The sequence below is a fragment of the Chiloscyllium plagiosum genome, unplaced genomic scaffold (genome assembly GCF_037043375.1).
Source record: "Chiloscyllium plagiosum isolate Xiang-an unplaced genomic scaffold, Cpla_swu_hap1 HiC_scaffold_37, whole genome shotgun sequence".
Classification (NCBI taxonomy): Eukaryota; Metazoa; Chordata; class Chondrichthyes; order Orectolobiformes; family Hemiscylliidae; genus Chiloscyllium; species Chiloscyllium plagiosum.
Window position 1 is genome coordinate 101,275,548 of NW_028270175.1, and position 144,179 is coordinate 101,419,726.

Sequence of the window (144,179 nt, forward strand, 5' to 3'; positions counted from 1 at the left end):
GAACGAAAGGAGGGAAACCAGCCACTATCTACATCAACGGTCGACACCGTGCAGCGCGTTAAGTCCCTCAGACTGATGATAACTGGCAACCTACTCTGTCACATAGTTGTGACAGTCAAGATGCTTCAAAGACGTCTCTCCTTCTTCACTTGGCTCAGGATATTTAGCATGCACTACTTCTACAGATGCACTATTGTGAACGTACTGTCCTGGTAATGGCCTGGTACGGCCACGCTCTGCCCAGGACCATCAGAAACTACAGAAGGTTGTGTTCACAGCCCAGACTATGACGGACTCCAATCTCCAAACCATTGACTCTATTTACACGGCTCGTTGCTGCAGAAAGGCTACCAACGTCTATCCAAGATTACTGAGGGAAAGGAGAGAGGAAATAGCTAGGGCTTTAACAGATATCATTGTAACATCCTTGAACACAACTGAGGTCCCGGAGGACTGGAAAGTTTCTAAAGACCCTTGTTTAAGAAGTGTAGCATGAATAATCCAGTTAATTATCGACCGATGAGCCTGACATTTGGGGTAGGGAAGCTGCGAGAGAAGATACTGAGGGATAGGATCTATTCTCATTTGGATGAAAATGGTATTATCAATGATAGGGAAGGTCATGAATTACCAACTTAATAGAATTATTTGAGGAAGGGCCAAAGTTGATTGATGAGGTAGGGGCTGTAGATGTCATGTACATGGACTTCAGGAAGACGTTTGAAAAGATTTCCTATGGTCAGGTTATGGGGAAAGTGAAGTCACATGGTGTCCAGGGTGTGCTAGCTACATGGATAAAGAACTGGCTTGGCAACAGGGGACAGAGCGTAGTAAAGGAAGGGAGTTTCTCAAAATGGAGAACTCCGACCACTGGTGCTCCATTTAAGATGTTCCGGGAAATATACATGAATGGGAAGGGAGCAGGGGATACAGACCTTTAGAAGATAGGAGACAGGTTGAGATACAGGATTTGAATCGGCGCAGGCTTGGACCGCCGAATGGCCTATTCCTGTACCGGAATGTTCTTTGTTCTAACATTACCAAAGACCCATCATATGCCTGTAAAGATCTCACAACCTCTTCCATCAGGCTAAAAGACACAGACACTTGAACACACAGAGCAGCAAGTTCAGGAACAGCTCCTTCCTAGCTGTTATTAGACTGATGAATGGACTCTCTAATCTCAGATAATGCTGATTTTGTTCATATTGATCTTGCTTAGCGCACACCCTGTGCAGCGTAACCTATAACCCTCTCAGACATGTTTTACAGCCATCGTTCAGTACATCCATTCTGACCATGATCTTCCTGGACATATTGGCACAGGACAAAATAAATCCTCACCTCCCTACTCCCAGCTCCCTCCAATGCTCACGCCGAGATCTCTCCGGTCCTCACCCCCAGCTCCTCCCATTCCCCCAAGCTCCCCTTGACCTATCCCCAGCTCCCTGTGAACTTTGCCTCTCACTGTTTCTCTCACACTGCCTATTTCCCTGTGTTTTCCTTTTTCCTGTCTTCTGTTTCTTTCCCTGAACCTATTATCTTCCCTTCTCCCTGCAAATGTGACTGTTTGTTTCCTTGTTTTGTTTCCTTTCTCTCTTTGACTGACTGTCCATCTGTTTCCCTCGCTGTGTTCTCTCTCTCCTTCCCTTTGTTTCTGTCGCTTTCTCCTTTGTTGTGATGGTGATGGCTTCTCGATTAGTTTGAAGCAGGTGATGGCTCATTGGTTCGATGTTGGCAATACAATACACTCCACAAGGTTCTGGTATAGAGGATATAATTTAAAATTATCAGTTAAATTTCAGTTGTTGTCAAAACAGCAACCAGAACGTGAGCATCCATTTAAAAGCCAATTGTTGCATCTAACTATTTTAAAACCGCCCGTCTCCCAGTGCTCTGCATACTGGCAACTCAAAGCATTCTATTCGGGTGCATAATGACCTGACATGGTAACTGCTCTGCCTAGGTCCATAAAAAACTACAGACGGTTGTCTGCACAGTCCAGACCATCACGGAAGATAACCTTTCGTCTATTTGTACTTGTCACAGGCTGGCAACATCAAAGAACTCTCCCAAAACAGTGCGAATCTTCTACAACCTCTTCCAACAGGGAGGAGACACAGAGGCTTGAAAACATGGACCAGAATGCTCAGGGACACTTCCTTCCCTACCATTATTAGACTGACAAATTGACATCTCTCACTTATTAAATAATATTAACCTTACTAATGTCGATCTAACTTCGCCAACCTCCTGTGAAGCTGTAACCTTGTATGCCTCACTCTGTCCAAGGACCCTGTGATCTCCGTTTTCTTGTTTAGGGTCTTGTGCCTGCACTACAATAAAAACAAACCTTTCCATTGTACATTTGACCAAAATAAACGAAATCGTTGAGGAGAAAGTGAGGTCTGCAGATGCTGGAGATCAGAGCTGGAAATGTGTTGCTGGAAAAGCGCAGCAGGTCAGGCAGCATCCAGGGAACAGGAGAATCGACGTTTCGGGCATTAGCCCTTCTTCAGGAATGAGGAAAGTTTGTCTAGCAGGCTAAGATAAAAGGTAGGGAGGAGGGACTTGGGGGAGGGGCGTCAGAAATGTGATAGGTGGAAAGAGGTCAAGGTGAGGGTGATAGGTCACTGGGGTGGGGGCGGAGAGGTCGGGAAGAAGATCTCAGGTTAGGAAGGCGGTGCTGAATTTGATGGATTTGACTGAGACAGGGTGGGGGGGAGGGGAAATGAGGAAACTGGTGAAATCCGAGTTCATCCCTTGTGGTTGGAGGGCTCCTAGCCGGAAGATGAGGCGTTCTTCCATCAACTGTCGTTTTGTTGTGGTCTGACGATGGAGGAGTCCAAAGACCTGCATATCCTTGGTGGAGTGGGAGGGGGAATTGAAATGTTGAGCTACAGGGTGGTTGGGTTGGTTGGTCCGGGTGTCCCAGAGGTGTTCTCTGAAACGCTCCGCAAGTAGCCGGCCTGTCTCCCCAATATAGAGGAGGCCACATCGGGTGCAGAGGATGCAATAGATGATATGTGTGGAGGTGCAGGTGAATCTGTGGCGGATATGGAAGTTTCCTTTCGGGCCTTGGAGGGAGGTGAGGGCGGAGGTGTGGGCGCAAGTCTTGCACCTCCTGCGGTTGCAGTGGAAGGTGCCGGGAGTGGAGGTTGGGTTGGTGGGGGGTGTGGATCTGACGAGGGAGTCACGGAGGGAGTGGTCTTTACGGAATGCTGATAGCGAGGGGAGGGAAATATATCCTTGGTGGTGGGGTCCGTTTGGAGGTAGCGGAAATGACGGCGGATGATGCGCTGTACATGGAGATTGGTGGGGTGGTAGGTGAGGACTAGTGGGGTTCTGTTCTGGTGGCGGTTGGAGGGGCGGGGTTCAAGGGCGGAGGAGCGGGAAGTGGAAGAGATGCGGTGGAGGGCATCGTCGACCACGTCGGGGGGGATATTGCGGTCCTTGAAGAAGGAGGCCATCTGGGTTGTGCGTTTTTGGAACTGGTCCTCCTGGGAGCAGATGCGGCGGAGTCGAAGGAATTGGGAGAATGGGATGGCGTTTTAACAGCGGGCAGGATGGGAGGAGGTGTAGTCCAGGTAGCTGTGGGAGTCGGTCGGTTTGTATAAGATGTCCGTGTTGATTCCGTCGCCTGAGATAGAAATAGAAAGGTCGAGGAAGGGGAGGGAGGAATCTGAGACTGTCCAGGTGAATTTGAGGTCGGGGTGGAAGGTGTTGGTGAAGTGGATGAACTGTTCAGCTTCCTCGTGGGAGCACGAGGCGGCGCCGATACAGTCATCGATGTAGCGGAGGAAAAGGTGGGGGGTGGGGCCAGTGTAGTTGCGGAAGATGGATTGTTCCACATATCCTACGAAGAGGCAGGCATAGCTGGGGCCCATGCAGGTGCCCATGGCTACTCCTTTCGTTTGGAGGAAGTGGGAGGATTGGAAAGAGAAGTTGTTCAGGGTGAGGACCAGTTCAGTCAGTCGAAGGAGGGTGTCAGTGGAAGGGTACTGGTCGGTACGGCGGGAAAGAAAGAAGCGGAGGGCTTTGAGTCCTTCGTGATGGGGGATGGAGGTGTACAGTGACTGGATGTACATGGTGAAAATAAGGCGTTGGGGACCGGGGAAGCGAAAATCATGGAGCAGGTGGAGGGCATGGGTGGTGTCCCGAACGTAGGTGGGGAGTTCTTGGACTAAGGGTGATAGGACGGTGTCAAGGAACGCAGAGATGAGTTCGGTGGGGCAGGAGCAGGCGGAGACAATGGGTCGGCCGGGGCAGTCAGGTTTGTGGATTTTGGGCAGGAGGTAGAAGCGGGAGGTGCGGGGTTGTGGGACTATGAGGTTGGAGGCGGTGGATGGGAGATCCCCCGAGGTGATGAGGTTATGGACGGTCTGGGAGATGATGGTTTGGTGGTGGGGGGTGGGGTCATGGTCAAGGGGGCAGTAGGAGGAGGTATCTGCGAGCTGGCGTTTGGCCTCAGCGGTGAAGAGATTGGTGCGCCAAACGACTACCGCGCCTCCCTTGTCTGCTGGTTTGATAGTGAGGTTGGGGTTGCAACGGAGTGAGTGGAGGGCTGCGCGTTCCGAGGGTGAGAGGTTGGAGTGGGTGAGTGGGGTGGGGGAGTTCAGGTGGCGGTTAATATCGCGGCAGCAGTTGGCTATGAAGAAGTCGAGGGCAGGTAGGAGGCCAGCACGGGGTGTCCAGGTGGATGGGGTGTGTTGGAGGCGGGAGAAGGGGTCGTCAGAGGGTGGGCGGGCAATCCAATATGTCCAGGATGGATGAGAACTTCATATTAGCCTTCTTAACTACTGCGGAGCGTTTCAGAGAACACCTCTGGGACACCCGGACCAACCAACCCAACCACCCTGTAGCTCAACATTTCAATTCCCCCTCCCACTCCACCAAGGATATGCAGGTCTTTGGACTCCTCCATCGTCAGACCACAACAAAACGACGGTTGGAGGAAGAACGCCTCATCTTCCGGCTCGGAACCCTCCAACCACAAGGGATGAACTCGGATTTCACCAGTTTCCTCATTTCCCCTCCTCCCACCCTGTCTCAGTCAAATCCATCAAATTCAGCACCGCCTTCCTAACCTGAGATCTTCTTCCCGACCTCTCTGCCCCCACCCCAGTCTGACCTATCACCCTCACCTTGACCTCTTTCCACCTATCACATTTCCGACGCCCCTCCCCCAAGTCCCTCCTCCCTACCTTTTATCTTAGCCTGCTGGACAAACTTTCCTCATTCCTGAAGAAGGGCTTATGCCCGAAACGTCGATTCTCCTGTTCCCTGGATGCTGCCTGACCTGCTGCGCTTTTCCAGCAACACATTTCCAGCTAAAATAAACGAAACCAAATCAGATCAAACACGTGGACTGCAGAGGCTCAAGGTCTTCTCAAGGGCAACTGGGAAAGTGAATAATGCTGCCCCAGTCAGAGATACCCAGATCTAATTAATGAATATAAGAAGATGACCACACTTCGGAAGGACAGACAGAGGGAAGCAAATCGCTTTCAACATGATCTTAGATATACACAGTTTTCCCTCACTATTTGTAAGTAGAGTGTTCCTACAAAACCGTTCACAAGCAGATATGGTGTAAAGTGCAGTAGCACTGATTTATATGGGAACATTTTCGGCTTTCTTCGTAAAAGTGAAAATCCTGTTCGGATTTCTTTTGGTTAGCGAAACAATGTCCGAATGTAAGTCATTCCGAGAGGGAAGTGGCGAAAAGCGAACTTTTGAAAAGCGGGTGATACCTTTATTTACAAGGGCATGATATTCAGGAAGATGGGAAAGGCGAAAAATAAATGAGGTGAATCTCACATTTTATATCGAGACCAGCTGATCATCATTCTCTTTGTTTGCTCTTTTTCTTCTTTATCTCTCTTTCTCTATTGAATCCTCCTCCCCTTCAAAGCAGACTTCCCTGTCAACGGTGTTAATCACACTCCTTTGCAGCTGCTTTCATTTCAGGCAAGTTTCTTAGCACTTTCTGTTCGTTTCTTTGCATTTCTTTCTATAATTTCAGATTTTCAGCTACTTTCTTTATTTGATTTCACTTTCCATTTTGTTAATTCGTGGGATGTTGGCATCTCTTCCAAGGGCAGTAGTGAGTTACCATCACTAATTGCCCTGATTCTGAGGCCATTCCACAAGCCAATATACAGTTAAGCACATTGTCATGGGTCTCAAGTCACAATTAACCCAGACCGGGTAAAAACATTAGATTTCTTTACTGAAGGCGATCAGTGAAAGATGAAGGTTTCAGACAAAATGTTGCTTTTATGTTTGTTTTTCGTGAAATTCACTTTTATTCCAATTCTTATCATTTTTATTTAAGTTCTGTCAACAGCTGGAGTGGACTTGAAACACATTATTTGAAACAATATCTTTCGTTTAATAAGATTTGCTTCTGAATTTCATCCAGCGACATTCCTACATTCATATATTGTCTTAATCATGAAGTAACGTCCGAGACAAGAGCAATTTTGTGATTGAAATATTTGTAATCGGAAAAGTGGTCAGAAGAGAGCTTGAAACATTAAGTCTGAATTTTACCAACGTGCAGCCAATGGTTGGTTCAGCAACAATACTGACACAGAGATGGAGATTGGGGATATGAGGAGCTGGGAGTGGACAGGTTTGGTGACAGAGTGAACACGAGACATAAATCAGTTCAGGGCTAAAAGGGATCTCGAGGTTGTGCACAGTTTTGTTCGCAGATGTTTGTGAGGGAGTGGTTTCTCCACGTATGAGCGGACAAGCATGTTTATGGTCTGTTAAACCTCTGGCATTAATTCCATATCCAAGGCAGACTGAATGATTAAACACAATCGATCTTCCATCGTCAACATTCCTTCCTTCAGTCACACTCACATATCACACCCAGAATGCATGAATGTTCAAAGGTATTTTGATCTTTCATGAAATAGTATTGATTTGAAAGGGATTAACTGAGCTGTTTACTCAGCGATTGTGATTATATCAGTGTCCATGGATCCTATGCGTCCCTAGAGAGTTTCTCTCTCCTATGAATAAGGGAATGCTTTCAGTGTTTTATCCCATTGTCTGAGCGGGACCATCACCCACACCAGTAACAGGAATCCGCAACTTCAGAGAGAGGGTGAGGAGAGATCAGAAACGGATAGCATTAGAATGGAATGTTCCAACAATGGATCATAATCCGGGAACATTAGTCTGGAATGTTCCAACAATGCACAGGAGTTTATCCTTGGGTCTGTACTGGCTTTCCCAGCCTTGAATATCATTAGTATCGCGGATTGAAGATGTACTGATTGTTATTCAAGCTGGGTACTATCCTATCCTTGCTTTAGTTGGTGTTCCTCGTAAGTCACTCGAGCTGTCTAGTGAAACGGTCTGAACTGAATTGATGCTCATAATATTTAAATTTTGGAAAGGGGCAAGTCAACATTTTCATTTCCGCTCAGAGATTCCATTCCTTATAAATTATAACTAGCAAATTACTCAATACAATTTGCTCACCAATATGCGATGATGAAACAGACTGTTCACAACCTCCTTGATTCATTTTCTCCTGCACAGTTTACAACTCCATATCCTCCCCTCTCACCAATCCTTTCCAGTACCACCATTGTGACATCTAGTGTCCTCCTCAGCCTCAGTGCAACTTCTGAATAAACCATCATTTGTGCCTTTGTTAATTCCGCATACAGCTGTTTCAAGTCCCCTCTTACCACGTGTTCATTACGAACCATTGCAGTTGAGTTGTTTAACTTGTTCTATGCACAGAATCTGAAAGATGGGATGACAGTGTATTGTAGTCATATCATTGGTTTAAAATCCAGAACCACAGAAAAATAATCTGTGGATATCGGCTTGTCTCATTCTGATTAGAGAAAGCAGCGGGTCATCCTTCCCTGGTCAGGTCTCTGTGTGACTGCAAACCCACAAAACTGTGTTTTACTCTTTTCTGTTCTGTGGGACAGCTGAACTAGCCACTCAGATCAAGATTGGCCTAAGGTTCTGGCCTGATCAGGTCTGCACACATCCCGCGAGGGCAGATCTAAAGGAAAGATAGCTCCCTTCCTTTGCCTCTATCCTCTTTTCCAGCAGTTCATTCCGATTCAGGTAGGTGGCCATTCACTGTTTTAGAGGGATTCTTTGTGATTGATTATCTCCCCTAGAGTGATGTCCATCTGACGAGGCACCTCCAGTGCTGGCTTTATTGATGCTGACCTACAGATGTAAGGATGTTTTAAATTCCAAATCAGTGACAATGCATCGTAAATGAATAGTTTCCTATTTCACACAAAAGAAACGGAGCCAGCTAAGTGAGGGAAATGAATTATTGCGATCAAACCTGAGAGTGTTGTTGAGTCAGCATTTGGGGCATTGTGGACAGATTTTCTCTCCTTTAGAAGGTGTGAGCTCTTTATCACAGAGAGTGTGAAGAGGAGTTCCACCAGATTAATCTCTGGGATGATGGCACCATGAGGAGTGAGTGAAGGTTGATCGGTAGCGCTGTGAGGGAATAGGAGGTGATTGCATTGAACACTGAGTGGGATGGGCAATCACTCCTTATATTCTAAACAGCCAATGAGAAGGTCATAAATTCGATGTCTGCTGTTTCACACAGGATGCATGATTCTGGAGAGTTTAACTGCCTGGGAGGACGTTACGCCCTCCTACCACAACCCCTATTCCCCACAGTCATTGACAGAGACAGAAAGGTCCAGGTTTTGAATAAACTCTCCCCACATTAATACAGTGCACTTGCTGTGTGATTGTGCACTGAATATCATATTATCCACCACCTCGACAGCAGCCACAACACCTTCATCTTAAAACAGTTAACTATTCCCATCAGCTTCTGACCTTCATGAAGAACATGAATCCAGCTTCTCCAAGATGCAAGGTGGCTCCTTGAGGTTTAGACCATAAGATGATAAGACATAGGAGCAGAAATTAGACCAGTTAGCCCACCGAGTCTGCACCAACACTCAATCATCGCTGACAATTTTCTCTTACCCATTCTCTGACCTACTCCTTGTAACCCTTGATCCCCTGGATAATCAAAAACTTATCTATCTCCGTCTCAGATATACTTAATGACCTGGCCCCACAGCCTTCTATGGCAATAACTTTCAAAGATTCGCCATTCTCTGGTTAAAGACATTTCTCCTTATCACTGTTCTAAGGAGTGTTCCCTTTCATCTAAGGCTGTGCGCTCGCGTCCTCGTCCAATCGAAACAACCTACCAACATCCACTCTGTCCAGGTCATTCAGTATTTTGCATGCTTCCATTTCAATCCCTCTCATTCATCTAAACTTTATCGAATATCGACCCAGAGTCCTCAAACGTACCTTATACAATAAGTTTTTCGTTCCTATGACCATTCTCGTGAAGATCTTGTGAACACACTCCAGGACCAGTACATCCTTCCTGAGATATGGGACTCAAACTTACGCACAATACTCCAAATGTGGTCTGACTACAGACGTATACAACCTGTTTTGTCATCAATTCCTCTCATAATAAATGCCATCAATAATAAATGCAATTGCACTCCTAATTACTGCCTCAACCTGCAAGCTTACCTTGAGAGAACCGTGCACTAGACCTCCCAAGTCCCTTTGCACTTCAGCTTTCTGAATTTTCTCCCCATTTAAAAGAAAGATCATGCCTCTATTCTTCGTGCCAAAGTTCATGACTTCACACTTTCCCACATTGGAATGCATCTGTCAATCTCTTTACATGTCCAAATCCTTCTTCAGCCTCTCCGCCTCATCAATACGACTTGTCCATTTGTTTATTGTTTTATCATGTGCAAACTTATCCAGATTTCCCTCAATTCCCTTATCTAGATTGTTAACGTAACCAATAAAAAGCTACCATTCCAACACTGAGCCCTGTCACCACTTGTCACCGTCTGCCACCCTGATAAGGATCATTTCATCCCCACTCTCTGTTTTTTGCCAGACAGCCAAACTTCTACCAATGCCACTACCTTGCCTCTAACACCAGGGGTCTACCTTGCCTCTAACACCAGGGGTCCTTATCGTACTCAGTCATCTCCTGTGTGACACATTGTCAAAAGCTTCTTGACGACCAGGTGGATAACATCCATTGGTTGTGCTAGGTCGAGCCTGCTCATCTCGTCCTCAAAGAATTCCAACACATTTATCAAGCATAACCTTCTCTTGATGAAACCATAGTGACTTTGTTCTATTTTACCAAACACTTCCAAGTATTCAGAAATCTCATCCTTCACAATGGATTCCAGGATCTTACCCACGACCCAAGCTATTCATTTTGGATATTTTGTCTTTTTTCCTTACTCCTTTGTTGAAGAGGGGTGTCACATTAGTGGCTTTCCAGTGTTCTGAGATTGTTCATTACTCCAGTGATTCCTGAAAGGTCACCACGATCGCCTCTATTCTTTCTTCAGCATTGGGATGTAGTCCACACCCCATTGCCTGGCATTGGATACTCCCTTCGCAGGACTGCGTCCCATCTGAACAGGTTCTTTCTTCTTCCGTAATAACCCCTCTTAGGGCTACGCCCGCCTCCCCAACCCCCACCAAGCCACCTTCCACTCTTGACACCTTTTTTGCCACTACAAGAGGTATGAAACCTGTGTCAACACGACCCTCCGCAACTCCATCCAAAGCCCCAAAGGATCCTTCTGCATCAGGCAAAGAACATCCTGTCCATCCAAACACTTCATCTACTCTGTCCATTGCTCCTGGTCTCCTCTATATTGGGGTGACAGCACATCAACTTGCAGAACGGTTCAGGGAACACTCTCGGACACACACGCTCAACAACCCACTTCCCTGTGCTTGAACACTTCAACTCCCCCCCCCCCCTCCCCGCTATTATACCAAGGACATGCAAGTTTTACGCTTCCTCCACTGCCAAATTCTAGCCAGCAGTCGTCTGGAGGAAGAACGCATCATCTTCCGCCTTGGGACCCTCCAACCACACGGTATGAAGGGCAATTTCACCAGTTTCCTCATCTCCCCTCCCACCACCTTATCCCAGATCTAACCCTCCAACTCAGAACCTCCCTCTTGAACTTTCCTATTTGTCCATCTTCCTTCTCATCTATCCACTCCACCTTCCATTCTGACCTATCACTATCACCACTTCATCCAGCTATCGCCTTCTAAGCTGCCTTCCTCCCAGCCTAGCCCCTCCTATTTATCACACAGCCCCATTACACCCCCCCCCCCATTCCTGATGAAGACTTTATGCCTGAAACGTTGAATCTCCTGCTCCTCGGATGCTGCATGACTGGCTGTGCATTTCGAGCACCACATGTTTTGACTTTGATCTCCAGCATCTGCGGTCCTCACTTTCTCATGCTAAAGGATTTGCACAGGTTAGGAGAGTGAGCAAAGAAGTGTCAGATGGAGTATAACGTGGGCAAGTGTAACATCATTCACCTTGTCAGGACGAATACAGACATGGCCTATTTTCTAAATAGCGAGCAAGTCCAGAAGTCTGAAGTGCAATAAGACGACGGAGATCTAGTCCTGGAGTTTCGAAAGGTAAACGTGCATGTCGTCAGTAGTTATGAAGACAAATACATTTATGGCATTTATTTCAAGAGGGCTTGACTATAAAAGCTGGGATGTACTTCTGAAGCTCTATAAGGCTTTGGTCAGATCACATTTGGCTCATTGTGCACAGTTTTGGATCCCCTATTTCAGGAAGAATATACTGGCCCTGGAACGTTTTCCAAGGAGATTCATGAGAATGGTCCCAGTAATGAAAAGCTTAACATACGAAGAACATCTGAGGGCTCAGGGACTATATTTCATAGAGTACAGAAGGATATTAGGAGTTATAATTGAAACTTACAGAATACCGAATGACTTCGACAGAGTGGATATTGGAAATATATTTCCAATGGAAGGAGAGAGTAGGACCCGTGGGTACAGAGTTAAGAGGAGGCCTTTAGAACAGAGATAAGGAGTAACCTCTTCAGCCAGAGAGTGGTGAATCTACGGAATTCACTACTACAGAAGGCTGCCGAGGCAAGGTCATTGAGCATATTTAAGAGTGAGACAGATAGGTTCTTTATTGTAATGACGATCAATGGTTACAAGTAGAAAGCGGGAGAACGGAGTTGAGAAGCTTCACAGCCATCATTGAATGAGGGAGCAGGATCAATGGGCTGAATGGCCAAATTTCTGCTCCTATGTCTTCTCGTTGTATGGTTAATATTAGATCTCCTCATTCCTTATTGGAGATGCATCCTGGAATTTGATCTTAATATGATTTATAAAGAGTAACATTCCAATACTGATGACTGGGAAATATCATGTTCTCTCCCTCCAGTCTCAGTAGACATGACCCCAATATCATAATCACACTGGAATTTAAATCCAGTGAATGTTACTTAGTCACAGTTGACTATCGTCGATAACATTAACATCAGGACCCTCACCTGCCCTCTCTGATCCTCGAATAACCATCTGAATTGTATATGACTCCATATTCTCTGTTAACATATTAATGACCATTTGTCTGCTATAAATCAGGTTGCCTGTAGGCACATTTCCCTGTCAGATTATGGGCTAGAAAAGTTCTCTCCATGTTTTACTGACATTATAATCACTGATCAGTAGTTACAGACTTTATGTTTCCATTTATAAATGGAGAAACTTGTTTATGTTCTGACAATCCTTTGATATTACTCCCATATCCATTACACACAACCATTCCAATATTCCTTCCCTTAGTCACCCCGACATAATGCATGCCAAATGTGTAAATATTAAACGTTCTTTTGAATTTTAATAAAATCAGTATTGAATTGAAAGGGGTTAACTGGAGCTATTTGTTCAGTGACTGTGATTATTGTCAATCTCCGTGGATCCTAATTATCCCAGTGAAGTGTTTCCATCATTGAATGATAAATGGGCTCTCTCAATGAGTTATCCCATAGTTCGAGTAGGAACATCACTGACAGCACTAACAGGGATCTGCAGCACGAGAGAGAGGGGGAGAAAAGATAAGAATCTGCGAACATTAGACTGAATGCTACAATAATGGTTCAGAATGTGAGGACCTTGGATTGGAATGTTCCCACATTAGATCAGAATCTGAGAACATTAGACTGGAATGTTCCAACAATGGATCAGAATCTGAGAACAATAGACTGGAATGTTCCAACAATGGATCAGAATCTGAAAACAATAGACTGGAATGTTACAGCAATGCACAGGAGTTTATCTGATGGTCTTTACTGGCTTTCTCGGCCTTGGATATCATTAGCATCACGGATCCAGAATATCCTTTGGATTATTCAAGGTGGTTACTATCCCATCCTCGCTATAGTTGGTGTTCCTGGTAAGTCACCAAATTTGTCTACTAAGCCGGGTTGAACTGAATTTCTGCTCATGATATATAGATTTAGGAAAATGCAAGTCAATGTCTTCAGTCCCAAACAAAAGTTCGTTTCCTTATGAATTATTACTATCAAACGACTATTTATGAATTATTCACAGAGATGCGAGAAGGAACCAAACTTTTCTCAAACTCAATAATCCAGTTTTCCCTTCACAGATTTACATCTCCATGACCTCCACACTCACCAATCCTGTGCAATACCACCATTATGATATCTCAGTCTCATCCGCAGTCTCAGTGCAACTTCTGAATTATCCACGATTTGTGCCTTTGTTCAATCCGGATGCAACAGTTTCGAGATCCTTCTCATCACATGTCCATCACTAAATAATTGCTCTTGTTGATGTTTAACTCGTTCTCTGCACAGACGGGAAAACAGTTTATGATGGTCAAGGTATTGACTCATAATCTAGCACCACAGAAAAATAGTGTTGATATATCGTGAAGGAAATTGGTGGAATTTAAAAGCATCCATTATCATTTGTTATAAAAGCTTGGCTCAAGTCCTTTAGAGAAGTCAACGTGTCATACTTCCCTAGTTTGGTTTCCGTCTGGCTTCTGTGATGAACATGTGTGTGTACTGCACTTTCTAGAGAATTAAAAGCCAGTAATAAATACCTGACAGCACCAAGTGTTCTGAAAAATAGATATAATGTAACATTTGGTCGGACAACTAAATTAGCTCATTGTGTCGAGCCAAAAACAAATTCAGCCAAACATTTTAAATTATATCCCAAAATACACACCTCCAATCAAGTTTGATTTTAGTGTACTGACAATCTTAAAAGCCAATGACAATCCAATGTTTTGGGGGTACAAGACCATGGAAATTGAACAGTTGAGAGAAGAACTGCCAAGCTACCAGCATGCAGACTGCCTGAAAAATAGCTGTCTTAAAGGTACATTTATTGATTCGTAATTGGTGAAGCAGAATCCCCAAGAAGAAAATAAGAAAGGAATATGAAAAAGAGCAGAAAGCTTCCTGGTTTTGAGATAAGAACTTTGTTTTGTAAATCTTAATTCGGAGTCTTATCGGACTAGTATTGTGGTGGGGGTGGGGAGGTAAAAGATAGGTTAGAGGTATAAGTTGTAAATAGTCGTTCGTTTATTATTCTCTGTTATACTTTAAGAAATAAAGTTGTTAATTTTTTACTTTAAATAGTTTTGGATTCTAGAATTATCACAGATTACTGTATGGGACAAATCTTTTCTCTGTTGCTGGTTTTAATTAAGCAGGAGAATTTATCTTGTGTTGTAACACCACAAACCCCCAGCAATGTATTTTACTTTTTAGTGTCCTGTGGAACAACTGAACCTGCCACTCAGTTTAAGGTTGGCATAACATGATTCCCTGACCAGGGGTGCATACATCCTGTGAGAGAAGAACAAAAGTAAAGATAGCTCCCTCCCTCTGCCTGTTTCCCGTATTCCTACAGCTCATTTCTATTCAGGTAGGTGATCATTCCCTATTTAAGGTAAATTGAATCTCATTGTAATTTTCTCCGAGAATGATGCACCATAGGCTGACGTACAGATGTAAGGGACTTATAAATTCCAGGTCAGTCATCGTGCATAGAGAGTAATGTTTTATGGCACAGGAAAGAAACGGCGATGTCTAAGTGAGAGAAAAGGATTATTGCGTTCATCACTGAGAGTGTTGTTGAGGCAGTAGTTGAGGCAGTAGTTGGGATACTGTGGATAGACATTCTCACAAGTCTCACTAGACTAATCTCTGGGATGATGGCAACATGAGCAATGAATGAAGCTTAGTAAGTGAATAAGAGGTGAGTGCATTGAACATTAAGGGGGATGGTCAATCACTCATGATGTTCTAAACAGACACTGTTACGGTGATAAATTCCATGGCTTTTCTTTTCATTCGGGTCACATGATTCTCGATAGTTTAAGAGCCTCTTGGAACGTTCCACCCAACCACACCCACTCCCTATTTCGATTGGGACAGAGAGAGAAAGAGAAAGAGAGAGAGAGAGAGGTTCAGGCTTTTGAATAAACTCTTCTAACATTAATGCAGTTGAATTAGTGCGTGATCCTGCAATGAACGTCATGCTATCCATAATCCGGACAGCAGCCACAATGCTTTCATTCCAGTAGAGTTAACTATTCTCTGCAGCTTGTGACCTACATGGAGAACATGGGTATGTCTTCTCGGAGATGGAAAATGTCTCCTTGAGACTCGACACGAAATATTTGGTTTCCCTCCTCACTGCCAGCAAACCACGTGAAAGTTAACATTTTTACAAGTTTACAAAAATAAACAAAACTCTCAAGTACAAACATTGATATACAATTAAATCTTAAATAAATAATGACCAAAATTCAACAAAAGAAAAATACCGAGAAAAAAAAATTTCTGATGTAGACCAATGATTTAGACTTAGTTGTAGGAGCCAAAATTCGGAAGTTTGCTGATGATGCAACAATTGGTCGTGCAGTTGACTATGACGACGAATGTCAGGGATTGCAGGGAAGTATCAATCTGGTGGAAAGGAAAATGGTGAATGGAATTGAATCCAGACCAATGAGTGTTAACGAAATTTGGGAGAAGAAACAATAACAATGAGTATTCTGTGTGGTGTAGACAGACAAAGAGATCTTGGCGTGGACATTCATGATTGCTGAAGATCAATGGATAGGGGAATCAGTTGGACGGACGTGCGTACTGTAGATGCTGGAGATCAGAGTAATGTTTAGAGTGGTGCTGAAGAAGCACAGCAGGTCAGGCAGCATCCGAGTTGCAGAAAAAATGACGTTTTGGGCAAAAGGCCTTCATCAGGAATAAGCCTGGGAGGTTGGAGAGATAAATGGGAGGGTTGGGGCTTGGGAGAATTTAGCTGAGAGTGCAATAGGTGGATGGAGGTGCGGATAAGAGTGTTCGGTCAGAGAAGAGGGTGGAGCGGATAGGTGTGAAGGAAGATAGAGAAGTGGGACAGGTCAGTAGGACAGTGCCAAGCTGGAAGGTTGGAACTAGCGTAAGGTGGGTGGCGGATCGGGGGAATGAAGAAACTGGTGAAATCCATATTGATGCCATGGGGTTGAAGTGTCATGAGGCAGAAGATGAGACGTTCTTCCTCCAGGCGTTGGGTGGTGAGGAAGTGGCGTTGGAGGAGTCTGAAAACCTGCATGTACTCGGGAAAGTGGCGAGGAGGAGTTCAAGTGTTCGGTCACGGGGCGTTGAGATTGATAGTTGCCGGTGTCCAGGAAATGTTCTCTGAAGCGCTCTGCGAGAAGATGGCCGTTGGCCCCACTGTAGAGGAGACTGCATCGGGAGCAACGGATGCAATAAAAGACGTGTGTAAGTGCAGGTGAAACTTTGATGGATGTTAAAGGCTTCTTTGGGGCATTGGGCAGAGGTGGAGTGTGTGTGGGCGCAGGTTTTGCAATTCCTATGGTAGCAGAAGAAGGTTCCGGCAGGGGAGCGTGTGTCATTGGAGGGCATGCAGTTGACTAGGTAGTCGTGGAGGGAATGGTCTTTGCGGAAAGTGGATAGGGATAGGGAGGGAAATATCCCTGGAGGTCAGTGTTACTGATTTTTTTTACAAACCCACTGACAACCACAGATATGTGGATTACATCTCCTCCCACCCCACCTTCTGCACAAATGCTTTCCTGTGTTCCCAACTCCTCTGCCTCCGCTGCATCTGCTCCCAGAGGACCAGTTCCACCACAGAACACACCAGAAGACCTCCTTCTTTAAAGACCAGAACTTCCCCTCCCATGCGTTTGAAGATGCCATCTAACGCCTCTCATCCATGTCCCGCACCTCCATTCATGAATCCCACATCTCCAAACAAAACAAGGACGGACCAAGGACAGAGGAAGTTCCTCAACTTCCATTCCACCAACCTCCGCATAAATCACATCATCTGCCGACATATCCGATTTCCTCAAACACATTTCCCTCCGTGATCTCCTAGTCAAGTCCACGACATCCAATGCCCCACTATTCCCTCACGGAACCTTCCGCTGCCACTGCAGGAAATGCAAAATCTGCACTCACATGTTCCCCCTCACCTCTGACCAAGGCTCCAATGGAGCCTTCCACATCCATCAAAGGTTCACCTGCACTTCCACACATGTCATTTGTTGCAGCTACTGCTCCAGATGTGGTCGCCTCGAAATTGGGGAGACCGGATGTCTTCTGACAGAGCACTTCAGGGAACATCTACAGGGTACTGCAAGAATCAACTCCATTGACCCATAGCCAAACTTTTCAACTCTCCCTCCCACTCTCCGAGGACATGCAAGCCCTGGGCCACCTTAATCGCCACTCCCTCACCACCCGACGCCTGGAGGAAGAATGCCTCATCTTCTTTCTCAATGTTGACTTCATCAGTTTCCTCATTCCCACTCACCCAACTTACTGCAGTTCTAAACTCCCAGTTTGGCACCGTCCTCCTGACCTTTCCCACCTCTGTATTTTCATTCCCACCTATCCGCTCCACCCTCCTCTCTGACATATTGCTGTCACCCACTCCTCCATCCACCTACTGCACTCTCATATACCTTCCCAGACCCACCCCAACCATTTATCTCTCCACCACATAGGCTCCCAGTCTCATTCATGATGATGGGCTTTTGCCCGAAACGTTGATTTTTTCCTCAGATGCTGCCGGACCTGCTGTGCTTCTCCAGCACTATTTTCATCTTGAAGGGAATCAGTTGATTGAGTAGGTTTTTACATACTTTCTGTTGTTGACCACAGGTTGTGGATGATCGTAGAATTTTATCAACCAATTGTTTAGGGAATAGCGAAAGGACTGAGCACAAGTCTGGTCACTGCATTAATCAACATTTATTAAATGTTAAGATAAAAGATGGAGAGCTGAAGTATGAAACTTTGCCAATCAAGAGAGCTTCTGCACTCAATGCGTTTATCACTGATTCATTTCCAAGTACTACGGGCCTTGGAGGGTCACATGCAAATGGGGGCGTTTCGTTGAATCTTCTAACCTTCTCCTTATAGTCAGTACAGCTGTTGAGCTTCGAAAGTTCTGGCAAAAATGTCCGGATGACTTACTCCAGTGCGTCGTGTAGTTGGTGCACAGTGTTGCAATTGTGCCTCAGTGGTGAAGGGAATAAATATAGCCAGTTTCTGTCCGTTTTTACTGAATACTAGCTCTGCGGACGATTACACGCAGTAATTTTGTTACAGTAAAGCCATTGAATGTAAAGGGGATATGATTAGGTTCTCATGTGTCAGAGTAACCATTACTGTGTCTCATCCTTGTGTGGAACAATCGCTATCTGATTTCAAGTTACAATTCCCATCTGTGCTTGAAATTTCAACCGTTGTCTCACAGAACAGCTCTACTGCTGCTTAATCTTCCAGGCAAGTTGAGTTTTTACTGGAAACGAATGGAGATTGTTATTTCATCGCTGTTGTGAAACAAAGTCCTATGGTGACTCGACTCGTCGTTATTTGGTTTTTTGGCCAATGAGAAAATCGTTCCAATGAATTTCGATGTCATATGTTATTGAATTTCACCCATTTCCTTCATTTCCGTAATGGAGACATCGGAAGGGAAACGTAATCTAATCGAGACTGTGATTGGTGAAATTTACTTTTTATGGCGCATTCTTATTATGTTTTTCTTTCTCTCTTTTCAGCATTGTCTGGGAAGTGGTGGTGCACTCAGGCTCCAGTATGTTTGAAAGAGTAGTTTGGAATTGTCCTGTTATTAGTTGTGTGATTACTTTATGGCTCATGCCTTCGGACTGTCTCACATTTAGCATTCATGCTCGCTGTGTCTGAAAATGCATTTGGTTTGCCAGTTTTGTTTGTGTTCCATGTTAAATGCTTTCGGTTTTGCGATTCGCTCAATACATTACGGGTTAACAGGGTTTCTGAGGTAACTTCCAGCTGCAAAAATCCTCAACTGAGAATCTGGGAAAATGTCACAGAGTATGCTCAGTCGGAGCAAAAGTAAGGAACTCGTTCGTTTCTGCAGTGTTTCACAATACTACCTTTCCCGTGAGCAGTCGAACAGACTAAACGATTGTGCCACAGACTGCGACGGCAAGCTCCGCTAAAAAGTAATCCTTTAAAGACGGTGTAAGCAACACAACCTTATTGGGGTACACCGCGTTGAAACAGATACATCGGTGTATCTCGTCTATGCTCACCACATAGCCAAAATTAACCAAGTCCCATTAAACAACGAGCTATTGGAAACAGAAAGGTGAAAGGTAGAATGGCTTCAATTTTCAGTGCTGGATGCCACTGAGCCGCAGCAGGGACGGCTGAGGCTTGTTTCTGTTGTGTAGTGGTCATCACGTTCGCCTTACGCGCGAAAAGTCCCCAGTTTCTGGGCAGAAACTGCTTTGTTCTTCAACTGCAGCTTTTACATGGACAAGAACAGAGCTTTCTTGTTTGCTTTCCCATCTGCAAACCTGCCTTCGAATTTGCTTGAACATATCTTCTCTCGAAACGTAACGCAATTCCATTTAATTACTGTGCAAAGCATTGTAAAGTTTTTCTCCAACCTGGTTATGATCATATGCTATTCTGTTTGAGAGTGTAGTTACCGCCTTCTGATCCTTCCACGAAAAGCAGTACCGTATTTACATTCCTTGCGCAGGCGGCTCGGTTCAAAGACAGAGAAGAAGCTGATGCTCTGGTGACACAGTGAACCACGGATTCCTGAACTTGTCTGTCTGTCAAATGTACCCCAAAGTCGTCTCTGAAAGACCTCATTTGGAAGCTGTCTGTCGTTATTCTGCGTGCGAAAATTGGCACCAGAGGTCCTGAATCTTGTTTTGGGGCAGTTCGCACGTTCGTGGCTCAATCAGCAACAGCAATGAAATAAATTACGCTCTCAGAGGAACCTCTGGACCTGTGCTTTCATAGCGTCGCTAGTATTAAGGTGCGCCCCGAGATCTAAGCCATGTTGGAACTGAAAAGGTGGAATCGACAGAGAGTATACAGAATGACATCGCATCCATTTGTTTTCTTTAAATCACTGACGAGCAGGAAAATGTAAACGGGGAGGGCGAGTGGGGAAATGACGCAGTTGCAGCTCTGGTGAAATTCCTTCTTTGTGATTCACTCAGCAACCAGAGACGTGAAGGTGACTCAGTTGTGAGAGCTCTTCACATCGAGAACAAAAAGCACTCAAGGGCAATTAGCACCTCTTCCGGAGTGGGGGTGGGGTGAGATAATTACCTTTTGACTTCTGTTACTATGTTTAGAAACTGCCTTTTAGATTGAGGTGAACAGAAACTGCATTTCTAAAAAGCACCATGGATTTTAGCAAAATTATATGAGTCGCTTCCCGTCCATTCCCACACAGGATTCCAACTCAGTTGGTATCCATGTGGCTCATGTCCAGGAGTGAACATCTCTGCAGCAAATTGCACGGTTAAGGCAAAAGGCAAGGATAGTGGCATCTCGAACTGGCTCCGAGGTCAGAGCATCCTCACAATGTAATCTGTCGTTCTCAGATTGTAATGCTACCTCCGGTTTTAGGGTGGAGAACATTCTTTGGGACTCTTATTCTGCAAAACAGACACAGTGACTGAAACGATGCTGCGCGGTATAATGTGGAACACGGCCTACTCAGCTTTGTGCATTGTCCCTGTAGTCTGGTGTGTTTCATGTTCCCTGTAAACGTGAAAGTTGTCCTGTTTCGAGCAATGGGTGAAATCATTTAGCAAAGCAAGAATCGAAATTGCAGTAATGTAAAACAGCTTATTGTAATTTGACCAAATCATAAACGATCATATATTCTCACGCACTCACACATTCATTTGGAGCTGAAAAGAGTCTGAGAAGATAGACTCAGCTTACCATTCATTTTTTGTCTGGATTGTTGGGCTATCATTATCTGCTGCGAAATTGATATTGTAGACAGGCACATCGCAGCAGATGTGCGAGTCGGAGAGGGATCATGGAACCCTTTTCACGTGACTTTGCATCTGTTGTTATGCAGGAGCACAATTGGAAGTGCAAGAAAAGGTGACAGGGGACCGGGTGGTAGTGTGGCCGAGCTGTCTAAGGCGCTGGATGTAGGCTCCAGTCTTGACAGAGGCGTGGGTTCGAAACCCACCGCTGCCATTTATGCTCATCAACTCCAAAGACGCCGCTTGTTAAAATGCTGTTTCGGTCCCTGCTGCATTTCTGTTTAAAACAGAAGAAAAATGGGTTTGCTTCCCGGGTAATTAATTGTGGTGTGGGAAAGCGCGGAATTTTCCAAAGTGTCTGTGCTGTCATGATCGTGTTCGCCTCCCGCACGCAAAATTGCAAGCAGCTCTACTGTTGCTTTACGTTCGAGGCAAGTTGAGTTTTTAACGAAACCGAATGGAAACTGTTATTTCATCGCTGTTGTGAAACAAAATCCTGCGATGACTCGACTCGTCGTTATTCGGTTTTCTGGCCAATGGGCAATTCGTTCCAATGAATTTCGAAGTCATATGTTATTGAATTTCGACCATTTCCTTCATTTCCGTCTTGGAGACATCGGAAGGGAAAGGTAATCTCATCGAGATGGTGATTCGTGAAATTCACTTTTTATGGCCAATTCTTATAATGTTCTTTCTTTCTCTCTTTTCAGCATTGTCTAGGAAGTGGTGGTGCACTAAGGCTGCAGTATGTTTGAAAGAGTAGTTTGGAATTGCCCTGTTGCTCATTGTGAGATTACTTTATGGCTCATGCCCCCGGACTGTCCCACATTTAGCATTCATGCTTCGCTGTGTCTAAAAATACATTTTGTTTGACAGTTTTGTGTGTGTTCCATGTTAAATGTTTTCTGTTTTGCGATTCGCGCAATACATTTCGAGTTAACAGGGTTTCTGAGGTAACTTCCAGCAGCAGAAATCCTCAACTTAGAATCTGGGAAAATTTCACAGAGTATGCTCAGTCGGAGCAAAAGTAAGGAACTCGTTCGTTTCTGCAGTGTTTCACAATACTACCTTTCCCGTGAGCAGTCGAACAGACTAAATGATTGTGCCACAGACTGCGACGGCAAGCTCCGCTAAAAAGTAATCCTTTAAAGCCGGTGTAAGCAACACAACGTTATTGGGGTACACCGCGTGGAAACAGATACATCGGTGTATCTCGTCCATGCTCACCACATAGCCAACACTAAACAAGTCCCGTTCGCCAGCATTTGGCCCCAATCCCTCTAAATCCATCCTATCCAGAAGCTCATCCGATCACCTCTGCAATTTTCTGAGTGTAATTGCCTCCTCCACTTCCTCTGGTAGCTCATTCCAAACACGCACAACCTTCTGTGTGGGAAATGTGCCTCAGGTCCTTTGTCAATTTCAGCCCACTCACCTTAAATCTATGCTCTCGAGTTTTCAACTCACCCCAACTTGGGTAAAACACGTAAATACTCAGATTACAACCCTTCCATAAATTCATGTCGCAGCCGTTATGCTGCTTGGAAAGTCGTCCCAGCCAATTCCACCTCGCCCTACGGTCCAAACATTGACGACATCTTTATTTATATTTTGTCATCAATTTCACATGTCTATTTTTTAAGTTTTCAAGATATCAATTACGCTGGAAAACAACGAGCGATTGGCAACAGAAAGGTGAAACGTAGAATGGCTTCAACTTTCAGTGCTAGATGCCACTGAGCCGCAGTTTGGAAGACTGAGGCTTGTTTCTGTAGTGTAGTGGTCGTCACATTAGCCCATAAACGCTAAAGGTCCCCAGTTCGAAACTGGGCATAAACGGTTTTGTTCTTCAAATGCAGCCTTTTACTTGGACAAAAATGGAGTTTTCTTGCTTGATTTCCCATCTGCAAACCTGCCTTCGAATTTGCTTGAACAAATTCGAGGGTAGTAGTTGATGGCAAAGGTTCATATTGGAGTGCCGTCACTAGCGGTGTTCCGCAAGGATCTGTTTTGGGACCATTGCTGTTTGTCATTTTTATAAATGACCTGGAGGAGGGTTAGAAGGTTGGGTGAGTAAGTTTGCGGATGATACGAAAGTCGGAGGAGTTGTAGACAGTGAGGAAGGATGTGGCAGGTTACAGCGGGATATAGATAAGCTGCAGAACTGGGCAGAAAGGTGGCAAATGGAGTTCAATATAGCTAAGTGTGAGGTGATTCACTTTGGTAAGAGTAATAAAAAGATGGGGTACTGGGCTAACGGTCGGATACTTGGTAGTGTGGATGAGCAGAGGGATCTTGGTGTCCATGTACACAGATCTTTGAAAGTTGCCACCCAGGTAAATAGTGCGGTGAAGAAGGCATATGGCGTACTGGCTTTTATTGGTCGAGGAATTGAGTTCCGGAGTACTGAGGTCATGTTGCAGTTGTATAAGACTCTGGTGCGGCCGCATCTGGAGTATTGTGTGCAGTTTTGGTCGCCATACTATAGGAAGGATGTGGAGGCACTGGAACGGGTGCAGAGGAGGTTTACCAGGATGTTGCCTGGTATGGTAGAAAGATCGTATGAGGAAAGGCTGAGGCACTTGGGTTGTTTTCATTGGAGAAAATAAGGTTTAGGGGTGACTTGATAGAGGTGTATAAGATGATTAGGGGTTTAGATAGGGTTGACAGTGAGAATCTTTTTCCACGTATGGAGTCAGCTATGACAAGGGGGCGTAGCTTTAAATTAAGGGGAGGTAGGTATAGGACAGATGTTAGGGGTAGGTTCTTTACTCAGCGAGTCGTGAGTTCATGGAATGCCCTGCCAGTCGCAGTGGTGGACTCTCCCTCATTATGGGCATTTAAGCAGGCATTGGATAGGCACATGGAGGATAGTGGGCGAGTGTTGATTAGGTGGGCTTGGATCGGCGCAACATCGAGGGCCAAAGGGCTTGTACTGCGCTGTATTCTTCTATGTTCTATGTTCTAAATCTGCTCTCGTAGTGAAATGTAATGCAATTCCACTTAATTACTGTAAATGTTTTCTCCAACCTGCTTCTGATCATATGCCATTCTATTTGAGAGTGTAGTTACCGCGTTCTGATCCTTCCACGAAAAGCAGTACCGCATTTGCATTCCTTGCGCAGGTGGCTCGGTTCAAAGACAGAGAAGACGCTGATGCGCTGGTGTCACAGCGCACCACGAATTCCTGAACTTGTCTGTCTGTCAAATGTACCCCAAAGTCGACTCTGAAAGGCTCCATTTTGAAGCTGTCTGTCGTTATTCAACATGCGAGAATTGGCACCAGAGGTCCTGAGCCATGTTTTGGAGCAGTTCGCACGTTAGTGGCTCATTCAATCAGCAACAGCAATGAAATAAATTACACTCTCAGACGAACCTCTGGACCTGTGCATTCATAGCGTCGATCGTATTAAGGTGCGCCCCGAGATCTAAGCCATGTTGGAACTGAAACGGAGGAATCAACAGAGAGGCTACAGAATGACATTGCATCTATTTGGTTTTCTTTAAATCACTGACGAGCAGGAAAATGTAAACGGGGAGGGCGAGTGGGGAAGTGAGACAGTTGCAGCTCTGGTGAAGATCCTTCTTTGTGATTCACTCAGCCACAAGAGACGTTAAGGTGATTCAGGAGTGAGAGCTCTTCACATCGAGAACAAAAAGCACTCAAGGGCAGTTAGTACCTCTTTGACATCATCCGGGGTGTTGAGGTGGGGTAATCACTTTTTGACGTCTATTAATATACTCAGAAACTGCCTTTTAGATTGACGTGAACAAAAAACTGCATCTCTAATAAGCACCAGAGAATATAGTTAACGTTCTGAGTCACTTTCCATCGATTGTCACATTGGTTGCCACCTCTGCTGGCAGCCGTGTGGCTCATGTCCAGGTGTAGACATCTCTGCAGCAAATTGCACGGTTAAGGTTAAAGACAAGGAAAGTGACAACTTGTACTGGCCCAGAGGCTCGAGCATCCTGACAATGTGATCTATCCTTCTCGGATTGTCCTGCCACCTCCGGTTTTAGGGTGCAGAACATTCTTTGGGACGTTTATTCTGCGAAACAGTCCCAGTGGCTGCACGGTATGATGTGGAACATGGCCTGCTCAGCTTTGTGCATTTTCGCTATAGTCCAGTGTGTTTCATGTTCCGTGTAAACGTGAAAGTCGTCCTGTTTCGAGCAATGGGTGAAATCATTTAGCAAAGCAAGAATCGAAATTCCAGTAATGTCATGCAGCTCTTTGTTTATTTGTTGTATCAGAATCGCATTTCATTTCTCTCATCCAGACATTACATTTGTAGCTCAAACGAGTCTCAGAATGTAGGATCAGCTTCCCATTGGTTTTTGTTTGGATTGAAGGGTTATCATTATCTGCTGCAAAATTGATATTGTAGCTGGGCAGATCCCAGCATCTGTGCGAGCAGGACTGGAATGAGAGAACTCTTTCCCTGTGAATTTGATTCTGTTGTTTTGCAGGTGCACCATTGAAAGTGCAAGAAAATGCGCGCTTTACGTGGCTGGTCTTGTGGCCGAGTGGTTGAAGGCGCTGTATTGTGTTTATCTTTCTAATGAGGGTTGTGTTCGAATCCCACCATTTGTGTGCGTTGCTGGTTTTACTGCAGCCTGTTAATGTTCAATGTTCAAATTCCAACACGACCAGCTGACTTTGCTTATTGAAAATATATCTCTGATTTGGGAGAATGCACCCTCTCCAATGTGCCAGTGTCCATGCTGTAGTGATCATATTAACCTCCCACACGAAAAGCCCGGGCCTCAAGCGGTTGCACTGCTGTATCATGTTCCGGCCAAGTTGTGTTCGCTGTTTCCACTGAAACCGAATGGAGATTGGTAGTTCATCACTGGTGTGAAACAAAATCCTGTGGTGACTTTACTTCTCATTATTTGGTGTTCTAGTGAATGGAAAAAATAATTCCAGTTAGTTGCAATGTCATATGGTCTTAAATTTCTCTCATTTCCTTCTCTTCTGTCCTTTGACGTGTGCTGCAGGCACTGCCGCATTGTTGATCAGGTGAGCAAACTAATCTAATCGAGACTGTGTTTAGGAATCTTCACTTTTCATGGCTCATTCATGCTCGGTTCTTTGTTTTCCCTCATTTCAGAGTTTTTTGGGAGGTGGCGGTGCACTAAGTTTCCAATATATGTTGGGAGTGCAGTTTGGAATTGTTCTGCTGAAGGATCTGGGAGCCGTTTATGGCTGATTGCCCTTGGACTGACCCCAGAACAGCATTCATGCTTCGAAACCTCTGGAAATGCATTTTAAACAAACTCCCATTTAGCAGCTTTTGCCTGCTATCCCACTAAACCCTTCCTATCCATAAACTCATCCGGTTGCCTTTGATATCTGAGTGTAATAGTCCTCCACCTTCTCTGGTCGCTGATTCCATTCCGCACAACCTTCTGCGTGGGAAAGCTGCCCCAAGTTCCTTTTATATTTTACCCCTCTCACCTTACACCTATGCTCTCCAGTTTTTAACTCGCTCCATATTGCTGAAAACAGAACCTTAAATACTCTGTTGTCAAACCTTCCTTAAGGTCATGCCCGACGATGAATGGAAAGTTGTCCCAGCATGTTCAGACTCGTCAGCATTCCAAACTGTGCACCCCTGACAGCATCCTTGTCTATATTTTGTGAGCAATTTCATGTGATTTTCTTAATTTTTTAATGATGCCAATTGCGCTGGAGAATAACCAGCTCCTGGAAACAGAAAGGTGAAACGTTCAACGGCTATACATTTTAGTGCTGGCCAACTCTGGACACCAGCTGCTCGCGGAGATGCTTCCTGTTAGTGTAGTGCTGTTGGAGTCACCTCATATACGAAAACTCCCCACTTCAAAATCCGGCAAGAATAGCCTTATTCCCGATGGCACCCTTTCAGACTGACGTGAGCAGAGGTTTGTAACTTACTGTTCACATTAGCAAACCTGGCTTTGAATTTGCTTGCTCATACATGCTCTAGTGGTGAAAAGGAATGCAATCCCGTTTCATTACTGTGTGAAACATTGTTCCGGTGTTCTCCAACCTGGTTCTGAATATGGACAGATGTGCACAGCATTGATGGACATTCTGTTTCAGAGTGGAGTTACCGTGCTCTGATTCTTCCACTAAAAGCAGTACCGCATTTGCTTTCCTTGGGCAGGTGGCCCGGTTCAAAGCCAAGGAGCAAAGGTTCCCACAAAAATCCTCAACTGAGGACCTGAGCATGTTTCATGAGGAATGGTCAGTGGGGGCAACATTATGGAAGTCCTCGGTTCTGCAGTGTTTCTAAACTCTAAATTCAAGTGCGATTGGATGTTAGTATTCTGAGGCATAATTTAAATTGATTGGTAAAATAGGAATTGTTTACAAATAGCAACCAACTCAGGTTTGTTTCACAGCCAAACGTTACATCTTTCCAATTTTCCACTACACGCTGAGACTGCTAGCTGGTAATCACAGGTATTTGTCTGCTTTCAGTTCTGAACAGCATTCAATCTCATTTAAAGGTGGACGGCACACCTTCAACTTCATAACTCTGTCCTTATCACAAAAACCTGCAGCATCTAATCTTGGGGGCAGGGGTTGGATTGCAGCCGTTACCACATTAAATGTAAAGATTTTCACACGGGCAGCGCCGTTCATGAGGAGAGAGTTTCTGTAAGTTGTGTCCCAGGGCTGTGCAGGGAGCTGCAGTGGCCACTTTCTGTTGACAGCGGGGTTCTGGAGAGAAAATTGTGTTTGTCCCTATCTTACAGGATCATCAATGGTTTGGGCTGCAAATCAATCTTGCCATGGATTTTCCGGTTTAAATAGAGGTAGGGTAGTATTCCCATAGTCTGATCTGGAACAACCCAAGCTCCATACCTGGATGATCTCAAAGTACCAATCTTTATCTTGCAGCCCGCTGCTGACCATTTGAGCCACACAGCCTGTCAGCAACCAGGCGTGCCGATTTACCTACAGCAGGAAGGTTAGCGGGGATCTGAAGGGCGGTGGAACAACTGGAGCTCTTACTGTTTTCAGAGTCTGCCACCAATTTTCCTGCTTTCATCACCAAGAGTGTCAGAGAGCTTGAGGGGTATGCAAACACCAAGAGGATAAGGAATCATCACAAATTGGAAGATACCCAGGCCCTTCAATGTGACTGCCTGAGCTACATCACTATGACTCTGGTACTGGGATAATTCAAGCCCATGGTTTGTCAGATTGGGAAATTAAATACTGAACTTCAGGCTGTTCAGTCCAAATGTACACCATTAAGATACAGTGGATATTGAGTTCCTTCCATATAAACACTTCATCAAATCCTCCCTGTCAATCTATCCAAAACCTTAATTTTTGTATCTCATCGTCCATTTCGCCAGCTAATGTGAGCATCTTGTTTCCATTTTCCTGATCTACACCAACTATAAGCCAATAAGCTCTGTCGCATCTCGCTTCAACTGCAATTGGTCCATCATATCATAAATCACTCCTGAAACTTTCTGGTAAATGAATTAGCCTATCCCCTCTCAGCACCCTGCCATCCTGCACAAAGTGTGATCATCTCTGTTGTGAGTATGCTGATAACCCTCGGCCAGGAGGAGGGATAACGTGAGTTTCTGAAATAAAAGAGACATTGCTGGAGGAACCCAATAGGACTGGCACCTTTTGGGAGAGAAAAATAATGTTCATGTTTAGAGACAATTTCTTACTTTATTTTGATTATTCTTTTCTCTCTGCACTAATAGCGATTGATTTTTGGAAGTTTCTTTCTCTGAGGATTGCAAGGAGGGAAATACACACAAAAACATCAAACAAAGGGAATTATTTGTCTGTCTGATTTCTCACCTGGACCGACACAGCCTTTATTATACTTCTTTGAATATGAGAAGAAGATTCACAGACAGGAAACTCCACAGAAACATTTAATCAAAATCTGACATGATCAATTGATTCATCAGAAACTGAAAACAATTGGCGTTTGAGAGTTGCATCCTTAGTCATTACCAATCACTGCATATAATTTCTCCATTATATCCACCCTGACAATCTGTACCAAAGTCTTAGGTGATTGTTGGTGTGTCCCATACCTGGGGGAGCTGTGTTCCAGGTAGAGGAAGCTGGGAGCTGACTGGATGAACTGGGTTGGGGAGGAGATGGGGTTTGAGTGACAGACTCTGGGAGTATTTGAACCTCGCTCAGTCAGCCATTACCCTCACGCCATGCGGGCTGAGCGTGGGAGTATTGACCTGTTACTGTCTCTGTCTGTCTGTGACAGCGTGTGGGCTGGGGGTCACTTGTTCACTTTTTGCCTTTTTTATCTCTCTCTCTCTCTCTCACTCTGTCTTTCTCTTCTCTCCCTCTCTCTCTCTTTCCCTCTCTCGTTTTCTCTCTCACACTCTCATTCTTCTGCTCTCTCTTGTCCACCTCTTCTTCTCCTCTCGTCTCCTCACACCCTCTTCTTCCTCTCTCTCCTCCCCTCTCTCTTCCCTCTCCCATCTCTCTTCTCTCTCCCCTTTCTTTTCCCTTTCTCTTCTCTCCCCCTCTCTCCCCCCACACTCTCTTCATCTCTCTCTCTCTCTCTCGTTAGGGTTGCATGGTGGCTCAGTGGTTACCACTGCTGCTTCATAGTGCCAGGGACCCTGTTCAAATCCTGTCTGTGTGGAGTGTGCACATTCTTCCCAGTGTCTGCGTGGGTTTCCTCACCCGGTCCGATGTTGTGCAGATAAGGTTGGACCGGTCATGGGGGAGTTGCCCACAGGGTTAGGTGAACTGTTCAGATGGAGAAAGGTCTGGGTTGGTTACTCTCCTACCCATCTTCCATCCTCTCTTTCCCCAAGTCTCCTACTCCCCTCTCCTCTGCCACCCTGCCCTCACCCTTTTTCCCGATTCGCTCCTCACTTTCCTCCACTACTTTCACCGCCCTACCCATCTGCCCTTCTGTCTTTCACCCAATCTCCTCCTCCCCAAACTCCAACCGCTCTGACCTCCTGAACTCTCCTCGCCACCTCCTTCTACTCCCACCCCTCCTGCTGTCTACTCCCTCTCTCCACGCCACCACCTCCTCCCCCTCACCTCTTCTCTCCCTGCTAACATGCCCCCGCTCTCCTCCTCCTTGCCCCCACACTTCACCCACTCTCCTCCTCCCCCTCTCTGACACCCGCCTTTGCCCCTGCTGCTCTCTGCCTCATCTACCCCCTCTCTCCCTGCCCCTCTCTCCTCCCACTCTCACTCCTCCAAGTCTCTCTCTCCTCCCCCTCTCTCTCCTTCCCCTCACCATCCTCCCCCTCTCCTCACCTCTCTCTCCTCCTCCTCTCTGTCCACCCTCCCACTCCCTCCCCTCCCCTCTCTCTCCTCCCACTCTCTCTCCTCGCCCCTCACTCTCCTACAACTCTCTATCCTCCCCCTCTCCGTCCTCCCCCTAACCTCCCCTCTCCGTCCTCCCCTTCTCCTCCCACTCCACCTCCTTCTCTCTCTCTACTTCCCTCTCTCCCCTCTCTCTACGTCCCATCTCTCTCATTCCCCCTCTCTCCTCTACCTCTCTCCTCCCCTGCACTCTCACCTCTCCCCTCACCCCCTCCCACTCCGCCTCCTTCTCTCCTCTCCCCTCTCCTCTCACTCCTCACTACTCTCTCCTCTCACTCCTCACCACTGTCTCCTCACCCCTCTCTCCCTCCCCTCTCTCATCTCCCCCTCCCGCTCACCTCTCCACTCTGTCCTCCCCCCCCTCCTCTCACTCCTCACTACTCTCTCCTCTCACTCCTCACCATGGTCTCCTCTCCCCTCTCTGCTCCTTCCTCTCTCCTCTCCTCTCTCCTCTCTTTTCTCTCCTCTCCCGTCTCCCCATTCTGTCTCTCCTATCTCCTCTCTCCGCTCCCCTCTCCCCTCTCATCTCTCCCCTCTCCCCTCTCACCTTTCCCCTCTACTCTCCTTTCTCACCTCGCCCACTCACCTCTCCACTCTGTCCTCTCCACTCTCCCCTTCTCTCACTCCTCACTCCTCACCACTGTCTCCCCTCTCCTCTCCCCTCTCTCCTCTACCCTCTCCCCTCCCCTCTCTTCTCTCCCCTCTCTTCTCTCGCCTCTTCCCTCTCTACTTTTTCCTCTCTCCTCCCCCTCTCACCTCTTCCCTCTCCTCTTTCTCCCCTCTCCCACTCACTCTCCCATCTCTCATCTCCGTTCTCTCTTCTCCCCTCTCCCCTCACTCCTCATCCACTGTCCCCCTCCTCCTCCCACTCTCCTCTCTCCTCTCCCTGCTTCCCTCTTCCCCCTCGTCTCACTCCTCATTACCCAATCCTTTCTCTCCTCACCACTGTCTCCTCTCGCCTCTCCTCTTCCCCTCTCTCCTCTCCCCACTCGTCTTTCTCTCCTCTTCCGCTCACCTCTCCACTCTCCCCTCTCCCCTCTCTCCTCATCCTCTCTCCTCCCCTCATGTCCCTATCTCCTCCATCTCCCACCCCCTTCTCCACCTTCTCTCTCCTACTCCACCCAAAACTTCCCCTCGCCTTACACCCCAAACTCCCCCTACGTCCTCGCTTCCTCACCTCTCTCCTTCCCCTTTCTCCTTCACCTCTCTCCTAACCCCTCTCCTTCCCTCTCCTCCCCATCACTCATCCCCCCACTACATTCGCTGTCTCCTTCCCCCTCCACCTTCCACTTGCTCCCCACCTCTACTCCTCTCCTTCATTCCTTTCCTTCTCTCCTACAACACCCCTCCCCTACACCCTACACCTCTCTACTCCCCGTTACGCCATCCACCCCTCGCTCCTCACCCCCTGCCCATCTGTTCCATCTCCTACCCAACTCCTCCTAACCTCTCCTCCCATCTCTCCTCCTTCTCTCGCCCACCGTTCCCAGCTCTCTCCTACAGCCCTCTCTCCACCACTTCTTTCCTCTGCCCTGCCTCTTTACCCAATCCCCTTATCCCCGCACCTCCCCCTCCTCCATTCTCTCTTCTCCTCCTCTCTCTTCCCCTCTCCCTCCCCCTCCCCCTCCCCACTCTCTCTCCCCATCTCTCACATTGAATGGTGAGGCATACAAAGTGGTAAAAAAAGCATGAAACTGGAAGATTGGGAAAGCGTTAAAGATCAGAAGAAAACCCCAAAAAGAGTGATAAAGATCCGTAGGAAAGAACAGGAGAGAAAAGATGTATCACAGAATTTAAAAACAGATAGCAGAAGTTTCTATGAAAACTTTAAATGAAAAGGAGAGGCTAAGGTAAATGTTGGTCCTTCAGAGGATGAGAATGGCAATTTATTTATGGAATGTGATGAAGCGGCTGAGGCACTGAACAGGTATTTTGAATCGGTCTTCAAACTGGACGGCATTAATAACATGCCAGTGATTGACAACGAGATGGAGTCGGTGAGGACCTGGAAACAAATATTATTACAGAACGCTCGTGTTTGGCAAGCTCATGGAGCTAAGGACAGACAAGTCTCCTGGTCCTGGTGTAATGCATCTCAGGGTGCGAAAAGATACAGCGGGGGACAGAACAGGTGCACTGTCAGTAATTTTCCCAATTTGCTGGACTCTAGGGCAGTTCCAGCAGATTGGAATACAGTGGCGCCGCTGTTTAAAAAGGAAGGTTTTAAACAGTGGCGCCGCTGTTTAAAAGATGGGGAAGTATAGTTCAGTTAGCATAACATCTGTAGTGGGGAAACTGCTTGAGTCTCTTATCAAGGAAGAAAGAGCAAGGCATTGCTGGATCCTCAAGTGAATACCTTCCCACACATGGAACAGCTGAATGACTTCTCCCCCATGTGAATAGGATAATGTTAAATAAAGACCATTGAATTTAAAACCTTTACAGATCTTAAAGTTTTTTTTTTCCCACAGTCAGGGGAAAGGTCTCTTGTCAGTGTAAAGTCACTGGTGTTACATGAAGCTGGATGACAAAATAAATCTCTTCACAAAGAATGTCTGTGTCAATGAGTCTCCTGTAGGTCTTGGAATTTGCAACCCTTCTCACAATCCAGACGTCCATGGTGCTCATCTCCTCACATATCACCAAGTTGGATGATCTGGTGAAGCCTTTCCCATAAACACAACATATTTATAGCTTCTCTGTCTGTGAATGTTTTTAGTTTGTTTACGGGATAATGTTAATTAATTTCTGCAGTCAGTTCACTGGAGCACTCACACTCTTATATGTGTGTGTGTGCGTGCGTCTGTATTGGTGCTTGACCACACACAATGTTGTTTGAAACCTTTGCTCACTGACATACCAGATAATCATGTTCACTTTATGTCCAAATGAATTTATTGACTCTGTTGGATCTTTATATCATGTTTGATTTGTCTCACTTCTTGCGAGAGGTGCAAGTGGAGTTCAATGCAGCTAAATGTGATGTGATGCACTTTGGGAAGAATAACAGGAAGGCAGAGTACTGGGTCAATGGAAAGCTTCTTGGTATTGTGGATATGCAGAGGGATCTTGGAGTCCATAGATCCCTGAAAGTTGCCACTCAGGTGGATAGTGCTGTTAAGGCGGCATCCGGTGTATTAGGTTTCATTGGTAGAGGGATTGAGTTCTGGAACCACAATATCATACTGCAACTATACAAAATGCTGGTGTGGCCACAATTGGAATATTGTGTACAGTTCTGGTCGCCCCATTGCAAAAAGGATGTGGAAGCATTGGAAAAGGTGCAGAGGAGATTTATCAGGATGGTGCCTGGTCTAGAGGGAAGGTCTTATGAGGAAAGGCTGAGAGACTTGAGTCTGTTCTCATTGGAAAGAAGGCGGCTAAGGGGGGGTTTGATAAAGTCAAATAAGATAACCAGAGGATTAGATAGGGTAGACAGTGGAAGTCTTTTTCTTAGGATGATGACGTCAGCTTGTACGAGAGAGCACAACTACGAATTGAGGGGTGATAGATTTAACACAGATGTCAGAGGCAAATTCTTTACACAGAGAGAGTGGCAAGTGTCATCACGTTTGCCTAACATGGGAAAAATCCCTAGTTCGAAACTGGGCAGAAACTGCTTTGTTCTTCAACTGCAGCCTTTCACATGGACAAGAACAGAACTTTCTTGCTTGATTTCCCATCTGCAAAGCTGCCTTCGAATTTTCTTGAACAAATCTGCTCTCGGAGTGAAATGTAATGCAATTCCATTTAATTACTGTGCAAAGCATTGTAAAGTTTTTCTCCAACCTGGTTCTGATCATATGCCATTGCGTTTGAGAGTGTAGTTACCGCCTTCTGATCCTATCACGAAGAGCAGTACCGCATTTGTATTCCTTGCGCAGGCGGCCCGGTTCTAAGACAGGGAAGAAGCTGATGCGCTGGTGTCACAGCGCACCACGGATTCCTGAAATAGTCTGTCTGTCAAACGTACCCCAAAGTCGTCTCTGAAAGACCTCATTTGACAGCTGTCTGTCGTTATTCAACGTGCGAGAATTGGCACCAGAGGTCCTGAATCATGTTTTGGAGCAGTTCGCACGTTAGTGGCTCATTCAATCAGTAACAGCAAGGAAAGAAATTACACTCTCAGAGGAACCTTTGAACTTGTACTTTCATAGCGTGGCTAGTATTAAGGTGCGCCCCGAGATCTAACCCACGTTGGAACTGAAACGAAGGAATCGACAGAGAGGCTACAGAATGACATCGAATCCATTTAGTTTTCATTAAATCACTGACGAGCAGGAAAATGTACACGGGGAGGGCGAGTGGGGAAGTGAGGCAGTTGCAGCTCTGGTGAAACTCCTTCTTTGTGATTCACTCAGCAACCAGAGACGTGAAGGTGACTCAGGCATGAGAGCTTATCACATTGAGAACAAAAAGCACCCAAGGGCAGTTAGCACCTCTTCCGGAGTGGGGGTGAGGTGAGGTAATTACCTTTTGACTTCTGTTACGATGTTCAGAAACTGCCTTTTAGATTGAGGTGAACAGAAACTGCATTTCTAAAAAGCACCATGGAATTTAGCATGATTTATTGAGTCGCTTCTCCTCGATTCCCACACAGGTTTTCCAACTCAGTTGGTATCCATGTGGCTCATGTCCAGGAGTGAACACCTCTGCAGCAAACTGCATAGTTAAGGTAAAAGGCAAGGAAAGTGGCATCTCGAACTGGCCTCGAGGTCAGAGAATCCTCACAATGTGATCTGTCGTTCTCGGATTGTCCTGCTACCTCCAATACCATCCTAAGGTAAATGTTGGTCCTTGAGAAGATGAGAATGGCAATTTATTTGTGGGATGTGATGAAACGGCTGAGGCACTGAACAGGTATTTTGTATCGGTACCACCCTTTAGTCATCAGGAATGGTGGAGTCAATGAACGGCAGCCTCAAAACCACCCTCCCTAAAATCATCAGGACACAGGACTGTCTTGGCCAGATGGTCGGCCACTGGTGTTTTACACAGTAAGAGAATAGGGAAACCAAACGACGGATTTTACACCATTTGAAGTGCTAATGGAACGACCTATTCCCACAGCCAGACCCCCAAAACTAGCCAATTGCACAGCGCTGCTCTGCACACAAGAACCTCTCTTGGATTAGTTCAAGCCCTTAGTAGAAGGATGACAGTAAACCATGATTTGCAAAAGCTGCAGTGTACTGGGCACTTGGGTGTTTCTTTTCTTCCTACTGATCGAAACTAAATAAAGATTCGTGCATCTTGTGTTCTTCACTGTATCTCAAACCTACACACACGCAACATGGGTGCTGGGGAAAAATAAACACTACCGTAGTTAGGCAATAGTGGGGGGGGGGGGGGTGTAAAACAACAAAAGAAAAAGCTGCGGTGTCCGCACCACGGCAGGAAACACTTCACAAGTTTAAACACGGCAGTATGTGATGAGACAGCCCCTGCCGAAAGATTCTCTCTCCCGTAGATGGAAATGACCACTCTTGGTCTGTCTCACAACAACGACAGCTGTCATGCTCCAAGGTAGACCAGAATGTGACACGGTGAAAGAGGGCTCCGCCTCCACAGAAGGACAACCAATCAGAACAGGATACAGATCCAGTCACCATAGAGGGATCCAGCTGCTCGCTGCGGCCATCGTGATGATCACTCTTGGTCTGACCTGCACATCACCACTGATCAGTAACAGGACACACAGAACAGGACACTTAATGGCTCACGGGGCACTGAACTGCTCGAGGAACTGATATTCCATATTGCGATTGTGGGTGTCATTATCCTGGCCATGGGCCTCCGTATGTGCTGCTGCCGGATTTGTACAGCACTTTCACCCCTGCCCTCCTCACAACCCAGCTTGTACAAGTTCGCTGGAGTGAGATCCCCTCCCCTGACACAAACTACGCTCGGTCAGATTCGGACACTGACTACTACGTCTCTGACACCGAAGCCCCACGACTGATATCCTCCCTTGTCTGGGCTACATTGCACCTTTTCAACATGCTCTTCAGCAAAAAATGGCGAACTGTGGGAGAAAATCTGGTACACTTTTCACTCATAGCATAAACACATAAAAAACACAGAAACATGTTGTCGAAACACAGAAACCATGCCTGACAACACACACAGAACACACCCACAATTCCTAAGTCGTGGTCAAACAGGCGAATATAGAATTCAGATATTCTAAGCTACTCCCAGACCAGATAACTTCTCAAACAGCCTTCCCAGTAAGCTCCTCACCTCGATCATCACTTCAGTCCTAATACCCTAAGCACAGTCTCGTTTCCCATATAAACTGATGGCGCATAAACAAAGAGGCAGACTGAGAGACCCCGGAAGTCTTTGCTCCCAGGAGGAACACAACGGCCAGAACTGAATGACAGGAGAAGGAACATTTGCACATTCTCGTGCAGACAGGAAATACCGTTAAGAATCCTCGAGAAGACATTTTCATCCATTCAAGGAGATGGCTGGAATCTCCAGTGGCAATTACAAATGAATTGTTACTGCCAGACGCTTGTTTAAATTCCATTTTGTTTATTCTTGTTTAAATCACTTTAAAAACTTGGCCACTATGCTGTTACAGCTTTAAAATTATCCTTTTTTGTTTTGTACCCCTATGAAATCTGCCTGCACTCTCTGCTTGGGGGAAAACATTCTTGCCATCTGTGCGGAGAATCAGTTCTGGGTCAGCCTGGTACATGTCTTTACCGCGATGTCAATTTGTTTATTCAAACTACTTGCCAGTTTTTTACCTGATCTCTGATCCATTTGGCTGAATTTCTCTGACACCACGTCATCGTGAATTGTTTATGTTTTTACCCCGTTATCAGTCTCCCGTGGGGGATCTCGCTGAAACCCACATACCCAACATCATTTTCACTCCCCTCATTTGAACATCTGATCACTTCCTCAAATCATGTAATCAGATTTGTTAGACATCACCTCCTTTGACAAGACCATGCTGACGCCTTGATCAAACCTTGCCTGGACGAGTCGCAATTAATTCTTTCCTTCAAACGTTTCTCCAAACGTTTCCCAACCACTCCTGTGAGACTCACTTGGCTGTATTTCGCTGGTTTGTTTCTACCTGCCTTGTAAAAAAGTGGACATGCATTAGTAGTCCTGCAGTCCTCGAATAACTCGCCTGTGGCCAGAGGAATGTGAAACATTGGTCGGAACCCCTTAAATTGCTCCTTTGTCTCAGAGCAACGTGATATACAACTGCACTCTGAGCTGGGGATTTGTCCACGTCAAAAACTCCATAGAACATAGAAGAATACAGCGCAGTACAGGCCCTTGGGCCCTCGATGTTGCGCCGATCCAAGCCCACCTAAACTACACTAACCCACTATCCTCCATATACCTATCCAATGCCCTCTTAAATGCCCATAAAGAGGGAGAGTCCACCACTGTTACTGGCAGGGCATTCCATGAACTAACAACTCGCTGAGTGAAGAACCTACCCCTAACATCAGTCCTATATCTACCCCCCCTTAATTTAAAGCTATGCCCCCTTGTAATACCCGACTCAATACGCGGGAAAAGGTTCATACTGTCGACCCTATCTAACCCCCTAATCATCTTGTACACCTCAATCAAGTCACCCCTAAACCTTCTTTTCTCTAGTGAAAACAGCCCCAAGTGCCTCAGTCTTTCCTCATACGATTTTCCTTCCATACCAGGCAACATCCTGGTAAACCTCCTCTGCACCCGTTCCAATGCCTCCACATCCTTCCTATAGTATGGCGACCAAAACTGCACACAATATTCCAGATGCGGCCGTACCAGAGTCTTATACAACTGCATCATGACCTCAGGACTCCGGAACTCAATTCCTCTACCAATAAAAGCCAGTACGCCATATGCCTTCCTCACCGCACTATTTACCTGGGTGGCAACTTTCAGAGATCTGTGTACATGGACACCAAGATCCCTCTGCTCATCCACACTACCAAGTATCCGACCATTAGCCCAGTACCCCATCTTTTTGTTATTCTTCCCAAAGTGAATCACCTCGCACTTAGCTACATTGAATTCCATCTGCCACCTTTCTGCCCAGCTCTGCAGCTTCTCTATATCCTGCTGTAACCTGCCACATGCTTCCTCACTGTCAACAACTCCTCCGACTTTCGTATCATCCGCAAACTTGCTCACCCAACCTTCTAACCCCTCTTCCAGGTCATTTATAAAAATGACAAACAGCAATGGTCCCAAAACAGATCCTTGTGGAACACCGCTAGTGACGGCACTCCATGAAGAAACTTTGCCATCAACTACTACCCTCTGTCTTCTTCCATCCAGCCAATTTCTAATCCAAACCTCCAACTCACCCTCAATGCCATATCTCCGTATTTTCTGCAGTAGCCTACCATGGGGAACCTTGTCAAACGCCTTACTAAAATCCATATATACCACATCTACCGCTTTCCGCTCATCAACCTCCTTCGTCACCTTTTCAAAGAATTCAATAAGGTTTGTGAGGCACGACTTGTCCTTCACAAAACCATGCTGACTATCCTTGATCACATTATTCCTATCCAGATGTGCATAAATCCGATCCCTTACAATTCTCTCTAAGACTTTGCCCACAACAGAAGTGAGACTCACCGGCCTATAGTTACTAGGGCTATCCCTACTCCCCTTTTTGAACAAGGGAACCACATTTGCTATCCTCCAGTCTTCTGGGACTACTCCTGTAGACAAAGAGGACATAAAAATCAAGGCCAATGGCTCTGCAATCTCCTCCCTTGCTTCCCAGAGAATCCTAGGATAAATGCCATCAGGCCCAGGGGACTTATCTATTTTCACCTTTTCCAGGATTTCCAACACCTCTTCTCTACATACCTCAAAGCCATCCATTCTACTTATTTGTGCCTCAGTATTCTCATCGACAACAATGCCCTGTTCCTGAGTGAATACTGAAGAAAAGTATTCATTCAGTGTCTCCCCAATCTCTTCCGCCTCCACACGCAACTTCCCCCTACTATCCTTGACTGGACCTATTCCTACCCTAGTCATTCTTTTATTCCTAACATACCTATAGAAAGCCTTAGGGTTTTCCCTAATCCTATCTACTAAGGACCTTTCATGTCCCCTCCTTGCTGCTTTTAGCTCTCTCTTCAGGTCCTTCCTGGCTACCCTATAACTCTCAATCGCCCCAATTGAACCTTCACGTCTCATCTTGAGATAGGCCGCCCTCTTCCATTTAACAAGGGATTCCAATTCCTTATTAAACCACGGCTCCCTCGCACGACCCTTTCCTTCCTGCCTGACAGGTACATAATTATCAAGGACACTCAATAGTTGCCCCTTGAACAAGTTCCACATATCATTTACACTCTTGCCTTGGAGTCTACTTTTCCAAGCCATACATCCTAAGTCATGCCTCACCGCATCATAGTTTCCCTTACCCCAGCTATAATTCTTGCCCTGTAGTACACTCTTATCCCTCTCCATCACGAGTGTAAAAATCACCGAATTATGGTCACTATCCCCAAAGTGCTCACCTACCTTTAATTCTAACACCTGGCCTGGTTCGTTACCCAGAACCAAATCCAGTATGGCCTCACCTCTTGTTGGCCTGTCTACATATTGTGTCAGGAAACTCTCCTGCACACATTGAACAAACACTGACCCATCTAACGAACTTGAGCTATAGCTTTCCCAATCAATATCAGGAAAGTTAAAGTCCCCCATAACAACCACCCTATTACTGTCACTCATCTCCTGAATCACCTTCCCAATCCTTTCTTCAATGATTCTAGGACTATTAGGAGGCCTGTAAAAGACTCCTAACAGGGTGACCTCACCTTTCCTATTCCTAACCTCAGCCCAAACTACCTCAGATGGCAAGTCCTCATCCATCGTCCTTTCCACCGCTGTAATACTATCTTTGACAAGCAATGCCACACCTCCCCCTCTTTTACCCCCACCTCTGACCCTACTAAAACATTTAAATCCCGGAACCTGCAACAGCCAATCCTGTCCCTGTTCTAGCCATGTCTCCGTAATAGCCACAACATCGAAGTCCCAGGTACCAACCAACGCTGCAAGTTCACCTACCTTATTCCGTATACTTCTTGCATTGAAGTATACACACTTCAAGCCACTTCCCTGTTTACAGGCACCCTCCTTGGAAATTGATGCCATGTTCCTCACCTCCCTACACTCCAGGCCCTGCACCCTGAAGCTACAATCTGGGTTCCCATGCCCCTGCAGAGTTAGTTTAAACCCCCCCCAAGAGCACTAGCAAACCTCCCCCCAAGGATACTGGTTCCCCTCAGGTTCAGGTGTAGACCATCCTGTTTATAGAGGTCCCACCGTCCCCAGAAAGAACCCCAGTTATCCAAAAACTGGAACCCCTCCCTCCTGCACCATCCCTGAAGCCACGCATTTAATTGTTCTCTCTCCCTATTCCTCGAATCTCTATCACGTGGCACGGGTAACAAACCAGAGACAACAACTCTGTTTGTTCTAACTCCAAGCTTCCAACCTAGCTCCCTGAAAGCCTGTCTAACATCCTCAGCACTCCTCCTACCTATGTCGTTGGTGCCAATGTGGACCACGACTTCGGGTTGCTCCCCCTCCCCCTCCAGGACCCGGAAAACACGATCAGAGACATCACGTACCCTTGCACCTGGGAGGCAACATACCAAACGTGAGTCTCTCTCGTTCCCACAAAACCGCCTATCTGTGCCACGAACTATCGAGTCCCCAATTACTACTGCTCTGCTCTTCTTCACCCTTCCCTTCTGAGTAACGGGGACAGGTTCTGTGCCAGAGACCTGAGCCCCGTTACTTACCCCTGGTAAGTCATCCCCCCCACAAGTATCCAAAACGGTATACTTGTTCTTGAGGGGAATGGCCGCAGGAGGTCCCTGCACTGGCTGCTTCCTCCCAGTCCCCCTCACTGTAACCCATCTATCTGCCATCTTTGGAGTTACTACTTCCCTATAACTCTGATCTATGACCCCCTCTGCCTCCCGAATGATCCGAAGTTCATCCAACTCCAGCTCCAGTTCCCTAACACGGTCTTGGAGGAGCTGGAGATGGGTGCACTTCCTGCAAGTGTAATCGGCAGGGACGTCGATGGCATCCCTCACCTCATACATGTTGCAGGAGGAACATTGCACTGCCTTCACTGCCATCCCTCTAAAGCTAACTGTTTAAACAAAAACTGTGTCTAAATAATACAAGCAAAATTCAGCACTTACCTGCTTGCCACAACAGATGTTATTATTAGGTTAGAGGAGGAGGGCGGGTGGGAGGCACTACCCGTGTAGTGCCTCGGGTTCCTCTCCTTCACGCTTTTAAAGGGGGAAAAAACTAACCCAGCTAAGCTTACACTAACTGCTTCCGGGTCTCGGCTGCCCCTCTGCTTGCCGTCACTTCCTCTGCTGCTCCCGCTCTTTCTGTGAAGGAGAGAGAAAACAAAACACCGATGCCCGCTACAGGTAAGTAATTTTGAAAAAAACTCTTACCTTAGCTGTAGTCTCCCGGGTTCACCTCAACTCGGCCGCTGCTCCCACTGAAATGACCGTTGGTGGTGAAACAGTGAGTATTTATACTCTCAGTTCTCCTTCCCGGCTGCCCCTCTGCTTGCCGTCACTTCCTCTGCTGCTCCCGCTCTTTCTGTGAAGGAGAGAGAAAACAAAACACCGATGCCCGCTACAGGTAAGTAATTTTGAAAAAAACTCTTACCTTAGCTGTAGTCTCCCGGGTTCACCTCAACTCGGCCGCTGCTCCCACTGAAATGACCGTTGGTGGTGAAACAGTGAGTATTTATACTCTCAGTTCTCCTTCCCGGCTGCCCCTCTGCTTGCCGTCACTTCCTCTGCTGCTCCCGCTCTTTCTGTGAAGGAGAGAGAAAACAAAACACCGATGCCCGCTACAGGTAAGTAATTTTGAAAAAAACTCTTACCTTAGCTGTAGTCTCCCGGGTTCACCTCAACTCGGCCGCTGCTCCCACTGAAATGACCGTTGGTGGTGAAACAGTGAGTATTTATACTCTCAGTTCTCCTTCCCGGCTGCCCCTCTGCTTGCCGTCACTTCCTCTGCTGCTCCCGCTCTTTCTGTGAAGGAGAGAGAAAACAAAACACCGATGCCCACTACAGGTAAGTAATTTTGAAAAAAACTCTTACCTTAGCTGTAGTCTCCCGGGTTCACCTCAACTCGGCCGCTGCTCCCACTGAAATGACCGTTGGTGGTGAAACAGTGAGTATTTATACTCTCAGTTCTCCTTCCCGGCTGCCCCTCTGCTTGCCGTCACTTCCTCTGCTGCTCCCGCTCTTTCTGTGAAGGAGAGAGAAAACAAAACACCGATGCCCGCTACAGGTAAGTAATTTTGAAAAAAACTCTTACCTTAGCTGTAGTCTCCCGGGTTCACCTCAACTCGGCCGCTGCTCCCACTGAAATGACCGTTGGTGGTGAAACAGTGAGTATTTATACTCACAGTTCTCCTTCCCGGCTGCCCCTCTGCTTGCCGTCACTTCCTCTGCTGCTCCCGCTCTTTCTGTGAAGGAGAGAGAAAACAAAACACCGATGCCCGCTACAGGTAAGTAATTTTGAAAAAAACTCTTACCTTAGCTGTAGTCTCCCGGGTTCACCTCAACTCGGCCGCTGCTCCCACTGAAATCCAGTATAGTCTCAGTTCCGATATGAAACTGATCAAGAACGTCTAAGTGCATCTTCCTGCATTCTATACAGATGTCTTCCGACAAAGGGACTGCTCGCCAGTTGAATGTGTAAAGTGATTGCTCCATATATCTTTACAACTGCACACTACTGTACTCTCACACTGGAGGGAACGCATTCACCTATTTTATCTGGAAGACGCTGTTTTCAGCCTTTGCGCCTATTAAACCTTTAGCTTTGATAGCCAATGGCACATTGTTACAGTGGGAAAGCGTTTCAGTGTTTTCTATCCGAAAAAAGACAGTCACTTGATGACACCTCCTGCGTGGACTCCAATCCGTTCACATCTGACATGAGGGATGTTTTTCCCTCTGCTGTTCATCACATCCAGGATAGAACTGCTGTAGAAATTATTACTGCCTTCATTGACCTAAGTAGTTGATGCCGATGGCTCACCTTGTAATGGAAACTATCCACGAGAGACCTTTTCAACAGGAACACAGTTCTGTCTTCTGTGCAGTTGATCATTGCACAAACGCAGTATCAGTCTTCTACCAGGCCATGTGCAGTCATTCTTCCTCGAACATTCACAGTATCCGACTCTAACGAGAGCAAAACCAGATGGTTCTAGATAAAAGTCAGCAGGTCTAGCAGCATCTGAAAAATGATTTCAGAGTTAACATTTCGAGTCCAGTGACCATCCTCAGAGCTGATAATAGCTTGGAAAATGTTGGTTTATCTGCAGACGATATAGTGGCGGTTGGGCGATGGTAAGGAATAAACAATCGGGATGGATAGAGTTCAAGTAGAGAGAAGAACAGTTGGACAAAGGATTGGATGATGGTCTGGCTGGCAGGGTGAATAGCTGTTAATGGAGACTGTTAGTGGCGAACCATATGTAGTGTGTTATTGCAGGCTATGTGACAATAGGGCCTTTGCGTGTTTGATAGAGGGATACGATTGGGAGAGTTCAGGCCCTAAAAAAAGAAAATGATATGGGGTCTGGAAGGCTGCAGGCCCCAAATACTAACTGAGGTTGTATCCTTCCAGCATGCCTTGAGTTTCGCTGGAACTCTTCTTGAAGACAGAACTTGAATGGTCTGCAATGTGGTCACCGAAGCCAAACTTTGTTTCCCAAGATAGTGGAAACCACATTGCAGTCGATTGGGTTGCGTGAAGTGCAGTTTATGTATTGCTTCACCTGGAAGGTGTGTTTGGGCCATTGGAAACAGAGGAGAGAAGACGCCAATAGACAGGTGAGTAGGGACAAGAAGCAAACATAAATATTATTAGAGAAATCATGAGTACAAGAAACCTAATAAAAAAGCACTTCACCTGATTGCTGATCGCCTTTGTAACATGGTTGAAAACTTAATGGCACAAATCAACACGAATGAAAATGATTTAATAGCCGTGAGAGAGATACGGTTAAGAGCTGGACACGATTGGGAGTTAAATATCCAGGAGTACAAGAGTATTTGGAAGGTTAGACAGCAGTGTAAAGAAGTTGGTGTCTCTCTGTTCTTCAAAGCCGACATCGGGGCCGTGTGGAGAGACAAAATATGTTCTGTTGGGAATGAGGTTGAATTACTTTGCATGGAAAGTAGAAATTCTAAGAAGAAAAAGTCACTGATAAGTGCAGTCTATAGGCCAGCAAATAATAACATCACACTGGTGAAGGCAATAAACAAACAAATAAGCAATGCCTGTAAAAATGGGTCAGGTATTATCATTAGGGATTTTAATTTACATGTAGCTTGGTCGAACCAGCTGAGTCACAGTACCTTTGAGGAGGAGGTTGATAAATGTACCCATGATGGTTTGCTTGAACAGTATGCAATGGAACCAATGAGGGAAAAGGCAATCCTTGATCTGGTCCTGTTTAATGGAACAGGAATAATTAATGATCTCATAGTTAGGGATCCTCTTGGAACGAGTGATCACAGTATGGCAGAACTTAGAATTCAGATGGGGACTGTGAAGATAAAATCCTGTGCATGTACAGGGGACACAACAGTAGAACGAGAGCGCACCTGGCTAATATAGACTGGAAAAAAAAAGGTTATTTGATGGGACAGATATCGAGCAGCGGAGGACTTCCAAAAACGATTTTTTTGTAGAAGTGCTCAGCAAAAGTATATTCCAGTGCAAAAGAAGGACTGCAAGAAACGGGGTAATCTGCCTTGCGTGACTTCGGAAATAAAGGAGGCTGTCAAAGTCAAAGAGAAAGCATACCATGTAGCCGAGAACAGCTTGAAACTGGAAGATTGGGGAAAGTTTAAAGATAAACATGACGAAGTACAGAATACAAAAACGGATCGCAAAAGTTTCTATAAAAATATAAAACGAAGAAAGAGTGGCAAAAGTAAATGTTGGTCCTTTCGAGGATGAGAAGGGACATTTAGTTATGCGATTGGATGAACTGGCCGAGGCATTGTATTTTGTCTCAGTCTTCACGGTGGAGGTAACTTATAACATGCCAGTAAGTTATAAAGAGACAAATGTAGGTGAGGACCTGGAAACAAACATTATTACGGAAGAAGTAGTGTTCGGCAACCTCGTTTATATCAGACAAGGACACTGTCAAAGGGTCAGTACTGAATGAGCACCACGCTGTCAGTGGTTCAGTCCAGAGGGAATGCCGCACTGTCTGAGGCTCTGTACTCTGAGAGCACTCCACCATCAGAGGATCAGTACTGAACGAGCACTACACTGTCAGAGGGTCAGCACTGAGGGAGCACGCATTACCAAAAGGTCACTACTGAGGGTGCACTACACAGTGAGAGTGTCAATTCTGAGTCAGTGCAATTTCAGAGAGTCAGTACAGAGAGAGTGCTGCACTGTCAGAGGGTCAGTACTGAGAGAGTACTGCACTGTCAGATGGTCAGTGCTGAGAGAGTGCTGCACTGTCAGATGGTCAGTACTGAGAGAGTGCTGCACTGTCAGATGGTCAGTACTGAGAGAGTGCTGCACTGTCAGATGGTAAGTACTGAGAGAGTGCTGCACTGTCAGATGGTCAGTACTGAGAGAGTGCTGCACTGTCAGATGGTCAGTTCTGAGGGAGTGCTGGACTGTCACAGAGTCAGTTCTGAGGGAGTGCTGCACTGTCAGAGAGTCAGTACTGAGTGAGCATCACACTGTCAGAGTTTCAGTCCAGACGGCAAGCCTCACTATAAGAGGATCTGCACTAATGGAGCACTGCACCATCAGAGGGGCAGTACTGAGGGAGTGCCTCATTGACAAAGGGGCAGTACTGAGAGAGTGCTGCACTGTCAGAGGGTCAATACTGAGAGAGTGCTGCACTGTCAGAGGGTTAGTACATAGAGAGTGCTGCACTGTCAGAAACACAGTACTGAGGTACTGCTGGACTGTCAGATGTGCAGGACCGAGGCAGAAGGTCAGTGCTGAGGGACTGCTACACTGTCAATGAGTCAGTACTGAGGCAGTGCTGCACTGTCAGAGAGTCAGTTATGATGGAGTGCTGTACTGTCAGAGGTTTTGTGCTGTGATTGGGCCACACTGTTGGAGGTCAGAATAGGACCACTTCCACACAGTCAGAGAGTCAGTGCTGAGGGAGTGGATCACTATAAGAGGATCAGTGTGGAGGGAATGCAGCATTGTCAGAGGGTCAGTGTGGAGGGAGTGCAGCATTGTCATAGGATCAGTGTGGAGGGAGAGCAGCATTGTCAGAGGATCAGTGTGGAGGGAGAGCAGCATTGTCAGAGGGTCAGTGTGGAGGGAGTGCAGCATTGTCAGAGGGTCAGTGTGGAGGGAATGCAGCATTGTCAGAGGGTGAGTGTGGAGGGAGTGCAGCATTGTCAGAGGATCAGTGTGGAGGGTGTGCAGCGTTGTCAGAGGGTCAGTGTGGAGGGAGTGCAGCATTGTCAGAGGATCAGTGTGGAGGGAGTGCAGCATTTTCAGAGGATCAGTGTGGAGGGAGTGCAGCATTGTCAGAGGGTCAGTGTGGAGGGAGTGCAGCATTGTCAGAGTGTCAGTGTGGAGGGAATGCAGCATTGTCACAGGATCAGTATCGAGGGAGTGCAGTATTGTCAGAGGATCAGTGTGGAGAGAGTGCAGCATTGTCAGAGGGTCAGTGTGAAGGGAGTGCAGCTTTAGCAGAGGATCAGTGTGGAGGGTGTGCAGCATTGTCAGAGGGTCAGTGTGGAGGGAGTGCAGCATTGTCAGATGATCAGTTTGGAGGGAGTGCAGCGTTGTCAGAGGATCAGTATGGAGGGAGTGCAGTATTGTCAGAGGATCAGTGTGGTGGGAGTGCAGCATTGTCAGAGGGTCAGTGTGAAGGGAGTGCAGCTTTAGCAGAGGATCAGTGTGGAGGGTGTGCAGCATTGTCAGAGGGTCAGTGTGGAGGGAGTGCAGCATTGTCAGAGGATCAGTGTGGAGGGAGAGCAGCATTGTCAGAGGGTCAGTGTGGAGGGAGTGCAGCATTGTCAGAGGGTCAGTGTGGAGGGAATGCAGCATTGTCAGAGGGTGAGTGTGGAGGGAGTGCAGCATTGTAAGAGGATCAGTATGGAGGGAGCGCAGTATTGTCAGAGGGTCAGTGTGGAGGGAGAGCAGCATTGTCAGAGGGTCAGTGTGAAGGGCGTGCAGCATTGTCAGAGGATCAGTGTGAAGGTAGTGCAGCATTATCAGAGGATCAGTGTGGAGGCTGTGCAGCATTGTCAGAGGGTCAGAATGGAGGGAGTGCAGCATTGTCACAGGGTCAGTATGGAGGGAGTGCAGTATTGTCAGAGGGTCAGTGTGGAGGGAGAGCAGCATTGTCAGAGGGTCAGTGTGAAGGGAGTGCAGCATTGTCAGAGGATCAGTGTGGAGGGAGTGCAGCATTTTAGATGGATCAGTGTGGAGGGAGTGCAGCATTGTCAGAGGGTCAGTGTGAAGGGAGTGCAGCATTTTCAGAGGATCAGTGTGGAGGCTGTGCAGCATTGTCAGAGGGTCAGTGTGGAGGGAGTGCAGCATTGTCAGAGCGTCAGTGTGGAGGGAGAGCAGCATTGTCAGAGGGTCAGTGTGAAGGGAGTGCAGCATTGTCAGAGGATCAGTGTGGAGGGAGTGCAGCATTTTAGATGGATCAGTGTGGAGGGAGTGCAGCATTGTCAGAGGGTAAGTGTGAAGGGAGTGCAGCATTATCAGAGGATCAGTGTGGAGGCTGTGCAGCATTGTCAGAGGGTCAGTGTGGAGGGAGTGCAGCATTGTCAGAGGGTCAGTGTGGAGGGAGTGCAGCATTGTCAGAGGATCAGTGTGGAGGGAGTGCAGCATTGTCCGAGGATCAGTGTGGAGGGAGAGCAGCATTGTCAGAGGGTCAGTGTGAAGGGAGTGCAGCATTATCAGAGGATCAGTGTGGAGGGTGTGCAGCATTGTCAGAGGGTCAGTGTGGAGGGAGTGCAGCATTGTAAGAGGATCAGTATTGAGGGAGTGCAGTATTGTCAGAGGGTCAGTGTGGAGGGAGAGCAGCGTTGTCAGAGGATCAGTATGGAGGGAGTGCAGTATTGTCAGAGGATCAGTGTGGAGGGAGTGCAGCATTGTCAGAGGGTCAGTGTGAAGGGAGTGCAGCTTTAGCAGAGGATCAGTGTGGAGGGTGTGCAGCATTGTCAGAGGGTCAGTGTGGAGGGAGTGCAGCATTGTCAGAGGGTCAGTGTGGAGGGAGTGCAGCATTGTCAGAGGATCAGTGTGAAGGGAGTGCAGCTTTAGCAGAGGATCAGTGTGGAGCGTGTGCAGCATTGTCAGAGGTCAGTGTGGAGGGAGTGCAGCATTGTCAGAGGGTCAGTGTGGAGGGAGTGCAGCATTGTCAGAGGATCTGTATGGAGGGAGTGCAGCATTGTCAGAGGATCCATGTGGAGGGAATGCAGCATTGTCAGAGGATCAGTATGGAGGAGGTACAACGTTTTCAGAGGATCAGTATGGAGGGAGTGCAGCGTTGTTAGAGGATCAGTGTGGAGGGTGTGCAGCATTGTCAGAGGGTCAGTGTGGAGGGAGTGCAGCATTGTCAGAGGGTCAGTGTGAAGGGATTGCAGCATTGTCAGAGGGTCAGTATGGAGGGAGTGCAGCATTGTCAGAGGGTCATTTGGAGAGAGTGCAGCATTTTCAGAGAATCAGTATGGAGGGAGTGCAGCATTGTCAGAGTGTCAGTGTGGTGAGAGTGCAGCATTGTTAGAGGGTCAGTATGGAGGGTGTTCAGCATTGTCAGAGGGCAGTATGGAGGGAGTGCAGCATTGTCAGAGTGTCAGCGTGGAGGGAGTGCAGCATTGTCAGAGGGTCAGTATGGAGGGAGTGCAGCAATGTCAGAGGGTCAGTATGGAGGGAGTGCAGCATTGTCAGAGGGTCTGTGTGGAGGGAGTGCAGCATTGTTAGAGGGTCAGTGTGGAAGGAGTGCAGCATTGTCAGAGTGTCAGTGTGGAGGGAGTGCGGCATTGTCATAGGATCAGTATGGAGGGAGTGCAGCATTTTCAGTTCGTCAGTGTGAAGGGAGTGCAGCATTGTCGGAGCGTCAGGTGGAGGGAGTGCTGCATTGTCAGAGGATCAGTGTGGAGGGAGTGCAGCATTTTCAGAGGATCAGTGTGGAGGGAGTGCAGCATTGTCAGAGGGTCTGTTTGGAGGGTGTGCAGCATTGTCAGAGTGTCCGTGTGTAGGGAATGCAGCATTGTCAGTGGATCTGTAGGGAGGGAGTGCAGTATTGTCAGAGGATCAGTGTGGAGGGAGTGCAGCATTATCAGAGGATCAGTGTGAAGGGAGTGCAGCATTGTCAGAGGGTCAGTGTGAAGGGAGTGCAGCATTGTCAGAGCGTCAGTGTGGAGGGAGTGCTGCATTGTCAGGGGGTCAGTGTGGAGGGAGAGCAGCATTGTCAGAGTGTCAGTGTGGAGGGAGTGTAGCATTGTCAGAGGATCAGTGTGGAGGGAGTGCAGCATTGTCAGAGCGTCAGTGTGGAGGGAGTGCAGCGTTGTCAGAGGATTAGTATGGAGGGATTGCAGTATTGTCGGAGTATCAGTGTGGAAGGAGTGCAGCATTGTCAGAGGGTCAGTGTGATGGGAGTGCAGCATTTTCAGAGGATCAGTGTGGAGGGAGTGCAGCATTGTCAGAGGATCAGTGTGGAGGGAGTGCAGCATTGTCAGAGGGTCAGTATGGAGGGAGTGCAGCATTGTCAGAGGGTCAGTATGGAGGGAATGATGCATTGTCACAGGGTCAGTGTGGAGGGAGTGCAGCATTGTCAGAGGGTCAGTATGGAGGGAGTTCAGCATTGTCAGAGGGTCAGTATGGAGGGAGTTCAGCATTGTCAGAGGGTCAGTGTGGAGAGAGTGCAGGATTGTCAGAGGGTCAGTGTGGAGTGAGTGCAGCATTGTCAGAGGGTCAGTGTGGAGGGAGTGCAACATTGTCAGAGGTTCAGTATGGAGGGAGTGCAGCATTGTCAGAGGATCAGTGTGGAGGGAGTGCAGCATTGTCAGAGGGTCAGTGTGAACCCAGTGCAGCATTGTCAGAGGGTTAGTGTGGAGGGAGTGCAGCATTGTCAGAGGGTCAGTGTGGAGGGTGTGCAGAATTGTGAGAGGGCCTGGACTGAGAGATTGCTGTGCAGTGAGAGGGTCAGTAATGATGAAGTGCACACTCTCTGAGGGTCAGTGCTAATGGATGGCCATGCCTTCAGAGTGTCGCACTGTGAGAAGGTTACGACTGAGGGATCACCGCGCTGTGAAAGGTTTAGAACTGAGGGAGCACGGCACTCTGAGGCGATTAGTACTGACTGATCACCGCGCTGTGAGGGGTTCAGTACTGAGGGATCGTCACGCTATGTGTCGGACAGTCAGTACTGAATGATTGCTGCATTGCCAGAGGGTCAGTACTGAGAGAGTGATGCACACTCAAAGAGACATTCTGAGGGAGTGGTACACGGTCAGTGTGTCAGTTCTGAGGGAGTGTTGTTTCAGAGGGTCAGTACTGAGGGAGTTCTGCTCTGTCGGAGGGTGAGTACTGAGAAAATGCCACGTTATCGGAGGTCAGTACCGATGGAGTGATGCACTGTGAGAGCATCTGCATTGAGTAAGTGCCACATTGTCAGAGGGTCAATACTGAGGGAATGCCACACTGTATGAGTATCAGTACTGAGGGAATGCTGCACTGTCGAAATGTCAGTACAAACAGAGAGCTGCAGAGTCAGAGGGTCAGTACTGAGGGAATGCCGTTCTGTCAGAGGGTCACTACTGAGGGAATGCTGCACTGTCAGAGGGTCAGTACTGAGGGAGTGCTGCACTGTCAGAGGGTCAGTACTGAGGGAATGCTGTTCTGTCAGAGGTCACTACTGAGGGAATGCTGCACTGTTAGAGGGTCAGTACTGAGGGAGCACCACACTGTCAGAGGGTCAGCACTGAGGGAGTGCTGCACTGTCAGAGGGTCAGTACTGAGGGAGTTCTGCACTGTCAGAGGGTCAGTACTGAGGGAGTGCTGCACTGTCAGATGGGTCAGTACTGAGGGAGCACCACACTGTCAGAGGGTCAGTACTGAGGGAGTGCTGCACTGCCAGAGGGTCTGTACGGAGGGAGTGCCGCACCTTCTGAGGTACTGAGGAAGCACCATCTGAGGTATTGAGGGAGCACTATCTGAGTTATTGAGGGAGCACTATCTGAGCTACTGAGTGAGCACTTTCTGAGCTACTGAGGGAGAACTATCTGAAGTATTGAGGGAGTACTCACTGAGGTATTGAGGGAGAATTTTCTGGGTTTTGAGGAAGCACCATCTGAGGTATTGTGGGTGCACTTTCTGAGGTACTGAGGGAGCACGATCTGAGGTATTGAGGGAGCTCTATCTGAGGTACTGAGGGACCACTATCATAGGTATTGAGGGAGCACTTTCTGCGGTATTAAGGGAGCACTATCTGAGGTACTGAGGGAGCACGTTTTGAGATATTGAGGGAGCATTTTCTGAGGTATTAAGGGAGTACTATCTGAGGGACTCAGGGAGAAATATGTGAGGTACTGAGGAAGCACTATCTGAGGTATTGACGGAGCACTATCTGAGGTACTGAGGGAGCACTGTTTGAGATATTGAGGGAGCATTTTCTGAGGTACTGAGGGAGCACTATCTGAGGTATTGAGCGGGCACTTTCTTAGGTATTAAGGGAGTAGTATCTGAGGTACTGCGGGAGCACTATTTGAGTTATTGAGGGTGCACTATCTAATGAACTGAGGAATCACTATCTGAGGTATTGAGGGAGTACTATCTGACGTACTGAGGAAGCACTATCTGAGGTACTGAGGGAGATCTATCTGAGGTACTGTGGGAGCACTAACTGAGTTATTGAAGGTGCACTATCTGATGAACTGAGGAATCACTATCTGAGTTATTGAGGGAGCACTATCTGAGGTACTGAGGAAGCAATATCTGAGGTATTGAGGAAACACTTTCTGGGGTACTGAGGGAGCACATTCTGAGGTATTGAGAGAACACTATCTGAGGTACTCAGGAAGCACTATCTGAGGCATTGAGGGAGCACTATCTGAGCTATTGAGGGAGCACTTTCTGAGGTACTGAGGAAGCACCTTCTGAGGTATTGAGAAAGCACTATCTGAGGCATTGAGGGAGCACTATCTGAGGTATTGAGGGAATACTATCTGATGTAATGAGGAAACACTATCTGAGGTATTGAGGGAGTACTAAGTGAAGTTTGAGGGAGCACCTTCTGGGTTTGAGGAAGCACTGTCTGAGGTATTGAGGGAGCACTTTCTGAGGTACTGAGGGAGCACTTTCCGAGGTATTAAGAGAGTACTATCTGAGATACCGAGGGAGAACTATCTGAGGTACTGAGGGAGCACTATTTGAGGTACTGAGGGAGCACTATCTGAGTTATTGAGGAAGCAACATCTGATGTACTGAGGAAGCACTATCTGAGGTACTGAGGGAGCACTATCTGAGGTACTGAGGAAGCACTATCTGATGTACTGAGGAAGCACTATCTGAGGTATTGAGGGAGCACTTTCTGAAGTACTGAGGAAGCACTATCAGAGGCATTGAGAGAGCACTATCTGATTATTAAGGGAACACTTTCTAAGGTACTGAGGAAGCACTATCTGAGGTATTGAGGGAGCACAATCTGAGTTATTGAGGTAGCACTACCTGAGGTACTGAGTGAGCATTTTTGAGGTACTGAGGGAGCACTATCTGAGGTATTGAGGGAGCACTTTCTGAGGTATTAAGGGAGCACTATCTGAGGTACTGAGGGAGCACATTTTTGAGATATTGAGGGAGCATCTTCTTGTGTACTGAGGGTGAACTATCTGAGGTATTGAGAGAGCACTTTCTGAGCTATTGAGGGAGCACATTCTGAGATACTCAGGGAACACTTTCGCTGGTACTGAGGGAGTACTTTCTGAGGTACGTGAGAGAGCACTTTCCGAGCTATTGAGGGAGCACTGTCTGAGGTACTGAGGGAGCACTATCTGAGCTATTGAGGGAGCACAATCTAAGGTATTGAGGGACCACTCTCTGAGGTATTAAGGGAGTACTATCTGAAGAACTGAGGGAGAACTATCTGAGGTACTGAGAAAGCACTATCTGTTGTAAGGTGGAAGCAATATCTGAGGTATTGAGGGAGCACTTTCTGAAGTATTGAGGGAGCACTATCTGAGGTACTGAGGGAGCACATTTTGAGATATTGAGGGAGCATCTTCTGAGGTACTGAGGGAGAACAATCTGAGGTATTGAGGGAGCACTTTCTGAGCTATTGAGGGAGCACTTTCAGATGTTCTCAGGGAACACGTTCCATGGTACTGAGGGAGTACTTTCTGAGGTACATGAGAGAGCATTTTCTGAGCTGTTGAGGGAGCACTGTCTGAGGTACTGAGGGAGCACTTTCTGAGCTATTGAGGGAGCACTATCTGAGGTACTGAGGGAGCACTATCTGAGCTATTGAGGGAGAACTATCTGAGGAATTGAGAGCACATTATCTGATGTACTGAGGGAAAAATATCTGATCTATTGAGGGAGCACAATCTAAGGTATTGTGGGAGCACATTCTGAGGTATTCAGGGAGCACTTTCTGAGGTATTCAGGGAGAACTATCTGAGATATTGAGGGAGAACGATCTGACGTATTGAGGGAGCAATTTCTGAGGCATTGAGGGAAAAATATCTGAGGTATTGAGGGAGCACCTTTAGAAGTATTGAGGGAGCACTTTCTGAGGCACTGAGGGAGCACTTTCTGAGGTACTGAGGGAGCACTTTCTGAGGTATTGAGTGAGCACTTTCTGAGGTACTTTGGGAGCACTTTCTGAGGTACGGAGGGAGCACTATCTGAGGTATTGGGGGAGTACTAACTGAGATATTGAGGGAACACTTTCTGGGTTTTGAGGAAGCACTATCTGAGGTACTGAGGGAGCACTATCTGAGGTAATGAGGGAGTACTAACTGAGGTACTAAGGGAGCACCTTCTGAGGTATTGAGGGAGCACTATCTGAGGTACTGAGAGAGCACTTTTCGAGATATTGAGGGAGCACTTTCTGAGGTGTTGAGGGAGCACTTTCTGAGTTATTGAGGGAGCACTATCTGATGTATAGAGGAAGCAGTATCTGATGCATTGAGGGAGAACTATCTGAATTACTGAGGGAGCACTATCTGAGTTATTGAGGGAGCACTATCAGATATACTGTGGAAACACTATCTGAGATACTGAGGGAGAATTATCTGAGGTACTGAGGGAGCAGTACCTGAATATTGAGGGAGCACAATCAAAGGTATTGAGGGAGCACTCTCTGAGGTAGTAACGGAGTACTATCTGAGGAACTGAGAAAGCACTATCTGTTGTACTGTGGAAGCAATATCTGAGGTATTGAGGGAGCACATTCTGAGGTGTTGAGGGATCACTATCTGAGGTACTGAGGGAGCACATTTTGAGATATTGTGGGAGCCTCTTCTGAGGTACTGAGGGAGAACAATCTGAGGTACTGAGGGAGCACTTTCTGAGCTATTGTGGGAGCACTTTCTGATGTACTCAGGGAACACTTTCGATGGTACTGAGGGAGTACTTCTGAGGTCGATGAGTGAGCACTTTCTGAGCTATTGAGGGAGCACTGACTGAGGTACTGAGGGAGCACTTTCTGAGCTATTGAGGGAGCACTGTCTGAGGTACTGAGGGAGAACTATCTGAGGAATTGAGAGCACATTATACTGATGTACTGAGGGAGTAATATCTGAGCTGTTGAGGGAGCACATTCTAAGGTATTGTGGGAGCACATTCTGAGGTATTGAGGGAGCACGTTCTGAGGTATTGAGGGAGAACTATCTGAGATATTGAGGGAGAACGATCTGACGTATTGAGGGAGCACTTTCTGAGGTATTGAGAGAGAAATATCTGAAGTATTGAGGGAGCAATTTCTGAGGTATTGAGGGAACACTTTCAGAGGCATTGATTGGGCACTTTCTGAGGTACTGAGGGAGCGCTTTCTGAGGTAATGAGGGAGCACTTTCTGAGGTACTGAGGGAGCACTATCTGAGGTATTGAGGGAGTACTATCTGATGTAATGAGGAAGCACTATCTGAGGTATTGAGGGAGCACTTTCTGAGGTACTGAGGGAGCACTTTCTGAGGTACTGAGGGAGCACTATCTGATGTACTGACGAAGCACTATCTGAGGTACTGCGGCAAAACTATCTGAGGTACTGAGGAAGCACTGTCTGAGTTATTGAGGGAGCACTATCTGATGTACTGAGAAAGCACTATCTGAAGTATTGAGGGAGCACTTTCTGAGGTATTAAGGGAGTACAATCTGAGGAACTCAGGGAGAACTATGTGAGGTACTGAGGAAGCACTATCTGAGGTACTGAGGAAGCACTATCTGAGGTATTGAGGGAGCACTGTCTGACGTACTGAGGGAGAACTGTCTGAGGTACTGAGTGATCACTATCTGAGGTATTGAGGGAGAACTATCTGAGGAATTGAGAGAGCATTATCTGATGTCCTGAGGTAGAAATATCTGAGCTATTGAGGGAGCACTTTCTGAAGTATTGAGGGAGAACTATCTGAGATATTGAGGCAGAACGCAGAACGATCTGACATATTGAGGGAGAACTTTCTGACGTATTCAGGGAGAAATATCTGAGGTATTGAGGGATCAATATCTGAGGTATTGAGGGAGCACTTTCAGAGGCATTGAGAGAGCACTTCCTGAGGTACGGAGGGAGCACTTTCTGAGATACAGAGGCAGCACTTTCTTAGGTACTTAGGAAGCACTATCTGAGGTATTGTGTGAACACGATCTGATGGAATGTGGAAGCACTATCTGAGGTATTGAGGGAGTACTAAGTAAGGTCTTGATGGAGCACATTCTGTGTTTTGAGGGAGCACTTTCTGAGGTACAGAGGGAGCACTTTCGGTGGCATTGTGGGAGCAATATCTGAGGTGCTGAGGGAGCGCATTTTGAGATATTGAGGGAGCATTTTCCGAGGTACTGAGTGATCACTATCTGAGGTACTGAGGGAGCACTTTTTGAGATATTGAGGGAGCACTTTCTGAGGTACTGCGGGAGCACTATCTGAGGTATTGAGGGAGCACGTTCCGAGGTATTAAGAGAGTACCATCTGAGGTACTGAGGGAGAACTATCTGAGGTACTGAGGGAGCACTATCTGCGTTATTGAGGGAGCACTATCTGATGTACTGAGGAAGCACTATCTGAGGTATTGAGGGAGCACTATCTGATGTACTGAGGAAGCATTATCTGATGTGCTGAGGAAGCACTATCTGTGGAATTGAATGAGCACTTTCTGAGGTACTGAGGGAGCACTATCTGAGGTACTGAGGAATCACTATCTGAGTTATTGAGGGAGCACTGCCTGATGTACTAATGAAGCACTATCTGAGGTATTGAGGGAGCACTTTCTGAAGTACTGAGGGAGCACTTTCAAGGTATTGAGAGAGCAGTATCTGAGGTACTGACGAAGCACTATCTGAGGCATTGAGGGAGCTCTATCTGAGTTATTGAGGGAGCACTATCTGAGGTACTGAGGGAGCACTATCTGAGGCATTGAGGGAGTACTATCTGAGTTATCAAGGGAGCACTATCTGAGGTACTGAGGGAGCACTTTCTGAGGTACTGAGGGGGCACTATTTGAGGTATTGAGGGAGAAATAAGTGAGATACTGACGGAGCACTTTCTGAGGTATTGAGGGAGCACTATCTGAGGTATTGAGTAAGCACAATCTGAGGCATTGAGGGAGAACTATCTGAGGTACTCAGGGAGCACTATCTGAGTCATTGAGGGAGCACTATCAGATGTACTGTGGAAACACTATCTGAGGTACTGAGGGAGCATTATCTGAGGTACTGAGAGAGACTTTTTGAGGTATTGAGGGAGCAGTTTCTGAGGTCTTAAGGGAGTACTATCTGAGTTGTTGAGGGAGAACTATCTGATGTACTGAGGAAGCAATATCTGAGGCATTGAGGGAGAACTATCTGAGTTATTGAGGGAGCACTATCTGATGTACTGAGGAAGCACTATCTGAGGCATTGAGGGAGAACTATCTGAGTTATTGAGGGAGCACTATCGGATGTACTGTGGAAACGCTATCTGAGGTACTGAGGGAGAACTATCTGAGGTACTGAGGTAGCAGTACCTGAATATTGAGGGAGCACTCTCTGCGGTATTAAGGGACTACTATCTGAGGAACTCCGGGGGAATTATGTGAGGTACTGAGGAAACACTTTCTGAGGTATTCAGGGAGCACTTTCTGAGGTATTTAGGGCGCACTATCTGAGGAACTGAGGGAGAACAATCTGAGGTACTGAGAAAGCACTATCTGTTGTACTGTGGAAGCAATATCTGAGGTATTGAGTGAGCACTTTCTGAAGTATTGATGAGCAATTTCTGAGGTACTGAGGGAGGACTTTCTGACGTATTGAGGGAGCACTATCGGATGCACTGTGGAGACAGTATCTGAGGTACTGAGGGAGAACTATCTGAGGTACTGAGGTAGCACTATCTGATGTATTGAGGGAACACTTTCTGCGGTATTTAGGGAGTACTATCTGATGAACTCAGGGAGAACTATGTGATGTACTGAGGAAGAACTATCTGAGGTATTGAGGGAGCACTTTCTGGGGTATTTAGGGAGCACTATCTGAGGAACTGAGAAAGCACTATCTGTTGTACTGTGGAAGCAATATCTGAGGTATTGTGGGAGCACTTTCTGAAGTATTGAGGGAGCAATTTCTGAGGTACTGAGGGAGCACTTTCTGAGGTATTGAGGGAGCACTATCTGAGGTACTGAGAGAGCACTTTTTGAGGTATTGAGGGAGCACTTTCTGAGGTCTTAAGGGAGTAATATCTGAGTTATTGAGGGAGCACTATCTGATGCACTGAGGAAGCACTATCTGAGGCATTGAGGGAGAACTATCTGAGGTACCGAGGAAGCACTATCTGAGTTATTGAGGGAGCACTATCAAATGTACTGTGGAAACACTATCTGAGGTATTAAGGGAGCACTATCTGAGGTACTGAGGTAGCAGTACCTGAATATTGAGGGAGCACTCTCTGCGGTATTAAGGGACTACTATCTGAGGAACTCAGGGAGAACTATGTGAGGTACTGAGGAAGCACTACCTGAGGTATTGAGGGAGCACTTTCCGAGGTATTTAGGGAGCACTATCTGAGGAACTGAGGGAGAACTATCTGAGGTACTGAGAAAGCACTATCTGTTGTACTGTGGAAGCAATATCTGAGGTATTGAACGAGCACTTTCTGAAGTATTGAGTGAGCAATTTCTGAGGTACTGAGGGAGCACTTTCTGACGTATTGAGGGAGCACTATCGGATGTACTATGGAGACAGTATCTGAGGTACTGAGGGAAAACTATCTGAGATACTGAGGTAGCACTATCTGATGTATTGAGGGAGCACTTTCTGCGGTATTTAGGGAGTACTATCTGAGGAACTCAGGGAGAACTATGTGAGGTACTGAGGAAGCACTATCTGAGGTACTGAGGGAGCACATTCTGGGGTATTTAGGGAGCACTATCTGAGATAATGAGGGAGAAAGATTTGACGTATTGAGGGAGCACTTTCTGAGGTATTGAGGGAAGAATATCTGAGGTATTGAGGGAGCACTATCAGATGTACAGTGGAAACACTATCTGAGGTACTGATTAAGATCTATCTGAGTTATTGAGGGAGCACTATCAGATGTACTGTGGAAACACTATCTGAGGTACTGAGGGAGCAATTTCTGAGGTATTGAGGGAGAACAAACTGAGGAAGTGATCGCACATTATCTGATGAACTGAGAGAAAAATATCTGATCTATTGTGGGAGCACATTCTGAGGTGTAGAGGGAGCACTTTCTGAGGTAATGAGGGAGAACTATCTGAGATATTGAGGGAGAAAGATCTGACCTATTGAGGGAGCACTTTCTGAGGTATGGAGGGAGAAATATCTGAGGTATTGAAGGAGCAATTTCTGAGGTATTGATGAAGCACTATCTTAGGCATTGAGGGAGAACTATCTGAGGTACTGAGAAAGCACTATCTGTTGTACTGTGGAAGCAATATCTGAGGTATTGTGGGAGCACTTTCTGAAGTATTGAGGGAGCAATTTCTGAGGTACTGAGGGAGCACTTTCTGAGGTATTGAGGGAGCATTATCTGAGGTACTGAGGGAGCACATTTTTGAGATATTGAGGAAGCATCTTCTGAGGTAATGAGGGAGAAATATCTGAGGTATTGAGGGAGCACTTTCTGAGCTATTGAGGGAGCACTTTCTGAGGTACTCAGCGAACACGTTCGATGGTACTGAGGGAGTACTTACTGAGGTACATGAGAGAGCACTTTCTGAGCTATTGAGGGAGCACTGTCTGAGGTATTGAGGGAGCACTATCTGAGGAATTGAGGGAGTACTAACTGAGGTACTGAGGGAGCACTTTCTGAGGTACTGAGGGAGCACTATCTGAGGTATTGAGGGAGTACTAACTGAGGTATTGAGGGAGCACTTTCTGAGGTACTGAGGGAGCACTTTCTGATTTGCTGAGGGAGCACACTCTGAGGTGTTGAGGGAGTACTAACTGAGGTATTGAGGGAGCACTATCTGGATTTTGAGGAAGCACTATGTGAGGTATTGTGGGTGCACTTTCTGAGGTACTGAGGGAGCACTTTCTGAGGTATTGAGGGAGCACTATCTGAGGTACTGAGAGAGCACTTTTTGATATATTGTGGGAGCACTTTCGAGGTATTGAAAAGCACTTTCTGAGGTCTTAAGGGAGTACTATCTGAGTTATTGAGGGAGCACTATCTGATGTACTGAGGAAGCACTATCTGAGGCATTGAGGGAGAACTATCTGAGGTACTGAGGGAGCACTATCTGAGTTATTGAGGGAGCACTATCAGATGTACTGTGGAAACACTATCTGAGGTACTGATTGAGATCTATCTGAAGTAATGAGGGAGCAGTACCTGAATATTGAGGGAGCACAATCTAAGGTTTTTGGGGGAGCACTCTCTGAGGTATTAAGGGAGTACTATCTGAGGAACTGAGGGAGAACTATCTGAGGTACTGAGAAAGCACTACCTGTTGTACTGTGGAAGCAATATCTGAGGTATTGAGGGAGCACTTTCTGAAGTATTGAGGGAGCAATTTCTGAGGTACTGAGGGAGCACTTTCTGAGGTATTGAGGGAGCACTATCTGAGGTACTGAGGGAGCACAGTTTGAGATATTGAGGAATCATCTGAGGTACTGAGGGAGAACAATCTGAGGTATTGAGGGAGCACTTTCTGAGCTATTGAGGGAGCACTTTCTGAGGTACTCAGGGAACACTTTCGATGGTACTGAGGGAGTACTTTCTGAGGTACATGAGAGCGCACTTTCTGAGCTATTGAGCTAGCATTGTCTGAGGTACTGAGGGAGCACTTTCTGAGGTACTGAGGGAACACTATCTGAGGTATTGAGGGAGTACTAACTGAGGTATTGAGGGAGCACTTTCTGAGGTATTGAGGGAGCACTATCTGGGTTTGGAGGAAGCACTATGTGAGGTATTGTGGGTGCACTTTCTGAGGTACTGAGGGAGCACTTTCTGAGGTATTGAGGGAGCACTATCTGAGGTACTGAGAGAGCACTTTTTGATATATTGTGGGAGCACTTTCGAGGTATTGAAAAGCACTTTCTGAGGTCTTAAGGGAGTACTATCTGAGTTATTGAGGGAGCACTATCTGATGTACTGAGGAAGCACTATCTGAGGCAATGAGGGAGAACTATCTGAGGTACTGAGGGAGCACTATCTGAGTTACTGAGGGAGCACTATCCGATGTACTGTGGAAACACTATCTGAGGTACTGATTGAGATCTATTTGAAGTAATGAGGGAGCAGTACCTGAATATTGAGGGAGCACAATCTAAGGTTTTTGGGGGTAAACTCTCTGAGGTATTAAGGGAGTACTATCTGAGGAACTGAGGGAGAACTATCTGAGGTACTGAGAAAGCACTACCTTTTGTACTGTGGAAGCAATATCTGAGGTATTGAGGGAGCACTTTCTGAAGTATTGAGGGAGCAATTTCTGAGGTACTGAGGGAGCACTTTCTGAGGTATTGAGGGAGCACTATCTGAGGTACTGAGGGAGCACAGTTTGAGATATTGAGGAATCATCTTCTGAGGTACTGAGGGAGAACAATCTGAGGTATTGAGGGAGCACTTTCTGAGCTATTGAGGGAGCACTTTCTGAGGTACTCAGGGAACACTTTCGATGGTACTGAGGGAGTACTTTCTGAGGTACATGAGAGCGCACTTTCTGAGCTATTGAGCTAGCATTGTCTGAGGTACTGAGGGAGCACTTTCTGAGGTACTGAGGGAACACTATCTGAGGTATTGAGGGAGCACTTTCTAATGTACTGAGGGAGCACTATCTGAGGTATTGAGGGAGTACTAACTGAGGTATTGAGGGAGCACTTTCTGGGTTTTGAGGAAGCACTATTTGAGGTACTAAGGGAGCACTATCTGAGGTATAGAGGGAGTACTAACTGAGGTACTGAGGGAGCACTTTCTAGGTATTGAGGGAGCACTATCTGAGGTACTGAGAGAGCACATTTTGAGATATTGAGGGAGCACTTTCTGAGGTACTGAGGGAGGACTTTCTGAGTTATTAAGGGAGCACTATCTGATGTACTGAGGAAGCACTATCTGAGGCATTGAGGGATCACTATCTGAGGTACTGAGGGAGCACTATCTGAGTTATTGAGGGAGCACTATCAGGTGTACTGTGTAAACACTATCTGAGGTACTGAGGGAGCACTTTCTGAGGTATTGAGGGAGAACTATCTGAGGTACTGAGGGAGCACTATCTGAGTTATTAAGGGAGCACTATCTGATGTACTGAGGAAGCACTATCTGAGGCATTGAGGGAGAACTATCTGAGGTATTGAGGGAGCACTATCTGAGTTATTGAGGGAGCACTATCAGATGTACTGTGGAAACACTATCTGAGGTACTGAGGGAGCACTTTCTGAGGTATTGAGGGAGAACTATCTGAGGAATTGAGAGCACATTATCTGATGTACTGAGGAAGAAATATCTGATCTATGAGGGAGCACATTCTATGGTATTGTGGGAGCACATTCTGAGGTATTGAGGGAGCACTTTCTGTGGTATTGAGGGAGAACTATCTGAGATATTGAGGGAGAAAGATTTGACGTATTGAGGGAGCACTTTCTGAGGTATTGAGGGAAAAATATCTGAGGTATTGAGGGGGCAATGTCTGAGGTATTGAGAGAGCACTTTCAGAGGCATTGAGGGAGCACTTTCTGAGGTACTGAGGGAGCACTTTCTGAGGTACTGATGGAGCACGTTCTGAGGTACGGAGGGAGCACTATCTGAGGTATTGAGGGAGCACTATCTGATGTAATGAGGAAGCACTATCTGAGGTATTGAGGGAGCACTTTCTGAGGTACTGAGGGAGCACTATCTGAGGTATTGAGGGAGCACTCTCTGAGGTATTAAGGGAGTACTATCTGAGGTACTGAGGGAGCACTACCTGAGCTATTGAGGGAGCACAATCTGATGCACTGAGGAAGCACTATCTGAGGCATTGACGGAGAACTATCTGAGGTACTGACGAAGCACTATCTGAGGTATTGAGGGAGTACTAAGTGAGGTCTTGAGGGTGCACTTTCTGTGTTTTGAGGAAACACTATCTGAGGTATTGAGGGAGCACTTTCTGAGGTACAGAGGGAGCCCTTTCTGAAGTATTGAGGGAGCACTATCTGAGGGGCTGAGAGAGCACTTTTTGATATATTGAGTGAGCACTTTCTGAGGTATTGAGGGAGCACTTTCTGAGGTCTTAAGGGAGTACTATCTGAGTTATTGAGGAAGCACTATCTGAGGCATTGAGGGAGAACTATCTGAGATATTGAGGGAGCACTTTCTGAGGTACTGCGGGAGCACTATTTGAGGTATTGAGGGAGCACTTTCCGAGGTATTAAGAGAGTACCATCTGAGGTACTGAGGGAGATCTATCTGAGGTGCTGAGGGAGCACTATCTGAGTTATTGAGGGAGCACTACCTGATTTACTGAGGAAGCACTATCTGAGGTATTGAGGGAGCACTTTCTGAAGTACTGAGGGAGCACTTTCAGAGGTATTGAGAAATCAGTATCTGAGGTACTGAGGAAGCACTATCTGAGGCATTAAGGGAGCTCTATCTGAGTTATTGAGGGAGCACTATCTGAGGTACTGAGGGAGCACTATCTGAAGTATTGAGGGAGCACTTTCTGAGGTATTAAGGTAGTACTATCTGAGGAACTCGGAGAACTATGTGAGGTACTGAAGAAGCACTATCTGAGGTATTGAGGGAGCACTGTCTGAGGTACTGAGGGAGCACTGTATGAGATACTGAGGGAGCACTATCTGAGGTATTGAGGGAGAACTACATGAGGATTTGAGAGTGCATTATCTGGTGTACTGAGGGAGAAATGTCTGAGCTATTGAGGGAGCACATTCTGAGCTATTGAGGGAGCACTTTCTGAATATTGAGGGAGAAATATATGAGATATTGAAGGAGAACGATCTGACGTATTGAGGGAGCACTTTCTGAGGTTTGGAGAGAGTAATATCTGAGGTATTGAGGGAGCAATATCTAAGGTATTGAGGGAGCACTTTCAGAGGCATTGAGAGAGCACTTTCTGAGGTACTGAGGCAGCACTTTCTGAGGTCCTGAGGGAGCACTATCTGAGGTATTGAGGCAATACTATCTGATGTAATGTGGAAGCACTATCTCAGGTATTGAGGGAATACTAAGTGAGGTCTTGTGGTAGCACTTTCTGTGTTTTGATGAAGCACTAACTGAGGTACTGAGGGAGCACTAACTGAAGTATTGACGGAGTACTAACTGAGGTACAGAGGGAGCACTTTCTGAGGTATTGAGGCAGCACTATCTGAGGTACTGAGAGAGCACTTTTTGAGATATTGAGGGAGCACTATCTGATGTACTGAGGAAGCACTATCTGAGGCAGTGAGGGAAAACTATCTGAGAGACTGAGGGAGCACTATCTGAGTTATTGAGGGAGCACTATCAGATGTAGTGTGGAAACACTATCTGACGTACTGAGGGAGAACTATCTGAGGTACTGAGGGAGTACTATCTGAGGAATTGAGAGCCCATTATCTGATGTACTGAGGGCGAAATATCTGAGCTACTGAGGGAGCACATTCGAAGATATTGTGGGAGCACATTCTGAGGTATTGAGGGAGCACTTTCTGAAGTATTGAGGGAGAAATATCTGAGATATCGAGGGAGAAAGATCTGATGTATTGAGGGAGCACTTTCTGAGGTATTGAGGGAGAAATATCTGAGGTAGTGAGGAAACAAATTCTGAGGTACTGAGGGAGCACTATCTGAGGGATTGAGGGAGTACTATCTGATGTAATGAGGAAGCACTATCTGAGGCATTGAGGGAGCACTATCTGAGGTATTGAGGGAACACTATCTGATGTAATGAGGAAGCACTATCTGAGGTATTGAGGGAGTACTAAGTGAGGTCTTGAGGGAGCACTTTCTGTGTTTTGAGGAAGCACTTTCTGAGGTACTGAGGGAGCACTTTCTGAGGTACTGAGGGAGCACTATCTGAGGTATTGAGGGAGTACTAACTGAGGTACTGAGGGAGCACTTTTTGAGATATTGAGGAAGCACTTTCTGAGATATTGAGGAAGCACTATCTGAGGTATTGAGGGAGCACTTGCTGAGGTACTGAGGGAGCACTTTCTGAGGTATTGAGAGAGCACTATCTGATGTATTGAGAGAGTAGTATCTGAGGTACTAAGGAAGCACTATCTGCGGCATTGAGGGAGCACTATCTGAGTTATTGAGGGAGCACTATCTGAGGTACTACGGGAGCACTTTCTGAGGTACAGAGGGAGCCCTTTCTGAAGTATTGAGGGAGCACTATCTGAGGGGCTGAGAGAGCACTTTTTGATATATTGAGTGAGCACTTTCCGAGGTATTGAGGGAGCACTTTCTGAGGTCTTAAGGGAGTACTATCTGAGTTATTGAGGAAGCACTATCTGAGGCATTGAGGGAGAACTATCTGAGGCATTGAGGGAGCGCTTTCTGAGGTACTGCGGGAGCACTATTTGAGGTAATGAGGGAGCACTTTCCGAGGTGTTAAGAGAGTACCATCTGAGGTACTGAGGGAGAACTATCTGAGGTGCTGAGGGAGCACTAACTGAGTTATTGAGGGAGCACTACCTGATTTACTGAGGAAGCACTATCTGAGGTATTGAGGTAGCACTTTCTGAAGTACTGAGGGAGCACTTTCAGAGGTATTCAGAGAGCAGTATCTGAGGTACTGAGGAAGCACTATCTGAGGCATTGAGGGAGCACTATCTGAGTTATTGAGGGAGCACTATCTGAGGTACTGAGGGAGCACTATCTGAAGTATTGAGGGAGCACTTTCTGAGGTATTAAGGGAATACTATCTGAGGAACTCGGAGAACTATGTGAGGTACTGAAGAAGCACTGTCTGAGGTATTGAGGGAGCACCGTCTGAGGTACTTTAGGAGCACTGTCTGAGTTATTGAGGGAGAACTATCAGATGTAGTGTGGAAACACTATCTGACGTACTGAGGGAGAACTATCTGAGGTACTGAGGGAGTACTATCTGAGGAATTGAGAGCCCATTATATGATGGACTGAGGGCGAAATATCTGAGCTACTGAGGGAGCACATTCGAAGGTATTGTGGAAGCACATTCTGAGGTATTGAGGGAGCACTTTCTGAAGTATTGAGGGAGCAATTTCTGAGGTACTGAGGGAGCACTTTCTGAGGTATTGAGGGAGCACTATCTGAGGTACTGAGGGAGCACAGTTTGAGATATTGAGGAATCATCTTCTGAGGTACTGAGGGAGAACAATCTGAGGTATTGAGGGAGCACTTTCTGAGCTATTGAGGGAGCACTTTCTGAGGTACTCAGGGAACACTTTCGATGGTACTGAGGGAGTACTTTCTGAGGTACATGAGAGCGCACTTTCTGAGCTATTGAGCTAGCATTGTCTGAGGTACTGAGGGAGCACTTTCTGAGGTACTGAGGGAACACTATCTGAGGTATTGAGGGAGCACTTTCTAATGTACTGAGGGAGCACTATCTGAGGTATTGAGGGAGTACTAACTGAGGTATTGAGGGAGCACTTTCTGGGTTTTGAGGAAGCACTATTTGAGGTACTAAGGGAGCACTATCTGAGGTATAGAGGGAGTACTAACTGAGGTACTGAGGGAGCACTTTCTAGGTATTGAGGGAGCACTATCTGAGGTACTGAGAGAGCACATTTTGAGATATTGAGGGAGCACTTTCTGAGGTACTGAGGGAGGACTTTCTGAGTTATTAAGGGAGCACTATCTGATGTACTGAGGAAGCACTATCTGAGGCATTGAGGGATCACTATCTGAGGTACTGAGGGAGCACTATCTGAGTTATTGAGGGAGCACTATCAGGTGTACTGTGTAAACACTATCTGAGGTACTGAGGGAGCACTTTCTGAGGTATTGAGGGAGAACTATCTGAGGTACTGAGGGAGCACTATCTGAGTTATTAAGGGAGCACTATCTGATGTACTGAGGAAGCACTATCTGAGGCATTGAGGGAGAACTATCTGAGGTATTGAGGGAGCACTATCTGAGTTATTGAGGGAGCACTATCAGATGTACTGTGGAAACACTATCTGAGGTACTGAGGGAGCACTTTCTGAGGTATTGAGGGAGAACTATCTGAGGAATTGAGAGCACATTATCTGATGTACTGAGGAAGAAATATCTGATCTATGAGGGAGCACATTCTATGGTATTGTGGGAGCACATTCTGAGGTATTGAGGGAGCACTTTCTGTGGTATTGAGGGAGAACTATCTGAGATATTGAGGGAGAAAGATTTGACGTATTGAGGGAGCACTTTCTGAGGTATTGAGGGAAAAATATCTGAGGTATTGAGGGGGCAATGTCTGAGGTATTGAGAGAGCACTTTCAGAGGCATTGAGGGAGCACTTTCTGAGGTACTGAGGGAGCACTTTCTGAGGTACTGATGGAGCACGTTCTGAGGTACGGAGGGAGCACTATCTGAGGTATTGAGGGAGCACTATCTGATGTAATGAGGAAGCACTATCTGAGGTATTGAGGGAGCACTTTCTGAGGTACTGAGGGAGCACTATCTGAGGTATTGAGGGAGCACTCTCTGAGGTATTAAGGGAGTACTATCTGAGGTACTGAGGGAGCACTACCTGAGCTATTGAGGGAGCACAATCTGATGCACTGAGGAAGCACTATCTGAGGCATTGACGGAGAACTATCTGAGGTACTGACGAAGCACTATCTGAGGTATTGAGGGAGTACTAAGTGAGGTCTTGAGGGTGCACTTTCTGTGTTTTGAGGAAACACTATCTGAGGTATTGAGGGAGCACTTTCTGAGGTACAGAGGGAGCCCTTTCTGAAGTATTGAGGGAGCACTATCTGAGGGGCTGAGAGAGCACTTTTTGATATATTGAGTGAGCACTTTCTGAGGTATTGAGGGAGCACTTTCTGAGGTCTTAAGGGAGTACTATCTGAGTTATTGAGGAAGCACTATCTGAGGCATTGAGGGAGAACTATCTGAGATATTGAGGGAGCACTTTCTGAGGTACTGCGGGAGCACTATTTGAGGTATTGAGGGAGCACTTTCCGAGGTATTAAGAGAGTACCATCTGAGGTACTGAGGGAGATCTATCTGAGGTGCTGAGGGAGCACTATCTGAGTTATTGAGGGAGCACTACCTGATTTACTGAGGAAGCACTATCTGAGGTATTGAGGGAGCACTTTCTGAAGTACTGAGGGAGCACTTTCAGAGGTATTGAGAAATCAGTATCTGAGGTACTGAGGAAGCACTATCTGAGGCATTAAGGGAGCTCTATCTGAGTTATTGAGGGAGCACTATCTGAGGTACTGAGGGAGCACTATCTGAAGTATTGAGGGAGCACTTTCTGAGGTATTAAGGTAGTACTATCTGAGGAACTCGGAGAACTATGTGAGGTACTGAAGAAGCACTATCTGAGGTATTGAGGGAGCACTGTCTGAGGTACTGAGGGAGCACTGTATGAGATACTGAGGGAGCACTATCTGAGGTATTGAGGGAGAACTACATGAGGATTTGAGAGTGCATTATCTGGTGTACTGAGGGAGAAATGTCTGAGCTATTGAGGGAGCACATTCTGAGCTATTGAGGGAGCACTTTCTGAATATTGAGGGAGAAATATATGAGATATTGAAGGAGAACGATCTGACGTATTGAGGGAGCACTTTCTGAGGTTTGGAGAGAGTAATATCTGAGGTATTGAGGGAGCAATATCTAAGGTATTGAGGGAGCACTTTCAGAGGCATTGAGAGAGCACTTTCTGAGGTACTGAGGCAGCACTTTCTGAGGTCCTGAGGGAGCACTATCTGAGGTATTGAGGCAATACTATCTGATGTAATGTGGAAGCACTATCTCAGGTATTGAGGGAATACTAAGTGAGGTCTTGTGGTAGCACTTTCTGTGTTTTGATGAAGCACTAACTGAGGTACTGAGGGAGCACTAACTGAAGTATTGACGGAGTACTAACTGAGGTACAGAGGGAGCACTTTCTGAGGTATTGAGGCAGCACTATCTGAGGTACTGAGAGAGCACTTTTTGAGATATTGAGGGAGCACTATCTGATGTACTGAGGAAGCACTATCTGAGGCAGTGAGGGAAAACTATCTGAGAGACTGAGGGAGCACTATCTGAGTTATTGAGGGAGCACTATCAGATGTAGTGTGGAAACACTATCTGACGTACTGAGGGAGAACTATCTGAGGTACTGAGGGAGTACTATCTGAGGAATTGAGAGCCCATTATCTGATGTACTGAGGGCGAAATATCTGAGCTACTGAGGGAGCACATTCGAAGATATTGTGGGAGCACATTCTGAGGTATTGAGGGAGCACTTTCTGAAGTATTGAGGGAGAAATATCTGAGATATCGAGGGAGAAAGATCTGATGTATTGAGGGAGCACTTTCTGAGGTATTGAGGGAGAAATATCTGAGGTAGTGAGGAAACAAATTCTGAGGTACTGAGGGAGCACTATCTGAGGGATTGAGGGAGTACTATCTGATGTAATGAGGAAGCACTATCTGAGGCATTGAGGGAGCACTATCTGAGGTATTGAGGGAACACTATCTGATGTAATGAGGAAGCACTATCTGAGGTATTGAGGGAGTACTAAGTGAGGTCTTGAGGGAGCACTTTCTGTGTTTTGAGGAAGCACTTTCTGAGGTACTGAGGGAGCACTTTCTGAGGTACTGAGGGAGCACTATCTGAGGTATTGAGGGAGTACTAACTGAGGTACTGAGGGAGCACTTTTTGAGATATTGAGGAAGCACTTTCTGAGATATTGAGGAAGCACTATCTGAGGTATTGAGGGAGCACTTGCTGAGGTACTGAGGGAGCACTTTCTGAGGTATTGAGAGAGCACTATCTGATGTATTGAGAGAGTAGTATCTGAGGTACTAAGGAAGCACTATCTGCGGCATTGAGGGAGCACTATCTGAGTTATTGAGGGAGCACTATCTGAGGTACTACGGGAGCACTTTCTGAGGTACAGAGGGAGCCCTTTCTGAAGTATTGAGGGAGCACTATCTGAGGGGCTGAGAGAGCACTTTTTGATATATTGAGTGAGCACTTTCCGAGGTATTGAGGGAGCACTTTCTGAGGTCTTAAGGGAGTACTATCTGAGTTATTGAGGAAGCACTATCTGAGGCATTGAGGGAGAACTATCTGAGGCATTGAGGGAGCGCTTTCTGAGGTACTGCGGGAGCACTATTTGAGGTAATGAGGGAGCACTTTCCGAGGTGTTAAGAGAGTACCATCTGAGGTACTGAGGGAGAACTATCTGAGGTGCTGAGGGAGCACTAACTGAGTTATTGAGGGAGCACTACCTGATTTACTGAGGAAGCACTATCTGAGGTATTGAGGTAGCACTTTCTGAAGTACTGAGGGAGCACTTTCAGAGGTATTCAGAGAGCAGTATCTGAGGTACTGAGGAAGCACTATCTGAGGCATTGAGGGAGCACTATCTGAGTTATTGAGGGAGCACTATCTGAGGTACTGAGGGAGCACTATCTGAAGTATTGAGGGAGCACTTTCTGAGGTATTAAGGGAATACTATCTGAGGAACTCGGAGAACTATGTGAGGTACTGAAGAAGCACTGTCTGAGGTATTGAGGGAGCACCGTCTGAGGTACTTTAGGAGCACTGTCTGAGTTATTGAGGGAGAACTATCAGATGTAGTGTGGAAACACTATCTGACGTACTGAGGGAGAACTATCTGAGGTACTGAGGGAGTACTATCTGAGGAATTGAGAGCCCATTATATGATGGACTGAGGGCGAAATATCTGAGCTACTGAGGGAGCACATTCGAAGGTATTGTGGAAGCACATTCTGAGGTATTGAGGGAGCACTTTCTGAAGTATTGAGGGAGAAATATCTGAGATATCGAGGGAGAAAGATCTGATGTATTGAGGGAGCACTTTCTGAGGTATTGAGGGAGAAATATCTGAGGTAGTGAGGGAACAATTTCTGAGGTACTGAGGGAGCACTATCTGAGGGGTTGAGGGAGTACTATCTGATGTAATGAGGAAGCACTATCTGAGGCATTGAGGGAGCACTATCTGAGGTATTGAGGGAACACTATCTGATGTAATGAGGAAGCACTATCTGAGGTATTGAGGGAGTACTAAGTGAGGTCTTGAGGGAGCACTATCTGTATTTTGAGGAAGCACTTTCTGAGGTACTGAGGGAGCACTTTCTGAGGTACTGAGGAAGCACTATCTGAGGTCTTGAGGGAGTACTAACTGAGGTACTGAGGGAGCACTTTTTGAGATATTGAGGAAGCACTTTCTGAGGTATTGAGGAAGCACTATCTGAGGTATTGACGGTGCACTTTCTGAGGTACTGAAAGAGCACTTTTTGAGATATTGAGGGATCACTTTCTGAGGTATTGAGGGAGCACTTTCTGTGGTCTTAATCGAGTACTATCTGCAGCATTGAGGGAGCACTATCTGAGTTATTGAGGGAGCACTATCTGAGGTACTGCGGGAGCACTTTCTGAGGTACTGAGGCAGCATTATCTGAGGTATTGAGTATGCACTTTCTGAGGTATTGAGGGAGTACTATCTGAGGTACTGAGGGAGAACTATCTAAGGTACTGAGGAAGCACTATCTGCGGCATTGAAGGAGCACTATCTGAGTTATTGAGGGAGCACGATCTGAGGTACTGAGGGAGCACTTTCTGAGGTACTGAGGGAGCACGATCTGAGGTATTGAAGGAGTACTAACTGAGTTATTGCGGGAGCACTTTCTGGGTTTTGAGGAAACACTACCTGAGGTACTGAGGGAGCACTATCTGAGGTATTGAGGGAGTACTATCTGTGGTACTGAGGGAGCACTTTTTGAGATATTGAGGAAGCACTTTCTGAGGTATTGAGGGAGCACTTTCTGAGGTCTTAATGGAGTACTATCTGAGTTCTTGAGGGTGCACTATCTGATGTACAGAGGAAGCACTATCTGAGGCATTGAGGGAGCACTATCTGAGGTATTGAGGGAACACTATCTGATGTAATGAGGAAGCACTATCTGATGTAATGAGGAAGCACTATCTGAGGTCTTGAGCGAGCACTTTCTGTATTTTGAGGAAGCACTATCTGAGGTATTGAGGGAGCACTTTCTGAGGTACAGAGGGAACACTTTCTGAGGTATTGAGGGAGCACTATCTGAGGTGCTGAGGGAGCGCTTTTTGAGATATTGAGGGAGCATTTTCCGAGGTACTGAGTGATCACTATATGAGGTACAGAGGGAGCACTTTTTGAGATATTGAGAGCGCACTTTCTGAGGTACTGCGGGAGCACTATCTGAGGTATTGAGGGAGCACTTTCCGAGGTATTAAGAGAGGACAATCTGAGGTATTGAGGGTGGACTATATGAGGCATTGAGGGAGAACTATCTGAGTTATTGAGGGAGCATTATCTGATGTACTGAGGAAGCACTATCTGAGGGATTGAGGGAGCACTTTCTGAGGTACTGAGGAAGCACTAGCTGAGGCATTGTGGGAGCTCTGTCTGAGGTATTGAGGTAACACTTTCAGAGGCATTGAGAGAGCACTTTCTGAGGTACATAGGGAGCACTTTCTGAGATAGTGAGGGAGCACTTTCTGAGGTACTGAGGGAGCACTATCTGAGGTATTGAGGGAACACTATCTGATGTAATGAGGGATCACTATCTGAGGCATTGAGGGAGTACTAAGTGAGGTCTTGTGGGAGCACTTTCTGTGTATTGAGGAAGCACTATCTGAGGTACTAAGGGAGCACTCTCTGAGGTACTGAGGGAGCACTTTCTGAGGTACTGAGGAAGCTGTTTGTGAAGTACTGAGGGAGCACTTTCAGAGTTATTGAGAGAGCAGTATCTGAGTTACTGAGGAAGTACTATTTGAGGCATTGAGGGAGCACTATCTGAGTTATTGAGGGAGGACTATCTGAGGTACTGAGGGAGCAATTTCTGAGGTACTGAGGGAGCACGATCTGAGGTATTGAGGGAGTACTAACAGAGTTATTGAGGGAGCACTTTCTGGGTTTTGAGGAAGCACTAACTGAGTCAATGAGGGAGCACTTTCTGAGGTATTGAGGGAGCACTATCTGAGGTACTGAGAGAGCACTTTTTGAGATATTGAGGAAGCACTTTCTGAGGTATTGAGGGAGCACTATCTGAGGTATTGAGGGAATACTATCTGATGTAATGAGGAAGCAATATCTGAGGTATTGAGGGAGTACTAAGTGAGGTCTTGAGGGAGCACTTTCTGTGTTTTGAGGAAGCACTATCTGAGGTATTGAGGGAGCACTTTCTGAGGTACAGAGGGAGCACTTTCTGAGGTATTGAGGGAGCACTATCTGAGGTGCTGAGGGAGCGCTTTTTGAGATATTGAGGGAGCATTTTCCGAGGTACTGAGTGATCACTATCTGAGGGACAGAGGGAGCACATTTTGAGATATTGAGAGAGCACTTTCTGAGGTACTGCGGGAGCACTATCTGAGGTATTGAGGGAGCACTTTCCGAGGTATTAAGAGAGTACAATCTGAGGTACTGAGGGAGACTAACTGAGGCATTGAGGGAGAACTATCTGAGTTATTGAGGGCGCATTATCTGATGTACTGAGGAAGCACTATCTGAGGTATTGAGGGAGCACTTTCTGAGGTACTGAGGAAGCACTTTCTGAGGTATTGAGGGAGCACTTTCTGAGGTCTTAAGGGAGTACTATCTGAGGTATTGAGGGAGCACTATCTGAGGCATTGAGGGAGCTCTGTCTGAGGAATTGAGATAACACTTTCAGAGGCATTGAGGGAGCACTTTCTGAGGTACTGAGGGAGCACTTTCTGAGGTAGTGAGTGAGCACTTTCTGAGGTACTGAGGGAGCACTATCTGAGGTATTGAGGGAACACTATCTGATGTAATGAGGAAGCATTATCTGAGGTATTGAGGGAGTACTAAGTGAGGTCTTGAGGGAGCACATTCTTTGTTTTGAGGAAGCACTATCTGTGGTATTAAGGGATCACTTTCTGTGGTACAGAGGGAGCACTTTCTGAGGTATTGAGGGAGCACTATCTGAGGTGCTGAGGGAGCGCCTTTTGAGATATTGAGGCAGCATTTTCCGAGGTATTGAGTGATCACTATCTGAGATACAGAGGGAGCACTTTTTGCGATATTGAGAGCACTTTCTGAGGTACAGCTGGAGAACGATCTGAGGTACTGGGGGAGCACTATCTGAGTTATTGAGGGAGCACTATCTGATGTACTGAGGAAGCACTATCTGAGGTATTAAGCGAGCACCTTCTGAGGTACTGAGGGAGCACTTTCTGAGGTACTGAGGAAGCACTATCTGAGTTATTGAGGGAGCACTATCTGATGTACTGAGGATGCACTATCTGAGGTATTGAGAGAGCACTTTCTGAAGTACTGAGGGAGCACTTTCAGAGGCACTGAGAGAGCAGAATCTGAGGTACTGAGGAAGCACTATCTGAGTTATTGCGGGAGCACTATCTGATGTACTGAGTGAGCACTATCTGAGGTATTGAGGGAGCACTTTCTGAAGTACTGAGGGAGCACTTTTAGAGGTATTGAGAGAGCAGTATCTGAGGTACTGAGGAAGCACTATCTGAGGCATTGACGGAGCACTATCTGAGTTATTGAGGGAGCACTATCTGAGGTACTGAGGGAGCACTTTCTGACGTACTGAGGGAGCACTATCTGAGGTATTGAGGGATTACTAACTGAGTTATTGAGGGAGCACCTTCTGGGTTTTGAGGAAGCACTATCTGGGGTACTGAGGGAGCACTATCTGAGGTATTGAGGGAGCACTTTCCGAGGTATTAAGAGAGTACCATATAAGGTACTGAGGGAGAACTATCTGAGGCATTGAGGGAGAACTATCTGAGTTATTGAGGGAGCACTATCTGATGTACTGAGGAAGCACTATCTGATGTACTGAGGAAACACTATCTGAGGTATTGAGTGAGCACTTTCTGAGGTACTGAGGAAGCTCTTTGTGAAGTACTGAGGGAGCACTTTCAGAGGTATTGAGAGAGCAGTATCTGAGGTCATGACAAAGCACTATTTGAGGCATTGAGGGAGCACTATCTGAGTTTTTGAGGGAGGACTATCTGAGGTACTGAGGGAGGACTTTCTGAGGTACTGAGGGAGCACGATCTGAGATATTGAGGGAGTACTATCTGAGTTATTGAGGGAGCACTTTCTGGGTTTTGAGGAAGCACGAACTGAGGTAATGAGGGAGCACTGTCTGAGGTATTGGGGGAGTACTAACTGAGGTACAGAGGGACCACTTTCTGAGGTATTGAGGGAGCACTCTCTGAGGTACTGAGAGAGCACTTTTTGAGATATTGAGGAAGCACTTTCTGAGGTATTGAGGGACCACTTTCTGACGTCTTAAGGGAGTACTATCTGAGTTATTGAGGGAGCACTATCAGATGTACTGAGGAAGCACTATCTGAGGCATTGAGGGAGAACTATCTGATGTACTGAGGGAGCACTTTCTGAGGTATTGAGGGAGCACTATCTGAGGTGCTGAGGGAGCGCTATTTGAGATATTGAGAGACCATTTTCTGAGGTACTGAGTGATCACTATCTGTGGAACAGAGCGAGCACTTTTTGAGATATTGAGAGAGCACTTTCTGAGGTACTGCTGGAGCACTATCTGAGGTATTGAGGGTGCACTTTCCGAGGTATTAAGAGAGTACGATCTGAGGTTCTGAGGGAGAACTATCTGAGGCATTGAGGGAGAACTATCTGATTTATTGAGGGAGCACTATCTGATATACGGAGGAAGCACTATGTGATGTATTGAGGAAGCACTATCTGAGGTATTGAGGGAGCACTTTCTGAGGTACTGTGGGAGCACTATCTGAGGTACTGAGGAAGCTCTTTGTGAAGTACTGACGGAGCACTTTCAGAGGTATTGAGAGAGCAGTATCTGAGGTACTGAGGAAGTACTATCTGAGGTATTGAGGGAGCACTTTCTGAGGTACTGAGGGAGCACGATCTGAGGTATTGAGGGAGCTCTTTCTGAAGTACTGATGGAGCACTTTCAGAGGTATTGTGAGAGCAGTATCTGAGGTACTTTGGAAGCACTATCTGACGCATTGAGGGAGCACTATCTGAGTTATTAAGGGAGCACTATCTGAGGTACTGAGGGAGCACGATCTGAGGTATTGAGGGAGTACTAACTGAGTTATTGACGGAGCACTTTCTGGGTTTTGAGGAAGCACTAACTGAGGTAATGAGGGAGCACTATCTGAGGTATTGAGGGAGTACTAACTGAGGTACTGAGGGAGCACTTTCTGAGGTATTGAGGGAGTACTATCTGAGGTACTGAGAGATCACTTTTTGGGATATTGAGGAAGCACTTTCTGAGGTATTGAGGGAGCACTTTCTGAGGTCTTAAGGGAGTACTATCTGAGTTATTGAGGGAGCACTATCTGATGTACTCTGGAAACACTATCTGAGGTACTGAGGGAGAACTATCTGAGGTATTGAGGGAGCACCATCTGAGGTATTGAGGCAGCACAATCTGAGGTACTGAGGGAGCTCTTTTTGAGATATTGAGGGAGCAATTTCTGAGGTATTAATGGATTACTATCTGAAGTAATGAGGGATAACTATCTGTGGTATTGAAGGAGCACTGTCTGAGGTATTGAGAGAGCACATTCTGAGGTATTGAGGGATCATTTTTGAGATATTGAGGGAGCATTTTCTGAGGTACTGAGGGAGCTCTATCTGAGGTACTGAGGGAGCACTATCTGATATATTGAGGGATCATTTTTGAGATATTGAGGGAGCATTTTCTGAGGTACTGAGGGAGCACTATCTGAGGTACTGAGGGAGCAATTTTTGAGATATTGAGGGAGCACTTCTGAGGTACTGAGGGAGAACCTTTTGAGGTATTGAGGTAACACTTTCTGAGATATTGAGGGAGCTCTTTCTGAGGTATTGAGGGAGCACTTTCTCAGGTATTGAGGGGGCACTATCTGATGTATTGAGGGAGCACTATCTGAGCTATTGAGGGAGCACTTTCCGAGGTATTGCGGGAGCACATTCTGAGGTATTGAGGGAGCACTATCTGAGCTATAAAGGGAGAACTATCTGAGGTATTGAGGGAGCACTTTCTGAGGTATTGAGGGAGAAATATCTGAGGTATTGAGGGAGCAATTTCTTTGCTAATGAGGGAGCACTTTCTGTGCTCTTGAGGAAGCTCTTTCAGAGGTATTGAGGGAGCACATTCTGAGGTACCGAGGGAGCACATTCTGAGGTACTGAGGGAGCACTTTCTGAGGTACTGAGATGGACATTCTGAGGTATTGTGGAAGCACTGTCTGAGGTATTGAGGGAGCACGATCTGAGGTTCTGAGGGAGCACTTTCTGAGGTATTGAGGGAGCACTATCTGAGGTACTGAGGGGGAACTATCTGAGGTGCTGCGGGAGCACTTTCTGAGTTTTGTGGGAACACTATCTGAGGTACTGAGGGAGAACTATCTGTTGTATTGAGGGAGAACTATCTGGGGAATTGAGGGAGAACTATCTGAGGTACTGAGGGTGCACTATCTGATGGTACCGGTTGCAGAGAATAGAAAGGAACAGATGCAATTCCCTGATCATTTCCTCAGGGTCCCCGGGGCACTCTGGTGTCGTAATTTGAAATGGAAGCCACTCCCCATTTCAGCAGATCCAGATCATTTCACACAATCAATGAAAAATAACAGCAGCATGTGTCTGGAACATGGTTTGGAGGAAAACTTTCATCAATCTATTGTTACTTGTTGCTTGGAGACATTTTAGAAAATCAGGCACCCAAACAGACTAATGCTGTCGATGCAAGAGGTGGTGCACAGGAAGATCCAACAAGTCATCTGTAACTGCTGTCTGTCCCCCTGGAGCAGTCATCATGTGAGATCATGGCCCAGTCCTCGGAGAAATCATTTCTCCAGCAATACCTCAACCATGCCTTTACAGCTGTGTGTGTGTGCGTGTGTGTGTGTGTGTGTGTGAGAGAGAGAGAGACTGCCCGTGTTTGTGTGTGTGAAAGAGTGGATGCATGTGTATCTCTGTGTGTCTATATATGTGTGCATGAGAAAGAAATTGCATGTTCATGTGAGCGCGTGTAGCTGTGTGTGTTTGAGGGTGTGTGTGTCTCTGTGTGCAAGTGTGTGAGTGAGGTTGTGCGTGAGAGAGTGTGTATGTGTGTGAGAGAGAGTGTGTCTGTGTGTATGAGTGTGTGAGAGTGTGTCTGTGCGTGTGAGAGAATGTGTCTGTGTGTCTATTGTGTGTGTGTGTCTGTGTGTCTATGTGTGTATATGTCTGTGTGTCTGTATGACAGTGTGTCTTATGTGAGAAATAGTGTGTATGTGTGTGAGAGAGAGTGTGTGTGTGAGCGAGAGTGTGTGTATGCATATTTGAGGGAGAGTGTGTCTGTGTGTGTATGTGTGTGTGAGAGAGAGTGTAACTGTGTGTTTGTGTGTGTGAGAGAGAGCGTCTGTGTGTGTGAGAGTGTGTGTCAGTGTGTGTGTGTGAGAGAGAGTGTGTGTCCATGTGTGTGTGAGAGAGAGAGTGTGTCTATATGTGTTTGAGGGAGCGTGTGTCTGCGTGTGTATGTGTGTGTGAGAGAGAGTAACTGTACGTTTATGAGTGTATGTGAGAGAGTGTGTCTGTGTGTGTTTGAGGGAGCGTGTGTGTGCGAGTGTATGTGTGTATGAGAGAGAGAGTAACTGTGCGTTTATGTGTGTATGTGAGAGAGTGTGTCTGTGTGTGCTTGAGGGATCGTGTGTTTGTGTGTCTGTCTGTGTGTATGTGTGTGAGAGAGAATGTCTGTGTGTGTGAGAGACAGAGAGTGTGTGTGTGAGAGAGAGAGTGTCTGTGTGAGAGAGAGTGAGTGGGTGTGTGAGAGAATGAGAGTGTGTGTGTGTAAATGAGAGAGAGTGTGCGTATTTGTGTGTGTGAGAGAGTGTGTCTGCGTGAGAGAGAGTGTCTGTGTGTGTGAGAGAGTGTGTCTGAGTGAGAGAGAGTGTGTCTGCGTGTATGTGTGAGAGAGTGTGCCCGTGTGTGTATTTGAGGGAGCGTATGTCTGTGTGTGTATGTGTTTGAGAGATATAATGTGTGCTTGTGTGTGAGAGTGTATCTGTGTTTGTGTTTGAGGGAGCGTGTGTCTGTGTGTGTGAGAGAGCCTGTGTGTGGCGGGGTCCTTTGTGTATGTGTGTGTGAGAGTGTGTCTGTGTGTGTTTGAGGGAGTGTATGTGTGTGTATGTGTGTAAACTAGCCAATCTTATTGAGTGCTCATGAATATAAAATCCAGCTGCTGCTTCAGGTGAATTGGTCCTTGTGTCTCCAAATACACAAAAGCTGCAAGAGTGAATTAACTGGGGGAAAGAGAGTGTCATTCATTCCAGTGGGAATTCATCCGGTAAACCTTCCTCACACACTAACATCCCACTGGCAATGCAGTGACTCGTCCTGAACACAGTGCCCCAGGTACAAACCAATGTAATGTCTTACCAGAGCATGGGACAGCTCCTCATTACAGAGCGGTGTCTGGTGGGTCACTGTGGCCCGGCTGAGGGGAGAGGTTGGGAAGGAACGTCCTTCAGAGTAACCCCAGCTGGTGTGGGAATTGAACACACGCTATTGGTTTTACTTGCATTATAAACCAACTGTCCAGCCAACTGAGCTAACTGACTTCACTCCAGGGGCATGCCCTGTATAACCCACTCATAGCCAGCCTGCACATCAATAGGAGCCAGGAGAAAGGCCATTCGGCTCCACCCTAACCCAGAATGGAGAGCACGGGAAGCTGATGAAGGAAACAAGCCCCTCCTATGTGGCCGACTGAAATGGAGCTGGAGGACAGAGCACATCTGGCCTGCTGTTTGCTTCCCCGAGACTGGCCTGCTCCATCTTACAGTGAGAGACTGAGGGGAAGTTCAAGGAGATTTCACTTCTCACTGAGAGGCTACAACTCCAATCCAAATCAGGCTGGTTCCCTCCGAGACTCACGGAAGAGTGCAGCACTCTACAGATCAGGCCCTTGTGGAGTCATAACCTCCAGTGTGGGGGCCAAGAGCTGGGAGGTAGTGTTAAGAACATAAGGCCATCCGAAATAGGAACAGGAGGAGACCATTCAGCCCCTCGAGCCTGCTCTGGTATTCAATAGGATAGTGGATGATTCAACATTCAATTTGGGAGCTGAAACTAGGACAATACAGAGACAGAGAATCAAATTATTCTGCTATACGGAATCATCAGACGAAAGCACACACGCACACGGACACACGCACACACACACAGACACGCACACACACACAGACACACACACACACACAGACACATACAGGCACACACACACACATACACACACAGACAGACACACACAGACACACACAGGCAGACACACACACAGACACATACAGGCACACACACACACATACACACACACAGGCACATACAGGCACACACACACACAGACACACACAGACACACACACACAGACACACACACACAGACACACACACAGACACACACAGGCACATATATACACACACACACACACACACACACAGGCACACACTCACACACGCAGACACACACAGACACACACACACACAGACACACACACACACACACACACACGCGCACACACACACTCACACACAAACACACACAATGGGATTCAGGCCGTGTGTGGGAACGGGGAGAGACAAAGGAGCAAAATGCTAGAGAGGGATCTGGTCCCACAGATTTCACTGCTTCCCTCTCTCTCTGCGGCTCTCATTTCTATTTTTGTGTTCCCAGTTCTCTCTCCCACATCTTTCCTTCAATCCCTATCTCTCAACATCCTTCACATGTCTGTCCTGTTTCTATTTCCCAGTAGATTCCCTTCCTCCTTTGTCACCTCACCAGGTTTTTCAGTAATGCTTAATCATTCAGTCTTTCACAAAACTAACACCTTGCTCATCTCTCTCTGCATCTGTTTCTCAGCTCTGTGGGATCTTGCTATTCCTGCCTGTATATCACTGTAGCCACATCACAGCCCCCACACTCTCTCAGCTCTATGTCTCTGCTGCTGCAGCTCCTCTCTCTCTCTCTCTGTCCTATATCTCTCCCTGGGATTTCCGTCTTGCTGTCTGCCTGAACTTCTCTCCCTCTCTTCCTCTCCCCATTTTCACCTTGTATCTATCTGACATTGTATTTCTCTTCCTGGAGTTTCACTCTCTCTCTGTCTGTCTCTGTCCTGCTCTCTCTCAGTTCTTCTCACTTCCTCTCCCCCTTCCCCACCCCCCTCCCCGCCTGTCTTTGTCTTGTTCTCTCCCTCCCTCACGCTGTCTGTCCGTCCATCTCTCTTTCTCTCCTGTAGTTTCTCTCCCTCCTTCTCCCTGGACCCCTCTGCTCTGTCCCAGTGACTGGGGAAGGGCCATTGGGAAGAGTTTGCCTCAGTGTCTGGTCTCTCCCAGGATTTACCCCGACTGTGGGGAGGGGGTGAATGGAAGGAACATGAAGTACTTTTCTGAGTGCGTCTGAAAAAGAGAGAAAGAGAACGAGAAAGGGAGAGTGACAAAAAGAGAGAGAGACATGGAGAGAGTGGAGATGGAGAAACTGGAGAGAGAGAAATGGGCAGTAAGAGTCAGGGAGGTGGAGTGCGAAAAGGACAGAGTGAGAGAGACAGGGAGAGAGAGAAAGTGAGGAGGACATATATGGAGGGAGAAGGACAGTGTGTGTACTTGGCGATGGTTTTAGAGTGGGATCTTACTGTGCATTACAGCAGTCAGTGTCAAAAGGTTAGTTAGACTCTGCACTATGTCCTCCAGCCCAGGGGCTGTAAGTCTGCATGGGAAGGGGGAGAGTGGGAGACACGTTGGGAGTGGGACAGCCAGAGACAGGGGGAGGGTTTGATGGGGTTTTGGGGTTAGTGGAGAAAGGAGGGACTGTGGTCATAGAGAGATGGAGGGAGGGATAGCATGTGATGCAAAGTCTGAGACAGGGTGGAGAAGATGTCTCCACACGAAGGATAGTCAATGAGGCCATTCAGGGGCCAATCCTGAGGATCCTGAAGAGGACCAGGATCATTTAATGGGGCAGGGGGATGATGGGCAGAAAGGACTCCATCTGTGATGCAAACCTTCAGTAATTATCGGACTGGGATCTTGCTGTACATTAAAATAAGTCACAGACCAGTCAGTCAACCCAGACACATTTACCGGTGTGAGAAAGTGAGGACTGCAGATGCTGGAGACTCAGAGTTACAAAGTGAGGAGCTGGAGAAGCACAGCAGGTCAGGCCTGAACCATTGACTCTCCTGCCTGACCTGCTGGGCTTTTCCAGCTCCACACTTTTCCACTCAACTCCCTCTGCCCCAGGGAGTGGGGCTCACAGCAATGTTGAGGGGGCAGGAAAATATTTCATGGGGGCACAGTTGGTGAGGTAGGTATTTTGGAGGGAAGGTATTTGTGGAAGGGAATAAATTTGGGAGGAGAGTGAAAATGATGGCCAATTGTTTTTAGGGGGTTCAAAATTGGGTGAGCACTTTCAGGTCTGAAATAAAGAAAAAGAGAAAGGGAGGGTGAGAAAAAGAGAGAGAGAGGTCGAGAGAGTGGGGATGGAGAAGGGGGATGAGAGAAAGATGGGCAGAGACAGACAGTGAGAGGGATGGTGTGAGAGAAAGGCAGATTGAGAGAAAGAGACAGACAGGGAGAGAGAAGGACAAAGAGAGAAGGGGAAGTCAGACTGAGAGAAACAGGCGTTGAAACATGGACAGACTGAAGGGGGGACACTCAGTATTCCAGTTGGTTCCAGCTCCCTCTCTCTCAATGATTTTTCACACTCCCTCTCTCCCAGGCTCCTGGGGTTTCCTTCAGCTTGTCTCGCTCCCTCTCTCTCTCCCTCTCTCTGGATGGTGAGCTGGTCTCTGTCCCTTGCCATGTTGGTCACCTCAGAAAGCCTCCAGAAAATTCAAGAGATCAGTCTGCACGTGAATCCTGGTTTTGTTCATTTCTGGATGGTTTCCCAGAACTTTCTCTCCTTCTGGCCAATTCGGAGAATCAGTTAATAGTTTGAAGCGTTGCTAATCATTTGGATGTTAGTTTCTTTGTGTAGGAGGACCCGGTGACTTCCTGTCTGGGCCCTCCTTTGTTTGGTGGAGACGTTGTGAGGGATATGTCTGCCCAGGGGAACCGTTGCCTTTGACATTATGCTGATGGTATAACCATCTGGCTGCTGTCTGGCTTTTGTGATTTGGGAGGATAACTTGTCCAATATACCCAGCATCTCTTGGCTGTCTATCTGTGTTTTAGCAAGGAGGCCGCAACATTTCACCCATTCCCCCTCCCCCACCCAGTCTTTTGAATGGAAAGAAGCTTATACAATGAATTAGAACCTAATTTTAAAAGCTGGTTATGTTTGTTGTCAGAGTAGCCTGATGTAAGAGCGAAAGCTATTTCGTACATTGGTCAAACCGATTGTCACATGGCTGATAAGTGACATCATAGAATCCCTACAGAGCAGAAGCAGGCCCTTCAGCCCATCGAGTCCACAATGACCCTCTGAAGAGAATGCAACTCAGATCCATCCCCTGATGATATCCCTGAAACCCTGCATTTCCCATGGCTATTCCAGCTAACCTGAATATCCCTCGACACGATGGGCAATCTGTCAAAAATGTGCACCATTGAACAGTGGGAGAAAACCCATGCAGATGCAGGGATAATGTACAAACACCACACAGACAGTCGCTCAGGAGTGGAATCAAACCCAGGTCTCTGGCGCTGTGAGGTAACAGTGCTAACCACTGAGCGACTGTGGCACTCCTAACTGTTTCGACAAAACATATTCCGTTCTGAGAATCCATACAGAATTGGGATGCATAGCCAACATCCAGTGAGCAGAATAAATGCAAGGGAATGAGACCTGCTGGCTCAAACTCCTGGAATTCCCTCCCTAAGGACCTTGTGGGTCCACAACCTGCAACAGTTCAAGGAGGCAGCTCACCACCAAAACCAGCTCCCGAGCAGCTACGGACAGGCAATCAATACTGGGCCCAGCCAGGAACACTCAAACGCTGCAAATGAATGAAACTAAGGTGATCACCCGCGGAGTTCCATCTACCTTCCAGCCCCTGGGGGTGTGTCCAGGCATCATTCACCATGACCGTACCCATCTGTTGCAGCCTGCAATCCTAACCACCGGTATCCCGAGATATATCAAGGTGAGTGCAGTTAGGACCACAGCTTGATGTGAGAGGAGCCGAATTCGTTAATGACAGGGGGTGGGAATGCTGTGGTATGGCCTGTTCCTTCACATTTACGTAAGTGTGGTCCCTGTCAATGTCCCCTCTGTCTCCACAGCATGTGGGATGGAATCATGATACCCCATCCAAATACTTTTTTAAATATAATTCCGATACTTTCGACTTCAAAGATCCCCAGCCTAACTTTGTCACTTGGGATAGTTGGAATCCCTCGCACCAAGCCCAGTGTCCCACCGAAAGTGTCCTTACAGCTGTCATTAACCCAGCCTTTGGTGAGCTGCTGTAACTGACAGTGAGACATGTTAGTGTGGGTGTTCTCCTGGAACAAATATTTCCGCTGTTTTCATTTCATCATGGATGCCCCTCCCTCACTGTTGTCCCTCAGGGAGGGCTGAATGGCCTGGTGGACAAAGTCACATGGTGATTAATTTAGTTTGTTTGTCAGAATCCAGTCCGTGTATGATCGACTGTCGGTCTATCTCATCCAAAAATGTATCTGGGTTTGAGACAGGGTCAAACAGAGTGGCCTTTTTAGTGCTGCCCACCAGCTGGCTGGCTGGAATGGCTATTGTGTACGAAGTAAGACCATCAGCTGTCTGACACTGTGTAACCAGAGGATTCATGGAATCTGAGTTTGGCTGTGGGTCAGCGCTGGGGACAAAAGGTGCAGTTACCTGGGAGAAAGGCAGTGGGAGTTCCCATCTGTGCGCGGGTGTGGATGTGTCAGTGTGGAGCCTGTCATTACCTCCCTGGGGAGGTAGAACACTAAAGGCACACATTATCCCACTCTGGAAGGAGCCCTGGTTCCCTAGGGGTTGTATGTGCTCCTGGTACCTCCTGCTAGGACCTGATGTGTGTTGCTCCGTGTTGCAGGTGTAGAGGACCCATGCAGCTGCTTGGAGCTCATACACTGTCCTTCCAGATTTCCCATGTAACTTGAGGCTGCCTCCCCATCCCCAGAGGCCCTCCTTTCACTGGATGGTTCTCTTCCCAATTGTAACTGGAGTAGTCCCATGTGGGTGAGTTTTTCCTGCAACCTTCTGTCCTGCTCATTGTGTAGGAGACCTAGCTCTGTCACAGTCTGTAGGTTTTCCTGGGGTGACCGGATCCCAGCTGCCTTATCCCAGCCGGGGATCCTCCAGGCTATCGGCAGTGGAGTGAGCTTTCCAGCTTCCTTCCCCAGTTCTCTATGGGCTTCTCACCACAGCTCCTGTGCCAGGAATCCTTCGCTGCAAGGCCAAGCTGGCTTCCTGCCAAATTCTGCAGGACTGTTTCACATTTGTACCGGCTTGTGTTTATGTTGCTTTGGCCGCTTCTGTATTATGGGACACCTGGGTATGTTCATAGAGTCATAGGGTTCTACAGCATGGAGACAGGCTCTTTGAAAAACTGGTCCATCGACACTAACCCCGTTTCCCTGCACTTGGCCCATATCCTTCCAATATGTTCATCTCCATGTATTTGTCCAAGTGCATTTTAAAAGTTAGTAAATGTATCCTCCTTTACTACATCCACTGGTAGTTCATTCCGTATGTATACCACCCTCTGGGTAAAAGCATTGTCCCTCAGATTCCCTTTTAATCTTCCCCTTTCGTCCTCGATGTCCCAAGCTTTGGATAAAGGCTGAGTGCATTCACCCTGTCCATGCCTCCCGTGATCTTATACACCTATATCAGGACACCCCTCAGTCTCCTACACACTAAAGAAAATATCCTAGCTTGTCCAACCTTTCTCTATAACTGTCTAGTTGAGTTCTGGCAACATCCTTGTAAATTTCCTCTGCACTCTTTCCAGTTTAATAACATCCTTCCGATAACAAGGTGGCCAAAACTGAATCCTGTACAACTGCAACAGAACTTCCCAACTTCTATATTCCATGCCTTGACTGATGAAGGGCCCAGTGTGCCAAAAGCCTTCTTCACTGCCCTGTCTACCTGAGTTCAGAGAACCGTGCTCCTGGAATCCAATGTCCCTCTCTTCCACTACATTCCTTCAGGCCCTCCCATTCACCATGAAACCCCTGTCTTGATGTGACTTTCCAAAATGCAAGATCTTGCCCTTGTCTATATTAAACTCCATTTGCCATTTCTCAGCCCAATTCCCCAGCTGATCAAAGCCTTGTTGCAATTGCTGAGAACCTTCCTTACTTATTTTAGTGTAATCTGAAAACTTTCAAATCATGCCTTAAACTTCCTCATCCAAATCATTGATATAGATAGCACTGACCAGCTCAGTGGTTAGCACTGCAGCCTCACAGCACCGTGGATCTGAGTTCAATTCCAACCTCACAGGATGGTCAGTGTGGGTTAAATCCAGTTAGGATTAGATTTCCTACAGTATGGAAACAGGCCATTTGGCCCAACAAGTCCACACCGACCTGCCGAACAGTAACCCACCCAGAGCCGTTCTCCCTACCCAACATTTACCCTTGACGAATGCACCTAGCACTATGGGCAATTTAGCACGGCCAATTCATCTAACCTGCACATTCTTGGTTTGTATGAGGAAACCGGAGCACCCAGAGGAAACCCACGCAGACACTGGGAGAATATGAAAACTTCACACAGACAGTCACCCGAGGCTAGAGTCGAACCAGAGTTCCTGGGCGCTGTGAGGCAGCAGTGCCAACCACTGTGCAAACATGCCACACCAACTGAGTTTGTACGTTCTGCCCATGTCTGCGTGGGTTTCCTCTGGGTGCTCCGGTTTCCTCCCACAACCAAAAGATGTGCAGGTTAGGTCAATTGGCCATGCTCAATTGCTTATAGTGCTCATGGATGTGTAAGTAAGTTGCATTAGTCAGGGGTAAATGTAGACTAATAAGGAACGGGAATGGGTTTGGGTGGAATAATCTTCAGAGGGCCAATGGCCTTGTGGGGCTGAAGGGCCTGTTTCCGCAGAGGAGCGATTCTATGACCGCTGAGGCACACCACAAGTCACAGGCCTTCAGTCGGACTGCTACACTCTGCTTCCTACCGTCAAGCCAATTGTGTACTCAGCTTGCCAACGCCCCCTGGATTCCATGCGATCTAACTTTCCAGAGCGATGTACCATGTGGAACCTTACCAAAGGCCTTACTGAAACCTGTAGAGTCTACATGTACTGGCCTGCCCTCGTCAACCTTCCTGATCACTTCAACAAAGAAGGCTAATAAATTCGTGAGGCACGGTCTCCCACGCACAAGGCTATGCTGACAACTCCCAATCAAATGCTGTATTTCCAAATGCATGTATATCTAATCTCTCAGAATCTTCTCAAGCAACTTACTGACCACACATGTTCAGTTTACTGATTTGTAGTTCCCAGGTTTTTATTTACAGCCCTACTCGAATAAGGGCACAACATTTGCTGCCCTCCAATCTTCCAGGACCGCATCCGTGGCTAAAGATGATGCACAAAGATCAGCCAGGGACCCCACAATTTCTTGCATGGTTGTTGGATACATTTGGTCAGGTCCAGGAGATTTATCCACCCTCATACATTCTAATGCATTCAACATTTCCTCTCCTGTGATATGGACTGTCCCAAAGAGATCTTCACTATCTTCCTCAAGTTCCCAAGCCTTCATGTCCTTCTCCACGATCAACACAGAGGAGAAATAACTCCTGCGATTCTGCACATACATGTCCTATTCTCTCTCTCCTTATTCTTTTTCCTTAAATATACCTCAAGAATCTCTTTGGATTCACCCAAATCTTCTCAGCCTAGGTCATCTGCCGTCTTGATTTCCTTTCTCTGTAAACTCTTGTATCCCCTATGTATCCCCAGGGATTCCCTTCACCCAGCTGCCTGTACCTGAGTCATGCCTGCTTATTTTCTGGTTAAAGCCTCAAAGTCTCTTGTCATCCAGGGTTCCTTATTCCTGCAAACCTTGCTCTTCACACTCACAGGAACGTACACATCTTTAACTGTAGCTGTACCACATTTCAAGAGCTTCCATTTGCCAGAGGAAGCTTTGCCTGCAAACAAAATTCTCAAACCAACCCCTGCAAGCTGCTGTCTAATTCCGTTAAGATTTGCTTTGCCCCAATGTAGAACGAGCACCTGTGGAACATTTTGTCTCACTACACAATGATTACAATATTAATAGAACTATGGTCACTGGTTACAAAATGATCCCCCACTGCCACCTCACTCCGAACATTCTGGTTGGGCTGTTTACCTTGTTCTTAGAAATAGCTGGACAACACCATCAGCATCTCAATGTTCACTTGTGGGACTGTATCTCTTCTATGTGAAGGAAGGGGTCCCAGAAATCTCCATTTAATCTGGCTTCCATCAAAATTCCCAGGAACAGTACTGCCCTGGTTATCAGTGTTCCCAGCTAACTACAGCAAGGCACAGAAAGTATTCAAAGTAAAACGGTTCTCATGTAAATATCCCAGAATAGTTTGAGAAAGGACTTAGATCTGGAGGAAAGCTTTCTCAAAGTGCCTCAATCTAACCCTCTTGAGGTTGATTGCACATAGTTTTCTCTCAATGTTGTCACAGTCAAATACACAAACGACAGGCTTAAATATCAATACTTCCGTCTCATTGACCTGATCTGAGAGAGATGGGTCAGGGAGGGGGAGATTGCTTTTTTAGTTGTGGATCAGTCAGGGAGGGGGAGTGTTGGAAAGAGATGAGCCAGGGAGGATGGGATTACTGTGTTGGGTGGGGATTATTTAAGGAGTGGCAGATTGAAGGGTTGGGTGGAGTTTAGTCAGGGAGGGGTAATTTATTCTTAGGTAGGGATCATTCAGGGAGGGGGAGATTGCAGTATTGGGTAGGTATCAGTCGGGGAGGGGGTGAATGTAGTGTTAGGTAGGGATCAGTTAGTGAAGGGGAGATTGCAGTGTTGAGTAGGGATCAGTCAGGGAGGGGGAAATTGCAGTGTTGGGTAGGGATCAGTCAGGGAGGGGGTGATTACAGTATTGCGTAGGGATTAGTCAGTGCGGGGGAGATTGCAGTGTTGGGTAGGGATCAGTCAGGGAGGGGGAGATTGCAGTGTTGTGTAGGGATCAGTCAGGGAGGGGGAAATTGCAGTGTTGTTTAGGGATAGAGGGAAATCAGGAGGGCAAAAAGGTGACATGAGTTTGCTTTGACAAATAGGGTTAAGGAGAATCCAAAGGGTTTTTACAAATGCATAAAGGCCAAAGGGTTACTGGGGAGAGAATAGGATCTCCCAAAGATCAAGACAGTATGCACGTGGAGCTGCAGGAGATGGGGTACATACTGAACAAGTATTTCCTTTAGAGATGGACATAGAAGATATAGAATAGGATGATCGTTTGGGAAATAGATGATGTCATCTTGCAAAATGTCCACATTACAGAGGAGGAGGTGCTGGATGTCTTGAAACGCATAAAGGTGGATACATCGCCAGGACCTTATCAGGTGTATTCTTGATCTCTGTGGGAAGCTAGGGAAGTGATTGTTGTGCCCCCTGCTGAAATATTTGTATCATTGATAGACACAGGTGAGGTGCCAGAAGACTGGAGGTTGGCTAACGTGGTGCCACTGTTTAAGGAGGCTAGTATGGAAGAGCCAGGGGACCACAGACTGGTTCGCCTGACGTCAGTCGTGGGCACGTTGAAAGACGAATATATGAGGGACAGGAATTACGTGTATTTAGAAAAGCAATGTGGGCGGCACGGTGGCACTGTGGTTAGCACTGCTGCCTCACAGCGTCTGAGACCCGGGTTCAATTCCCGCCTCAGGCGACTGACTGTGTGGAGTTTGCACGTTCTCCCCGTGTCTGCGTGGGTTTCCTCCGGGTGCTCCGGTTTCCTCCCACAGTCCAAAAGATGTGCAGGGTCAGGTGAATTGGTCATGCTAAATTGCCCGTAGTGTTAGGTAAGGGGTAAATGTAGGGGTATGGGTGGGTTTCGCTTCGGCGGGTCGGTGTGGACTTGTTGGGCCGAAGGGCCTGTTTCCACACTGTAATGTAATGTAATCTAATCTAATCTAATCAATGTCTAATTGGGGATAGTCAGCATTGCTTTGTGCGTTGGAACTCATGTTTCAAGATATTGAGTTTTTTGAAGTAACAAAACGATTGATGTGGGGAGAGCGGTGGATGTTAGTGATATGGAATTCAGTAAGATATTCGAAAAGTTTTCATATGGGAGATTGGAGAGCAAGGATAGATCTCATGGAATGCAGGGAAAATCAGCCATTTGGATACAGAACTGGCTCAAAGGGAGAAGACAGAGGGTGGTTGTGGAGGGTTGCTTTTCAGACTGGAGACCTGTGACCAATGGAGTGCCACAAGGATCGGTGCTGCGTCCACTTCTTAACATTAATTATATAAATGATTTGAATGTGAACTTAGCAGGTATATTTAGTAAGTTTGCAGATGACACCAAAATTGCAGGTGTATTGGACCGTGAAGAATGTTACTTCACAGTACAATGGGATCTTGAACGGATGGGCCAATGGGCTGAGGAGTGGGAGATGGAGCTTAATTTAGATAAATGGGAGGTGCTGAATTTTGTAAAAACAACTCTTCTCAGGACTTATACACATAATGCTAAGGACACAGTGAGTGTTTCTGAACAAAGAGACCTTGGAGTGCAGGTTCATTGTTCCTTGAAAGGAGAATTCTGTGTCGATAGGATAGTGCATAAGGTGTTTGGTATGCTTGTGTTTACCGATCAGTGCATTGAGTAGAGGAGTTGGGAGGTCATGTTGTGGCTATACAGAATATTGGATAAATCACTTTTGGAATATTGTGTGCAATTCTAGTCTCCTCCCTATCGGAAGGATATTGTATAAATTGAAAGGGTTCAGAAAAAAATTTACAAGGATGCTGCAGGATTGGAGGATGTGAGCTACAGGGAGAGGTGAAATGGTCTGGGCCTGTTTTCCCCAGAATGTCTGAGGCGGAGGGGTAACCCATATGGAGGTTTATAAAACCATGAGAGGCATGGTTAGGTTTACCAGACAAGGTCATTTCCTTGGGGTGGGGTGGTCCAGAACTGGAGGGCCTAGGTTGAGGGTGAGAGGGGAAAGATATAAAAAGAGTGTAAGAGAATTAACTGCCAAGTGAAGTGGTGGAGGCTGGTACAAGTACTGCATTTAAAAGGCATCTGGATGGGTATACGATCAGGAAGGATTGAGAAGGATTTGGGTCAAGTGCTGGCAAATAAAACAAGATTATGATAGGATATGTGGGTGACGTGGATGATTTGTTTCTGTGCTGTACATCTCTCTGACTGTAAATGCTTTCCACTGTCAATTACCAGCCATACACTTCACTGTTTCCCTTGTTTACCTTGGTCAGTTCTCCCTCCGAACACATATCAATGGCTTTGGTTGTGATTGTTGGGTGTGCTTTATCGTCACTTTAAAAATCCATCATCTCTCTGAATTCCACTATACTACAATTTCCCAGAGAATATCGCAGTGTGACATTACTCCTTCACTCAGCGTCATCACCCAACGGTCGAACTGAGATAGTCACGTCCCTGGCCATTTCCACAATGTGTTATTCAAAGAAACACTGACACAAACATTCAAAGAGGAATTTGGAGAACATCACTTTTGCCGATGTGACTGTCACAGATTATACCAAGACTGAAGTCTCCCAACATGTTCACAGTGCTTTTGCATTACACAGGAATTCATTGGAATGTGTAACAGGGCTGAGCAATGAAATGCTGTCAGGCAGCCTCAAAACTCTTATCCTGTTTGTGGTTTTGACACGTGTTACCCAGAATCTGCATTCAGGCTGATTCAGATGCATCATCTGAGGCCAAAGACTTTCTCTGTAATGCCTTTGTTACCCATTACTGTCAGGGTTACCCATCCTGCACTCCCTGAGACCCCTCAAGGAGGTGTACAATAGAATATTCATGTTCCACCTTTTGTTCACCGTGCCAGCACTAAATCTCATTTATCTCTGTGCCACAGTCCATCCACCTTATTGCAGACACATTATCCAGTACAAAAAAAGAACATTACGATTGATTCTTTACACGATTTCTTCTAACAGTCCAATTCACTGATGTACAGTTTCAGTTAAACTCTGTCTCTCCCTGTTCCTTTCTGCTTGTCTTCAGCTGCATCGTTATTTTCTCTTTGGATTTGGAAAGCTCATTTTACCTGAACCCTGGCTCTGCATCCTCTCTGTCAGTTTAAAGTACCGACATGATTGGCCAGGACACTGGTCCCAGCAATGTTATGTTTAATTCACTCATGGGATGTTGCTGTCTCTGGCTGGCCGGTATGTATTTCCCACCCCGAGCTGCCCTTGAGCTGAGTGCCTTGCTAGATCATTTCAGGGGGCAGTTGAGAGTCAACCCCATTGCTCTGGGTCTGTATTCATATGTAGGCCAGACCCGCTGCCTATAACAGATTTCCTTCCTGAAAGGATATTAGGCAGTTAGATGGGTAATTTGGTCTCTGGCAGTAAAGCCTGAGTGAACAGTTTGGTGAGAATAGCACGAGGCTATCACCTGTCCCACTCGTCAGTGAGTACTGATCCCCATGCACTATGAATCAAACACCTTTCATCATGACCATTGTTTGATCATGATATCTTCCTGAACCCTGCTCATATCACTCAGTCTCTCTCCATGTGGTACCCCTCACTGTGAGGATGGAATTGCTGCCTCTGTCAGTGTCTCTCGCTCTTGCAGATCCTGAGCGAACAGAGCTCTCCGCTACAGAGAGACGCAACAGCACAGGCCAAGGATGGACCCTTGGATTTTCCAGATCTCTGTGGGATTCCATTTGTAACTCTCACTGCATCAGTTTAATTTCCCATTCTGTCTATTTCTCTCTCTCCTGTAGGTCATCAGGATGTTCCTGTCTCAGCCGAATTCCTAACACCTGTCTCCTCCATAACTGCATCAAAGACGCTTGTTCAGCCAGAGAAAGATGGAGAGGGAGGTCTGGAGAGTTAAGTAAATCCTGCAGCCGGGAAGATCACTCACAATAAACAGCACAGGGAGGAGTTAGTAGCCTTCTGTATTCAGACCCGGAAGACAGAACACAGATACAGAGCTGGGCAAGGTACAGCTACATTCCAGGCTTCATTCCCACCATTTTGTGAGGGTCCTGCTCTCACCTCTGCTGTACTGGTCCTCCCTGAGACATCTCTCTCTGTCTCTCTCTGACTCTCTGTCTCTTTTTCTCTATCCCCTCTCTCACTCCCTCACTCTCTATCTCTCACCCTCTCACTCTCATTCTCTCTCTCAGCCCCTCTCTCACCTTCTCTCTCTATCTCTCTTCCCCTCACTCAGTCTCCCTCTCACCCACTCATGCACTCTCCACCTCATCCCTCTCTCTCACCGGAGTCTCTCTCTCTCTCCCCTCGCGTGCCTCTCACTCATGTCCCTCTCTCTCTAGCTCGCCCTGTATCTCTCCCTATCTCGCTCTCCCCCTCTTTCTATCTTTCTCTCTCTCTCGATCTCTCAGACTCTCTCTCATTATCATCCCCTCACTCACTCACTCACGCTTGCACCTCTCTCTCTCTCACTCACCCCCTCTCTCGCCCGTCTCTCTTGCTCGCACCTCGCTCTCCCCATCTCTCCCCTCACTCACTCTCTCCACTTTCTCTCATTTTCTCCCCATCACTGCACCCTCTCTCCCCCACTCTCTCTCTCCCCACTCTCTCTCCCCCACTCTCTCCCTCTTCTCTCTCCCCCTCTCTCTCACCCACCTCTCTCACCACGCTCTCTCACCCCTCTCTCTCCCCCTCCCCTCACTCTCCCCCGTCTCGACCCACTCTCTTGACCCCCTCAATCGACCCCATCTGTCGACCCCCCTCTCGACCCCCTCACTGGACCCCCTCTCTCGACACCCCTCTCACGACCACTCCCATTGAAAGCCCTCACTCGACTCCCCTCTCTCGACCACCCTCTCACGACCCCTCTCATCCGACCACCCCCTCACTCGACCCCCTCTCTCGAACCCCTCTCTCGACCTCCTCTCTTGACCCCCTCTCTCGACCTCCTCTCTCGACCCATGCACTCAACCTCTTTCTCTCCCGTTCTCTCTCTCCCCCTACCTTTCCCCTTCTCTTTCCTCTTCTCTTTCCCCTTCTCTTTCCCCTTCTCTCTCCCCTATCTCGCCCGCTATCTCTCCCCTTATCTCTCCCCTTATCTTTCCTCCTCTCTCTTCCCCTCTCTCTTCCCTCACTGTCTCTTCCCCTCTCTCTCTTTCCCCCACCTCTCTCTCCCCCACCTCTCTCTCACTTATCTCTCGATTTCTCTCACCTCTCTCTCCCCACCTCTCTCCCCCTTCTCTCTCCTCTCTCTCTCACGCTCTCTCTCCCCCTCTCCCCTCTCTCTGTCCCTCTCTCTCTCCCTCTCTCCCCCTCTCTCTTTCCCCCTCCCTATCTCGCCCTCACTCACTCCCACTCTCTCGCCCCCCTCTCGCCCCCTTCTCTCTCCACCCTCTCTCTTTATCCTTCTCAATACTCCCCTCTCTCTACCCCGTCTCTCTACCCCCTGTCTCTCTCCTCTCTCTCTCCCCTCTCCATTTTCCCTCTCAACTATCTCCGTCTCTTTTATCCCCATCTCCCCTCTTTTCCCCACTCTCTCCCCACTCTCTGTCTTCCCCCTCCCCCTTTCTTCCACCCCTCTCTCCCCACCCTTTCTCTCCGCCTCTCCCTCCTCACCCTCTCTCTCTCGCTCCCCCTCGCTCTCTCCCCTCTCTCTCCCCCTCTCTCTCCACTCTCTCTCTCTGCCCCCTGTCTCTCCCCTCCCCTTCCCCCTCTCTCTCCCCCTTCTCTCCCCCTCCTTCTCTCCCGCTCTCTCTCCCCCTCTCTCTCTCTCCCCCTCAGTCTCTCCCCTCCCTCTCTCCCCTCCTCTCCCCCTCTCTCGCCTCCTCTTTCGACCCCCTCACTCTCTCACCTCACTCTCTCACCCCCTCTCACTCCCTCCCTCTCTCTCTCCCCCACACTTTGCCCCCTCTCTCCCCCTCTCCCCACAGTCTCTACAACCACTCTCTCCACCCACTCTATCTCCCCACCATCTCTCTCCCCCTCTCTCTTACACCCTCTCTGTCTCCCCTCTCGTTTGTCCCCCCTCGCTCGTCCCCCTCTCTCGCCCCCTCTTCCACCCCGTGCTTTCCCGCTCGTCCTCCCCCTCTCCCTTCCCCTCTCTTTCTCCCCCTCCTGTCCATTTCACTCACTCCCACTCTCCCCCTACCTTGCCCCCTCTCTCTCGCCTCTCTCTCTCCCCCTCTCCCTCCCCCTCTCTCTCACAGCCTCTCTGTCTCCCCCTCTCCCTCGTTCCTCTCTCTCGTCCCACGCTTTCCCGCTTGCTCTCCCCCTCTCCCTTTCCCTCTCTTTCTCCCCCTCTCCCTTTTCCTCTCTTTCTCCCACTCTCTCTGCCCTTTTTCACTCAACTCTCTCTCTCTCACGTACCTTGCCCCCTCTCTCCCCCTCTCTCTCCCCGCGCTCTCTCCCCCTCTCTCTCTCCCCCTCTTTCTCCCTCCTCTCTCTCCCACTCTCTCCCTTGACCCCTCTCCGTTGGCCTTACTCACCTCTTTCGCCCTCCTTCTCACTGCCCTACTTTGTCTGCCCCTCTCTCTTTCCCCTCACTGTGTTACCCCTCTCTCCCACTCTCTCCCCATCTCTCTCCCCCTCTCCCAGTCTCTCCCCCTCTCTCTCCCCGGTCTCTCTCCCCGCGCTCTCTATCCGCGCACTCTGCCTCTCTCCCCCTCCTCTCTCCCCCTCCTCTCTCCAACCTCTCCCTTGACCCCTCTCCCTTGGCCCCCCTCTTTCGCCCTCCCTCTCTCTGCCCTTCTGTCTCTTCCCCTCTCTCTCTTTCCACCTCTCGCTCATCCCTCTCTCTCTTTCCCCAACCTCTCTCCCCCCACCTCTCTCTCACTCACTTCTCTCTCTCCCCACCTCTGTCTCTCGCCTCCATCTCTCTCTCCCCACCATTGTCTCTCCCTGCTTCTCTCTCTCTCCCACCTCTCTCTCTCCCCGCTCTCCCCGTCCCCCTCTCTCCCCCTCCCCACTCCCTGCCCCCTCTCACACCCCTCTCTCTCCCACTCTCTCCCTGTCTCTCTCCCCTTCTCTCTCTACCCTTCTCTCTCTCCCCCTCTCTCTACCCCTCTCTCTCGCACCTTCTCATTCTACCCTACTTGCGCCAACCTCTCGACCCCCCCTCGCCCGTCTCTCGTCCCCTCTCGCGCCTCCACTCTCCCCTCTCTCTCCTCTCTCTCCCTCTCAATCTCCCCATCTCTCTACCATCTCTCTCCCCATCTCTCTCTTCTCTCCCCCCGCGCTCTCTCACCACTCTCTCACCCCAATTCTGTTCCCCTCTCTAACCCCTTCCCTCGCCCCTTCGTCTCCCTCCCCCCTCTTTCCCTCCGTCTCTACCTATCCCCGTCGCTCTCCCCGTCTCTCTCCCCACTCTCTCTCCCCCTCTCTCTCTGCCTCCTCTCTCCGCCCTCTCCCTTGACCCCTCACCCTTGTCCCCCTCCCCTCTTTCGCCCTCCCTCTCTCTGCCCTTCTCTCTCTTCCACTCTCTCTCTTCCCCTTCTCTCTCTTCCCCTTCTCTCTCTTCTCCTTTCTCTCTTCCCTTCTCTCTCTTTCCCCATCTCTCTCTCCCCACCTCTCTCTCACTCACCTCTCTCTCCCCATCTCTCTCTCTCTCACCTCCATCTCTCTCCCCCCCACGAATGTCTCTCCCCCGCTTCTCTCTCCCCATCTCTCTCTCTCTGCTCTCGCCCCCTCCCTCAGCCCCTCTCTCTCTCCCCCTCTCTCTCTCCCCCTCTCTCGCCCCCTCTCTCTCTCCCCTCTCTTTCTCACCTCTCTCTCGACCGTCTCAGCCCCTCTCTCGGCACCTCTCTCACACACCCTCTCTCTACCCCTCACACTCTCTCTCCCCTCTCTCTCTACCCCTCTCTCTCGCACCCTCTCATTCTACCCTACTCCCCCCTTGACCCCCCTCGCCCGCCTCTCTCGTCCTCTCTCGCGCCCCCACTCTCCCCTCTCTCTCCTCTCTCACCCTCTCAATCACCCCATCTCTCTCTCATCTCTCTCCCCATCTCTCTCCTCTCTCTCTCCCCGCGCTCTCTCCCCACTCTCTCACTCCTATTCTGTTCCCCTCTCTAACCCCTTCCCTCGCCCCTTCATTTCCCTCCCCCTCTCTCTCCCTCCGTCTCTCCCCATCCCCGTCGCTCTCCCCGTCTCTCTCCACACTCTCTCCCCCTCTCTCTCTGCCGCCTCTCTCCGCCCTCTCCCTTGACCCCTCTCCCTTGTCCCCCTCCCCTCTTTTGCCCTCCCTCTCTCTGCCCTTCTCTCTCTTCCACTCTCTCTCTTCGCCTTCTCTCTCTTCCCCTTCTCTCTCTTCTCCTTTCTCTCTTCCGTTCTCTCTCTTTCCCCATCTCTCTCTCCCCCACCTCTCTCTCACTCACCTCTCTCTCCCCATCTCTCTCACCTGTATCTCTCTCTCCCCCACCAATGTCTCTCCCCCGCTTCTCTCTCCCCATCTCTCTCTCTATCCGATCTCGCCCCCTCCCTCATCCCCTCTTTCTCTACCCCTCTCTCGCCCCCTCTCTCTCTCCCCTCTCTTTCTCACCTCTCTCTCTCTACCGTCTCTTAGCCCCTCTCTCTGTACCTCTCTCTCGCACCCCCTCTCTCTACACCTCACTCTCTCTCTCCCCTCTCTCTTCACTAACTCTCTCCCCCACTCTGTCACCTAACTCTCTCCCCTCTCTCACTCCCAACCTCCCTAACCCTCTCCCTCCACCATTCTCTCCACCAATCTCTCCACCACTGTCTCCCCCACTCTCTCTCCCCTCTCTCTCACTTCGTCCCTGCCTAACCCTCTTCTTCCTCCACACTCTCCCCCACTCTCTCTCCCCTCCTCTCTCCCCCACTCTCTCCCCTATCTATCACCTCTCTCCCTCTCCCTCGATTCTCTGTCTTTTCCCCCTCTCTCTCCCCCTCCCTCTAGCCCCCACTCTCTCCTCTCTCTCCACCCCGACTCTCCCCTCTCTCTCCCCCTCTCTCTCTCCCTCTCTCTCCCCCCTCTCTCCCCCCTCTGTCTGTCTCTCTCTCCCCACTCACTCTCCCTTACTCGCTCTCCTCCAATCTCTCAGCCCTCCGTCTCTCCCCCTCCCTCTCTCCCCTTCTCTCTCTCCCGCTTCCTCTGTCCCCCTCCCTCGCCCTCTCTCTCGCCCCCTCTCTCTCCCCTATCTTTTTATCCTTTCCACTATTCCACTTCTCTACCCCTGTCTCTCTACCCTTTCTCTCTCTCTCTTCCCCCACTCTCTCCCCGTCTCTCTCCACCACTGTCTGCCCCCTCTCTGTCATCCCCCGCTCTCTCCACTCTCTCCACCTCCATCTCTCCCCCTCTCTCCCTCTCACTCTCCTGCTGTTCCCCCCCTTTTCCTCCACACTCTCTCTCTGCCCCCTCTCTCTCCCCCCTCTCTCCCCTCTCTCAAACTCCTCTCTCAACCCCACTCTCGCCTCCTCTCTCGGCCCCTTTCTCTCTCCCCCTCCCTCTGTCTCTCTCCCACCTCTCCCCGTCACTCTCCCCTCTCTCTCCCCCTGTCTCGCCCCCCACTCTCTGCCCCCTCTCTGTAACACCCCGCTCTCTTACCACCGCTCTCTCACCGGCTCTCTCTCACCTCCGTCTCTCCCCTCTCTCACCCTCTCTTTCTCTCTCTCGCCTTGTCTCTCCCCCTCTATCGCTCCGCCTCTCTCTCCCTCTCACTCTCCCGCTCTCTCTTCCGCCTTTCTCTCCAAACTCTCTCTCTCCGCCCCCTTACTCTCCCCATCTCTCTCCCCCTCTCTCCCTGCACTCTCTCGCCACTCTCCCACCGCCTTTCTATCCCCCCTCTCCCCCTCCCTCACTCCCTTCATCTCCCTCCCCGTCTGTCTCCGCGTCTCTCTCCCCCTCTACCTGTCGCTCTCCCACTCTCTCTCTCTCCCCCTCCCCCTCTCTTTCCCCCTCTCTCTCATTCCCCGCTCTCTCACCCCGATCTCTCGCCCCCTCTCTCCCTCTCTCTCTGTTACCCTCTCTCCCCCTCTATCTCTCCCCCTCTCTATCCCTCTCACTCTCCAGCGCTCTCTTCCCCCTTTCTCTCCACAATCTCTCTCTGCCCCCTCTCTCTTCTCTTCTCTATCACCCCTCTCCCCCGTCTCGCCCCACTCTCTCGCCACTCATTCTCGTCCCCTCTCTTGTCCCTTCTCTCACCCCCGTTTCGCTCTACCCCGTCTCTCCCCGTCTCTCTCCCCATCTCTCCCCTCTCTCCCCTCTCTCTCCCCGCTCTCTCACTCTCCTCCCTCTCCCCCTCTCTCCCCCTCTTTCTCCCTTCTCTTTCACCCCATCTCGCCCCCTTGCCTGCCTCCCTCGCCCCCTCTCGTGCGCCTCTCTCCCCTCTCTCTCCCTCTCACTCTCCCCATCTCTCTCCACATCTCTCTCCCCATCTCTTTCCCCTCTCTCTCCCCGCGCTCTCTCCCCCACTCTCACCCACTTTCTGTCCCCCTCTCTCCCCCTCCCTCGCCCCTTCCTCTCAAGCCCTGTCTCCCCTCTCTCCCCGTCACTCTCCCCGTCCCTCCCCCTCTCCCCTCTCTCTCCCCTTCTCTCTCCCCCTTCTATCTCCCCCCTCTATCACCCTCTCTCTCCCACCACTCTCTCACCCTCTCTCTCCCTCTCTCTCTCACCCCCCTCACTCACCCCCACACTGTCCCATCTCTCCTCCACCACTTTCTCCCCCCGCTCTCTGACCCCTCTCTCCCGCCCTCTCTCCCCTCTCTCCCCGTCTCTCTCTCCCTGCTCACTCTCTCTCACCCTCTCTCTCGCCTCTCTCTCTCCCAGTCTCTCTCCTTCTCTCTCCCCCTCTCCCTTGCCCCTTCTCGCTTGCTTCCTCTCCTTCCCGCTTTTGCCCTCCCTCTCTCGCCCCTATCTCTCTGCCCATTTCCCTGCCCCTCTCTCTCCCCTCACTCTGTCACCTCACTCTCTCTCCCTCTCTCATTCCCTCCCTCTCTCACCTCCTCTCTCTCTCCCTTCTCGCACCCCGCTCTCTCCCTCTCCCTGTCTCTCTTCCCCCTCTCTATATCTCTCTACCGCCTCACTCTCTTCCCCCTCTCCCCCCTCCCCTCCCCTCTCCCCTTCTCTCTACCGTCTCTCTCAGCCCCTCTCTCGGCACCTCTCTCTCGCACCCCCTCTCTCTACCCCTCACTCTCTCTCTCCCCTCTCTCTTCAAAAACTCTCTCCCCCACTCTGTCACCTAAGTCTCTCCCCTCTCTTTCACTGCCTCCCTCCCTAACCCTCTCCCACCACCATTCTCTCCACCGTTCTCTCCACCACTCTCTCCCCCCACTCTCTCCCCCTCTCTCTCCACTATCTATCACCCCTCTCTCTCTCCCTCGATTCTCTGTCTTTTCCCCCTCTGGTCCCCTCCCTCTGACCCCCCTCTCTCTCCTCTCTCTCCAGCCCATCTCTCCCCTCTTTCTCCCCCACTCTCCCCCTCTCTCTCCCTCTCTCTCTCCCCCTCTCTCTCCCTCCATTCTCTGCCCCCCTCCCTCTGTTCCCCCTCCCTCTGTCCCCCTCCCTTTGTCCTCCCTCCGTCTGTCTCCTCTCTCTCCTTCTCTCTGCCCCCCCGACTCTCCCCAATCTCTCCCCGACTCTCCCTGTCTAACCCATCTCTCCCCTCCCCTTCTCTCCAGCCTCCCTCTCCTCTCTCCGTCCCCCACTCTCATCCCCACTCTCTCCCCGCACTTTCTTTCCCCACTCTCTCCCTCATTCTCTCCCCACACTCTCTCTCCCCTCCCTTTCTCCCCCTCTCTCTCCCCGTCTCTCTCTCTCTCCCTCCACTCTCTGTCCCCCTTCCACTTTCCCCCTCCCTCTGTCTGCCTCTCACCTCCTCTCTCTATCCCGTCTCTCTTTACCCCGCTCATCCTCTCTCTACCCCTCAAACTCTCTCTCCCCCTCTCACTCTTCACTAACTCTGATGCCTAAATCTCTCCCCTCTCTCCCTCCGTCCCTTTCTCACCCTCTCACTCACACCTCTCTCTCCTCCCGCTCTCACCCTCTTTCTGTCCCCCCTCTCTCACCTCCCTCGCACCTTCCTTTCCCTCGCCCTCTCTCTCCCCGTCTCTCCCCCTCTCACCGTCGCTCTCCCCGTCTCCCCACACTCTCTCTCCCCTCTCTCCCCCACTCTCTCCCCATCTCTCTCGCCCTCCCCGTTTCTCTTCCCCCTCCATATCTCTCTCTCTGCCGCCTCTCTCTCTTCCCACTCACTCCACACCCCTCTCACCCCTCTAACCCCTCTCTTCCCCTCTCCCCTCCTCTCTCCCCTTCTCTCTACCGTCTCTCTCCCACCCCCCTATCTCTACACCTCTCTCTCTCACCCACTCTTTCTCTACACCTCACAGTCTCTCTCTCCACTCTCTCTCTTCACTAACTCTCTCCCCGACTCTGTCACCTAAATCTCTCCCCCTCTCTCACTCCCTCCCTCCCTAACCCTCTCCGTCCCCCACTCTCTCCCCCACTCTCTCCCCGCACTCTCTCTCCCCACTCTGTCCCCCACACTCTCCCCCTCCCTCTCTCCCCCCTCTCTCCTCCTCTCGCTTCCTCCACTCTCTGTCCACCTCCCTCTGTCCCCCTCCCTCTGTTCGCCTCTCTCTCCTCTCTGTCCCCACTCTCCCCCTCTCTCCTCCTTCCCTTCTCACCCCCTCCCTCTCCCTTCTCTCTCTACCCCACTCTCTCACCACCTCTCTCTACCTCTCTCACTCTACCCCGCTCACCCCCTCTCTCGACCTCCAATCTCTCTCTTCCCTTCTCTCTTCACGAATTCTCTCTCCCACTCTGTCGCCTAAATCTCTCCCTCTCTCTCCCACTCTCACTCCTTGTCTCTCTCATGCTCTCACTCTCTCCTCTCTCCCCCTCACTCTCTTTCCCCACACTCTCCCCCAATCTCTTCACCCACTCTCACACCATCTCTCCCCTCTCTCTCCCCCTCTCTCTCGTCCCCCTCTCTCTCTCTCCCCTCTCTCTCCACCCTCTCTCCCCCTCCCTCTCTCACCATGTCTCTGTCCCCCTCTCTCTCTTTCCCACTCTCTCTCCACCGTTTCCCTCCATCTCACTCCCCCTCTTCCTCACACCTTTCTCTGTCCCCTTGTCTCCCCACGCCCTCCTGTCTTTCCCCTTTTCTCAACCCCTACTGAACACCTATCTCTCACCCCCTCTCTCTCACCCCCTCTCTCCCACGCCCTCTCTCCCCTCTCTCTCCCCGTCTCTCCCACACCCTCTCTCCCCCTCTCTCACCCCCTTTCTCTCACACCCTCTCTCCCACACCCTCTCTCATCCTCTCTCTCCACCTCTCTCTCCCACTCTCTCTCACACCCTCTCCCACACCCTCTCTCCCCCTCTCTCCCCCTCTCTCTCACCTTCTCTCCCACACCCTCTCTCTCACCCTCTCTCCCACACTCTCTCTCTCACCCCCTCTCCCACACCCTCTTTCTCCCACACCCCACTTCTCACATCATCTCTCTCATCCCCTCTCCCACACCCTCTCTCTCCCCTCCCTCCCACCTCAAGCCAGCCTCTCTCTCCCTAAACTCTCTCTCCTATCTCTCCCTCTCTCTCTGTCCCCGTCTCTCACCCCCTCTCTCTCCCCCTCTCTCTCGCCCCACTCTCTCGCCCTCTCTCTCGCCTCTCTCTCTCGCCCTCTCTCTCTCGCCCCTCTCTCTCGCCCCCTCTCGCTCAGCCCGTCTCTCTCCACCCATCTCTCTTCACCCATCTCTCACCCCCTCTCTCCCCTTCAATCCCACTCTCTAAACCCTCTCTCTCCCCCTCACTCTCCCCCTCTCTCTCCCACCTCTCTCCCACCACTCTCTACACCACTCTCTCCCCCCATTCTCTCCCCCCTCTCTCCCCTCTCACTCTCCACCCCCGCCCACCCCTCTCTGCCCCCACTCTCTATCCCTCTCTCTCCACCCTCACTCTCCCCCCTCTCTCTCCCACCCCTCTCTCCCCAACTCTCTTCCCCACACTGTCCCCGTCACTGTCTCCCCTCTCTCTCCACCTCTCTCCCACTCTCTCCCCCCACCTCTCTTGCCCCTCTCTCTCGCCTCTCTCTCTCACCCCCTCTCTCTCCTCCCACTCTCTCACCACTCTCTCTCCCCCACACTCTCCCCCTCTCTCTCCCACTCTCTCTCCCCCCTCCCCCTCTCTCAAGTCTCTCTCTCCCCTCTCTCTCCCCCTCTCTCCCCCTCTCTCTCGCCCGTCTCTCTCGCCCTCTCTCGCCCCTCTCTCTCGCCCCTCTCTCTCGCCCCCTCTCTCTCATCCCGTCTCTCTCCACCCATCTCTCTTCACCCACCTCTCACCCCTCTCTCTCCCCCTCGCTCCCACTCTCTCACCCCTCTCTCTCCCCCACACACTCCCCCCTCTCTCCCACCCATCTCCCCCCACTCTCTACCCCACTCTCTCCCCCTCTCACTCTCCCGCTACTCCCACACTTCTCTTCCCCCACTCTCTACCACTCTCTCTCCACCCTCACTCTTCCCCCTCTCTCTCCCACCCCTCTCTCCCCCCACTCTCTACCCCACACTCTCCCCCTCAATGTCTCCCCTCTCTCTCCACCTCTCTCCCCCTCTCTCCACCCACCTTTCTTGCACCTCTCTCTCGCCTATCTCTCTCACCCCCTCTCTCTCCTCCCACTCTCTCCCCACTCTCTTCCCCAAACTCTCCCCCCCCCTCCCACTCTCTCTCCCCCTTCTCCGCCCTCGCTCAAGTCTCTCTCTCCCACCCTCTCCCCCTCTCTCGCCCCCCTGTCGCACCCTCTCTCGCCCATCTCTCGCCCCTTGTCCCGCCCCCTCTCTCGCCCTCCTCTCTCGCCCCCACTCTCGCCCCCACCCATCTCCACTCTCTCCCCTGTCTTCCCCCTCTCTCCCCCCCTCCCCTACTATCTCTCCCGAATCTCTCTCCCCCTCTAACTCCCCCTCTCTCCCCACCTCTCTCGCCTACACCCCCTCTCTCCTCTCACTCTCTCCCCCACACTCTCTCCCCGCACTCTCTCCCCCTCTCTCTCGACCTCTCTCTCCCCCAGTCCCCTCTCCCCGGCTCTCTCTCTCCCCCTCTTTTCCCAACACTATTTCTATCCCCTCTCTCCCCTCCCTCTCCCTCTCCTCCCTCCCCCTTTCTCTCGCCCCCCTCTCCCACCCGCTCGCTCGCGCATCTCTCGCCCCCTGTCTCGCCCTCCTGCCTCACTCCTCCTCTCTCGCTCCTCTCCCGACCCCTCTTTCGCCCCCTCTCTCGCCCCCCCACTCTTGCCCCCTCTCTCACCTCCTCTCTCGCCTCCACTCTGGCTCCCCATTGTCTCCACTCACGCCCCTCTCTCTCTCCCCCTCTCTCTCACCCCTTCTCTCTCCCCTCTCTCTCTCCCCTCCCTCTACCCCTCTCTCTACCCCTCTCTATCCCCCTCTCTCCAGCCCTCTCTCTCCCCTTCTCTCTCCTCTCTGTCTCTCCACCTCTTTCTCCACCGTCTTCCTACTCTCCTCTCTCTTCCCCTTCTCTTTACCTCCCTCTGTACCTCTCCCCCTCTCTCTACCCTCTCTTCCGATCCCTCTCCCCTCTCCATCTCCCCTCGCCATCTCCCCTCTCTCAATCTCCCCTCTCTCCCCTTCTCCCCCTCCCCGACTCCCCCCTCTCCCCCACTTTCGTCTCCACTCTCTCTCCCCCCGCACTCTGTCCCCTCTCTCTCGCCCCTCTCCCTCGCCCATCTCCCCTCCCCCTCTCTCCCCTCAAGCCTCCCCTCTCTCGACCCCTCTCTTGCCCGCCTCTCTCGCCCGCCTCCCTCAACCCCTCCCTCTGCCCCCTTCCTCTTCCCCTTCTCTCTGCTCCCCTCTCCCTGCTCCCCTCTCCCTGCTGCTCTCTCTCTCTTCCCTCTCTATCTCCCCCTCACTCTCTCTCCCCCCTCGCTCCCCCTATCCCTCTCTCTCTCCCTCTCCCCCGCTCTCCCACTAGCTCTCTATCCCCTCTGTCTTCCCCTTCTCTCTCCGCCCTCTCTCTCTCCACGCCTCTCTCTCTATCCCATCTCTCCTCCTTCCCCTCCCTTTCCCCCTCACTCCCTCTCTCTCTCTACCCCTCTCTCTCTCTGCCTCACTCTCTTTTCACTAACTCTCTCCCACAACTCTGTCACCGAACTCTCTCCCCTCTCTCTCTCACCCCTTCCCTCTCTCAATCCCTCCCTCACTCACCCTCTCACTCTCCCCATCTCTCCCTTCCCCGTCTTCCCATCCCGTCTCCCCGTTCTCTCCCCACTCTCTCTCCTCCTCTCTCTCCCCTCCTCTCTCTCCCCTCCTCTCTCTCCCCCTCTCTCCCCACTCTGTCTCCCCCTCTCTCCCTTCTCAATCCCCTCCTCTCTCTTCCCTCCTCTCTTTACCCTCCTCGCTCTCCCCCTCTGCCTACTCTGTCTCCTCCTCTCTCTCTCCCCTCCTCTCTCTCCCCTCCTCTCTCCCCCTCTCTCCACCGTCTGTCTCCCCATCTCTCCCCCTCTCACTCCCCCCTCTCTCTCCTTCCTCTCTTGACCCCATCTCTCTGTCCCCATCTATCTCTCTGTGCCCCACTCTCACTCTCCCCTAACTCTGTCCCCCTCGCACTGTCCCCGCGCTCGCCGTCCCTCCTGTCTCTCTGTCACCCCTCTCTCTGTGCCCCCACTCTCTGTCGCCATCTCTCTCTGTCGCCCTCTCTCTCTGTCCCCCTCTCTCTCTGTTCTCCTCTTTCTGTCCCCCTCTCTCTGTACTCCCACTCTGTTCCCCTCTCTCTGTCCCCCTCTCTCTGTCCCCCTCTCTCTGTCCCCCTCTCTCACCGTTCCCCTCTCTCTGACTCACCTCTCTCTGTCCACCTCTCTCTATCACCCCCCTCTCTCTCCGTTCCCCTCTCTCTGTCCCCCTCTCTCTCCGTTCCCCCTCCCCGTCCCCCTCTCTCTATCTCCCTCTCTCTGTGCCCCCTCCTCTCTGACCCCCTCTCTCTGTAACCTCCTGTCCCTCTTTCCCCATCTCTCTGTCCACCCCTCTCTCTCTCTGTCCCCCTCTCTCTGCCCCCTCTCTCTTTACCCCCACTCACTGACCCCCACTCTGTCGACCCTCTCTCTCTTCCCTCTCTTTTTACCCCCTCTCTCCCCATCTCTCCCCTCTCTCTCTCCCCAACTCTCTTGCCCCACACTCTCTTTGTCCCCTCTCTCTCTGACCGCCCGTCTTTCTGTTCCCCACTCTCTCTCATCCCTCTCTCTGTCCCTCCATCTCTCGGTCCCCCTCTCAATGCCCCCCTCTCTTTCCCCCCTCCCTCTATACCCCTCTCTCTGCCCCCTCCTCTCTGTCCCCCTCTCTGTGTTGCCCCTCTCTCTGTCCCCCCCTCTCTCCATTCCCCTATTTCTGTCCCCCTCTCTCTCCGTTCCCCTCTCTGTCCCCCCCTCTCTCCGTTCCCCCTCTCTGTCCCCCCTCTCCATCCGTTCCCCTCTCTCTGTCCGCCTCTCTGTCCCCCCTCTCTATCCGTTCCCCTCTCTCTGTCCCCCTCTCTCTATCCCCTCTTTCTGTCCCCCCGCTCTGTCACCCCTCTGTCTCCCTCTCTCTGTCCCCCCTCTCTCTGTCCCCCTCTCTCGGTTCCCTGTCTTTCTGTCCCTCTCTCTCTGTCACCCTCCTCTCTGTCCCCATTCTCTCTGTTCGCCCCTCTCTTTGTACCCTCCTCTCCCTCTGTCCCCATCTCTCTGTCCACCCCCTTTCTCTATCCCCACTCTCTCTCATGTCCCCATACCTCTATCTCCCCTCTCTCTCTGTTCCCCCTCTCTGTACCCCCTGGTCTGTCACTCTCCTCTCCGTCCCCACTCTCTCTGTCACCTTCTCACTCTGTCCCTCCCTCTCCCTCTGTCCCCATCTCTCTGTCCACCCCTCTCTCTTTACCCCTCTCTTGTCCCCCTCGCTCTGTCCCCCACTCTGTGCACCCCTCTCTCTGTCCCCCCTCTGTCTTCCCCTCTCTACCCCTGTCTCTCTCCCCTATCGCTCCACCCTCTCTCTCCCCCACTCTCTTGACCCCACTCTATCTGTCCCCCTCTCTCTCTGACCCCCCTCTCTCTCTGACCGCCCCCTCACTCTCCCTCCTCTCTGTCCCCCTATTTCTGTCCCCCTCTTTCTCTGTCCCTCCCTCTCGCTCTCTGACCGCCCCCTTTCTCTCCCCTTCTCTCTGTACCCCTCTCTCTGTCCCCCTCTTTCTCTGTCCCTCCCTCTATCTGCCCCCACTCTCTCTGTCCGCCCCCTCTGCCTCCTCTCTCTTTCCATCCTCGCGCTGTCCCCCTCTTTCTGTCCCCCACTCTCTGTGTCCCCCTCTCTCTGTCACCCCCTCTCCGTCCCCCTCTCTCTCTGTCCCTCCTCTCTCTGTTCCCCCTCTCTCTCTTCCACTCTCTCCCTGTCACCCCTCTCTCTGCCCCCCTCTCTCTGTCCCTCTCTCTCTGTCAACCTCCTCTCTGTCCTCATTCTCTTTGTCTCCCCCTCTCTCTGCACCCTCCTCTCCCTCTGTCCCCATCTCTCGGTCCACCCCCCTCTCACTGTCCCTCTCTCTCTTCCCCCTCTCTCTGTCTACCCACTCTCTGCACCCCTCTCTCTGTCCTCCTCTCTCTCCCCCTCTCTCTACCCCCTCTCTCCCCATCACTCCATCCTCTCTCTCCCCTCACTCTCTTGTCCCCCTCTCTGTCTGTCCCCCCTCTCTCTGACCCCCTCTCACTCTCTGACCGCCCCCCTCTCCCCCTCTCTCTGCCCCTCTCTCTCTGTCCCCCTCTCTCTGAACCCACTCTTCTCTCTGACTGCCCCCTCTCTGTCCCCTTCTATCTGTCCCTCTCTCTCTGTCCCCCCTCTCTGTCCCCCTCTCGCAATTCACCCCCTGACCCCCTCGTTGTCCCCCCTCTCTGTTCTCCCTCTCTCTGTCCCCCTCTCTCTGTCCCCTCTCTCTGACCCCTCTCCGTCCCTCTCTCTCTGTCCACTCTCTCTGTTCCCCTCTCTCTGTCCCCGTCTCTCCCTGTCAGCCCTCTGTCTGTCCCCCCTCTCTCTCTACCCTCCTCTTCCTCTGTCCCCCCTCTCTCTGTCCACCCCTCTCTCTGTGTCCCCTCTCTCTGTCCCCTCACTCACTGTCCCCCACTCTCTGTCTACCCTCTCTCTGTCCCCACTCTCTCTCTGCCCCACTTTCTGTACCCCCCGCTCTGTCACCCTCCTCTCTCTGTCCCCCCTCTCTCTTCCCACTCTCTCTGCCCTATCACTCCACCCTCTCTCTCCCCAACTCTCTTGTCCCCCTCTCTGTCTGCCCCCCTCTCTGAAACCCTCTCTCTCTCTGACCGCGCCCTCTCTCCCCCTCTCTCTGTCTCCCTCTCACTCTGACCCCCCCTCTCTCTCTCTGACTACCCCCTCTCTGTCCACCATCTCTCTGTCCCCCTCTCTCTGTCCCCCTCTTTCTTTGTCCCCCTCTTTCTCTGTCCCTCTCTCTCTCGGTCCCCACTCTCTCTGTTCGCCCCCTCTGTGCCCCTCTCTCTTTCCCCCCTTTTTCTTTCCAACCTCTCTCTGTCCCCCTCTTTCTGTCCCCCTCCCTCTCTCCGTCCCCCCTCTCTCTCTTTCTCCCCTTTCTCTGGCACCCCCTCTCTCTGTCCCCACTCTCTCTCTGCCCCCTCTCTCTGACCCCCTCTCTCTCAGTCCTCCCTCTCTGTTCCCCTCTCTCTCTGTCCCCCTCTATCTCTGTCACCCCTCTCTCTTCCCCCTCTGCCCTCCTTTCTCTGACCCCCTCCTCCCTCTCCCTCCTCTCTCTGTCCACTTTTCTCTGTCCCCCTCTCTCTGTCCCCCGCTCTCTGTCCGCCCTCTCTCTCTGTCCCCCTCTCTCCCCGTCCCCCCCTCTCTCTGTCCTCTCTCTCTGTCACCTCTCTCTGCCCCCCTCTCTCTGTGTCCCCCACTGTCTCTTTCCTCTCTCACTATCCCCTCGCTCTCTGTTCTCCTCTATCTGCCCCCTCTGCCGCCCCTCTCTCTGTGACCCCCACTCTCTCTGCCCCCCGCTCTGTCTCTCCCGCTCTCTGTCCCCCTCTCTCGGTCCCCCCTCTCTCTCTCTCTCTCTCTGCCCCTCCTTCTCTCTGTCCCTCCGCTCTCAGTCAGCCCCCTCTGTCCCCGTCTCTCTTTACCCCTCTCTCTGACCCCCCTCTCTGTCCCCCCTCTCTCTGTCCCGCCTTCTCGGTCTCAGCCCTCTCTCTGTACCCCCTCTCTTTGTCCCCTCACTCTCTGTGTCCCCCCTCTCTCTCTAACCCTCTCTCTCTCTATCCCTCTCTCTCTGTCCCCCCTTTCACTATCCCCCCTCTCTGTATCTCACTCTCTCTGACCCCCTCTCTGTGTCCCCCCCCTCTCTCACTGTCCACCTCACTCTCTGTCCCCCCACTCTGTCCCCTCCTCTCTCTGACCCCCCCCTCTCTGTCCCGCCCTCTCGGTCCCAGCCTTCTCTCTGTACCCCCTCGCACTGTCCCCTCACTCTCTCTGTCCCCTCTCGCTCTCTATCCCTCTCTCTCTCTCTCTGTCACTCTCTCTCTGTGTCCCCTCTCCCTATCCCCCCTCTCTGTCCCGCCTTCTCGGTCCCAGCCCTCTCTCTGTTCCCCGCTCTCTGTCCCCCTCTCTCACTGTCCCCACTCTCTCTGTCCCCCTCTCTCTGTTCCCCCTCTCTCTGACCCGCCCTCTCTGTCTCCCCCTCTCTGTCCCGCCCTCTCGGTCCCAGCCCTCTCTAAGTACCCCCTGTCTCTGTTCCCTCACACTCTCTGTCACCCCTCTCTCTGTCCTACTCTCCCTCTGTCCCCCTCTCTCTGCCCCCTCTCTCTTTGTCCCCTCTCTCTCTGTCCCCCTCTCTCTGTCCCCTCTCTCTTTGTCCCCTCTCTCTCTGTCCCCCTCTCTCTGTCCTCCGCTCTCTGTCCCCTCCCTCTCTATCTGCTCCCCCCGCCCCCTCTCTCTATGTCCCCCTCTCTCTGACCCCCACACTCTCTGCCCCCTCTCTCTCTCTCTGTCCCCCCTCTCTGTCCCCTCTCTCTCTGTCCCCCCTCTCTCTGTCCACCTCTGTCCCCCTCTCTCTGTCCACCCTCTGTCTCTTCCCCTCCCTCTATCCCCCCTGTACTCCTCTCTCTGCCCCCCTCTCTGTACCCCGCTTTTTCTGACACACTGTCTCTTTCCACCCTCTCCCCGCTCTCTGTGTTCCTGTCTGTCCCCCTCTCTCCCCCGCCACTCTCTCTCCACCTCTCTCTCTCTGTGTCCCCTCTCTCTTTCGCTCTCTCTCTCTCTCTGTCCCCCTCTCTCTGTCCTCCCTCTCTCTGTCCAACTCTCTCTGTACCCTTCTCTCCCGCCGTCCTGCATCTCTCCATCCCCCTCGCTCTCTGCCCCCTTTCTCTCTGTCCCCATCTCTCCATGTCCCCCTCTCTTTGTCCCCCTCTCTCTGTCCCCCTCTCTCTGTCCCCACGCTCTCTGTGTCCCCCTCTCACTCACTCCTCTCTCTGTCACCTCCCTCTCTGTCCCCCGTCCCCCCTCTGAACCCACTCTCTCCATCCCCCACTCTCTGCCCCCCTCTCTCTGTCCCCCACTCTCTGTCCCCCTCTCTCTCTGTTCCCCACTCTCTGTCTCCCTCTCTCTATCCCGTCTCTCTGTTCCCTCTCTCTGTCCCCCTTTCTCTGTCCCCCTCTCTCCCGTTCTCTCTATCCCCATCTCTCTGCCCCCCTTTCTCTCTGTACCTCTCTCTCTCTGTTCCCCTTTCTCTGTCCCCCTCTCTCTTTCCCCCTCTCTCTGACCCCTCTCTCTGACCCCTCTCTCTGTCCCCCTCTCTCTGTACCTCTCTCGCTGTCCCCCCCTCTCTCTGTCACCCTCTCTCTGTCCCCACGCTCTCTGTGTCCCCCTCTCACTCACTCCTCTCTCTGTCACCTCCCTCTCTGTCCCCCGTCCCCCCTCTGAACCCACTCTCTCCATCCCCTACTCTCTGCCCCCTCTCTCTGTCCCCCACTCTCTGTCCCCCTCTCTCTCTGTTCCCCACTCTCTGTCTCCCTCTCTCTATCCCGTCTCTCTGTTCCCTCTCTCTGTCCCCCTTTCTCTGTCCCCCTCTCTCCCGTTCTCTCTATCCCCATCTCTCTGCCCCCCTTTCTCTCTGTACCTCTCTCTCTGTTCCCCTTTCTCTCTCCCCCTCTCTCTTTCCCCCTCTCTCTGACCCCTCTCTCTGACCCCTCTCTCTGTCCCCCTCTCTTTGTACCTCTCTCGCTGTCCCCCCTCTCTCTGTCACCCTCTCTCTGTCCCCTCTCTCTCTGACCCCTCTCGCATTATGTCCTCCCCATTTCTCTCTCTCTCCCTCACCTTATCTCTCCCTTGCCTCTCTCTGTCTCTCTCTCTCTCTCTCTCTCTCTCTCTCTCTCTCTCTCCCTGCTGCTTCACTCTCTCTCCACCTTCTCTCACTCTCGATCCCCCTACCTCGGTCTCTCTTTCTCCCCACCTCTCTCTGTTTCTCTCTGACTAAATCTCTCTCCCTCCTGCCCCTCCCTCCCTCTCTGACACAGTCTGTCTCCCTGACGCGTCCCTCTGCCTTGATCCAGAGACTTGGGGGGTGGGGGTGGTGGTTGGTGTCGTGTCTGCATGTGGTTGGAGGGGTAGTTGTGAGATGACAGAGAGATGTGGCAGGTGGGAGGAGGGGAAACAATGGTGCAGAGACGGAATTGTGGGAGGGAGACAGACAGCAGGAGAGAGAGAGAGTGCAGGGGAGGGGGAAGAGGGAAGAGTGGAGGCAGGTGGAGAGAGTGGGGGAGAGGAAATGGGGAGGCCAGTTTGGAATGGGGCAACAGAGGGAGTTAAACCCAGCTCCTGAGGTCAAGGACTTGGGGCTGAATCTGTCACTCTCCAGCTCAGCTTCTCCAAGACAAAGACACACAACAACATCGGTCACTCTGCTGCTCGGCACGCTTAAATGAACATTTTTATTGTTTGCAAATGGAAGTGATGGATACAGTCAGTGTGATGGTGCCTTTTCTCCCTGGCCCCTGAGTTGTGAGAAACATTGAAACGTTTCCCTGTAACCCCTCTGCGGGCTGAAAATGTGTTGCTGGAAAAGCGCAGCAGGTCAGGCAGCATCCAAAGAACAGGAGAATCGACGTTCCGGGCATAAACCCTTCTTCAGGCTTATGCCCGAAACGTCGATTTTCCTGTTCCTTGGATGCTGCCTGACAAGCTGCGCTTTTCCAGCAACACATTTTCAGCTCTGATCTCCAGCATCTGCAGTCCTCACTTTTTACCTCCCTGTGGGATAAGGATGGACAAACCAGCGCTACCCTCAGTCTGTTACCATATCGACAGGCTGCTCCATCGCTGAAACACTGAACTGAAGTGAGAAAATCCCGGATGGATTGATTAATGAGGGAATTTGATGGATAGATGGATTTGGATGAAGGGCTATTTCAGCACATTCTTCAGCTGCTGCCTGAACTTAGTCTGGGTCACGGCATAAATCGCGGTGTTTGTGCAGCAACTGAGGAGCTGCAGCATGAAGCCCAATTCCCGCACAAAAGATGGAGATACACAGACTTATACCTAATATTATACATCCGGTACCATATGGAATGCACCATTAACGTTGACCATAACAGGATGAAATTGGCTGAGATCACAAAAAGTAATATGATGGATTTTTTTCGGTTTCTCATTTCTGTGTCAGACTGAGCGTCCCCATTGGTGTGAAGGCGGAGTCACTAGAGGATCGAACAGCGGCTGTTAAAGCACAAAATCAGGGCATGTTCACCAGCCAATACCGAGCCGTGACCATAAAATACCAGAAAATGTTCTTTAAACAGCTCAGCACAGTCACTGCTCCAAGAACCACAGCCGCCGTTTTCTAACTGCAATATTTACTTTTCAGCTTCTGGCAACAAATGGCAACAAATCGATCAAAAGTGAAAGTGACGGTGAACCAGACAGAGCAGTCAGTGGCTGCATAAAGCAGGACGGCGTGGATATTACACACGCGGACGGACTCCTTCAGGAAATAAATCTGTTCCGGATAAACAATGGGAATGTGTCTCAGTATCAGGTCGAGGATAATGACCAGGAGATCCGCTGCTGCCATGGCCCCCAGGTAACGTCTGACACATGGAGACAATCCACAATCTTTATAAAGCAGGACGTAGATGGTCACTACGTTAACTGTGAGGAAGGAAAACAAACCCATTATACATCAGCCTGGAGGCAAAGGGAACCCTTTGATTGGGGACCCAGTGAGATTTTCAAATGTGTCCCTGTTTTCAGGGATTTATTAAAATAATTGGAGCTGGAATAACAAATGGGAAGGTCGGAATTACTGACAAATATGTCAATATTGGAATGTTGGGGACAGAACGTTCCGGGGGATGTCAGTTATAGAATGTCGGGGACAGAACATTCCGGGGAATGGCAGTTATAGAATGTCAGGAACAGAACGTTCCGGGGAATGTCAGTTATAGAATGTCGGGGACAGAACGTTTCTGGGAATGGCAGTTACAGAATGTCGGGGATAGAACGTTCCGGGGAATGGCAGTTATAGAATGTCGGGGACAGAACGTTCCAGGATCTCCTTCAACTGTCCATCACCTTTCCCCTATATCCACCCCACCAACATGATGTACTGTGCACAGGCTATATATCTGTCCAGCACGGGGAGCTGTGGAGACCACAGCAGGGCACTAATGTGTGAACCTGAAACAAATATCAATCCAGCATAAGGGGCTACACAAACCATATCATTGTATTATCTATAAGCCTCAACCAGATAGTCTGTCCAGTACAGCGACCTATGCAGTGATCACCCGTGAATTAATCTGTAAACAAGGAGCAGTTACCCTCCCAGCATGTAGGACTGTCAACCCCACCACACTGCATTGATCTGTAACCCAGGAGCAGTTGTACTCCGTGCATGAAGGACTGAGTACACCACTCCAGTGCATTGATCTGTCAACCAGGAACAGTTACCCTCCCGACACGTAGAGCTCTGTACACCAACCCACTGCATTGCTCAGTAACACTATGTTAGGTCCCTGCGCAGTATGGGGAAACTTGCAGACCGTGCTGGAAGGGACAGGATGTGCAACTCCCACCCATTTACAGCTCTATATCTCCATTGTGCCATGACAAAGGGGTGCTGTGGGTGTGAACATCAATGCCAGAGAGACACGGCGGAGAAATCAGTTTAAATATCACCTCATGGGAGCGTTTTGGGGTAGAGACAGAGAGGGGGAGACTGAGAGACAGTGTCATGGAGGAATGTGTTCCCAGGTTTCAGAATGCTGAAATGCTAACATCGTGTAACATGAACCAGTCTTCCCAGGAAAGATGGGAAAAAAGGATATTGGTGTAAGGTCAGATGACCATTAGTGCTACATCTTTGTTACTGGAATTGCTTTCAACTGAATCTATGACTCATTGGGCAGATGCTAACAATAATTTATCTTTGTTTGATTTTTCTTGACTGTGACAGAGTGATCGTCCGCACGAGGCTGAGCTAGTTTCCTGGCACTATATTATCGGACTCACCTCATTAACTACCCCGCCCACCCCATGATGTCTCTCTCATTCAATACCAGCCTGATTCTCCCACACATCATGGCGGGTGGTACTCACCATCGCCCGGATGCCCCTGGATATTCCGTGATTCCTGGCATTGGTGCCACCTTTAAAAGGCCACTGGGCACACGGTTGAGGTTTCTCAGTTCGGAGCTGCCCTGCACAGTTTACCTCGAACATGGCAGATCATGGGCAATTACACAACAATTTGTTGACAGGGGCACGGAGGTGCTGGTGGATGAGCTGGTACGGAATGAGACCATTCTCTTTCCAGAGGAGGCCACACCACCAGAACCACCAAGCATGGTCTGAGCTCACCACCTACGTCAGTGCAGTATCTGCAGTCTGAAGAAATGCCCAACAATACAGGACGACCTTCAATAACCTTCCCCGCTCTTTCAGGAAAAGGGTCACCGTATTCTTTCTGCTCCCTCACACTCACTGTATATCTGTTATAGCACCGACCCCCGAACAAGGCTCATGCTCCACCACACTCACTGCTGCATGCAGCACCTTCGCGCCGCCAAGTTCCCTCCACATTACCCCACTCCCCTACACTAATAACGCTGCATGCATACAACACTGTGGACTGACTCCCTCCGGACACCTCACCATGACACCGTCCCCCACCTACACCAGCACTAAGAGCAATGCCACCCACCCCCACCCTCACTCCAGCCCTCCCTTTCTCCCATTCCAGGCGAAACAGCCTGGAATAGGACAGAAAGGGCCAAGCCGGGTGGTGGAGTGCCCGATACCCGTTCCCTCACCCCCTCCCCCTGTCATGTGGGGAGGACCCTGGTACGAGCCGAAGAGGATCGGGGCTCCTCGTGTGGAGATTCTGAAACATCCACATCCCACCGACCGAATAAGGAGCAATGTTCAGTGAAGGGCAATTCTCACTTTAAACCCACTAGCAGTTCCGTTTCCCCCCGGAGCAACTTATAAGCCGATGCCCTGATGCCATCTCCCTTTTGTGCCGAGCTGGTACAAATGTAATCCCCATGGTCTCGGTGGGCAGGAGGGTGGGCTCACAACACATCGTCACCACCACCTCCCAGGAAGGGATCACCGAGACTCCCTCCTACACCTCCCCCTGTAAACAGCTCAGATACTGCAACTAATCTGTGATAGTTCCTGCTTTCCCCACTTCTCCTTACATCTTCAACCATCTGTGCTCATATACACCCAGGATTCTCTGCTCCTGCACGCCCTATTTAACGGTACAGCCTGTTTTACATTGTCTTTCATTGTCTTTCCTACCAAAGTGCATCACCTTACACTGCTCGGAATTGATCCCCAGCTGCCATACACCTGAACACTACACCAACGTGTGATTGTACTGTTAGAGTTCCACACTCTATTCCATAGACTTTACAATTCTTGCAGGTTTGGTGGCATCTGCGCACATTGAGATTGTTATAGCGTCACAGTTCCCATGCAACAACTGAAATTCTGCAACACTCACTAGTGTGAGCAAGTGAAATACCGCTATATTCCCATGGACATAGTCGAATGATGACATGGTTTCAATGGGGCAACAAAAACCCTGATACAAACCAGATGGAGTGAATGAAATATTGACAAGCCATAGAGAAGAGAATTCCAGATTGGCTCCAAGTTTCTGTATTGACATCAGGGTATTAATGTCATGAAGTTGAAAGTGTGTATGTACCTTTAAGAGAGAGGGAAAGCTGTTCTGAACTGACAGCTTCCAAGCACCTGCGATATGAGAGGATGGCAGACCCAGAGTGTGAAGGACAACTGAAAATATGTCACATTTCGCTGTGAAATAGATCCCTGAGATCGTTGCTTCTTGGACAACAATTCGAATTTTACCAATCAGTTTAAATTATGCCCCAGGATACTAAAACCAAATCAAGTTTGAATGGATTGGTTTTCGGAAGTTGAACCAATGAGATGATCCGACGTTGTGCATATTAAAAATGCTGGCATTTAGAAAATTGCAGACAGAGTAAATGCCATCAACACAGATCCAAGAGAGAATGAAACACTCTCTATCAAATGTACCTTTTCATATGGAACATATTCGCAGTAAAAAGAAAGAAGATGATCCAGGGAGATCCATAGCCACAAGAAGACACACTAACAACAGCTGCTCTGTGATTTTGAAATTAAATGAGTGCAATTTTAATGTGTCTTATTGAAACAGTATATCATTATAGAGTTGGAATGGGGTAATAAGCAGTTAAGAGAAAGAGAGTCTCAGAATTCAGAATGCTTGATGTAAAATGTTCACTTCCAGAGTTAAAAAGTAATTGATGTTATTATGTAAACAGTGGAATTTGGGAGTTCTCTGTCCCACATATTTTAACAGTTTACAAGGCAAATTGAGCATTTATTTATGTTTAGTTTAAGTTACCAGATGAGCTTCACGCCGCGCCCTGACAATTCCCGTGTGTGTCTCTGTATGGGGCAGGTCTGGCAGTCTCTGTGGTGCTTAAAAAATGCCACCCTCTCCTGGCCTCCCCACGCCACAGCACCGGCATTGGCAGAGGGTGAAAACCAACAGAATTTCATTCAGAGAGGGGGAGGGAGAGGGCAGCTGCTCACAGCGCCATCCAAACTAATGTCTTATCCATGTACTGATCCAAATGTCCTTCAAACATTGTAACTGTCCCTGCTTTCACCACTTGCTCTGTGAGTTCATTCCACACATAAGCCAGATTCTGATTAAAATAATTACCTCTCATGACTTCTGTAAATCTTTTTCCTCACACCTTAAAATATCCCTCAGTTTTGAATCCCCAACTGTAGGGAAAAGACATCAGCTTATCTGTACCCCTCATTATTTTATAAACCTCTGTAAAGTTACCCCTTAATCTCATAATCTCCATTGAAAAGAGTCCCAGTCTACCCAGCCTCTCCTTATAGCTCACTCCATCCATTCCCAACAACATCCCAGGTTAATGTCTGCACAATCCTTTCCAACTTAATAATATCAACGTCAGTAGTATCAAAGTGAATAATCAAGGTATTTTCTATGGGTGGGGAGATCAAATCTAGGTAGTACAGGTTTAAGGTGAGAGGGGAACACTTAAAAGTGGCCTAAGGGGCAGCTTTTTCACCCAGAGGGTGGTGTCCCTATGGAATGAGCGGGCAGACAGACCAGACTGGACACAGTATGCCAGAAGAGGCCTCACCAAAATCCGGTACAACCTCAACATAACGTCCTAATTCCAATACTCAAAAGTCTGACAAATGAAGACAAGTGTGTTAAACATCTCCTTAACTACACTATCTATCTGAGATGCAAATTTTAAAGAATTATACCTGACGGCCTAGGTCTATGTTCTCCATTCTTGCCAAAGGTCCTGCTTTTAATTGTATAGGTCCTGCTCTTGTTTGATTTACCAAATCCAATACCTCACATTAATCCAAACTAAACTCCATCTGCCACCCCTCATCCCAGTGTGTGATATTGCCACCTCCTCACTCTCCCCCTTTAAAATATCCTGCCCGTCTCCAGGATGCCTGCACACTCCGGCCTTGTGTTTCACAAAGACCCTGAGCTTGGGTTGCCTTGTGTAGTTTGGGGGAGGAGGGACAGATTGCAGACACTGTCACTGGGGAGGAGAGGCTGGACAGTAATCAGCAGCATAGTGTCATTTCATTGTTTTAGGAAGAGGGCAGTCGCACGTTAGAGGTGGGTAATAGTGATCGATGTTTTGGGACCAGAAATTATGCTTTTTCGTTGTCTGTGGTGTTCAGTGATAAAAATCTATTCGAGACCCTTCATTGGGCAGACTGTGACTGCAGGATTTCTTTCCTTAATATTGTAGATTACAGATAATAGCGATTGAAGACGTTCATAGTTAATTTCGATAGCACAGCACGTGCACTCAATATTCTACAGTTGAGATAAATATCTTGCATTTGTTTAACAATACAAAGTGTTTTGTGTCATTCAGTAATGGTAACCTGATTATAATAAATCCACACCGAGCTGAAAGCTGGCACTTAAAATATGACTCAAGTCTGGGTATGGTAGTTTAGTGGGTAGTGTCCCTGGCTCTGAACCAGAACTCTGGATTTGATTTTTTTTCCTGAACTTGTGTGATTGTGTTCCTATCTCTGGACTAGTAGGATTGGATTCAAGTCCTGCCTTTGCAGAGGTATGTCACAGCTTGTCAGAACTGGCTGATGAACAAACATAAAGGAGAATAATGTTACAGCTTTATGGGTATTGCCCAATGATGCCAGTGTCCCTACCTCCGAGCACAAAGGTCTCGGTGTAAATCCCACAGAAGTGTCTCATGATACATCTGAACAAACTGATTAAACTGGTTGTAGAATTGTGACCTGATGGAGAAAGACGTGTCAGAATTGAATTTCAGAATTTTGGCCCGGAATGACTGAAAGCACAGCTATTCGTGTTGATTGGAGTCACATCTTGCAGCAGTAAAGGTTTATAAAATCAGAATGGTCAAGGATAGGGTGAGTAGTTAGGGTTTTCCCCCAGGTTAGGGGCCTTCAAAACTAGAGGGCATTGGATGAAAGTGAGAGGGGAAAGGTTTTGAAGAGGCCTAAGAGGAACCTTTTCACGCAGAGGGTGGTGTGCATATGGAATGAGCTGCCAGAGGAAGTGGTGGAGGCTGGTACAACTGCAGCATGTAAAAGGTATCTGGGTACTGACAGGCCTGCCGAGCTTTACCAGCAATTTCTGTATTTCTTTAAAAAATGCATTCTTTTTAACACAGGTATTCAAAATACATTAAATATTTTATTTTTTAATGACATCAGGCTCAAATTGACCAAGACCATTTTCTGCTAAGGGTATGGCTCTGTGCGAGATGGCAACAATGATGCATCGACATGGAACAGGGATTGTGATGGAGACATAGTTTGGACATTATACAAGGACACCTCACATGATCCAATTTGGGAGATGATAACATTATTGTGTATTTCAACTCAGAGAGGGAGACAATGTAATCTTCAGGAGCAGGAATGGCCTACTTCACTCTTTCTCCCTCATTATTCCTCATCACAGCAATGTGTGTGAGCTAAAACAAAACACCTATACGGTCATCATTACCATTCTCATTTTTAAAGAATTCATACAGTGTGGAAACAGGCCCTTCGGCCCAACAAGTCCATACCAACCTTCCAAACAGTAACCTTGCCAGGTCCGTTCCCTGAGATTTACTTCTGACTAATGCACCTAACATAGAAATCCCTGAATACGACAGACAACTTAGCATGACCAATCCACCGAATGTACACAGTCTGAGCTGTGGGAGGGAACGGGAGCACCTATTAGAAACTCACACAGTCAAAGGGAGAATGTACAAACTCCACGCAGGTAGTCGCCCGAGGTTGGAATAGAACCCCTGTTCCTAGTGCTGTGAGGTAGCAGTGCTAATCACTGAGCCACTGTGCTACCCTTTGGGTGATTACTGTCCAGATTTCATTGGAATCTTCTCACTGCCTAATGCAAAGGGAATTCAGCCAAATCCAACTGTCCCAGGATGAAATCCCATTGCAAGCATCTTGTGTGAGTAGAATATCTTCAGAAGCCGAATCATATTTTGGACAATCTCTCAATTTTTCCTTTTGTCATAAGTTACACTAATATTTGGACAAAGTTCTTTCAACTTCAAATTGCATAGATTGTGTGTGTGTGTGTGTCTCACCATTTTAAACAGGGAAATATTGATTATATTTGCAATACCCAAACAGTTTGCCATTCATCTTTCCATCATAGTTTGAGTAACATTGCTCTGGATCATAAACGTGCTATTTGAGCAGATTAAAGAAACTAGCCTGACTTGTTCCTAAAACTGACCCTGACCCAGTCTGAGACCGGTATCATTGGCCATATCACCAACCTGGTTACATTTAACATTTGTTATGAGCAATGGAGGAGTGGGACGAGAAACGGAAACAGTGACCCAAAAAGTGGGGGAACTATAGATCGGTGAGCCTGATGTCAGTGGTAGGTAAGTTGTTGGAGTGGATGCTGAGGGATGGCATTTACATACATTTGGGAAGGCAAGGGCTGATCGGGATAGACAACGTGGTTTTCTGCATGGGAATACATGTCTCCTTAATTTGGTTGAATTTTATGAAGAGGTAAAAAAGAAGATTAATGAAGGCAGTTTGGTAGACATTTTCTACATGGACTTCAGCAAGGTGTTCATAACATTCCGATAGGTAGGCAGATTAAAGGTTCGGTGACATGGGACAAGAAGAATTTAGTCACAATTGGCTTGAAGGAAGAGGGATTTTTTCAGACTGGAGGCTTGTGAGCAGCAGTGTGCTGCAAGAATCAGTGCTCAGTTCACTGCATTTCATCATTTATGTACAGGATTTAGATGTGGATATCGGGGCCATAGTTAGTAAGTTTACAGATTACATCAGAAATGTGGTATAGTAGATTATCTCAGAGTACAATGAGACCAAAATTAGATGGGACAAAATGGCAAGGAGTGACATATGAAGTGTATTTAGATAAATATAAGGTTTTGCATTTTAGGATGAAATTATACACTTAATGGCAAGATCCTGGGGAGTGTTATGGAACAAACGGACCTAGGGTTGCAGGAACATTGTTCCTTGAAAGTAGAGTCGCGGGTAGACAGAGTGGTTCTGGACATGTTTGGCATATTTGCCTTAATCAGTCAGAGCATTGAGTATCGGGTTTGTGGTGGCATGTTGCATCTGTACACCGTGTTGGGAAGGCCATTTTAAGAAACTGCATACAACACGGTTGTCTGCAGAAAAGATTTACACAGATGTCCCAGGGAGATGTTGATTAGGTTGAGGTGTTGCTCCCTGGAGTGTCAGAGGCCGAAGGGTGACATTATAGATGTTTATAAAATCATCAGGGTAATGGATATTCTGAACAGCCACGTTCTGCTCTTCAGGGTAGGGGAGACCAGATTCAGAGGTATAGGTTGAAGGGGAGAGGGCGAATGATTTGGAAGGGACCTGAAGATAAATGTTTCACACAGAGAGTGGTGTGTGTACAGAAAAGTGCTGTCAGAGGAAGTGCTGAAGGCGGTTACAATCGCACATTTAAAAAGTATCTGAAAGAGGATGGATATTGGCCAAATACTGGCAATTTGGGACAAGATCAGATTTGATATCTGATCGGAGTGAACAGGTTGGACTAACGGGTCTGTTTCTGTTCTGCATGATTCTCTGATTCCATGAGAAGGATGACGGAAAATTCTACAATGACATTTCAAGTGCGAATTCTCTTCACTGGAAGTTCATCGTGCCTCTATGTTCACATTGATTGAAAGCTGCATGACTAAATATTTGACAGGGAATTAAGTCACGAATATTGGGTTACAGACAGGAAAGTGGGGTTGAGTACACAACCTGATCAGCCACAATCGTCGTTCCTGGTGGAGAAGGCTCAAAGCATCTAATGACCCACTCCTGCTCCTCAGTCCCATGTTTCTGTGTTCCATTCAGCCCCTCATACCTGCTAGACTGGGACAGTTGGAGGTCACTTACTCCTATAATCTGGTGCACAGAAACAGAGGAGACCATTCAGCCTCTCAAGACTGTCACACACGCTTTGAAGTGATTTGGGAAATGTAATTTGAAAATCCAGGCACAGGTATGAAAGAGGCCCCTCATCTCTCTTCACACTTAAGCCCTGAAGACATTGAATTACTGTTTAGATGATCAACAGTTAGAGCACACCAGGCAATGAGTTACTTGCTGCAAACTTGGTTTAGAAGCGTTATGTGTAATGAATAACACTGACACATTGGGCCAAAGGTCCTATCGCCGTGCTGTTAAAAAAATCAGTGACTCCATCATATTCCATTAAACAAAAAAGTCAAAGACAAAGTCACCAAGCAAAGTTGCAAGCATTGCATGTGCTCCACTTCGTGCTTTCGTGGAGAAAGTTAGTTCTCTCACTGCCATTTGCTGGGTGTAATTTCCAGTTATGGGCTAAAGTTTTGTTGTGTCTTAAATTTAAAGTGCATCCCTGCCATTCGAAACAGCAAAGAAAGCAACTCTGTCAGATTCGATGAGAGTTTCACATCGGAGGTAAAACCAAATGGGAAGAAGCGCTGACATCAGTTGCCTTGGCCTGCTCTGACGCAGTACTACATCAAGAATCCTCATTGATACATGTAGTTTTATGTTTTAAAGATTCAGTTAGTAAGACGCAGCAAGGTTGGTTTTCTTCCAGGGAAATGTGGGATCTGAGTGTCTCCTATCAGGAGGGGGATGGCACATTTATGACAGAGATGAAGAAGCATGTATTCACTCAGATGGTTCTGAATTGGTGAACTTTTTGAAAGCAGAAGGCGGCCACAGAAGAGGCATTAAGTGTAATCCAGGATGACATCCGCAGACCTTTAATCCGTAAAGGCAAGAAAATGTAGTTTAAGGTTATGAAATCAGACATGAAATCATTGAAAGGAGGAGCAGACTTGATGGCTTGAATACAAGGCATACAGTTAACGTGCCCAAACCCCCTTTCCCCTTCTCATTTCGCGACGTCCCCTCTATTCTTATTTGAAGGCAAATTTTCCTGTGATTGCTGATGCGACGAAGCGATTCTGCCTATTATTCTGTGTCTAACGTTCAGGCAGCATATCATTACGATTACTGTTATAGTTCATCATTAATAGGCCGTGGCAGTGAAAATACTGAAACCTCATCACTAGACTAAACCGTGCAGATCTGCTTATATTACACTGGACACTGTCTGTTTCTGCATTGCATTCTGACATCCTTCTGTGAATGATCCCTTGGTTCTTTTTCGGTTTTGTAAGTTGGTGTTCTTTTTTTCCGACAAATTTTGGTCTTAATATTAGCCTGCAAAGCTGACCTGAGTAAAGCCTGCCAAATTGAAAATGCTTGTCTCCCTTCCATACACTGAACGGAAGTCAGATGTGCAAAGTACAACATACAAAGGACAGACAATGTTGTTGGTTAATGTGGAGCGATCAGGATACCAGGGTAAATAGGAACACTGATCTTCAGTATTTATATTGAGCCTGGATCCACATCGCGTGCAGTTACCGTTCACAGATCACCATTGCCCTTCCCATTTTCCTAACGCCCATTCTGTTCTTGCTTTAAATTAATTGCACGTCAGGCAATTGCAGCTGACATTTCTGGAAAAGGGAGGCGATTCTGACTGGTCTACAGCATGGTTCTGCTTCTAAATCAGACAATATATCAGAATGTGTACTGTAAATGTTAACCATTAGCAGGTATTTGGCAGTGAAACTATTGACTCCTCATCACTAGACTACTAGCGAAGATATCTGCTAATATCACCGCAGAAACTGCCCGGTTCGGCATTTTCTTCTCCCACCCTTCTGGACATGATCCCTTTGGCTCTATCTCGGATGGTTTATAATACACTGGCTATCCAATCATCCGTTACGTTACACTTTCTAATGAATGAGAGGAACTCGGTGAGCTCACAATGTGTTGTCTCAATAGCTCACTAGTTTGAAAAATCACCTTGTGGTCATTCCAGGAACTTCAGGAAGACTATTCGGCAGAACAGGAAACACCTGACATGAGCAATGTTCCAGTTTGATAGAAAGAGCGAGGTGAGGCAGTACAAACTGTAGAGTGACGGTGAATAGATGGGAAAGCAACACGGACAGTATGGGGGCTGAATGTTTCCTTTCGTTGCTGCAACCAGACGCTGGTGTTGAAGACTGAAATGGTACAAAATACGCTAAGCATTTGAAATAATATCCTCTGGTTGTTTTCTCCTGATGCCTCTGTTACCCCGGGGAAAGGTGTCTGTGTGCTTCGTCTGTGAGAGAAAATGAGGTCCAGTTCCCCGACTTCAATCCCATTTATAGCATCGTTTTAGATTAAAGCGTTACAGGGATATTATCATAGAGATGATCATTTGAAACACCAGAGCACACAAGGTTATAGGCCAAGTTTTAGGAACTGGAATGATGGTCCTGTTTTCGTGCTGTAAAAACTCGAAAATTCAATCATTTTTTGAGGGTCAACTAGTCTCCAGTGACACAGTTCCAAAAACGGTCATGAAGAAAAGATGCAAGTGCACCTGCATTCATCACTAGTAGTCGAGTGGTTAGAATGTGGCGCTTACACTGTCGTGGCCTGTGTTTCATTACTGGTCAGCGAATGAGGATTTATTGTTCCTGCCACAGAACAGCTTTAACAGGGATCCGTTCAGTCACTCCTTAAAGAAGGGAAAGACGCCTTATCTCGCGTTACACAGCAGACAGTTTATTCTCCTCTGATTATGCTCCCCAAAGAGTTTCTAAACATTCTCAATACTGCGACTGGGCTATTGCCTTTCTGACTCTGATATTGCCAATGACTTGGAGTTGCTGGAGTTGAACTGGGGTGGCAATGTTTCTAAAAACACACACAAAACCAAGCTATTGAACAGCAGATTTTTTCGAAAGAATTAGTTTTCAGAGAGCTGCTACTTCATCAGCTGGCTGACTTTCTGCACAAACCTAATGCCTGTTTGGATTTGCGCGATCTTCTTGGAAATCCTCTTCACATTGAACTGGCATTTCGTGTTTCGATGATCGCCAAGACTTGGACTTGCTGCTGTTGGACTGGAGTGGGCAAAGCTAAAAATCACACAATACCAGATCATAATCCAACAGGTTTACTTAGAAGCATTAGCTTTTAGATTGCAGTTTCAACGACTTGACGAAGCAGCAGCTCTTTGAAAGCTTGCATTTCCAAGAAAACCTGTTGAACCACAACCTGCTGTTGAGTCATGTTTATTCTGTTGTTCTAGGTTACATTTGCTGATTGGATACATTGAAAGTATTTTCGTTCGTGCAGATAAAAAGTTGTTACAACATCTCCGTTTCAGTACAATGAGAAAGATACATTTGGAAGTATAGTAAAGCTCCCCTTTGAGTTTGAACCAAGAGCAAAACATGCAATCACCTGACCCCTAGTCGGATGCGCGCAACAATCTATTGCGCCATGAGCGACTTGCATGGTGAATGCTTAAATCCTGGAAAGTTGTAGGGTAACATAGACATGCGCAATAATATTAGCATTCGCAAGTTGACTAACCAGTAAAGATAATCACTGTCACTACTTCACTTCAATGGTCCCCAGTGAGTTTCTCTGGCAAAATAAACATTTGGCCTTTGGAAGGTAACACTCTCTCGAAACTGATCAGCCAATCAATGAGGTCACGACTGAACTATTAAATTCCAATTGCATTTTCCTTCTTTTCCACCTTAACTCGAGGTGAGCTCCAGCCTATACACAATGTTGTACATTCCTGTTAATTGTCGGAGAATTAGATTATTCTAATGACCTGTTATAATTTTCAGGGACGTGAATAACATCAAATGTGTAAAAATACCTGACTGCATTTTAACCCAGATCAGAACAAGTCATATAAGAAAAGTCAGTGAAACATTGCCCCGGTTCCAATCTATGTTAGAGCTCTGTAACAAATTGAATCACGAGATGGACTTTTCTTTGTAAACTATAGAAGTAATATTTTCCTGGGAATGATTATTTGTCACTCAATTAACATCTGAGACATGGAAACTTATTTTACTTCAGAATTAAATTGCTGAAGAAACTTTCCAAGACTGATGTCCCAATGCTCCCTGCTGCATGTCAAGAGAAGCTGCTCTTGAGTTTGTCCGCCTTGGATTTCGGGACAAACAGCAACGAAAAGTGACCGAACAGAGACTGATAGCTAAGTTCGTTACCCATAAGCAGGGCCTGAACCGGGATCTTGGGTTCATGTGACACTGCAGGTGAACACATATATATACACGCACATAAATATTCCTACACACACAGACAGACAGACACACACACACACACACACACACACGCACACAGATAGACAGACGTACATACACCCACGCACCTATACACAGGCGCTCACACAAGCTCCTACAGGCACATACCCACAATCACACATGCACCTTCTCACAGACTTAGGCCGCTTTACACTCAAACACACATACATATTCTCTCACAGAAATCACAACCCTCCTCTGGCAGACACACACACACACACACACACACACACACACACACACACACAGACAGACAGACACACACACACACATACACGTTTGTCGGGTGATTTTGTACTTGCAGTTTTACATTGTACTTTGCTCAAAAACTGCATGAATCCATGTAAGACTCAGTTAACTAATTTTTATTTATATTGGAATTAGTCGAAACAATAAGGCACAGGCAACAGAACACGGGGGCTAAGACCTTTTACATCTTATCTGGATGTCATCAATTGTATCAGTGAACACTTGGTCCTCTTATTTTAAGAGCTAATAACAGGATGGCAAGTTTTTAAGATGAAAACCGAGAGCTTTAGAGGAACATGAGGAAACATTGTCTCATGCAGATAATGGAAGGGACCTGCAATGCCTTTCTCAGGAAGGTAGTTGAGGCGGGAAACATCACAGCCTTTAAAGGTGACTTAAATGCCTATTTGGAGTGATATAATATTCAGGGCTACAGACTAAGTGCCGTAATATGAAACTTGTGTAGCTTTTAGTGTAACTTTAAGATCTTGCATGTTGTCATCATTCAATGATTCTGAACTTAAAGTTCTGAATTGTTTTGCGTGTATTTTGAGAAAAAATACCTAGTAGAAGATCAAGATCGTCAGCTTCACTTTCTATTTTGGAAGTACACATTCACACATAGAATTTCCCACACGAGTGAACTAGCGACAAAAGCATTGGGAAAAAATAACTGTGTGCAATAGAATAGCTCTCAAGTAGCTGCACAACATGAGGTATTGAATGACAGAATAACCTCAGATAAATGAAGGTTATCACAAAACAGAATGTCAAAAGATATTGAGAGGTTTATGGGATTGATAGCGATTTTGAAAGAATGTAGAGATTGTTGTTTAACGACAAAGTGCACTTTACATTTGCCAATTAGTAGGTTTAATGTTCATTAGATCTTTGGGGTATTCAATTCCAGACTTAAATCCCAATGGTGTCACATCATTAAAATAAATATGTTCTCAGAGTCTGTTTATTCAAATAACGAAAAATGAAATAAACTGAAGATGGAATCATAGCTTCCCTTTGGGATACAACACAACTTAAAATAATGTCCCTGGAACGGTGTCATCAGAAATTTCAAGGCAATGCTCCAGTTCATACAGATTTCAGGAAGAGAGAGGTTGTCTGTCAAGCAAGAAAATGCGTCGTCTTGTGGAAAGGGTCGAAAAGGTTTATGAGACTGTCCTTGCAGTTGTTGGTGTTCCTGGTAGGCGTTGTAAAAACTGAACATGTATAAATCGCCGAACTGAACCATTCAAATTTAAAAAAATATTGACTTTATTTCCAGTTGCTAGGACAAATGCCCATGTCAAATCAATGTTCTCATTTACTAAGTTTAAAGTGATTTTTTTTTTCAGTTTGGCGACTCGTCATGTCGCGTGCAGCATTGCTTGTTTCTCTATTCTGTGTGGAAAGGCTTTGGACTGTGGCCACGTTGATGGAATTTGGAGAAGCACTGGTATTTTGTTGGTAGATCTGGCTCAGGCAGCTTGGTGTAAATGGGAGTCCACATGCAATACGGGGTTGAGCAGGTCGTTCTGGAGTGATAAGTAATGGTCAGCAGAGAAGGTGTTGACCAACATATGTATTTTTCATCTGTGGATATTTGGGTGCGTGATATTTATGAGGCCACATCATTGGCAGATGTGTAGAGAACAGGATTTCAATTATGATGTGTATCGTTGAATTATTTGATTCCTAAAGGAGTTTTGCTGTTTTGCTGTTTGTCAAAATATGCGAAATGTCGTGGCGCAGAGTCTAACAGGACAAGCACTGAGATCCATACTGTTGTCGCAGCTGCTTTTCCACAGAGAATCCAGCAACTTTGTCAAACATGATTTTTCACGCGCTGCCCTTTGTTATGCTATCCCTTCGTGTTCCCCAAATAACAATGTCCTCCCATGGCCCTTCGTTTGGCATTTTTCGTTTGTCTCTATTTATCAAAAATTAGGCATGTATTACTCTCTGCAAAGTTATAGTGCAATTCTTATAAGCTCCGTGGAGAATGCTTGCTAAAATATTGGGATTTCTAGTCTGTGAAAACGCAATATCTGAGAAGGGGAATTTTGTTCACGAGGACATCGTGTCGGAGATAATCTTAGTAGTGTAAGCCTGAACATTGGGAGGAAGCTTTGTTAATCCCAGATGAGATGCTTGGTTTCTAAACTGAACATTTGCAATGCTTCAATGAGTCATAGTTTGTTTGTTTTTTCCGTGGGGATTGTGGTGTCGAGTCTTGGACAGTTTGAGGGAGTTACCCATATTAAATGATAAAGTTTTTTGAATTGTGTTAGGTATCAAACCTGGGACATCGAGCACGGATTCTTGGCTTCATCACTTCGTGGTTCAGATTGTCAGGAAGTTCGGTTGTTTGCACGAGAATACCTGATCATTTATTTATCCAAAGTTTGGAGGACATTCATTCCTAGATACTGTAGAGAGATTCAGTGCTCTGTACTGTCATTCATTCAGTGAGTTTTTATATTCTGGAGGAAATCAGAGCTGTGGTGGCTCCAAAACAGAATACAGACATTTCTTTTAAATCAATGTCCATTGTAGCTGCCTCCCATTCCGTGTTTTATTGATCCCAGGTGTCTTTGTATGGATGTTGTGATATATGGGAAACTTCAGCCAGTCAATTAACCTATAAATTAGATGAAATCAATCGCTGACGATACCTCCCCCAATAAAGAGTGAGTGATTACTATAATTCCGTGAGCAATCTGCTGCCTATACTCTCCCCTAGGCCTTTTAAAGGTGCAAGCCAGTCATGAGAAAGATTTTGTATCTGTGGCTCAGATTATGGAACAACAATTATCCTCGTGCTATTGCTTACAGTCGATGCTCAGACAGAGGGACTTTTTGATCAGGAACATCAAGTCTCTTTTATCCTTTCTCTCTCCTACAGTTAGTCTCGTGGTGATTATAATCCTCGCCCGGGGCAAATGTGGTATTTCTGCATGCAGCACGTGCTATCTGGTGGCGATGGCAGCATCTGATCTACTATTCATTATTTCTTACATGATCCTTTATCGTTTTCGATATTGTTATTATTATCAATATCCACATTGTTTCCTGCGTATCACTCCGATTTGTACTGTTCTCAACGTTCTGACCCACTTGAGTGTTGATTGCTCTGTCTGGTTCACGGTTGCTTTTTCTTTTGACCGATTTGTCACTATTTGTATTCATCAGATGAAATCTCGGTATTGCACAGTAAGAACTGCTATGGGGGTTCTTTCAACAATTTGCATTTTCTTTTCTTTAAAGAACATTCCCAACTACTTTTACATAAAACCTGGAATGTTCATCAACGGTGTTCCAATGTACTGCCATTGCACTTATAGTTATCGGACTGACTGTCTGTGGGAAAGTTTCAGATATTTTGAGACTTTTTTAACACCAATGTTCCCATTCACTTTTGTTACATTTGTCAACATTCTGACTGTCAGACATATCTTTGAGGCCATGAAGTTGCGTAAGGGACTAAAGAATCAAAGAGAAAAAGAGATTGACCCAGAGATAGAGAGCAGACGCAATTCTGTGATTTGCTGTTTGCCATATCTGCAAGTTTCATACTTCTCTGGTTGCTGTATGTTTTAAATTTGTTCAATGTTGTTTATGCCTTGGATTATAATGCTTCGGATCTCTTTCAAAAAGCTGCCTATGCGCTGCGGCACCTAAGTTGCTGTACAAATGCAACTATTTATGTGGTGACACAGAAAAAATTCAGAGACCGGATAATGTATGCAGTGAAATGTCCAATTGTAAAAGTAATTCAATTGATAAATATACCTACGAAAATAAAAAACAACGTAAGATGCAGCCGATAATGGAATGACGATTCCAAGTAAGGAATGGACTGAACAAGAAAGACGAGTGTCAACGTCATAATTCTGTCTTTACTAATGGATAATGAATGACAATGAATGAAGCTGGTTAAAGTGCTGTTAGCAATGAGCAACAGGTTAAAAATCTGAAGAACAAAATAAAACTGAAGGGGGAATTATGCATAAAATATACATTTATTCCAAGTAATCAGTTCTCAGTGAGTGAAGTGGATAAAAACAATGAACTAGCAAAAGGATCGCTGTTCATTGCAGTCGATAATGTGAACTGCAACTACAGACTCCTGTCCACTCTTCCTCATGGAATTCTATATTCACGTGTCTGTGCAAAAGTTAACAGAATTAGGTTTCAATAATAAAATTCTAATACTACCCTGTGAATGTTACGTGTCTCCTGATTGCAAATTTATTTCCAATAATAATTTATTTTGTTTCCATTCAGTTAGCCTATATCATTCAATTTCTTTATTAGTTCTTTCAATTAACAAGCGGATGCATTAGCGGAGTAACCCAGACCAAACCAGACAAATGTTTGGACTCCATTCCCGAATCCTGCCAACGACCTAGCTCCCTCTCCTATTTAAGATGAACCATAAAAACTAACACATAATATAATTCATTATCATCCTGAAATGGCATCAACAGCGGTGAATCTACATTAATTCTACTAAATTTGTCATGATAAAGACATTTTTATTTATGTTTGGGGTTTGTTTTATGTACAGTATACAGGAGAGTGATGGTGGCATTGTAGTGAGCATAACTGCTTTCCGAGCAGATCACCTATGTTTATTCTTGGCAATCACAATTTGAAACTATTTCATTGATCAATGTGAAAACGCAAAGACAAAAGAAATTTGATCAGCTTGAAATTAAATGTGATATTCATTCAAACATCAATATGAACAGCAGAAGTGGACAGAGTTAACCTCAACTAAACTATTTCCGTGCTGCTTTCTCCCAACATCCTAACTCCCTCCCTCCCAACTCGAAACCCACAGAGATGACTCTGGCTCTGCTGCATTCCAGGGCCATTCCATTGCCCTCATCCCTTTCAGTGCGTGAACTAAGCGGGCGAAGTTTCTGTCTGTCTCTGAGTCTGAGGCTGTGGTTAGTGTTTGAATTTCAATCCCAGTTTTGATCACCCCCTCCCTGAGCTAGCCGTTCTTAAAGCCATGCCTTGGAAAAGGGTCTGTCCCTAATGCGACAGACGGAATGTGAGACCAACGAGAGAGCCGAAACCAACTGGAAAAAAAAATGAGTATTAACTCTTTCACCTTGTTATGAATTTCTTTAAGCCCCATTTTTGACTGTGTGATATTTCCTCGTTTTGCTGTCTGTCTCTTCCTCTTTCTCTCCCTTACTGGCAGCATCCACTTTCTAACTGTCTTTGTCCCTCACTCTCTCTCACACACTCTTTTTCTTTCTCATTCTCTCCCTTACTGACATCCTCCACTTGCGTCTTTTTTCACTCTGAACTGTCCTTCCTTCATTTGCGTCTTTTCTTTCCCATTCTCTTGCTTTCGTTCTTCTTCTCACATTTCGCTCTTTCCCTATTTGAGTCTTTCAATCCTAAAACTGTCCACTCATCCGGTTTTGCACATGCCTACCCCTTTAGGATTTGTTGCCTTCCAAATTCATCATCCTGCCAGTCAATTACTCCTGCCTAATTGCCCTGCGCTATGTAGCTTTACCCCCCTAAACTGCCGACTCTATGTTTCCACCATTTCATACACACTGTACACAAAACCCACTCTGTATCTTCAACTGTCCACAATAAATTTCTCGCTCACCATGTGCCAACCCGGTAATGGAGGACAAAGTGTACTTGTGCTGAGACTAACCTCTCTTTTGACAGCCTACCACGAATTCATATTGTTGTCAAGTTATAGACACGCAACACAAAAACAGTGACTTGTGTCCAACTAGTCTATGTTCCAAAACTAAAAGTCACTCCTGCCGTACTTGACCCATATCTATCCTAAACGTTCCTACTCCCGAAGTTAGCGGAATGACTTTTAAATGTTACAAATGCACCGGGGTTCTCCACATTCTCTGGTTATTTCCAGACATGAAGCCACTCTGTGTTACAAAAGTTGTTCCTTATGTCATTTTTATGTCTTTGGGCTCTCACCGTAAAATATATATCCTCTGGTTTTGAACTCCCTTACCACAGAAAAAAGATCCTTGTGATCCAGCTTATCTGTGTCCCTCGTGATTTTATGAAACTCAAAACTGCTATCCCTCAACCAATGGAAAAGTTAGATTTTTTCAACCCTGTTTTTCCAACACAATTTTGTTTCTCAAAATTTCCATTCCAGGTAACATATACTGTTTAAAGCTTTTCTGAAACATCTGCAGTTTAAAATTATTTTTCCGATGACAGGGAAAACTTAAATGCACGCAATTACACAGGAGAGGCATCATCAATGTCATGTATAGCTTCAGCATGACGCATCAACTCCAAAACTGAATTGTCTAAGTAATGAAGGAAAACGTGCTAGTCGCCTTCTTAACCATCCTGTCTACGTGTGATGCAAGTTCAAAGAATTGTCTATCTGAACCCCTAGATTTTTCTATTCATCAAAATTACCCGTGATCCTACTATCATTTGCATACGCCAAACCAAAACGAAATATCTTATATTTATCCACATTGTACTCCATCTGCGAATCAACACCTGATTGGCCAAATTGATCGAGATCTCTTTGCCATGCATGTTAAGGTCCTTCATGGTTTGAATTACACACTATTTTGATGTCTTCTTCAGACTTACAAACCGTGACTTCGATATTCTCATCCGAATCAGTTATAAATTATACACAATAGTGGTATAGCATTGATACCATTGTAACATTCACAGTCCTCCGGTCTGAAAAATAATACTGCATCATTATCCTCTTTCACACACACATACACACACACAAACAAACATTTTTCATCCAACCGACAAGCTCCTTCTGAATCCCATATGAACTAACGGTGCGAATTTTTCAACCACGTGAAAGTTTGTTAAAGGTTTTCCTGAAGTCCAAGTAAACAACGCCTACTATGTTCCAATCAATCTTTTTGATTATTTCATTAAAAAGTCAAGTTCGTGAGACACAATTTTCTTCGCACAACACCATGTTGACTATTCCTAATAAATGTTTGCATCGCCAAATGCATGTAAGTCCCATACTTCAGAACCACCTCCAACAATTTACGCATTGCAGATTTCAGACCGACATTTCTATAGTTCCCTTCATTCTCCTTTCAGATTTTAATCCAAGATTGAGGACGGGAATATGTCTGGATGTAAAATGGTGCTTGTGTTTTGAGGAAGTTTAAGTGTTGGAAAAGAATTCCTCGAATTCCAGGAGCAGCAGTTATTGTTTTATATGCTGTTGCATTATTTTGGAACTTTGGGAAAAATAAGTCAAAACAACGGCACTTTTAAAAGTGAGAGGAACACTCAAAGGCAGCACATGGCCTGAGCATGAGGCAGAGAGCGAGAGAGACAGAGACAGAGAGGAAACTACATTTATCAATGACGTAGCAGTAAATCTGCGCCACTACTGCCTTTGCTGTTGAATCCATGTGTCGATGGACATCGAAGTGCATCTGGGAAAATTAAGAAACAGTTAACTTCACAACTGATCTCGGTGGAATCTGTTTGGGAGGTCAAAGCACAGAAAAAGATAAGTGAATCATTTTAAGTGTGGCCTTGGGGACTTGCAGCAAGGATGCACCAGTCAATAGCGTGAGTTCCTTCGTGATTATATGTGTTATTGAGATATGTGTCTTCGAATAAACTTGAAAATATGTGTCATAACTATTAAGTTAGCCTGGAGAAGTGATTTGGAGAGGAAAAAGACCGTGTTCATTTCTGTATCTGCATATTGAAAGAAGCAAAAATACTCCTTAGGAGAGTGACATGTTCTTTTTGGTCGATGATGGAGTTTCAGGAGAGTTGACGGGTTATTGATAACTTAATCTGCAATATATGCCGTTTGTTGTGAATCCTATCAGATCGAATTGAACGGTTGGTGTGACAGTTAGAGGTAATGAGGAACGTAGAAGTACAAGGGGCTGTGATGCATGGCTGTTACAGGAAGGGAGGAATGTCGCAGTTGCCGTCACAGAAATGGAGTAACTCCAGCTAGGTAGAGAGGAGTACAAGTAGTGCAGGAGTGTAATGTGGCTCTCCAAATTCCAAACAAGCATGCTGATTTGGAAAAAAAATGTTTGATGTGATAGATTCTCAGGGGAATGTAGCACCAATATCCAAGTTTCCGCTATTGAGAATGGCTTTAACTTAATGAGGTGCACGTCTACTTCTAAGAGTAGACGAGGTATTTGGAGGCATAAACAGACGTTTCTGATGCTAAAAAGGAAAGATCAGAACGTTGTGTTGCTTCCCTGGAGCCAGGATCAAAGACGTCTCAGAGAGTGTGCAAAATGTTCTCAAAGGAGAACGGGAAGAGCTGGAGGTCATTGTATATATTGGAAAAAACAAAGGAAGCGAAAAGGGTGGACGATGCAGAGAGTTAGGCAGGAATTGGAATAGGTCATCTTTGTGAGTTGTAACACTTGGATTATTCCGAGTGTTGTGAGCTCATGAGGGTGGAAATAGGAGGATAGAGCAGATGAATGCATGACTGAGGAGATGGTGTATGGGAAAATTATTCACACTTTTGAATCATTGAAATGTCTTCTGGGTAAACATGAATCTTACAAGAAAAATGGAGTGCACCTGGATTGGAAGGGCACTAATAAAATGGCAGGAATATTTGTTGCAGGTGAGCTGGAGGATTTTAACTGGCAAGCTGGGGGAGGTATCCAGGGAGATACTGAGTAAAGATATCAATCTAAGGCTGGTACAGTTGAGAGAAGGAGTCAGTCAAACAGACAGTGTAGGCCGTGACAAAGCAGAGTACAACATAGGACTGATAAATTAAACTGTATTTATTTGCAAATGGCCTAACAGGAAAGGCAGGTGCAGTCAGGGAATATAGTACAGCGATATCATAGCAATAACATAAACATGGCTCATGGATGGAAATCACTGTCATCTTAATGCTCCACAATACAATTGCTATGATAAGGATAGGAAGGTTGGCAAGAGAGGAGGGGAGTGTCATTTTTGATGAGAAATAGCATTACAACTGAACTGACCCGGAAAGAAATCCTGGCAAGTTATTTGGGTGGAACTGAGAAATACGAAAGGAAGCATCTCCATATTGAGATTGCATTATAGCACCTTAATAGTAACAGGGAAATTGAGAAACAAATTTGTAAGGAGACCACAGTTATCTGTAAGAGTTCATGAAAACGTAACATTATTTGCATGAAAGCCATTTTCCTGATTCAGCTGAGAGTTCCATTTTGTGTCCTCAGCCAGAACTTTGCTGGATCTACATTCCTTACTATGAGCTAATGTGAAAGGTTATCCTTATCTTCCTTCTCAAGATACTGTCTCCTTCTTCAACATTTGGCGTAGTCAGTTCAGCCTCTATTTTACGATGTTAGCCGGACCAGCACTTTCATTTACAGTGGGGTTTGTTTTCTCATCGACGGTGCTTAAATTTGTGTTCAGTTGGCTGTTAGAGTGTGAAGGGCCACTCGAAATTACTTTTATTGGCCACACTCGTGCTCTTGCCCTGAGCCTTGCCGGATTATTCCCTGAGGGCAACACAGAATAAGGGAAAGATCTCATAAAGGTATTTTTGCTATTAACCGGACCTGAACTCGCGGGTTGCTCCCCCGGGGCGAGTCGGAAGACGATCGTGGCTCCGAACACTGCTTCTGTAAGGACTTGAGGAGTGGTTACAGCGCTTCTTTCGTGCTGATAAGTCGTTTGTCTTTGTGTGTTTTGGTTATTTTGTTTTATTTGTTTACAGGTGTTTGTTTGCGATTCCGTGGTGGGGCGATGGGTTTGCGAGTACCTATGAGACTGATTGAAGCTCTCGCCTCCGGGGCAGGTAAATGCGGTTCTGCCGTCCAGGCCGGACCCCGTCCTTTTGCCTCCTCTACGACTATCTGAAAACGGAGAAAGTGAGGGCTGCAGATGCTGGAGATCAGAGCTTTTTTAAAAACTGTTCAACCTCCTCGTAGGAGCACGATGCAGCGCCGCTACAGTCATCGATGTAGCGGAGGAAACGGTGGGTGGTAATGACAGTGTAGCTGCGGAAGATGGACTGTTCCACATGTGCTCCGAAGAGGCAGGCATAGCTGGGACCCATGCGGGTGCCCATGGCTACTCCTTTGGTTTGGAGGAAGTGGGAGAATTGGAAAGGGAAGGTTTTCAGGGTGAGGATCAGTTCAGTCAGTCGAAGGAGGGTGTCAGTGGAAGGGTACTGGTTGGTACGGCGTGAAAGGAAGAAACGGAGGGCTTTAAGTCCTTCGTGATGGGGGATGGAGGTGTACAGGGACTGGATGTCCATGGTGAAGTTAAGGCGTTGGGGACCGGGGAAGCGAAAATCATGGAGGAGGTGGAGGGCGTGGGTGGTGTCCCGAACGTAGGTGGGGAGTTCTTGGACTAAGGGGGAACAGGACCGTGTCGAGGTATGCAGAGATGAGTTCAGTGGGACAGGAGCAGGCTGAGACAATGGTTGGCCGGGGCAGTCAGGTTTGTGGATTTTGGGCAGGAGGTAGAAAAGATTCCTGAAGAAGGGCTTATGCCGAAACGTCGATTCTCCTGTTCCTTGGATGCTGTCTGGCCTGCTGCGCTTTTCCAGCAACACATTTTCAGCAGCGACTATCTTAAAGCGCCATGGTAAATATTTTCGATGCAAGAGTAGGGTAGAAAACCCTCTTATTCCCCCGGGTTCGCCAGCTGACACCGTCTGGAAGGAGACTGGTGACAGCCAGTATGTTACCCGTTTCACCTCCGATCTATACATAAGGTCCCATGACAATTGGCCTTACTGCGGCTCTTATCAGTTGAATAAAATTGATTACTGGTATACGAATATTGAAAGTGCTTACTGGAATCCCTCCTGGGACACGGGGTACATGCTCGGCTGTCTGGATAAGTTTAAGGAAGTTAAAAAAGGCCATCAGCTCCCCAAGACTAAAAAACACTCTCAGCGTTCCACTGAAACTGCCGTCCCTTCCACTCCTGCGGATAGCCCATCCTCCGCCTCTCCACCTTAGTCCATCCAGTATCCGAAACATTCCGTCCTTACCTCAGACTCGGACTCTCAGGTTGATGAAATTGCTGCTCTTGTGGCCTCCAGGCTGCACGGTTGGGATGCTGCTCAACGTGCTGGGGCTGTTGCCTTTCCACACCTACCTGATACCTCACTTGCTTCACAGCGTCCTAATGCTCAGTCTGCTCGTTCTGATGCTACTATCCCTTCTAGCTGGGAGGCTACTTTCTTCTACTCCACTGATGGTGCCGCTCCTGGGCAGAGTAGCATTTCGGCATGAATGTGCGCTTCCAGGATGCGATGAAGTTTTCCCTGGATATTAGCGCAGGTTGTGTGGGAACATTGGACACTGGGCACAGAACTCCCATATTTCACAGCCACAGCGGGTTCCTCAGCCCAACCAGTTTTCCCAGAACAGCGGCAGCCTTTGCCAAACCAGCTACTCATTTGGCGACCCCATCCTACATGCCCCACAAGCCTAGGGCTGCCCCATGAGGGAGTTTTCGCAGGCCCCTTCCATACGGCTCTCCCTCTTCCCGTCCGAGAATCCTATGATAGACGTTGAGATGGGGCCCCGTATGGTGGTCTCCGGGGCCACACATTCCTCTGCACCTCCCTCAGCGGCTCTTCTTGTCAGATCTGATACTGTTAGCTCTGTGGGTGTCTCTGGAGTATGCCACGAGAAATCACAGATTCTATCCTTATTGGTGTTGGTCCAGGAACGGCGCCTGACTGGGCTATAATTTCCACTTCCAGCCCAATCGATCTTTTGGGGCGCCAAACGCCATGCAAATTTAATGCCTCTATTCACTGTTCCCCTCAGTGGCTTACACCAGAGCTTCCTGGCTCCAGTTTGCCCCTGCTGCTTGCTGCTATGCTTAATCTGTCCTCCTCGCCTAACCCATTCTTTCCCTTTATGTTTGGGCGTCCCCCGACAACCCTGTGCGTGCCTCTTTTCTCTCCTCTCTCCCATCTTTACTGCATGCTCTGCCATTCCCCACATTTTACTTCCTTCACTGGATACTACAGACATGTCATTTTCTGCGTGACTTACACTGTGCTGCGGCGTACTTCATCTACCCTGATGAGTTGTGCATTCTTTGTCATCCCTTCTCGGTTCCTGTGGTTTTTGTCCTGCGGATACCACCGCCCACGCCGAACTGCCCCATGCTGCTTGAGGCTCTCCCTCTGTCATTGTGGGTGCGACGTTCCAATGAGGCGATCCTAGTGTTTTCAGCTCCACCTCTCACGGTCACTGTCAAACTAGCGTCCACCTTGCCGTCTATAAGGCAGTACCATTTGTCACCGACTGCAGGCAAGGCGATTAAAATTATTATTCACTCCCTCCTACAACAAGACATCCTGGTCCCTACTGTGAACCGCTGCAACACACCGCTACTCTCAAGCCCCAAGCCAGGCAACCCAGGCCGATGGAGTTTTGTGTAGGACCTGAGAGTGATTAACGCCATCATTATTCCCTGCTCTTCAGTGGTTCCGGATACAAATGCAATCCTTACTAGCCTTCCTTCTAACGTTACCTGTTTTTCAATTATAGACATCTGCTCAGCCTTTTTCTCCATTAAATTGTCCCCTGAAAGTCAGTACCTTTTTGACTTTACTTATGGCGGTAGCCAATATACATGGACATGGCTTACACAAGGGTACACTGAGAGCCGCACTGTGTATGCCTCTGCAGTGCACCGGACCCTGAAGTACCTCTGCCTGCCATGTCACAATACCTTGATCCAGTATGCCAATGATTTGCCTGTGGCCTCAGACTTGCCTGAGGCTTGCTTGGTGGACATTGTAGCACTGCTCCACTGGCTGGCTCAGGATGAGCAGAAAGTCTCACTGGAGAAAATGCAGCTCTGCCAGATGAAAATGCTGCACCTGGAATACGAACTTACTCACGGTCTCAGAGATTTATCTCCGGATCGCTTTGCAGCCAGTGTCAAACTCTATCCTCCTGCTTCGCTTAATAAGCAGCCGTCTTTCCTGGGCATGGTGAGTTTTGCAGACACTGGATCATAGAATATCGTATTGCTAATGCGCCTCTCCGTCAGGCTTCCTCACCAAATCAGTCGACCCGGGTGACATGGACACTGAGATGTCACGGGCCTTTGACACAGTTAAATAATGCCTGGTGTCGGCTCCTGCTCTGGGCATACATAACTATAGGCTGCCGTTTCAGCTTTATGTACACAAAAAAGAGTGGTATGCGCCCGGTACTTTGACACAGATGCATGGGGAACCCCGGCACCCTGTCGCCATTTATTCTGTACAGTTTACCACCTGTTGTAATGGGAATTTCTGCCTATTTGCGTGCTGTGGCGGCTGCCGCTGTAATGGTCAAAAAGTCTACACCTAGATTAGATTACAGCGTGGAAACAGGCCCTTCGGCCCAACAAGTCCACACCGACCCCCGAAGCGCAACCCATCCATGCCCCTACATTTACCCCTTACCTAACACTCCGGGCAATTTAGCATAGCCAATACACCTGACCTAAACATGCTTGGAATGTGGGAGGAAACCGGAGTACCCGGAGGAAACCCACGCAGACACGGGGAGAACGTGCAAACTCCACGCAGTCAGTCGCCTGAGGCGGGAATTGAACCCAGGTCTCAGGCGCTATGAGGCAGCAGTGCTAAACACTGTGCCACCGTGCCGCCCACTGTGAGCTTCAATGTCTGCCACCTACTGTGATGGATTATCCGTGCACGGCTTTTCTGACTCATTCGGTCTCCCTGCTGCTAAATTCAGCAGCAACCCAACATTTTATAGCATCACGGAGAACTGGCGACGAGGTTAACCTACCACCCAGTACCAACCTTACATTGCAACATGCACCTGCACTGAATCCAGCCACACTTCTCCCAAACACCCATGTTCCACCTGAGGTGGACCATAATTGCTTGAATGCAGTGCAAAAGGATGTCACCCCCCACCCCTGATCTCTCTGAGACCCGATTAGGCAACTCTGGCATGATTGTCTTCACTGTTGGTTCCTCTTTTGGGCCCTAGGACCATCAAAGTTTAGCCGGATATGCGATGTGCACACCTTTTGATATCATCGAAGCAGCTGTATTGCTGGAAGGGACTTCTGTGCAGGCAGCCGAATTGTTTACCCTCAACAGAGCCGGTATTCGAGGTGACAGAATGTCTGTTAATATTTGCATGGACTCCAGGTATGCCTTTGGAGTGGTACATGATTTTGGAGCCCTATGGAAACATAGAGGATTTATTCCTTCCTGTGGGGAACCCTGCAACATGCCCTGTTCGTCAACAACGTTCTGCAGGATAGAATGCTTCCCTCTGCTCTGGCTGTGATTAAGTGTGCGGCCAATACTGCTGCAGACGATCCAATATCCCGAGGGAATGCACGTCCTGACCAAGCTGCCAAACAAGCAGCTTTAACCCCCTCCCCAACCCCCCACCCCTCACACTGTATATGTTTATCAAGCTCTCAAGACGGGGAAGTCAAAAGATGCTTTAGGCCTAGCGGCGAAAGGGTTACGGGCCACTCAGCGAGACGCCCCTCAGTCCGAGAAAGATGGTTGGGCACGTATAGTGGCTGAGGAATCAGGCAGCTTAGGACTAGTACAACACCCGTATGGTAGAACCGTCTTCCCCGATCACTATGCTTGTTTTGACACTGGCTGTCCATGGAGTTGGTCGCGCAGGAATACATGTATTAAGGCAAAGCTGGTATTCTCCCGGCTTTGCTGCGACAACACAAGCGCTAGGGTCCTGCTGTCTGATATACCTACAGAATAATATTGTTAAACCACTGGCCAAGTATGATCACTTGACTGTCTCTGATGGACACTTTAATCATTTGCAGATTGACTTTGCCCATATGCCAAATAGGGTTCTAAATACCTGCTGGTCACAGTGGGTATGTTTTTCGAAATGGGTGGAAGCTTTCCTACACGTAAGGATAATGCTGGAACAGTGGTTAAGTGTCTCATAGAGGATGTGATTACTCGGTTTGATGTCCCTAAAACTAATAACAGTGACAGGCAGACGCATGTTACTCCTGAGTTTTAAAAGGTGGTTCATAAAAGTTTAGGTATTACATGGAAACACCACATTCTGTATCAGCCCCAGTCCTTGGGAATGGTGGAAACGATGAGTGGCGCCCTTTAAACTACTTTAACCAATGTCACCCAGGACACAAGTTTGCCCTGGTCAGTGGCATTGCAACTTGCCATTTACACTCTCCGGAAACAAATAAATTGAAATACGGGCTAACTCCCTTTGAGGTACTCATGGGCCACCTAATGCCCACGAGGCTCCGAGCTTCCAAACTTCCCACAAATGTTGCACTGCTTCTCATTCATGAGTCCCTTCTGGATTAAGCCAGATCATTGTGCCAGGTCATCACCCACAACCATGAGTCTCTTCCCACGCCGTGTAATGGCCCCATATATCCGTTCCACCAAGGGGAATATGTGATGATAAAATCCTTTGAAAATAATTATGTTTCTCCTCGATGGAAAGGCCCATATCTCGTCCTCCTAGTGAACGGAACAGCTGACAAGGTCGAAGGAGTACCTGAGTGGACATATGCCATCCGTTGCAAAGGAGCACCTTCGCCCAAAACCTGACCAGAAAACCCCTGAACAACACATCCGAGAGGCGGCCATTAGGCTTCCCATTGCCAAGTCCCATTGGGATCTTTGTACCTGAATAGGTGGGTGATTAGGGTCTTTGGGAAGTGCCATTGTTCAGGGTGTCATAGTGCTGGTTATTGCCCTAGTAGTCATCACGCTACTTATTGTTTTTTTTCTCAAACAGTGATGCTCAATCTGCAGCTCATTATTGCTACCCTCTGCCCCGCCTATTGCCCACTTAGTTAAGCCCACTTATCTATCTGCTGAGCCCTCGTGTCACCATTAATCCGAGACCCTCAAGCCCTGGATTTGAGGAGGCTATGAAATCAGAGTCCGAGTGTAACCCACCTGACATTCCCCTCCGACAAATCTCCTGGTTCAGAAAATATTCCCCCACTTGTTGAAGCCTCGGACCTGCTTTTCCGAGTATGAAACGGAAAAGGGGCATTGTTGGGGAACAGTTAACATGGTTTGCCGGGAAGCCTTTTTCCTAACCCGGCTGAGAAACCATTTTGTGTCTCCAGCTGTGCATTCCTTTCTTTGAGGAAATGTGAAAGGGAGGCTTTATTTTCCTGAAGTGACAAGATCGTGTTGCCTCCATTTGATGAATGGTCAGTGCAGGCTGTAGCACCAGTCAAGCTGACATAGACTTGTTCTTTAGTTCCACTCCCGTCACGAGTTATTGACATGTCACGGTCATTCAGCTAATTAGGTACATCTCTGCTTAGTATTAGCAAACTGTGAAACTTGATGAAATGGTGATACCATTTGTTCTGTTCACGCGTGGAATGCATAATAGTGCTTTAGCTTTTACCTTAATGACTAACCTCTATTTTCGTGACGCATTGTAAGTATACCAAACTGTGTAAGTAACGATCAGCTCCCATTTGTTTTCTCCATATAATCCCGCAGAATCCTGATGTATTTCGGAATAACACCGAGCCACAGTTAGGACGGTGAACTCCCCATGATATATCGTGTAATAAACTAATCAGTTCTCACGATCTGAGTCTCGAGAGTTTGCTTCAACTGAAGTCATGTAAAACAAAACGCCACCACCTACCTAAAGCAATGAGAGGGGGATTCGAAATGACGCGTGCAAAGCACAATGAATTAGTAGCCCATTGCCATACATCCCGGCCACGTTGTCACACGGCGCCGGCTGTGTTTTTACAGCAGCAGATGACATCTGATCTCGTCCACCGACTGCATGGTTTGTGTGAAGGATGAGAAATCTTCTCAGCAGCTTTGAATTCACATCACTACATTATATCTTTAATGCAATTATAACATCAGTAAAAGCCAGAAACTACCGTGCTAGTTTGAAAAAGCAGTTGTGATTTATTCATTCCGAAAGAGAAAAACGATGCAACAAGAAATTGTGACACATTAATAACTTTGACTCATTATTTGTTCAGTCATTTTCCATTCATGCTTTGTAGCTCATCAAAGCC